This window comes from Triticum urartu, chromosome 1A (genome assembly GCF_056163025.1).
Source record: "Triticum urartu cultivar PI428250 chromosome 1A, HENAU_Tu73, whole genome shotgun sequence".
Taxonomy (NCBI): Eukaryota; Viridiplantae; Streptophyta; class Magnoliopsida; order Poales; family Poaceae; genus Triticum; species Triticum urartu.
The window spans coordinates 268,326,899-268,471,077 of record NC_141873.1 but is presented as its reverse complement, the minus strand read 5'-3'; positions in this window follow the sequence as shown (position 1 = coordinate 268,471,077).

Genomic DNA, 144,179 nt, shown 5'->3' with positions numbered 1-144,179 from the left:
TACCTAGATACTCTCATAACTATGATCAATTCTGTAAATTGCTCAACAGTAATTCGTTCACCCACCGTAGAATACTTATGCTCTTGAGAGAAGCCACTAGTGAAACATATGGCCCTCGGGTCTATCTTCATCATATTAATCTACCTATAATTATTTACTTACTTTTCTTTTATTTTACTTTGGATCTTTATCACAAAATTACCAAAAAATTACCTTATCATATCTATCAGATCTCACTCTCATGAGTGACCGAGAAGGGATTGACAACCCCTTATCGCGTTGGTTGCGAGGAGTTATTTGTTTTGTGCAGGTACGAGGGACTTGCGCGTAGCCTCCTACTGGATTGATACCTTGGTTCTCAAAAACTGATGGAAATACTTACGCTACTTTGCTGCATCATCCTTTCCTCTTCAAGGAAATCCAACGCAGTGCTCAAGAGGTAGCAAGAAGATTTCTAGCGCCGTTGCCGGGGAGTCTATGCAAAAGTCAACATACCAAGTACCCATCACATACCCTTATCTCTCGCATTACATTATTTGCCATTTGCCTCTCGTTTTCCTCTCCCCCACTTCGCCCTTGCCGTTTTATTCGCCCTCTCTCTCTATCCTCCCTCTCTTTCTGTATTTGCCTCTTTTTGCCCGCTTGCCTTTTGTTTGCTTGTGTGTTGGATTGCTTGTTTGTCACGATGGCTCAAAATAACACTAAATTGTGTGACTTTACCAATACCAACAACAATGATTTTATTAGCACCCCTATTGCTCCTTCTACCGATGCTGAATCTTGTGAAATTAATGCTGCTTTGCTGAATCATGTCATGAAAGATCCGTTTTCCGGCCTTCCGAGTGAAGATGCCGCTACCCATCTAAATAGCTTTGTTGATTTGTGTGATATGCAAAAGAAGAAAGATGTGTACAATGATATTGTTAAATTGATGCTATTTCCTTTTTCGCTCAGAGATCATGCTAAAGCTTGGTTTTCATCTTTGCCTAAAAATAGTATTGATTCGTGGAACAAGTGCAAAGATGCTTTTATCTCTAAGTATTTTCCTCCTGCTAAGATCATCTCTCTTAGAAACGATATTATGAATTTTAATCAACTTGATCATGAACATGTTGCACAAGCTTGGGAGAGGATGAAATTAATGATACGTAATTGACATACTCATGGTTTGAATTTGTGGATGATTATAGAAAACTTTTATGCCAGATTGAATTTTGCTTCTAGAAAGCTTTTAGATTCGGCCACGAGAGGAACTTTTATGGAAATCACTTTAGGAGAAGCTACTAAACTCCTAGATAGTATTATGGTTAATTATTCTCAATGGCATACTGAAAGATCTTCTAATAGAAAAGTGCATGCGATAGAAGAAATTAATGTTTTGAGTGGAAAGATGGATGAACTTATGAAATTATTTGCTAATAAAAGTGTTTCTTCTGATCCTAATGATATGCCTTTGTCTATTTTGATTGAGAATAATAATGAATCTTTGGACGTGAATTTTGTTGGTAGGAATAATTTTGGTAACAACGCGTATAGAGGAAACTTTAATCCTAGGCCTTATCCTCGTAATTCCTCAAATAATTATGGTAATTCCTACAAAAATTCTTATCGAAATTTTAATAAGATACCCTCTGATTTTGAATCTAACATTAAAGAATTTATTACTTCACAAAAGAATTTCAATGCTTTGATTGAAGAAAAATTGCTTAAGATTGATGATTTGGCTAGGAACGTTGAAAGAATTTCTCTTGATGTTGATTCTTTAAAGCTTAGATCTATTCCTCCTAAGCATGATATCAATGAGTCTCTCAAATCCATGATAATTTCCATTGATGAGTGCAAAGAAAGAACCGCTAGGATGCGTGCTAAGAAAGATGCCTTTATAAGAGCGTGTTCTTCTAGTTCCTATGAAAATAAAGATGAAGGTCTAAAAGTTATTGATGTGTCCCCCATTAAATCTTTGTTTTGCAATATGAATCTTGATAATGATGGGACTGATTATGATCCACCTTTACCTAGAAGGCGTTCCAAAAATTCGGAGTTTTTAGATCTTGATGTTAAATTTGATGAAAGTGGGATTGAAGAAATTAAAACCCTAGATACTAATAAACCCACTACTATGGATTTCAAGGAATTTAATTATGAAAATTTCTCTTTGATTGGTTGTGTTTCCTTGTTGCAATCCATGCTAAATACTCCTCATGCTTATAGTCAAAATAAAGCATTTACTAAACATATCGTTGATGCCTTGATGCAATCTTATGAAGAAAAACTTGAGTTGGAAGTTTCTATCCCTAGAAAACTTTATCATGAGTGGGAACCAACTATTAAAATTAAATATAAATATCATGATTTCTATGCTTTGTGTGATTTTGGTGCTAGTGTTTCCATGATTCCAAAGACTTGTGTGATTTGTTAGGTTTCCATGATTTTGATGATTGTTCTTTAAACTTGCATCTTATGGATTCCACCATTAAGAAACCTATGGGAAGAATTAATGATGTCCTTATTGTTGCAAATAGGAATTATGTGCCCATAGATTTTATTGTTCTTGACATAGATTGCAATCCTTCATGTCCTATTATTCTTGGTAGACCTTTCCTTAGAACGATTGGTGCAATTATTGATATGAAGGAAGGAAATATTAGATTCCAATTTCCGTTAAGGAAAGGAATGGAACACTTACCTAGAAAGAAAATCAAATTACCTTATGAATCTATTATGAGAGCCACTTATGGATTGCCTACCAAAGATGGAAATACCTAGATCTACCCTTGCTTTTTATGCCTAGCTAGGGGCGTTAAACGATAGCGCTTGTTGGGAGGCAACCCAATTTTATTTTTATTCCTTGCTTTTTGATCCTGTTTAGTAATAAATAATTTATCTAGCCTCTGTTTTGGTTGTGTTTTTTGTGTTTAATTAGTGTTTGTGCCAAGTAGAACCGTTGGGAAGACTTGGGGAAAGTCTTGCTATCTTGCTGTAAAAAACAGAAACTTTAGCGCTCACGAGAACTGCTGTCATTTATATTTGGAAAGTGCTATTTAGTTAATTATTTTTGAAGATTATTAATAGATAAATTCCTCACGTCCATAAATTTATTTTAGAATTTAGGGGGTTCCAGATCTTGTGCTAGCTACAGATTACTACATATTGTTCTGTTTTTGACAGATTCTGTTTTTCGTGTGTTGTTTGCTTATTTTGATGAATCTATGGCTAGTAAATTGGTTTATAAACCATATAGAAGTTGGAATACAGTAGGTTTAACACCAATATAAATAAACAATGAGTTCATTACAGTACCTTGAAGTGGTCTTTTTTTTTCTTTCGCTACGGAGCTCACGAGATTTTCTACTTTGAGTTTAGTGTTGTGAAGTTTTCAAGTTTTGGGGTAAAGATTTGATGGATTATGGAACAAGGAGTGGCAAGAGCCTAAGCTTGGGGATGCCCAAGGCATCCCCAATATAATCTAAGGACACCTAAAAGCCAAAGCTTGGGGATGCCCCGGAAGGCATCCCCTCTTTCGTCTGCTTCTATCGGTAACTTTACTTGGAGCTATATTTTTATTCACCACATGATATGTGTTTTGCTTGGAGCATCCTGTATGATTTGAGTCTTTCCTTATTAGTTTACCACAATCATCCTTGCTGTACACACCTTTTTAGAGAGCCATACATGACTTGGAATTTGTTAGAATATTCTATGTGCTTCGCTTATATCTTTTGAGTTATATAATTTTGCTCTAGTACTTCACTTATATTTTTTAGAGCACGGTGGTGGATTTGTTTTATAGAAACTATTGATCTCTCATGCTTCACTTAGATTATTTTTAGAGTCTTAAATAGCATGGTAATTCACTTAAATAATCATAATATGCTTGGTATGCAAGAATAGTAAAAACTCCCTTATGAGTGTGTTGAATACTATGAGAAGTTTGATGCTTGATAATTGTTTTGAGATATGAAGATGGTGATATTAAAGTTGTGCTAGTAGACTAGTTGTGAATTTGAGAAATACTTGTGTTAAAGTTTGTTATTCCCGTAGCATGCACGTATGGTGAACCATTATGTGATGAAGTCGGAGCATGATTTATTTTTTGATTGTCTTCCTTATGAGTGGCGGTCGGGGACGAGCGATGGTCTTTTCCTACCAATCTATCCCCCTAGGAGCATGTGCATAATACTTTGCTTTGATGACTTGTAGATTTTTGCAATAAGTATATGAGTTCTTTATGACTAATGTTGAGTCCATGGATTATACGCACTCTTCTTCCTTCCACCTTTGCTAGACTCTCTAATACCGCGCACCTTTTGCCGGTATCATACACCCACCATATACCTTCCTCAAAATAGCCACCATACCTACCTATTATGGCATTTCCATAGCCATTCAGAGATATATTGCCATGAAACTTTCCACCGTTCCGTTTATTATGACACGCTCCATCATTGTCATATTGCTTAGCATGATCATGTAGTTGACATCGTATTTGTGGCAAAGCCACCGTTCATAATTCTTTCATACATGTCACTCATGAGTCATTGCACATCCCGGTACACCGCCAGAGGCATTCATATAGAGTCGTATCTTGTTCTAAGTATTGAGTTGTAATTCTCGAGTTGTAAGTAAATAAAAGTGTGATGATCATCATTATTATATCATTGTCCCAGTGAGGAAAGGATGATGGAGACTATGATTCCCCCATAAGTCGGGATGAGACTCCGAACGAAAATAAATAAATAAAAGAGGCCAAAGAAGCCCAAACAAAAAAATGAGAGAAAAAGAGAGAAGGGGCAATGCTACTATCCTTTTACCACACTTGTGCTTCAAATTAGCACCATGATCTTCATGATAGAGAGTCTCCTATGTTATCACTTTCATATACTAGTGGGAATTTTACATTATAGAACTTGGCTGGTATATTCCAATGATGGGCTTCCTCAAAATGCCCTAGGTCTTCGTGAGCAAGCGAGTTGGATGCACGCCCACTAGTTTCTTTTGTTGAGCTTTCATACACTTAGCTCTAGTGCATCCGTTGCATGGAAATCCCTACTCACTCACATTGATATCTATTGATGGGCATCTCCATAGCCCGTTGATACGCCTAGTTGATGTGAGACTATCTTCTCCCTTTTTGACTTCTCCACAACCACCATTCTATTCCACCTATAGTGCTATATCCATAGCTCACGCTCATGTATTGCGAGAAGATTGAAAAAGTTTGAGAATGTGAAATGTATGAAACAATTGCTTGGCTTGTCATCGGGGTTGTGCATGATTTAAATTTTTTGTGTGGTGAAGATAGAGCATAGCCAGACTATATGATTTTGTAGGGATAACTTTCTTTGGCCATGTTATTTTGAGAAGACATGATTGCTTTGTTAGTATGCTTGAAGTATTATTATTTTTATGTCAATATGAACTTTTATCTTGAATCTTTCGGATCTGAATATTCATACCACAATTAAGAAGAATTACATTAAAATTATGCCAAGTAGCGTTCCACATCAAAAATTATCTTTTTATCATTTACCTACTCGAGGACGAGCAGGAATTAAGCTTGGGGATGCTTGATACGTCTCCAACGTATCTATAATTTTTGATTGCTCCATGCCATATTATCTACTGTTTTGGACATTATTGGTCTTTATTATCCACTTTTATATTACTTTTGGGACTAACCTATTAACCGGAGGCCCAGCCCAGAATTGTTGTTTTTTTGTGCCTATTTTAGGGTTTTGAAGAAAAGGAATATCAAACGGAGTCCAAACGAAATGAAACCTTCGGGAACGTGATTTTCTCAACAAACATGATCCAGGAGAGTTGGACCCTACGTCAAGAAACAAAGGAGGAGGCCACGAGGTAGGGGGCGCGCCTACCCCCCAGGCGCGCCCTCCACCCTCGTGGGCCCCTTGTTGCTCCACCGACGTACTCCTTCCTCCTATATATACCTACGTACCCCCAAACGATCAGATACGGAGCCAAAAACCTAATTCAACCGCCGCAACTTTCTGTATCCACGAGATCCCATCTTGGGGCCTGTTCCGGAGCTCCGCCGGAGGGGGTATCCATCACGGAGGACTTCTACATCAACACCATAGCCTCTCCGATGAAGTGTGAGTAGTTTACCTCAGACCTTCGGGTCCATAGTTATTAGCTAGATGGCTTCTTCTCTCTTTTTGGATCTCAATACAAAGTTCTCCCCCTTTCTTGTGGAGATCTATTCGATGTAATATTGTTTTTGCGGTGTGTTTGTTGAGACCGATGAATTGTGGGTTTATGATCAAGATTATCTATGAACAATATTTGAATCTTCTCTGAATTCTTTTATGTATGATTGGTTATCTTTGCAAGTCTCTTCGAATTATCAGTTTGGTTTGGCCTACTAGATTGATCTTTCTTGCAATGGGAGAAGTGCTTAGCTTTGGGTTCAATCTTGCGGTGTCCTTTCCTAGTGACAGTAGGGGCAGCAAGGCACGTATTGTATTGTTGCCATCGAGGATAACAAGATGGGGTTTTATCATATTGCATGAATTTATCCATCTACATCATGTCATCTTGCTTAAGGCGTTACTCTGTTTCCATGAACTTAATACTCTAGATGCAAGATGGATAGCGGTCGATGAGTGGAGTAATAGTAGTAGATGCAGGCAGGAGTCAATCTACTTGTCTCGGACGTGATGCCTATATACATGATCATACCTAGATACTCTCATAAGTATGCTCAATTATGTCAATTGCTCAACAGTAATTCGTTCACCCACCGTAGAATACTTATGCTCTTAAGAGAAGCCACTAGTGAAACCTATGTCCCCCGGGTCTATCCTCATCATATTAATCTACCTGTACTTATTTATTTACTTTGCTTTTATTTTACTTTGCATCTTTATCATAAAATTACCAAAAATATTACCTTATCATATATATCAGATCTCACTCTCATGAGTGGCCGAGAAGGGATTGACAACCTCTTATCGCGTTGGTTGCGAGGAGTTATTTGTTTTGTGCAGGTATGAGGGACTTGCGCGTAGCCTCCTACTAGATTGATACCTTGGTTCTCAAAAACTGAGGGAAATACTTACGCTACTTTGCTGCATCATCCTTTCCTCTTCAAGGAAATCCAACGCAGTGCTCAAGAGGTAGATAGTCTCCAATAAATTCTACAGCTGCAAGATGGAGGAGAATAGTTCTGTTAGTGAACATATACTCAGAATGTCTGCGTATCACAACCACTTGTCTCAACTGGGAGTTAATCTTCCTGTTGATAGTGTCATTGACAGAGTTCTTCAATCACTGTCACCAAGGTACAAGAGCTTCGTGATGAACTATAATATGCAAGGGATGGATAAGTCGATTCCCGGGCTCTTCGCAATGCTAACGATTGCGGAGGTAGAAATCAAGAAGGAGCATCAAGTATTGATGGTTAATAAGACCACCAGTTTCAAGAAAAAGGGTAAAGGGAAGAAGGGGAACTTCAAGAAGAATGGCAAGCAAGTTGCTGCTCAAGTGAATAAGCCCAAGTCTGGACCTAAGCCTGAGACTGAGTGCTTCTACTACAAAGGGACTGGTCACTGGAAGCGGAACTGCCCCAAGTATTTGGCGGATAAGAAGGATGGCAAGGTGAACAAAGGTATATGTCATATACATGTTATTGATGTGTACCTTACTAATGCTCGTAGTAGCACCTGGGTATATGATACTGGTTCTGTTGCTAATATTTGCAACTCGAAACAAGGTCTAGGATTAAGCGAAGATTGGCTAAGGACGAGGTGACGATGCGCGTGGGAAATGGTTCCAAAGTCGATGTGATCGCATTCGGCACGCTACCTCTACATCTACCTCCGGGATTAGTTTTAGACCTAAATAATTGTTATTTGGTGCCAGCGTTGAGCATGAACATTATATCTGGATTGTTTGATGCGAGACGGTTATTCATTTAAATTTGAGAATAATGGTTGTTCTATTTATATGAGTAATATCTTTTATGGTCATGCACCCTTGAAGACTGGTCTATTTTTGATGAATCTCGATAGTAGTGATACACATATTCATAATATTGACCTAAAATATGTAGAGTTGATAATGATAGTGCAAATTATTTGTGGCATTGCCGTTTAGGTCATATTGGTGTAAAGCGCATGAAGAAACTCCATTCTGATGGACTTTTGGAATCACTTGATTATGAATCACTTGGTACTTGCGAACCATGCCTCATGGGAAAGATGACTAAAACGCCGTTCTCCGGAACTATGGAGCGAGCAACAGATTTGTTGGAAATCATACATACTGACGTGTGTGGTCCGATGAATATTGAGGCTCGCGGCGGGTATCATTATTTTCTCACCTTCACAGATGATTTGAGCAGATATGGGTATATCTACTTGATGAAACATAAGTCTGAAACATGTGAAAAGTTCAAAGAATTTCAGAGTGAAGTGGAAAATCATCGTAACAAGAAAATAAAGTTTCTATGATCTGATCGTGGAGGAGAATATTTGAGTTACGAGTTTTGTCTTCATTTGAAACAATGCGGAATAGTTTCGCAACTCACGCCCGGAACACCAAAGCGTAATGGTGTGTCTGAACGTCGTAATCGTACTTTACTAGATATGGTACGACCTATGATGTCTCTTACTGATTTACCGCTATCATTTTGGGGTTATGCTTTAGAGATGGCTGCATTCACGTTAAATGGGGCACCATCTAAATCAGTTGAGACGACGCCTTATGAAATGTGGTTTGGCAAGAAACCAAAGTTGTCGTTTCTTAAAGTTTGGGGTTGCGATGCTTATGTGAAAAAGCTTCAACCTGATAAGCTCGAACCCAATCGGAGAAATGTGTCTTCATAGGATACCCAAAGGAGACTGTTGGGTACATCTTCTATCACAGATCCGAAGGCAAGACATTTGTTGCTAAGAGTAGATCCTTTCTAGAGAAGGAGTTTCTCTCGAAAGAAGTGAGTGGGAGGAAAGTAGAACTTGATGAGGTAACTGTACCTGCTCCCTTATTGGAAAGTAGTTCATCACAGAAATCTGTTCATGTGACTCCTACACCAATTAGTGAGGAAGCTAATGATGAAAATCATGTAACTTCAGATCAAGTTACTACCGAACCTCTTAGGTCAACCAGAGTAAGATCCGCACCAGAGTGGTACGGTAATCCTGTTACGGAGGTCATGTCACTTGAGCATGACGAACCTACGAACTATGAGGAAGCGATGATGAGCCCAGATTCCGCAAAATGGCTTGAGGCCATGAAATCTGAGATGGGATCCATGTATAAGAACAAAGTGTGGACTTTGGTTGACTTTCCCAATGATCGGCCAGCCATCGAGAATAAATGGATCTTCAAGAAGAAGACAGACGCCGACGGTAATGTTATTGTCTACAAAGCTTGACTTGTTGCAAAAGGTTTTGGACAAGTTCAAGGAGTTGACTACGACGAGACCTTCTCACCCGTAGCGATGCTTAAGTCCGTCTTAATCATGTTAGCAATTGCCACATTTTATGATTATGAAATTTGGCAAATGGATGTAAAGACTGCATTCCTGAATGGATTTCTGGAAGAAGAGTTGTATATGATGCAACATGAAGGTTTTATCGATCCAAAGGGTGCTAACAAAGTATGCAAGCTCCAGCGATCCATCTATGGACTGGTGCAAGCATCTCGGAGTTGGAATAAACATTTTGTTAGTGTGATCATAGCATATGGTTTTATACAGACTTTTGGTGAAACCTATATTTACAACAAAGTGAGTGGGAGCTCTTTCGCATTTCTAATATTATATGTGGATGACATATTGCTGATTGGAAATGATATAGAATTTCTGGATAGCATAAAAGGATAGTTGAATAAGAGTTTTTCAATGAAAGACTGCTTATATATTAGGCATAAAAATCTATAGAGATAGATCAAGACGCTTAATTGGACTTTCACAAAGCACATACCTTGATAAAGTTTTGAAGAAGTTCAAAATGGATCAAGCAAAGAAAGTGTTCTTGCCTGTGTTACAAGGTGTGAAGTTGAGTCGGACTCAATGCTCGACCACTGCAGAAGATAGAGAGAAAATGAAAGATGTTCCCTATGCTTCAGCCATAGGCTCTATCATGTATGCAATGCTGTGTACCAGACCTGATGTGTGCCTTGCTATTAGTTTAGAAGGGAGGTACCAAAGTAATCCAGGAGTGGATCACTGGACAGCGGTCAAGAACATCCTGAAATACCTGAAAAGGACTAAGGATATGTTTCTCGTCTATGGAGGTGACAAAGATATCGTCGTAAATGGTTACGTCGATGCAAGCTTTGACACTGATTCGGATGACTCCAAGTCACAAATTGGATACGTATTTTTATTGAAGGGTGGAGCTGTCAGTTGGTGCAGTTCTAAGCAAAGCGTTGTGGCGGGATCTACGTGTGAAGTGGAGTACATAGCTGCTTCGGAAGGAGAAAATGAAGGAGTCTAGATGAAGCAGTTCATATCCGATCTAGGTGTCATACCTAGTGCATCGGGTCCAATGAAAATCTTTTGTGACAATACTGGTGCAATTGCCTTGGCAAAGGAATCCAGATTTCACAAAAGAACCAAGCACATCAAGAGACACTTCAATTCCATCCGCAATCAAGTCAAGGAAGGAGACATAGAGATTTGCAAGACACATACGGATCTGAATGTTGCAGACCCGTTGACTAAGCCTCTCTCACGCGCAAAACATGATCAGCACCAAGACTTCATGGGTGTTAGAATCATTACTATGTAATCTAGATTATTGACTCTAGTGCAAGTGGGAGACTGAAGGAAATATGCCCTAGAGGCAATAATAAAGTTGTTATTTTTATTTACTTATATCATGATAAATTTTTATTATTCATGCTAGAATTGTATTAAACTGGAAACTTAATACATGTGTGAATACATAGACAAATAGAGTTTCACTAGTTTGCCTCTACTTGACTAGCTCGTTGAATCAATGATGGTTATGTTTCCTAACAATAGACATGAGTTGTCATTTGATTAACGGGATCACATCATTAGAGAATGATGTGATTGACTTGACCCATTCCGTTAGCTTAGCATGATGATCGTTTAGTTTGTTGCTATTGCTTTCTTCATGACTTATACATGTTCCTATGACTATGAGATTATGCAACTCCCGAGTACCGGAGGAACACTTTGTGTGCTACCAAATGTCACAACGTAACTAGGTGATGACGATCGTACATAGTTCTCGAACCCGTAGGGTCCGCACGCTTAAAGTTCGATGACGATCGATATTATGCGTTTATGTGTTTTGATGTACCGAAGGTAGTTCGGAGTCCCGGATGTGATCACGGACATGACGAGGAGTCTCGAAATGGTTGAGACGTAAAGATTGATATATTGGACGGCTATATTCGGACACTGGAAGTGTTCCGGATGGTTTCGGAGAGAACCGGAGTGCCGGAGGGGTTACCGGAACCCCCCGGAGAAGTATTGGGCCTTAGTGGGCCTGAGGGCAGAGAGAGGGCTGCAGCCCAGGAGGTGGCGCGCCCCCTCCCATGAGGAGTCCGAATTGGACTAGGGGAGGGGGGCGCGGCCCCTCTTTCCCTCTCCCTCTCTTTCCTTCCCCCTTCCCCCTTCCTAGTAGGACTAAGAAAGGATGAATCCTACTCCTACTAGGAGGAGGATTCCTCCTCTCCTTGGGGTGCACCAAGGTCGGCCGGCCTCCCCCCTTGCTCCTTTATATATGGGGCGGGGGAGGGGGGCACCCAAAGACACGCAAGTTGATTGTTCCAAGCCGTGTGCGGTGCCCCCCTCCACAATAATCCACCTTGATCATATTGTAGCGGTGCTTAGGCGAAGCCTTGCGTCGGTAGCAACATCATCACCGTCATCACGCTGTCGTGCTGACGGAACTCTTCCATGAAGCTCTGCTGGATTGGAGTTCATGGGACGTCATCGAGCTGAACGTGTGATGAACTCGGAGGTGTTGTGCATTCGGTACTTGGATCGGTCGGATCGTGAAGACGTACGACTACATGAACCGCGTTCTCATAACGCTTCCGCTTACGGTCTACGAGGGTACGTGGATGATACTCTCCCCTCTCGTTTCTATGCATCACCATGATCTTGTGTGTGTAGGATTTTTTTTTAAATTACTACGTTCCCCAACACCAAGGTCCTCGTTGAACACCCACTTGATCTTGGTGGCATCACCTGCATTGGTATCATCGGCACATATAGCTGTTTTGGTAGTATATGTGAGTCACGAGGACTCAGCAATCTCAAAACCCGTGAGATCAAGACTATTTAAGCTTATAGGTAGGATGTGGTTATAAGGTGGAGTTGCAGCAAACACTAAGAAAAAATGGTGGCTTGCATATGAATACAAGAGTAAGATGAGAAACTACGCAACGGTCGTAAAGCTAGAAGTGACCATGAACTACTTACATTCATACATAACCCAACCGTGTTCACTTCCCGGACTCGGCTGAAAAGAGACCATCACGATTACACACGCGGTCGATGTATTTTAATTAAGTCAAGTGTCAAGTTCTCTACAACCGGATATTAACAAATTCCCATCTGCCACATAACCGCGGGCATGACTCTCGAAAGTTTATACCCTACAGGGGTGTCCCAACTTAGCCCATCACAAGCTCTCATGATCAACAAAGGATATTCCTTCTCCCGGAATGACCCGATCAGTCTTGGAATCCCGGTTACAAGACATTTTGACAATGGTAAAACAAGACCAGAAGACCGCCCGATGTGCCGAGAAATCCCGATAGGAGCCGCACGTATCTCGTTCTCAAGGCACAACGGATGGGCAAGATGTCGGGTTGGCTGAGACCCTGGTTGCCCAGGGGGCGCCGGACATCGCCCAGGTCGGACCAACACTCAAAGGAACACTTGCCCGGGGGTTGAATTAAGGAATTCGTCGGGTTAATTACTCCCTGGGCAAATTTTCGTTGTTATTAGGCAAATGGTAAAACTAAGGTTGGGCCTTGCTGGAGGAGTTTTATTAAAAGTGAACTGTCAAGGGGGTCCCATAACCCCAACCGCGCAAGGAACACAAAATCAAGGAACATACCACCAGTATGACAGAAACTAGGGCGGCAAGAGTGGAAGAAAACACCGAGCAAAAGGCCAAGCCTTCCGCCCTTTGCCAAGTATATAGATGCATTAATTAAATAAGAGATATTGTGATATCCCAACATATCCATGTCCCAACATGGAACAACCTACAAGGCACCTGCAACTAGCAACGTTATAAGAGGGGCTATGAAAAAACGGTAACATAGCCAAACAATGGTTTGCCAGGAAGGTGGGTTAGAGGCTTGACATGGCAATAAGGGAGGCATGATAAACAAGTGGTAGGTAGCGCGACATAGCGATAGAGCGAACAACTAGCAAGCAAAGATAGAAGTGATAGGGGGTAATGATCATCTTGCCTGCAAAGGTCTCAGGGTTGTCAAAAGCTCACTCCTCGTAAACATACTCAACAGGATCCTCGTTCACGAACTCGTCTCTAGGCTCTACCCAAGGCAAGAACAGAGGCAACGGAACACAATCAATCATGGTGCAATGCACAAGCAACATGATGCAAGACATGGCATGGAATGCAAGGTATGATGTGCAATGCATGTGGGTACTCTGGAAGGGAAAGGATGGTCATGGCATCAACATGGAAAACCAAGCATGCCAATAGAAAGGTTAGGAGATTTCGAATAAAATCGATATAAAGATCACCGGAAACGGATGCACTATTTGCAAATGACGAGCAAAACAAGAACGATGCAAAACTGCGCTTAACAGCATCATAGCACTTCCATCACGAAACTATGCTACAATGCTCCAACAAAACAACAAGGCACATGGCAATGAAGTACAAGTGAAACTCTACAAATCATGAACACTGAGCTCCTACTAGAACTCACTAGAACAAGCCTAAAACTGCATAGCAAAAATGCAAATGACAACAGTTTCACAGACTTAGTGAAAAAACAAAACATGGCATAAAAAACATCAGGTAGCAATGTTTAGAGCTAGCAAACAACATGCTACAGGACCATATCATGGCAAACAAGAGCATGGCATGCTAGTACTAAAGGAAATGAACAAAACTCCCTTACTGAACTTTAGCCAAAGATACACAGAAAAGATGGTAGCATCAATGCAAACATGGCAAGTGATATGAACAGTTTCAGACAGTAGAAAAACATAGCGTGGCAGAAAACAGATTCATGGTAGCAACTTTGCAAGCTTATTCCACTCACCACAAAGCATTTTACGGCATCCCAAGGTAACCAACAGTAAGAAGACACAATTATGAAGCTAAACATGGCAAGATCAAGTTCATAGGGTGCATGGATCACTAACAAAACACATGGTAAAAATGCACGTCCTGTTAACAACCTGCCAGCAACAATATTTAGCAAAAGTAGAGCATGGTAATGACAAGCTACACTGCCCCATAATTACATCCAGAGGCATGAATGGATAGAGCATAATCATATGTCCAAAACACCCTTACTGAACTTCATCAAAATATGCGTGGATCTACTTGTGGCAACAAGTCAACATAGCAACATAATGTAACAGGAAAAGACTTAGCAGAAATACTGCGTCTGAAGTCAGCAACATCATGTGGCCTACTTTGCATGCTTGTTCTAGTCACCACAGAGCTCATAAAAATACCAGGCTTGCACCAATGTAAAGATGGCATGAAGATGCTACTAAAACATGTATACATGATGCTCAAAGGGTGCACACACAAAATGCTATGAAAATGCCAAATCAGCAAGTTATGATGGATTCCAACAGACAACATCACATAGAACTTTTGCAACGAAGATTTAGGCATCAATATGGACATTAACATGCATGCAAATGACACTAGCATGAAGAGCATCACGAGACGAACATTTTGATATAACATATGCACAAATCACAGCTACGAGCATGGAGATATGGCAGGTCAAACATGTGCACATAAGATAGAAAATTGGGGACTTGGTGAAATCGCCACCTCCGGATCTATGGTTTGACCCGGCACGGAAATCGAGGATGACCGGAGATCCTGCCGGAGTTGAGCGTGGAGGTGGTCGGTGATCACCGAAGGAAGTTGGCAGCGACCGCGGGGCACCGGATCCGGGCGGCTCCTGCCCGGATCTGGCCGGCGACGAGGAGGCGAGGTGGCGCGGCCACTGGCGAGAGGCGGCACAGATGGGCGCGGGCGGCAACCGGCATGAGGCGGCGTGGCGGTGGAGCGGCGAGGAAGTCGGCGATGCTCCGGCGCAGCGGCGGGGAAGCGAAGGGCGGCGAGCGGCGGCTTCTGGCGCGCGGTTTGGGAGGGCCTGTGCCGGGCCGCGTGGGCTGGTGGCGGTGGGAGCAGGTCGGTGACACGTGGCTGCGGCCGATTCGTCGGGGGCGGCAGCGCGGACACGTCCGGTGGTGGCGGGAAAGGGGGAGCTAGGGTTTCACCCATGATTTGAGGAGGGGGTGTTTATATACGTAGTGGGAGCTAGGAGAGTCCAAATGAGGTGCAGTTTTCGCCGACACGATCGTGATCCAACGACGGAGAGCATGTAGGGGGTTTAGATGGGCTAGGGGGCTGTTGTGGAGGGGTGTTGGGCTGCAATGAGGGAGGGGTTTTGACGGTTAACGGTTGGGGCATCAAACGACCTCCAAATGGAACAAAATTTGACAAGCGGCCTACCGGTGATGTACCAAGGCCACTCGGCAAATCTCGGTCCATTCCAAGAATGCTTTTCTCCAGCTCACGAAACGAGATCTGAGGGGTGCAACGGGTGCATGTGTGAATGTCAGATTCTGAAACGGACAATGGGGAAAATGACCGGATGCATGAGACGAACACGAATGCAAATGAGATGCACATGATGACATGAGATGAACTGCCTGATATGAACAAAATGCAAAAACGAGGACAAAACCCAACCATGGATGATATAACTTATAACATAGTCGGAAATGGCAAGAGTTGGAGTTACAATTATGGAATGTTACATCCGGGGCATTACAACACTCCACCACTACAAGAGGATCTCGACCCGAGATCTAGGACTGAAAGAACTCCAGATATTCGGAAAGGAGATGATTCTCGTGCTCCCATGTGGCTTCTCGGTCGGAATGGTGAGACCACTTAACTTTTGGGAATTTGATCGAGTTGTTGCGAGTTTTGCGCTCGGTTTCTTCAAGAATGGCAACAGGGTGCTCATGATAAGACAAGTCTTCTTGGAGGTCAATATCTTGGAAGTTGATAGTGCGCTCAGGCATCTTGAAGCACTTGCGAAGCTGTGACACGTGAAACACATCATGCACATTTGCGAAGTTGGAGGGAAGCTCAAGTTGATAGGCGAGGTCGCCTCTTTTGCCAATGATCTTGAAAGGACACACGTATCTAGGGCAAGCTTCCCTTTGATACCGAAGCATTGAGTGCATTTCATTGGAGAGACACGGAGATAGACATGGTCTCTGATCTTGAAAGCCATGTCACGGTGCTTGCTATCATAGTAACTCTTATGGAGCGATTGCACATCTTTGAGATTTTCACGGATGACTTTACACATTTCTTTAGCTTCTGTGATCAAGCCATTGCCTATAAGTTGGTGTTCACCAGTCTCGGACCAATTGAGAGGAGTACGACACTTTCTGCCATATAGAATTTTGAATGGGGCCTTGCCCGAACTTGCTTGGAAGCTGTTGTTGTAGGAGAACTCGGCATATGGGAGGCAATCTTCCCACTTCATACCGAAAGAGATGACACAAGCTCTGAGCATATCTTCGAGGATTTGATTGACTCGCTCGACTTGGCCACTTGTTTGAGGATGGAAAGCCGTGCTGAAGTGAATGTTGGTGCCCATGGCCTTCTGGAAGGATTCCCAGAATTTGGAAGTGAAAATGCTTCCGCGGTCTGAAGAGATCAATTGCGGAATCCCGTGCAACGAGACAATTCTTGAGGTGTATAGCTCTGCCAACTGAGCTGCCATGATAGATTCTTTGATTGGAAGGAAATGAGCCACTTTTGTAAGCTTGTCAATGACAACGAAGATAGCATCATTCCCATGCTTGGACTTTGGAAAGCCAGTGACAAAGTCCTTTTCGATATGATCAAACTTCCATTCTAGAATAGCAAGAGGTTGAAGGAGACCAACTGGTCATTGATGTTCTGCTTTCACTCTTCGACAGACATCACATTCATTCACGAATTGAGCAATCTCTCGCTTCATTCGAGTCCACCAATACGATTGCTTGAGGTCATGGTACATCTTCGAACTACATGGATGAATGGAAAGAAGAGAATGGTGCGGTTTGTTCATTATGACCTTCCTTAGATCACCTTTAGGAACCACAATCCGGTCCTTGAAGAATAAGGTGTCCTTGGCATCAATGCAATAGCACTTGTATGTGGGTAAGCCCTTGGCAACACCATGTTTCACCTTCTTCACCATGGTATCAAGGAGTTGTGTCTAACGAATTTGATCTTCCAAAGTTGGAGTGACTTGAAGATTGGCCAGAAAACCTCGAGGAACAACTTGGAGGTTGAGCTTGTGGAAAGCTTCACAAAGATCCGGTTGGAATGGCTTGAGAATTAAGTTGTTGCAATAAGCCTTTCTGCTCAAAGCATCTGCAATCACATTCGCCTTGCCTGGAGTATATTCAATGCTTGGGTTGTACTCTTGAATCATTTCGACCCAACGAGTTTGCCGGAGGTTGAGGTTGGGTTGAGTGAAGATATATTTGAGGCTCTTGTGATCGGTGAAAATGTCCACTTGCCTTCCCAACAAGAGATGTCTCCATGTTATTAATGCATGGACAACTGCCGCCAACTCAAGATCGTGAGTGGGGTAGTTCCTTACATTGGGCTTCAACTGACGAGAAGTATAGGCCACAACTTTCTTCTCTTGCATTAACATGGCACTGAGACCTTGCAAGGAGGCATCATAGAAAACTTCGAATGGCTTGGACTCATCAGGAGGAGTTAAGACAGGAGCTGAGACGAGTTTTTCTTTGAGAGTGTTGAAAGCGACGTCACACTCAGGAGTCCAGGAATACTTGACATGCTTCTGGAGAAGATTGGAAAGAGGTTTCACAATCTTTGAGAAATTCTCAATGAATCTTCGGAAATAGCTTGCAAGCCCAAGGAAACTGCGGAGCTGCTTGACATTCTGAGGAGGCTCCCAATTCACAATTGCAGAAACCTTCTCCGGATTAACAGCAACGCCCTTGGCAGATATGATGTGACCAAGGTAAAGAACTTCATCAAGCCAAAACTCACATTTGGAGAACTTTGCGTAGAACTGATACTCTCTGAGCTTGTCGAGCACCAATAGCAAATGTTTGGCATGATGATTCTTATTCTTGGAGAACACCAAGATACCATCAAGATACACCAGGACAAATTCATTTGTGTAGGGATTGAAGATGAAGTTCATCATACGAGAGAAAGTTGGAGGGGCATTGACAAGGCCGAAAGACATGACAATATATTCATAAGAACTAAAGCTTGTTCTGAATGTTGTCTTGGGGATATCTTCTTCATGAATGCGAATCTGATGATAACCCATACGGAGGTCAAGCTTGGAGAACACCTTTGCACCTTTGAGTTGCTCAAATAACTCATTGATGTTGGTAAGTGGGTACTTGTTCTTGATTGTCTTCTTGTTCAATGGACGGTAATCGACGCAAAGTCAGTCCATGTCATCCTTCTTCTGGACAAAAAGAACACCACAACCCCACGGAGATGAACTCGGTCTAATCAGACCCAGACGCTCTTGTTCATTGAGCTGTTTCTTCAATTGTTTTAGCTCCTTTGGCCCAAGCTTGTATGGGCGCATGCAAATGGGTTCAGTACCGGGCTCAAGATCGATAACGAACTCAACTGGCCGATGAGGAGGCATACCCGGAAGCTCTTCTGGAAAGACATCTTGGTACTCACAAACAACTGAAATCTAAGAAATTGCATCTAACTCGCCCTTCTCATTTAGAGAAAACAACCGAATGGTTTCATCATGAGCGGCATAGATAATCACATCCTCAGAAGAGTGCGTCAATTTAATCTCCCTGACAGCACAATCAAGGGAAGCCTTGTGCAGAGAAGCCAATCCATGCCGAGAATTAGATCAATATCCGAGTCACCAAGAACCATTGGAGAAGCCAGAAACTTATAATTGCCCATCTTGATGCCAACATCCGGAACCATCATTTTGGTATTCATTAACAAACCTGGAGAGGAAGCCGATTTCGGCCTAGGCAGATCAACAATATGCAAATTGTGCATGGATGCAAAAGGCCTTGATATGAATGAAATAGATGCACCAGTATCAAATAAAACTTTTGTAGGAATATCATTAACTGGGAGATTACCCATGATCACTTCTGAAGAATCCTATGGTTGGGCAGAATCCTTCATGTTCACCCTTGCAGACTTGGGATTATGCTTGACCACTTCATTGCTTGAAGACCTCATAGGAGGAGGAGGCGGAAGGCGCCTTTGGTTGAAGCACTTGTTCGCATAGTGACCGTTCTGCTGACACTTGTTGCAAGTAACCTCTGAGAGCGGATGATGATAAGGAGGAGGAGGACCACTTGTCCTCGGAGATTGAGTCTGAGACTTGTTCTGTTATCCTGGGTTGGGTGGGTGGGAAGATCCATGGCCACCTTTGTTCTTCTGCTGGTAGGGCCGATGAAACGGAGGAGGTAGAGGAAGCCAGAACTTCTGTTGCTTAGATGCCAGTTGTGAGGAAGAAGAAGACCGGACTGCATCCCTGATTCTCTTCTTTGAAGCCTCACACTTGAGATGAGCAGCTTCTTGCTTGAGGGCCATGTTATAGAACTGATCGAACTGAGTAGGCTCAACAAGAACAAGAGCTAACTGCAGATCCTCTCTGAGGCCACCCTTGAAGTGATAGATCATGCTCTTTTCAATAGGAATGTCTTGCCTTGCGCAGCGAGCAAGTTTCTGAAACTGGATGTTGTATTGATACACGGACATGCTTCCTTGCTTGAGATTGCGGAATTCCTCACGGTTTCTCTCGATAACACTAGTTGGAATGTGATGAGCTTTAAAGTCTTGGCAGAAATCAGTCCAGGTAATCTCTCGACCCCCTCTGGAATCTTTGTATTGCTGATACCAATCAGCTGCTTGGTCCTTGAGCTGAAAAAAGCGAACTTGACGTAGTCCTCAGGCCTGACATTGCTACAATCAAAATGCTTGCTAATGTCCACGAGTCAATCATCGGCATCCATGGCCTCGACACAATTGCTGAAAGACTTTGGCTGATTTGCAAGAAACTGGTTGAGGGTAGCAAACTGAGGATGATTGTTGAATTGCCCTTGACCTTGATTCCCTTGGTTGCCTTGTCCTTGGTTGCGCTCTTGCAAGAGTTGCAAAAGCATCTGGGTATTGGCGTTGGTGGCTACCATGACAGCTTGCCATGCCTCCAGAGGCGGAGGAGGTGGCGGAGGTGGAGGGTTCACCTGATCCCCATCATTGCGGTCCAGATTCAGACGCGTTTGAGGAGCCATCCTAAAGAGGGTGACATCCGTTAGAACCATGATAGACAGATAGACAAGCTGAATCAACAGATAGAAATTGCAACATATAGGCTTCATAATAAACATTCGAACAGAGATTGAACGAATGAATTCCAAAGTTAACATTACACGACCATTAAGGTGAGAAGCCACTTAGATAAAGGTTGATGAATGAAACAACAAGGTACGAATGGAACAAATAAGTGGTAAGGATCACCCAATCCCATACCAAATATCTGCCGGAAGAATAACTAGAGCTACTTGAATTCCCACCTATTAACTCCAGAAACTTTCTGGTTATGCAATCTGGTGTTGGGGATACAGGGAGGCACAGTATATATCACACAACTGACAAGCCCTACGCTCCAATTGTATCCATCCGTCAACACATAACCAAGAAAACTACGGAAATCATGTACCTCAACCTTCAAAAAGCATCCATTATACGAGCTATGGCAATACTCCCGTACTCCCTCCCCAGTACGGGGTGGCGTCGAGGTTATCTCACCACTAACTGCATAAAAGAGTTTTTCGATGTCGGCGAACTCGGGTATTCCAGAACTACAACGATAAAATTGTGACGACAACACCTCGGAGCTCAACTTCCTGGGACACTGCCACAACCCCTAAATGTCAGGAGGCACCAAGAACAATGTTCTCATCACGAGAATATCAGAATGATCCCATGATACCCGCGTGATCCTAATTTTTTTAGTGAAAATGAGGAGAGGAAAGTCAAAACATCTACGCCAGGCAACCTCACCAGAGCGACGAAGGGGGCTGAGGAGTAAAAAGAATCCTACTCTCCGATATATATATAATCCTAAGACTCAAAACAGTTTTGTTCTAGACTCAACATCGTCAGCAATTCGATCAAGCTAGGGGCTCCTAAGTCGGGGATGGCTCTGATTACCAACTTGTAACACCCAAGATGCGGCAATATCTCCCACGTGTCAAGGCATGACTTAGAGGCATAACCGCATTTTGGTTTGTCGCAAGAAAGGTCATCTTCACACAATCCCATGTACAAGAACAAGGATAAATAAATAGTTTGGTATACAATCGCCACGTCACACAAAGATCAAATGAATCATACATCATTCAGAGTACACACAAAGTCCGATTACGGACGAAACCAAATGAAAAGAAGACAACCCCAATTGCTAAATCCCGATCGTCCCAACTGGACGCCACTACTGATCATCCGGAAACGAAACATAGTAACGGCCAAGGTCCTCGTCGAACTCTCACTTGAGCTCGGTGGCATCACCTACATTGGTATCATTAGCACCTACAACTCTTTTTGTAGTATCTGTGAGTCACGAGGACTCATCAATCTCAAAACCCGCGAGATCAAGACTATTTAAGCTTATAGGTAGGATGTGGTTATAAGGTGGAGTTGCAGCAAGCACTAAGGAAAAATGGTGGCTAGCATACGAATACAAGAGTAATATGAGAAACTACGCAATGGTCGTAAAACTAGAAGTGATCAAGAAGTGATCCTGAACTACTTACGTTCATACATAACCCAACCGTGTTTACTTCTCGGACTCCGCCGAAAAGAGACCATCATGGTTACACACGCGGTTGATGTATTTTAATTAAGTCAAGTGTCAAGTTCTCTACAACCGGCTATTAACAAATTCCCATCTGCCACATAACCGCGGGCACGGCTCTCGAAAGTTTATGCCCTGCAGGGGTATCCCAACTTAGCCCATCACAAGCTCTCACGATCAACGAAGGATATTCCTTCTCCCAGAATGACCCGGTCAGTCTCGGAATCCCGGTTACAAGACATTTCGACAATGGTAAAACAAGACCAGCAAGACCGCCCAATGTGCCGACAAATCCCGATAGGAGTTGCATGTATCTCGTTCTCAGGGCACACCGGATGGGGAAGACGTCGGGTTGGCTGAGACCCTGGTTGCCCAGGGAGCGCCGGACATCGCCCAGGTTGGACCAGCACTCAGAGGAACACTGGACCGGGGGTTGAATTAAGGAATTCCTCGAGTTAATTACTCTGTAGGCAAATTTTAGTTGTTATTAGGCAAATGGTAAAACCAAGGTTGGGCCTTGTTGAAGGAGTTTTATTCAAAGAGAACTGTCAAGGGGGTCCCATAACCCCAACCATGTAAGGAACGCAAAATCAAGGAACATAACACCGGTATGACGGAAACTAGGGCGGCAAGAGTGGAACAAAACATTGAGCAAAAGGCCAAGCCTTCCACCCTTTGCCAAGTATATAGATGCATTAATTAAATAAGAGATATTGTGATATCCCAACATATCCATGTCCCAAAATGGAACAACCTGCAAGGCACCTGCAACTAGCAACGCTATAAGAGGGATTGAGCAAAAGCAGTAACATAGCCAACCAACGGTGCTAGGAAGGTGGGTTAGAGGCTTGACATGGCAATAAGGGAGGCATGATAAACAAGTGGTAGGTAGCGCGACATAGCGATGGAGCGAACAACTAGCAAGCAAAGATAGAAGTGATATCGGGGGTAATGATCATCTTTCCTGCAAAGTTCTCAAGGTTGTCGAAATTTTGCTCCTCATAAACATAACCAACAGGATCCTCGTTCATGAACTCGTCTCCCGGCTCTACCCAAGGCAAGAACACAGGCAACGGAACACAATCGATCATGGTGCAATGCCAAACAACATGATACAATACATGGCATGGAATGCAAGACATGATGTGCAATGCATATGGGTACTCCAGAAGGGAGAGGATGATCATGGCATCAACTTGGCAAATTATGCATGCCACTGGAAAGGTTAGGAGATTTCGGTTGGAATTGATATAACTATCACCGAAAACGGATGCACGCTTTGCAAATGACGAGCAAAACAAGAACGATGCAAAACTACGCTTAACAACATCATAGCACTTAAGATGCATCACGAAACTATGCTACAGACTCCAATAAATCAACAAGGCAGATGGCAGTGAAGTACAAGTGAAGCTGTACAAAACATGAACACTGAGCTCCTGCTAGAACTCACTAGAACAAGCCTAAAACAGCATGGCAAAAATGCAAATGACAACAGTTTCACAGACTTGGCGAAAATACTAAACATGGTATAAACAGCATCAGCTAGCAATGTTTAGAGCTAGCAAAAAACATGCTACAGGACCATAACATGGCAAAAAAGAGCATGTCATGCTATTACTAAAGGCAATGAACAAAACTCACTTACTGAACTTTTGCCAAAGATGCACATAAAAGATGATAGCATCAATGCAAACATGGCAAGTGATATGAACAGTTTTAGATTTTGTAGAAAAACATAGCATGGAAGAAAACAGATTCATGATGGCAACTTTGCAAGTTCATGCCACTCACCACAAAGCATTTCATGTCATCCCAAGGTAACCAACGGTAATAAGACACAATTATGAAGCTAAAGATGGCAAGAGCAAGTTCATACGATGCATGGATCACTAACAAAACAGATGGCAAAAATGCACTTCCTGTTAACAACCTGCCAGCAACAATATTGAGCAAAAGTAGAGCATGGTAATGACAAGCTACACTACCCCATAATTACAAACAGAGGCATGAATGGATAGATCATAACCATATCTTCAAGACACCCTTACTGAACTTCATCAAAATATGCATGGATCTACTTGTGGCAACCAGTCAACATAGCAACATAATGTAACAGGAAAAGACATCAGAAATACAAAGTGTCTGAAATCAGCAACATCATGTGGCCTACTTTGCATGCTTGTGCTAGTCACGACAGAGCTCATAAAAATACCAGGCTTGCACCAATGTAAAGATGGCATGAATATGCTCCTAAAACATGTAGACATGATCACTACTAGGGAAAACCTTATACACAGAATCTTAGCAGCAGCGCGGCATAAAACAGGCGCTGCTGCTAAGTAGTAGCAGTGCGGCTACGGAAAGCTCGCTACTGGTGCAAACTTAGCAGTAGCGCGTGACGCTTAAACCGCGCTGCTACAAAAATCCACCGACAGTACACAACGACATAAGTTTACCAGTAGCGCGGCGCCAGGGAGCGCGCTGTTGCTAATGCCATAGTAGCAGCGCGCTTTTTTGTCACCTCGCTGTTGCTAATTTTGAAAATGTGCACAGGGTTGGCCCGTTTAGCAGTAGCGCGTGACAGGAAAGCGCGCTGTTGCTACGCTCTTAGCAGCAGCGCGCTTTCTCTCCCGCGCTACTGCTAAGACGTAGGACCCACCACCTTTTCCACCTCCCCCTCCCCATCTCCTCTCCCTTTCCCCTACCCTCCCACATCCTCCCTCTCTCACTCTTCTTCTTCCTCAATACTTCTCCCCCATTACTCTCCCTCTTCTACCTACCTTTCTCTCTCTTCATTACTCCTAGCTATAACTACACCACCTCCATTAATTCATCTCCTTTCTCTTTTTCCTCCCCCCTCCACTAGTTGAAGTTGTCTCCTCCCAAATTAGCTAGCTAGGTAGACGTAGTATTTAGTTAAGTGACCTATTTGCCCCCTAACTGGATCTTTCTTTGTCAAGAAGAGCTTTGTGCACTTTTGACCTCCCTACATCATCATCTCCACCGTGTGCTCGATCTGAGATAGAGGTGTGATTAATATTTCATGCTTTTGCAAAATGGAAATGTGTTTATGCATGTGTGTGTGATATTTTTATGGAAATTGTGTGTGTGGCATGAGTTGACACCAAATTGTGCATTTGAGTTGCCTATGTTTTGCCGAAATGTCAATTTATTTCCGTTTCAGCGAATTCCGGGCAAACTCTAGATCTATATATGTCCTACTTTTAAGGAAGGTCATGCCAAATTTTTGTATGACTTTGATTAATGCATGCATTTTTATAATCAATTTGTTTATTATTACCGTGTAGAGTTCACGATGGTCAGTGGAACGATGGTGGACAGGTGGTTGCGGTCGGCGGTGCAGGACATGAAGGAAAATAACCTGACAAAGGTTTTATGTCCGTGTCGAAAATGCAAAGGAATAGTTTGGCTTGACCCCCATGTCGATGGTCGTGTTGAAGCGCACCTGCTCATGACTGGTTTCATGGATGGCTATACTCGGTGGATAACTGAAGATGAGGATGACGATGTTGAGGATGCCGATGGGGCAGGCAATGATGACACGGGGCAAGACAAAGAGATGATCGATAATGGCGGCGGGGAAGAGGCCGGACATGGTGGCGGAGAAGGGGCCGGACATGGCGGCAGAGAGAACGACATGGACTCCACGCAGCAGAGTTCGTCGGTACTAAGTTCAATCGTGCGGGACCCTCATGTTCAAGCATTGCTTCGCAAGGAGACGAGTACTGACAGAGCTGCTTCTAAAGATGATGTAATATATATGTTCCTATTATGCTGAGGAAAAGAAAAAAGGGAAACTGGTTACAGCTAGTCAAGGTAGCAGTAGCGGTTTCTGCAGAAAATCGCTACAGCTAGTCAAGGTAGCAGTAGCGGTTTCTGTAGAAAACCGCTACAGCTAGTCGAGGTAGTAGTAGCGCGTTTCGTGTAAACGCGCTACTGCTACGTCCACTTAACCCAAAATTCTCCCTCTCCCTGCTTCATCCCGCCTCTTTTCTCCCAAATCCCCACTCTCTCTTCCCCGGCCCCGTCGCACCGCCGCGCCCGCCCCCGACCTCGGCGCGCTCGCCCCCGACCCCGGCACGCTCGCCCCCGACCCCGCCGCCCCCGACCCAGGCGCGCTCGCCCCCGGCGTCGGCACTCGCCCCCGACCCCTCGGCGCGCTCGCCCCTGACCCCACCGCCCCCGACCTCGGCGCGCTCGCCCCCGACCCCGGCACGCTCGCCCCCGACCCCGCCGCCCCCGACCCAGGCGCGCTCGCCCCCGGCGTCGGCGCTCGCCCCCAACCCGTCGGCCCTCGCCTCCCTCCTCTGCGTCCTCCCCTCCCAACCTCGGCCATCGTCGGGCCTGCCTCCTCGCCCTGCACCCTCTGTAAACCCCCCCTCTCTCTCTGCTAGCTAGGGTTAATTTACTTAGGTTTTCGTTATGTTAATTAGGTTATCTATTTAGTTATGAATTTAGATAGGTTTTAAAATTTGCTGAATTTATATGCAAATTTGAACTGGACATGTGATATGTGGATATGTCATGTTTTGGACATGTCATGTTTTGGTAAATGATCCGAGTTGCCTATGTTAATGTTGATTCATTTCCGTTCCGGTGAATTTCAGGCGCTCGATATGTCCATTTTTAGCAAAGGTCATGCCGAAATTTCCCGTGAATAAAGGCATGATTTGTGCTACATAGTTGGCATATCGAGTGCTGGCACATAGATTTCTTTTTTATCTCATTTCTCATTTATTCATACTTTTAGAAATAAATGAGGACACTTAATCATAGGAAACATGTCGAACAACGAAGAAACTGGGCCTTCTGACCAAGATGCAGATGAGATGGATTATGAGGGTGAACAAGACTACCTTGACTTTTTGACTGCTAAGCAAGGTTTTCAGGTCCGCCTCGATGATGGTACTGACGCCGACACCGACACCGACGGCGCCGGCACCGATGGCGGCGCCGAGATCGGTGGGGAAGGTACCGCCGGGGAAGATACCGGCGCCGATGCCGGTACCGAAAAGAGGCATAAGAAGCAGAGGATACGAAAACCTAACAAACTAGGGATTGGACGACTTGTGATCACAAAGATGGCACCTGGCAAGTTTGAGCCGTTAGAGCCGGAAGAACCTCGCAAGTGCTATGGGAACCAAGTAGGATGCATCCTACGGGAATGCGCGAGCATCAATGACGATGACTTAAGGAGTAAAGAACATTTGACGCAGTTGCTCCTAACGAAGTTGCACAAGAGATTCAAGTTCCCCGATCGGGATGATAACATAGAACAACCGTGGGATGATCTGAAGATGAAAAAGATTAACAATCACGCCATGGGCATGTTCAGCAATGATTTGGCCTCCTGGAAATCGAGGGTGAAACGAGCTATTGAGGCTGAGGAACCCCTGTCCAAGATTCTGGAGGAAAATCCGACACTTACGAAAGAGGAGTTCGAAAAGTTCAAGGACACTTGCACTACCGAGGACGCCAAGGCTAAGGCTGCGAAATTCAAGAGCCTTCAGCAAAGGAACACGGGGAAGCATCGCCTCGGAAGCCGTGGCTACCTCGGTAAAAGGCCCATATGGGATAAGGAGGACGCGGAACGTGAAGCCGCGGGTCTCCCAGACCCCTTCGCGAAGTTCACCAACCCCTTGGAGCATGACTTCATCAGGGCCCGCTACAAGTGGGACAAGGAGCAAAAGGTTTTTTACACGGACAAGATCATGAGGAAATTGATTAGACTACTGGAGAAGCAACACCAACTTGCAGCCGAAAACCCTACTTCTCCGATGAGGCCCAAGTGGGACACCCCTCTCAAACGGGCCTTGAACGAATTTAAGGGACTCCCTTTGGGCCAGCGGCCGCAATATGGTCGTGTGCACGGCGCTGGAGATGGCGCCACGTGGAAGGTGTTTTACAACGAGGGCCCGGAGGCCAAGAAGCAGAAAAAGAAGTTTAGTCAGGCGGACATCGACGCGAAGGTGAAGCTTGCAGTCGAGAAAAAAGTAGCTGAGGATGCGAAAAAAGCAGCCGAGGACAAATATGAGTTGCTACAGCAGGCAGTCAATGCAGCTGTAAGTGCCTGCAGAAATGATTTTGCTACTAACTTGGTTCCAGTTATCATCAACTGGACGAAGGAAAATCCAGACAAGACGGTACATGATTTCCCGTTGCCCAGTTTCGTCGGGAGCAACTCCATGACCAACAACACCATCGCACCATTACTTGCTCACGCAACTGGGCCTCCTCCCGCAGCCGCTCCCGCTCATAGCAGCCCGTCCTCAGTCTCTGGCGCGCTTGGTGGGCCTTCGTCTTTGGTTGAGCTCGACGCCCTCACGGTAATTACATGTCGCACCAACATATATATATAATATTCCATTTTTGTTGCCTTTCGGATGTTTTACGCCACAGACATATGTGTTTGCAGGCGAAAGAAACCCCGTGCACCATACTCTACTTGATCAAAGGCCAGAAGGTGGACGGGGGAAAGGGGATGATAATGGACCCCTTGCAACCCACGTTCCACAACCAGCCGATCCCTGCTGGGCACTTCAGGGTTAGCTTGTCCAGTGTGAAATCGGGGCACGAGGATTTTCCTCCTCCGGTACAGCATGTGGGAGCGGACGACGAGACCCCGCCGCGGATTGGAAGCTGCAAGGGTTGGGTGCTGCTATGGCCGAAGAATCTTATTCGTCTGGAGCCGGCCGAGAGCACACCAATAACCACACATCAACAAGCATGTGCGGAGACCACCACCCCGCCTACGCAATTACCAGCTCCTGTAGTGCCGGGTGAGAGCGGCGGACGACATGATGAAGGGGGTGCAATAGTGCTGGCTGGTGTAATTTGTCCTGTAGAACAGAGAATGGATGATGAGATGGAGGTCGACCCTATGGATTTCCTCAATACAAACGCGTATGACTGTGACATAGAATTGATGAGTCAACCATATGACGAATCGGGCTATCAGCTTGCTAATGAGGATATGGATGATATGCCCGGGCAGGAAGGTCGTAGCAGGGATTTCAAAAAGTCTCTCTTCATGAAATCCTCACAGGACACGCCTGAAGATGCCGCCTCAACACAGGCTCAACTATCCCAGCGCGAGGGTCGTACAGTACTTAGCCCAGGAACACTGGAGCAGGGGTTAAGGAAGGGTCTAGAAGGTGTGCCCAAGAAAAAGGAGAGAAAGAGATCGAGGAAGATAGCTGCCCCCAAACAAGCCAGAGCACATAGCAGCCAAACGATGCATTCTGAAGAGCGTGTACCCGTGAAAGGTGCGGCCATGTTCCATCTCACGGGCGAGCCTATGCTACCGCCGAAACCACTGGAGGCACTATCAGGGGATCTCAGGAGACTGCACGACCATGTGCTGTCGACTGAGAAAAGCCTACTAGCCTCAAAGGATCCAGGATATCCAACATACGCGGCTCGTGTGCCTGAGGGGAAGTGCTACGTCGAGACACGGCCCACGGAGGTGTTCTTCCTGCGGTTTGACCATATCTTTGAGATGTTTCTGACAAGGCGGCTCGATTTTACAATCGTCCGCCTTTTTGCGCTATATATGAGCTCTGTCATGAATAGTGAAGAAGTCTCGCAAATCTGTGTGGCGGATCCGTACTACATGCACGAGTCTTTCTTGAGTCTCGGCGACTTTGAGCGTGAAACTGCTAGGGACTACCTCCAAAACTTCATGGTACAGAATAAGGACCGGGAAATTGTCCTCGTGCCTTATCATCCAAAGTAAGTCAGTTTCGAACAACCCTTTCATACATTTCAATCATTCCTTCTCTCTCTATGGGGAATAATTTGAGGTTTCTTTTCCCCGCAGCAATGGGCGCGCCGTCCTTATCGTTCTTTATCCGCAAGTCTCCCACGCCGTGTATTTTGACCCTTCCAGAGACTACGAGAAAAAAGACTACACCCACATAATGAATATTCTAGATGATGCTCTCCAAGGCTTCAGCTTTAGAGGTGGCCACATGCAAATCAGGAAACAAAGGAACAAGAAGATGGGTTTCGCGCATAAAACTAACTTCTCCTGCATCCAAGTCCCAAAACCAAGCAAGAAGGATGGATTGTACATCCTCCATCTCATGAATCAGTTCAACACGGATCACCAAAAGCTTCGCATGAGAAGCAGAAATGATGATCATATCCACAAGTGGCTAGAATCTCATGGAGAAGCGGATTATAAACTTAGAGATGACTTCTTTCGCATCCAAAGCGACATTGCGACGATCATCATGAAAGAAGTCATCGATGAGAAGGGGATGTTCCACCACAGCCCTATATCGCGAGCTGACGTCCGAACTCGCATAGACATGCAACGTCTAGACCTCACGCCGTTCAAGAAGCTAGGGTCCATCCTCGATGATATGGAAGGATGGAACTTCTAGTGATTTATGATGCCGATGATGATGATATGTGTCAGTTGAACTTGTATACTATTTGTAGTGATGCAACTTTGTGATGTCCACGATCCCTGCCGAACTTGCGTAACTCTACTTTGTTAGTTTGCATACGATGACCTGCGTACCTCTAGTTAATTAATTTGCATACCGTATGTTGCATCTAGTTGCTAACCCTTTCTTTTTCGGTGTTCTCTAGTATATTTTTTTTGCATATATATGATTGTACATCCTCTTCATGAACATGCATCTCTAATAGGTACCTAGTTTCTTGATGGCGAGATGGAACTGCTATGTCGTGTACAAAGGGAAGGTTCCGGGGGTGTACAACGAGTGGCATGAGTGTCAGGCGCAAGTGAATGGGTTCTCGGACGCCAACCATAAAGGCTTCAAAAGCAGACAAGAAGGAGAAGCTAATTACTTGAGGTTCACGCTAGCGCGAGAGAGGACTCGTAACCGCCATCTCATGTACTGCATAGTTCCGCTCTCACTCATAGTGATAGCTCTTCTCGCATATACCTTTGTTTAGATGGATGACATTGTAGTTGCAAGTATTCGAGACTTGCATGTATCGCTATTTTCGAGATGATGACAAGATACCACTTTGTGTTGGATGATGATTATGATGAGACTATTTGTATGTATATGCTATGATTAAATTTGTGGTCTCACAGGCATTTGTATGTGTATCATGATGACATTTGTATGTGCTAAAGATTCTTCTATAAAGCATGTTCAAATACAAAACAAATATGCCGAAAAAAACAAAAAACTACTAAAATTAGCAGTAGCGGGTGCAGAAAAGTTAGCAGCATCGCGGTTGTAGCAGTAGCGCGCACAGGGGAAGCGCGCTATAGCTATTCGCAGCAGCGAGGTTCCTTTAAGCGCGCTGCTGCAACACTTGTGTAGCAGTAGCGCGGGTGGACCAGCGCTACTGCTATACGTTAGCTGTAGCGCCTTATTGGTAGCGCGGGTACCCGCGCTGCTGATAGGCCTAAAACCCGCGCTGCTGCTAGCCTTTTCCCTAGTAGTGGATGCTCAAAGGATGCACACACAAAATGCTATAAAAATGACAAATCAGCAAGTTATGATGGATTCCAGCAGACAACATCATATAGCACTTTTGCAACAAATATTAAGGCATCAATATGGACAGTAACATGCATGCAAATGACACTAGCATAAAGAGCATCACGAGACGGACATTTCAATATAACATATGCGCAAATCGGAGCTACGGGCATGGAGATATGGAAGGTCAAACATGTGCACATAGGATAGAAAACTGGGGACTTAGTGAAATCGTCACCTCAGGATCTAGGGTTTGACCAGGCGCAGAAATCGAGGATGGCCAGAGATCTCACCGGAGTTGGGCGTGGAGGTGGTCGGGGATCACCGGAGGAAGTCGGCAGTGACCGCAGGGCACCGGATCCGGGCGGCTCCTGCCTGGATCTGGCCAGCGACGAGGAGGCGAGGTGGCGCGACCACCGGCGAGAGGCGGCGCAGGCGGACGCGGGCGGCGACCGGCGTGAGGCGGCGGGGCGGCGGAGCGGTGAGGAAGCCGGCGATGCTCCGACGCGGCGGCGGGGAAGCGAAGAGCGGCGGGCGGCGGCTTCGGGCGTGCAGGCCGGGAGGGCCTACGCCGGGCCGCGTGGCCTGGCAGCGATGGGAGCGGGTCAGCGACACGTGGCGGCGGCCATTTTGTCGGGGGCGGTGGCGCGGACACGTCCGATGGCGGCGGGAGAGGGAGAGCTATGGTTTCACCTGTGATTTGAGGAGGGGCGGTGTTTATATAAGTAGGGGGAGCTAGGAGAGTCCAAATGAGGTGCGGTTTTCGCCCACACGACCATGATCCAACAACGGAGAGCATGGAGGGGGTTTACATGTGCTAGGGGGGCTGTTGTGGAGGGCTGCTGGGCTGCAATGAGAGAGGGGTTTCGACGGTTACACGGTTAACCGTTGGGGCATCAAACGACCTCCAAATGGAATGAAATTTGATTGGCAGCCTACCGGTGATGTACCAAGGCCACTCGACAAATCTTGGTCCATTCCGATAACCTCTTTCTCCCGCTCACGAAATGAGATCTCAGGGGTGCAACAGGTGCATGTGTGAGTGTTGGATTCCGAAATGACAACGGGGAAAAAGACCGGATGCATGAGACAAACACAAATGCAAATGAGATGCACATGATGACAAGAGATGAAATGCCTGACATGAACAAAATGCAAAAACAAGGAAAAAACCCAACCACGGAGGATATAACATATAACGTAGCCGGAAATGGCAAGAGTTGGAGTTACAATTATGGAATGTTACATCCGGAGCGTTACATGGAGGTTGTTGTCCACTTGCCGGTATTAGTAGTGGCGGGCGGTGATGTATTGTCCGATGCCTGAACAACATCTTCATCCATGTCGGCATCTTCGTCGGAGACATACGCTAGAACATCGGTCAAGTCCTCAACAATAGTGACTAGGTGAGTGGAGGGTAGGTTGAAAATTCCACTCCTCTAGACTTTCACAGATTTGATCATAGACTGAGGTCCGACCGTCCAAGATAGCGAGGACTTGAATCCAATCTAACATCTCGTTTAGAAGCGCTTTGTCAGCCTCACCCATATCTTGACCGAAGACTGGGCTTAGCTAAAGTTTTGCGGAGGTCCCATCTGACATGGTCTCAGGAATTTTGTTGAGAACTTGATGTTTGACCTAGTGAGGCAATGTTCAGCTCCGAGCTCGAAGCCAGATCTGATGAGTGATCGATGCCGTGGTCCTGATCCGCCATTTAATCTGAGAGTGGCACTTTGCCATTGACAAGGTCCTCGGATTGGTCTGACACCCAACCCAAAAATGTGAGTTTTCACGGGTGTCTATAGCATATTCCATGTTTCCAAACCTGATGGTCTAACCTAGAGTGAAGTTTTTGATCTGGACGAGGTGGCCAGTCTAATCGGCATAGAGCGTGACGCTACCGAAGACAAAAAGTTGTCCGTGGAAGGTCTCCCCACAGCCAATATTATCATCGATCCGAACACAAGCCATTGAGTTGTTCTGACCATGAAATGGGACCTGTATGGGCCACCAGTCGGGGTTAAATTTGGCGGATCTCAGGTAGGGTGTCTTGAGCTAGTGATCTTTGCTAGATGGTAACGGGACGAACAAGAGACACGATGTTTATCCAGGTCCATGCCCTCTTGATGAGGTAAAACCCTACGTTCTACTTATGTTGTATTGATTGTGATGGAATACAAAGTACAAGATGATCTACCTCGAGCTCGTATGTCTATGAATCTAACTTTACTCCACCCTACGGACTACAACCCCTCAGCTTATATAGGCACTGAGGGTATCTAGGGTTACATGTATGTCGGTTACGAGCTAGAGATAAGCTTGTGGATGATTTGAACATATCTTAAAGTGTGCGCCAAGCCTTCGGAGGATTCCATCTTGAGTACGCCGGGACCATGGTGGACATGGCTCATTCTTCGGTTATCCGAGGTCCTCGGCCTGGTCCACAACTGGCAGGCCAACATGGCTAGCATCCCTAGTCTAGGACACCATTAGCTGTGGCGGTAGGCATGTGGCCGGACCACCATGTACATGCGTTCCTGGATGCAAACATATTATATCTCTTGTCGGTCATACATGCTACATTCTCAAATCAAGTTTGTCCATTTAAATGTCAAGAAATGCATTAAGGAAATGTGTCCTACAATACTCGATAGGCCTTGCAGAAATGAATCCACTGCAAAAGTGTCATTACCACTACAAGGCCTACCAAGTATTGTAGGACACCGGTAGGCCTTGCAACAATGAATGACATGTATAGAATTAGGCAGACAGTTAATTGTAATGTAATTAATTAATTAATTAATTAAGCGGACAATTAATCATGCATAATCATTGTGAAAGCGCTCGCGGCAAGGACGGTCAACTGGCTCTCAGCGACATGGCGGAGCACTGCTTGCAACCATGGACAACAACCACCATACGCTCACGATGATATGGGCGACCAAGTGTTCACCGAGATGGATGACGACCATGCTCTACAGGATGTCCACATGCCGAGGTTGCCGAAATGTTTGTGGGTGAGGACAACATGGTCCTACATTGGCCCGTTAATTCATGCGATATTAGTAAGGAAGAGTGTTCCAAGAATAAGAAAGAAAAAGAACTAAAGCGGCCATGTGACCCATGGTGTTGGAGAAGGAAAGAGTGTTCTAGAAAGGAAAGAGAAAAAAGAAATAGTATTCTAGGAAATAAGTAGGAACAAGAACTAAAACCGCGGAGGAATGAGGAAGAAGAAGATGACGTGCTACTCGTTGGCGCCGACGGAACGGGTTGGCGAAGAGGTTAGGAGTAGAAGATATAGGAGAAGACGAGGAAGAGAAGAACAACAAGTATTCCTTCTAGCAATGAATGGTGTGTGGGTTGGAGGTGGATCTTATTGGTGACTAGGAATATGTTTAGATAGCCACTTGCCTCCCACATCAGTGCGCATTTGCAAAGTTAAATGGACTTTTGAGCATGATGTTTACAGTTATTTGTTGTTTTGTGACAATTGTATATGTTAGCTTAACCCACTCTATTATATTTTAAATATGAAAAAATAGTCCCTGATACAACGTACGAGAAGGGGAGGTGGGCGTCATCCGGTTTTAAAGGAGAGGGCTCCATTGAGAAATGACCTGCTATGATGGGAAACTGAGCAGGAAGGGGGGGTCCGACAAAAAGGGAAGGGTATGTCATAGGGTGGGGTTTTGTGTTGGGCCGCTGTTGGACATAACATGGCGGATAGTCCGCACAGTCACATTTCTTCTCACATATGTTCTGGATTTGAGGAGTCCGGACTGATCAGACGATTGAATTTTGGGAAGCCTACCGAGCGTCTGTTTGATGTTCGAACACACCAGATGTAAGAGGGAGAAAATGAACTTCAATCTTGAAGGCAAGCTTAATCATTTATTTGATTCATTTATAGATAGCAACACACGTGCGTTTGGCTAGTGCTTTAAATATATAATTGCTGCTACCAGACTCGACAATAACCATGTCAAAAAGCTAGTATATTAGTAGTACTTCCTAAAGAAATATAAGAGTGTTTAGATCACTAGAGTAATAATTTTTTTTACGGGTGAAATAATTGTATTACTCAACTCATCAAGTCCTTACCAGCATCAGCAGCTAGCGCTAGACACTCATCAGGGCAGAACCTACCCAAGTCATAGTTCTCTCTTCAGTACGAGCAAAATTAGCTAGACTATCACTAACTCTATTTCGTGAGCGAGCTACATGAGTAATACAACAATCACAAAGATTCATTAGATACCTAATCTCCTTGGTAAGTGAAGTAAAAATCGATCTATCGGTTTCCTTCGCCTGGATAAGCTTGACTGCAATGATTGAATCCATCTCAATGATAATCGAAAGATCACTTCTTTGAATGGCAAACGAAGACCCTACATGCATGCACACAATTCCGCTTCGAGTGCAGCTCTTCAGCAAAATAGTTGTATGCAGGAACAAAAGATAATACTACTCATATCATCTCTGAGCACCATACCTGCTCCAGCTATGATGTCCTCATCATATGATCCATTAGCATTTAATTTAACCCAACCAGTTCGAGGCAGAATCCACTTAGCAGGAGTCGGAAACGTAATCACATGAAACACTTATATATTTCTTTACGAAGAAAGTATTTTCTAAAAATACTTCCTTTGATCCAAAATAACATCGCTTGACCCTTATTTTAGATCAGAGGGAGTAGTATACTGCTCCTTCCGTTCAATGTTTTAATTTTTTAATTTTAAATTAGATGTATGTAGTCGCAGTTTGCATGTAGTTTATATTAAAATATCCAAGAGTGTGTATTGCTAAGATGCATTGCACCGCACGAATCAATGCATGAACGGATAGCGTAAACCAAAACTGTGTACTACTAGGCGGCGAGTCGCATGGTTGTCCCTCACGTACAGCTCGGGTTGCCTCAACATTTCCGGCAAAACCCAGGCACGTTCGTCGCGCGCGCGCGCAACGGCACGAGTCCCATGGTTGTCCCTCACAGCTCGGGTTGCCTCAGCGTTTCCGGCAAAACCCAGGCGCGTTCGGCGCGCGCACCGCTCAACGGCACACGCACACGCACAGTCCCGGCGTCACCCTCCGTGCGTGCGTCTGCGTTTCTTGCTAGAGCCAAGCAGCGGCCCTAGGCTTCACGCACGCATCCGCCGCGGGCGTCCATGCATGGGCCGGCCGGGAGGCGTGCGCCGCGTGCCGAGATGGAGATTCCGCCGTTTCCGACGAGATCGCAGGGTCGCGAAGCGCATTCTGCGTGTTCGCGCGCGTTGCTCCAGGTAGCTACGAAGTGTTGGTTCCTGGCGGAAGGAGAGAAAAGGTCGTCCGAAGGAATCGGTTTAGGGCAACTCCAAGGCACCATCCCAAATAGATACGTAGAGCATCTCTAGCAGACCCTGTAAAAAGCCGCAACCCGCAAAATAACTATCAAAATACGGGTCGACATGAAAAATTCTGCCCGAGCAGACCTCGCAAACGAGTCCGACCCGTAAAAGTTTTTGCGGGGCGTGGCAAAAATCCGCTCCTCAACCTTTAGATTTACGGGGTGGGAGGTGACCCAAGCTCGCCCCCTATCCGCAGCAAGATTTGGCGCGAGGGAAATTTCCGCGCGACCGTTCCTGCTCCCTCCCTCTTGGCCGCCATTGCCCCGCCACCGCGCGCTCCGGTCCATCTTCCCCGCCATTCGTCGCCGCCATGAAAGCCTCCCAGCCGTCCCCCGTCACCGTGGAGGTCGAGCACGCGCAATCCCCTCCGGCGGATATCGTCGCCGGCCATGTCGTCCCTGCCGTCGCCCAAGGCCCCAACGCGCCTGCCCGCAAGCGGTAGGACAACATTATCATGCAGGGCGGCAATCCGGCTGGCCCTGCCGGAAAGGCACGCGCGCCGGGCACCGTCGCGGCTGCGCGATCCGTCCGGCCGCCCGGCGAAGAGGATGAACAAGGTTCCGGGCGTGAAGCGGAAGAAGGTTCCTACGAAAAGGCCGGCGACTTCCTCCACTCCCTCCGCCCCGACGAGATGTTCCCCGACGATGCCGTTCAACGGCGCTGCTTCCACCGCAAGCGAGGTGTTCGATGAAATGCCCGGAAGGCATGCATCTTCGATCTCTAGTTCTTGCTTCGCTTTTCGGCGTTGTGGTTGTTCTTGACTTGATGTCGCTCAATGTAGCGGTGGTTCGAACAATGCCACTGCCGAGTTCTTGAACTTGTTCGACACCAACGCCGTCGACATCGATAGGGCCCCGTTCGCTGATTTCGATTACAATGAAATGGATGGTGGCGTGGATGATTACAGTGGTGAAGATGAAGTGGGGGAGGTAGATGAGAGGGTGTATGAGGAAGTGCAAGCAAAAAAAGCATGAGATCGAAGAACTACACGATTTTGAAAGATCAAATCTTGATCAAGGCTTGGAGTGTAGTGTCTCTTGGCGCTTGCACGGGCACATCTCAAACCTCCAAGAGATATTGACAAAGAATCGAAGATCAATGCTTCCGCATGATGGCCAAGCATCCCAATAGGACACCACAGACCTTTCGGTCACTCCAAAGTCGTTGGGACGTGATCAAGCTAAATTGCAGCCGTTGGGAAGCTTGCTTAGAACAAGTACACAATGCACCTTCAAGTGGAACCGTGGAATCCGACTATGTGAGTTCGTTTTCACGTCCCAAGTTGTGCACATCATTTTGCATCATGAAGTGATTTCATCATTTGACTTTGTTTAAATTGTGTAGGATAAAATTTCTCAACAAAGATACAAAGACATGGAAGCTTCCGAAGGCAATTTTTTTAAGCTAGAGCATTGTTGGGATATGCTCAAAGAGTGCGAGAAGTGGAAGTTGATTGACAAGGAATCCCCACCGAAGAGAGGTTCACTTACGAATATGGATGAAGATGAAGACGATGATGGCCCAAGAAACTTGAACAAAGCCCGATGGTGACAAGAAGACAAAAGAGAAGATTAAGAGGGAACACGGAGCATCGAGCTTGCGGGACAAGATAGATGCCTTGGTGCAATCAAATGAGTTGATGTTAGCGAAGACATTGGTGACAAAGAAAGAGTTGGCCGAGAAGAAGGCACGAGAGAAGCAAGATAAGTGGCAATTGCTCCAGGATGAGGGGTTGCGCAAAGTGACCATTGAGGAGAGAAGATCACTTGCCGCTGAGAACAAAGCCGTGTCCAAACTTCTTGCCGAAGATAATATGATCATGACATTGAACCGCAATGACATGGACGACATCACCAAAGAGTGGCATGATATGGCAAGGAGGGACATCTTGAAGAGGAGGATGCTTGCGTCGGCCGCTGCGTGTTATAGTGCCGGTGATGTTTTCTCATCGGGATTTGAAACCAATATCGCCGATACATTCAGTGCACCCGCCGGTGAACTCGGTGATGGAGATGGAACATGTGTTGGCGATGACCTCGATGGAGGTGGTGAGGAGTGAAGATGATCAAGGATGTGATCGTCGCTTTTGCAAGTCCCTTTGCGTTTGTCATACAAAACTATGATTTTATTTGCTGTGAAGTATGTTTTATCGTTTGAACTTGAACTCATTTGTCGGAATCGCTGTCAAATTCGCTTATTGGGGTTTTTCGGTTTTCAGGTCGACGCGGTGGTGCCCGAGCGGAGCCGGGGTAGCCAACCCATAAAAGAGCATCTTCTGCGAATATCCTTTTATACGGGTCCGTTTGCGGGGTCTGACTCTGCGGCCGCCCACGCCGACCCACAAAGCCATTTTTCCGCGATCTGTAAGCACGTTTTGTGGGTCGGCATTATATAGGGTCTGCTAGAGATGCTCGTATGGACCGGATTTTGTTCGCTTGGGGTGGAAATAGAGCGGTGTCCGTCCGAATTGATGGATGCGTCGGTCTTGCACCCAACCCGTGGCCGCATTTCGGTTGCATCTCATTCGTTATACTAAAATCAAGCATAGCAAATAGTTCGAATCAAACATAGAAAATAGTTACACATCAGAAATAGTCTTACAACCCAATCAAAATAAAGACAATATCAAATACCCAATTAAAATAAAAACAATATCAAATAGTCTTAAAACCCAATCGAAATTTATTTCCATAAAAAATAAACCGATAGATTGAGTGGTTGCCAATATGAGTCCACATGTGCTCAACTAAATAATCCTGGAGCTGCACATGAGTATGTTAATCACGCATTTCATGATGAAATTGGACCGACTGTTGAAAGGTTGCAGGAGGTGGGTGCTCAGACTCAATATTTTTACCCTGGAAATCAAACCCTTGGTCGTAGTGCTATCACCCTCATCCCTCACGATCATGTTGTGCATGATCACACAAGCGGTCATCACCTCCCAAAGCTTCTGAGTGCTCCATGTCAATGCAGGGTTCCGAACAATACCCATCGAGATTGAAGCACACTTCACATCCTTCCTAGCACTCTCCTGCATTTGGCAAACCTATGTCTCTTCTCCTTGCAGATTGGGTATGGTCTTACAAGAGTTGACCATTAAGAATAGAGACCATCAGCTAGGTAATTTCCCTTATTGTAATGGTGGCTATTGATCTCAAAGTTGACCTCAGTGGAGTGGCCTTCTGCAAGCCTAGCAAACACTGACGAACGATGAAGCACATTGATATCATTGTGAGAACCAGCCATGCCGAAGAAAGAATGTCATATTCACAGATCTTGTGAAGCTACCGCTTCAAGTATGACAGTGACACCTTTCACATGATCCTTGTACTCCCCCAGCCAAGAAAATGGACAATTCTTTCACTTCCAGTGCATACAATCTATATTACCAAGCATGCCCGAAAAAGCCCGTATCGGCATTGATTGCCAACAACCTCTCTGTATCAACACAGTTGGCTCTCTCAGGTACTCAGGGCCGAACACTACCACCATGGCCTTGCAAAAACTATACATTGAGAGAAGACATGTGGACCCACTAATATGCACATACTCATCCACAAGATCACGAGGAATTCCGTATGCAAGCATGCGAATAGCCGGAATGCATTTCTAGTAAGTAGAGAAGCCAAGCTTGCTAAGGGTATCCTCTTTGCACTCAAAGTATGGGTCATATCCTACCACTCCCTCCCGAATATGGTTGATCACATGTCTCCTCATGCAGAATCGGTGACGAAATTAATGTGTTTTGAAGAGTGTGTATTCTCAAAGTAGTTGGCATAGAGAATGGTGTGGCCTTTCTCCCTATTGCGGTTCTAGGCCAGAGCATGGCCGGGGAACAAATGAAGTTGTGAAAGAAATACTCATCCCCGCTATCCATGGTATCTTGTGAGTAAAACATCGAACACCTTACGATCGTGGTGGAGACGCGTCCGTAAAGAGCACATCGAGCTCCCCTCGCAGGGAGCAAAACAAGGTTGGTGTTGGTGGGTGGGCGCCCTGCGGCAATGCAACGCTTGTCGGAAGTTGTTGGGGTCGACGGGCGGCACCGGCAGCCGTAGCTTCTCTACCACCGGCGACAAGGAACCATGAACGCCGGCAAAAAGCTCTTCCAAAACGCGGGCATTGGCCGGCTATGGCATGGTGTGGTCGTGTTTCGGACAACCTTGATGGAAGGCGATGCGGCCGGGAACAGGGGTGGCGGTGAGATGGTGGGGCCGGAGGGCGAAGGGAGGGCAAAGGAAGAGGAAATTGGTTGTGTCCCTGACGGGCGGGCGGGAAGGGGGGGGACAAGGGCGTGCGTCTCGCCCGTCCGCGCGTGTCCATTTAGATGCAAACACGACCTAGAGTTGGACCGGGAATGGGTCGAAAGCGAACCAAAATCGAACATTGATCCGTTTGCTCCCGCGCATTGGGCCATCTTTTCTATCCGTTTACCCCAAGCGGACGCGGCCGGACCACTTGGGGTCGCATGTTGGAGTTGCCCTTAGGCACTGCCCGCGCAAGTATCACACGAGAGCGCATAAACGTAATTGTTTTTTTCCCAGGAGCACTAGAGCACACTCACCGGTGTATTATTTTTGTTGGGGCTGTATTTTTTTAAGCACAATATAAACACAAGCCTTCATATATACGCGCATACACTTACCCTTATGAACGTACACACGCACACCGTACCCCTATGAGCACCGCCGAGTGACGGAACCGGCATGTCATCTTGTGATTTTACGAAGTCATCGTAGGTGCCTCGTAGTCGATGAAAATGTCTCCTACCACTTGATGAAGCTATGTACCTAGGGTAGGGTCATGGACCTGTCCAGCATACCCTCCCCGAGGACATCTTTACAAAGAACCAGAAGCAGTCGAAGAGAAAATATCATCCACTCGACCATGAAGATGTGCTCACTCGACTTCCTTGAAGACACTCGACCACCTTGAAGACACTCGACCACCAGAAGACGAGAAGCCCTCCACTCTGCAACGATCGCGACTTAAACCATAGCATTATGGGCATTTATAACACTTTATTGTAGACGTTACCAGTAACGCCCCACCTTTATGAACATTGAACACTGTGTAACGGAGGGGAGCTGGGGTCCTGGCGCACTCTATATAAGCCACCCCCCTCCTCTGGGACAGAGGTTCGCACTTTTGTAAACACACACACACACGTATAATCCAGTCGACCGCCTCAGGGCACCGAAATGTAGGGCTGTTACTTCCTCCGAGAAGGGCCTGAACTCGTCAAACTCGTGTGTACAACTACTCCATAGCTAGGATCTTGCCTCATCATACCTACCCCCCATTCTACTGTCAGTCTTAGATCCACGACAGTTGGCGCCCACCGTGGGGTAGGTGTCTTAGCGACTTATTGGAGAAGTTGCAATCTTTCCGATCCCCATCATCATGCTTCCAGGCGGAGGTTTGGCTGAGGGCCGCGAGATCCATCTCGGCGCGCTCATGTTTGTTGCCGACGACTCCGCTTGGCTTCAGGAGGCACCACTCGACGTCGATGCGCTCCCCGCCCGCGGGGCGACGCACTTTCACGCGTGCGTCCGCGGCGTCCTCCTGCGGCAACCGTCGACCCAATACTAGTCAACTCCTATGGCTTTCCCCCTCCCTGTGACCCGCCGGAACAAGCGCACCGGCCGGTCGAGGTTCAACGGTGGGTGAAGCATGTGGTGGCCCGCCAGTCGGACACCCCTCAAGTCGCGGCGCTCGAGCACGATGAGTCTCTCTACGACCTGTTTGATCTGTCGACTGGCTCCGTAGAGACTGCATCCGAGTGCGGCAGCAATGACTCGGCAGCGGAAGTCCTGATGGTCAACGGACCACGCGGTCCTCCTGGCTTCGATCGTGAAGACGGAGGTGACGGGAACGGTGATCCGTCGCGTGTTCACGAGGATTACCGCCCCGAGCCTCTCTCCTCGCAGCAGAGAGAAGAACTCCGTCGCCGAAACATGGATGCCCTGCATACTCCTATAGTTGGAGAAACGCCCGAGGCCCAGGCCTTGGAACAGGCTCGCTTGGCCAATCTGGCTGAGCGCACTCGGCTGGAGAACCTACAGCGCACACTCGACGATTGCGCTCGTCAACGTGCTCCTGAGTCCAGCCGACGCCAACTTTTTCCACCTCCGCCTCAGGTATACCGAGCACCGATCCAAAACCTAGCAGCTGCGGCCCGGATAGCAGAGTCGATTCAACCTTCCTAGTCAGAAGCTGGCCGAGGTCTGGCGCAGATCAGGGCCTTGCTCCGGGCAGCAGGAGAGCAGAATACGGCCGTGTCTCAGTCGCGGGATAGGATCCATAGCAGATCTGTGGTCGCAGATACGGTCCAGTCGGCCCATAGCCCGAGATCGCCCCCGAGGCATGAGGGACGTGGAGAGCGGCGTGATCAGTACAGAAACCAGGAGCAGTATGATCGTCGAGCCGATCGCGATGGTCGCCGTCGAGTGCCCACACCTCCTCCAAGGAGTGGGTCGTACATGCCGCGGCTACATGAAGACAGGCGCCCTAACAGCATCGGAAGTGGTATTCCAGTCGACCCCAGGGAGCCAGGCTTTGATGCGAGATCTATTCTCGTACAAGGCTTGGTCGACAGAAACAGAGCTCACCGAGATGGCCATGACAGAGGCCCGCAAACTAGCAACAGGGTGCATGTCTCTGCCCAGAGTGCTTCAGCAGAGCTATCAGAGCTGCAGTGATTCCCCCCAACTTCAGGTTGGCGACTGGAGTCAGTAAGTTCACCGGAGAGTCCAAGCCTGACACCTGGCTCGAAGACTACCGAGTGGCTGTCCAGATTGGTGGCGGCAATGATGAGGTGGCCATGAAACACCTTCCTCTGATGTTGGAGGGCTCGGCTAGGGCGTGGCTGAATTAGTTGGTGCCTGGCAGCATCTATATTTGGGAAGATCTCGCCCGAGTGTTTGTCAGAACGTTTGAGGGTACTTGCAAGCGGCCGGCAGGTTTGACAGAATTATAGTGTTGCGTCCAGAAACCGAATGAAACTTTGAGAGATTATATACAGAGGTGGATCACCTTGCACCACACGGTGGAAGATGTGTCTGATCATCAGGCAATTTGTGCTTTCAAGGAAGGCGTCAGGTACCGAGAGTTGAAGCTGAAATTCGGTCGGACAGGAAACATGACTTTGACTCGGATGATGGAAATCGCCACCAAGTATGCCAATGGTGAAGAGGAGGAGCGACTACAGAGAGGCAAGCACAAAGCAGTCACCCATGAAGCCGAAGGAGGAAACTCCAGTCAGAAACAAAAACGCAAGGCCGAACCAGCTGCTCCGGGTAAGGCCTTGGCTGTGGTTCAAGGAAAGTTCAAGGGGAAGCCCAAAGGGCCGTGGAACCCCAAGAAAGTAAAAGATCAAGATGGAAATGACGTGTTGGATCTGCCGTGCCATATCCACACCAAAAAAGATGAAGAAGGTAATTTCATTTACCCGAAGCATACCACTCGACAGTGTCGGCTTCTGATCCAGTAGTTCTGAGAGAAACAACCCAAGGAAAAGGAGAAGGAGGCAGACAAGGCTGAGAGTGAAGGGGAAGATGATGATGGTTATCCTCACGTGAATTCCACTCTGATGATTTTTGCTGATGTTGAAAACAAGAGTCGATCGAAAGTTATCAACAGAGAAGTAAACATGGTCGCTCCGGCGACACCCAATTACTTGAAATGGTCGCAGACTGCCATTACGTTCGACCAGTCTGATCACCCAGCGCACATCGCCACCCCTGGGAGGCAAGCGCTGGTGGTCGACCCGGTGGTCGAAGGCACTCGACTGACAAAGGTCCTGATGGATGGTGGCAGTTGTCTGAACATTCTGTACGCAGAAACGTTGAAAGGAATGGGCATTCCGATGTCCAGACTCAGTGAAAGCCACATGAGTTTCCATGGGGTCATCCCAGGCAAGAAGGCTGCGTCCCTTGGTTAGATTGCACTCGACGTGGTTTTCGGTGATGCCAAAAATTACCTCAAAGAAAAGTTGACGTTTGAAGTCGTGGATTTTCAGAGTGCGTATCATGCAATTCTGGGCAGGCCAGCTTATGCACGATTCATGGCTCGACCTTGTTACGTGTACCTCAAACTGAACATGCCTGGTCCCAGAGGAGTGATCACTATCTCTGGTAATCGGAAAAAGGCGGAAGAGTGTTTCCAGAAGGGCTCAAAGATCGCCGATGCCCAGATGGCCGTGGCAGAATTGCAAGAATACCAGAAACATGCAGACCCAAGTGACTTGTTGCGAGCCAAGAAGCCAGCCACGGATTCAGCATTCCAGTCGTCTGGCGAGACGAAGTCTGTTCACATTCACCCGACGGACCCCAATGCAGCTCCGACCCACATTTCGACCACACTCGACTCCAAATAGAAGGAAGCGCTCATCCAGTTCCTCCGTGAGAACTAGGACATCTTTGCATGGAAGCCTTCTGACATGCCAGGTGTTCCCAGGGGACTGGCTGAGCATCGTTTGCGAGTCGACCCGAAAGTGAAACCAGTCAAAGAGCATCTTCGACGGTCCGCCATCCAAAAAAGAAAAGCAATCGGCGAAAAGGTGGCTCGGCTTTTGGCAGCTGAGTTTATCCGAGAGATTTACCACTCCGAGTGGTTAGCTAATGTTGTCATGGTCCCAAAGAAAGATGACTCACTCCGCATGTGCATCGATTTCAAGCATATCACTCGGGCCTGCCCAAAAGATCACTTCCCTCTCACTCGCATCGATCAGATAGTCGACTCGACTGCTGGGTGCGAGCGTTTGTCCTTTTTGGATGCCTACTCCAGGTACCACCAGATCCGTCTGTACGGACCCGATGAAATAAAGACAGCTTTTATCACCCCGTTTGGCTGCTTCTGTTATGTCACAATGCCATTTGGCTTGAAGAACACCGGAGCCACATTTATGCGAATGATTCAGAAGTGCCTGCTCACTCAGATCAGTCGGAATGTGGAAGCATACATGGATGACATTGTGGTCAAGTCACGTAAAGGTTCTGACCTGCTGACCGACCTCGCCAAAACGTTTGCCAACCTCAGAAGGTATGATATCAAGCTCAATCCATCAAAGTGGACGTTTGGAGTTCCAGGCGGAAAGTTACTCGGTTTTCTTGTTTCCGAACGAGGAATCGATGCTAACCCAGAGAAAGTAGGCGCTATACTTCAGATGAAACGCCCTGTGCGTGTGCATGATGTCTAGAAGCTTACTGGTTGCTTGGCCGCACTAAGTCGATTCATTTCTCACCTCGGTGAAAAGGCCTTGCCTCTTTACCGACTGATGAAGAAATCAGACGCATTCGAGTGGACTCCAGAAGCTGATACAACATTTGCAGAGCTAAAAGCCCTGCTTTCCACCCAGCCGGTGCTTGCTGCTCCAATCAGCAAAGAGCTGCTTTTGCTTTATATAGCAGCCACTGGACAAGTCGTCAGTACAGTACTTACGGTCGAGCAGGAAGAAGAAGGAAAAGCGTACAAAGTTCAACGACCAGTTTATTATATTTCTGAAGTCCTGACCCCGTCAAAGCAGAGATATCCTCACTATCAGAAGCTTGTCTATGGAATTTACATGACCACGAAGAAGGTTGCACACTACTTCTCAGATCACTCTGTTACAGTCGTCAGCGACGCTCCATTGTCAGAGATTCTGCACAACAGGGATGCAACTGGTCGAGTGGCAAAATGGGCGATTGAACTCCTTCCCTTGGATATCAAGTTTGAGGCAAAGAAAGCTATCAAGTCCCAAGCAATAGCAGATTTCCTCGCCGAGTGGATCGAGCAGCAACTGCCGACTCAAGCTCACTCGGAGCACTGGACCATGTTCTTTGACGGATCCAAGATGTTGAACGGTTCTGGTGCTGGAGTGGTTCTGGTATCCCCCCGAGGAGACAAGCTCAGATATGTCCCCCAGATTCACTTTGATTCCTCTAACAATGAAGCTGAGTATGAAGCACTCCTGTATGGGTTGCGCATGGCCATTTCACTCGGCGTCCGTCGCCTCATGGTCTATGGCGACTCAGATTTGGTAGTTAATCAAGTGATGAAGGAGTGAGACGTCAGAAGCCCAGCCATGACTGGTTACTGCAACGCGGTGAGAAAGCTTGAGAAGAAGTTCGAGGGGTTAGAACTCCACCACATCCCCCGATTAAAAAATCAAGCAGCCGATGAATTGGTAAAGATAGGTTCCAAGAGAGAGGCCATTTCCAGCAATGTTTTCTTGGAGCATATTCACACGCCGACAGTTCAGGAAGACCCTTTCATTGAAGAGCCCCCACAACCCAAGAGCGCCACGGATCCGACTGAAGTCGAGGTCCCAGCTGTGGTCGACCTAATCATGGAGGTTCTGGCCATTACCCCCGACTGGACGGTGCCCTACATTGCGTACATCCTCAGGAAAGAGCTCCCAGAGGATGAAGAAGAAGCTCGACAGATCGTCCGCCGATCTAAAGCTTTTACTGTGATAAGAGGGCAGCTGTTCAGAGAAAGTGTGACTGGAGTCGGTCAGAAGTGCATAACACCAGAAGAAGGCCGAATGATCCTCAATGACATCCACTCGGGGACCTGTGGTCACCATGCGTCCTCTTGGGCCATCGTGGCTAAAGCATACCGAGCTGGATTCTATTAGCCACGAGCAAATGAGATGGCGAAAGATATAGTCGACAGATGTGAAGGCTGTCAATTTTACTCCGATATGTCTCACAAGCCAGCGCCAGCCCTGAAGACCACCCCCCTCGTCTGGCCCTTCGCTGTTTGGGGACCGGATATGGTTGGACTGCTGAGGACCGGCAGAAGCGGCTTCACTCACGTGCTCGTTGCAGTCGACAAGTTTACGAAATGGATCGAAGCCAAACCCATCAAGAACCTTGACGCTAGCACCGCTGTCAGTTTTATCAGAGAATTGACGTTCTGATATGGAGTCCCACACGACATCATCACGGACAACGGATCGAACTTCGATTCTGATGAGTTCAGAATTTTCTACGCCTCTCAGGGCACTCGAGTCGACTATGCTTCTGTTGCTCACCCGCAGTCGAATGGACAAGCAGAAAGAGCTAGTGGCTTAATTCTCAAAGGACTGAAGCCCCGACTGATGCGTGATCTCAAACACGCAGCAGGTGCTTGGGCTGATGAACTTCCGTCAGTTCTGTGGGGCTTAAGGACAACTCCTAATTGGTCGACTGGAAGAACTCCTTTCTTCTTAGTCTACGGAGCCGAAGCTGTTCTGCCAAGTGACTTGCTCCACAACACACCCCGAGTTGAACTCTTCTCCGAAGCAGAAGCAGAGCAGGCCCGGCAAGATTCAGTCGATCTCTTAGAGGAGGAAAGAGAGATGGCCTTGATCCGCTCGACCATTTATCAGCAAGATTTGTGTCGATTCCACGCCAGGAATATGAGGGGTCGGGCCTTTCAAGAAGGAGACTTGGTTCTTCGAGTGGATCAACAGAAACCACACAAACTCGCCCCAACATGGGAAGGCCCCTTCATCATCACCAAAGTTCTCCACAATGGAGCATACCATCTTTATAGTATCGAGCATCAGAAAGACGAGCCACGGGCTTGGAACGCGGAGCTGCTCCGCCCCTTTTATACTTAAACACTCGTTCGAATAAAATGTAATAAGCAACACCTTTTGTAATTCGTTTATCAAAGACAAGAGCTGACGGTTCTCTCATTCGATTGTGTTGTTCTTATTTACTCCTGAAACCCCCCAATGGTGGGCTTAGTCGTGAATCCGTTCCGCCTAAGTTCGAAAAAATCATACCGAGTGAAGAGAAATCCTTCCACTCGGGGGCTTAGATGCAGTCGAGCACTCGCCTAAGTTCTCTCACTAAGAGGCTTAACGACAGTCCAACACTCGCCTAAGTGTGGAAAAATCCTACCGAGTGGAGAGCAATCCTCCCACTCGGGGGCTTAGCTGCAGTCGAGCACTCGCCTAAGTTCTCTCACTAAGAGGCTTAACGGCAGTCCAGCACTCGCCTAAGTTTGAAAAAATCCTACCGAGTGGAGAGCAGTCCTCCCACTCGGGGGCTTAGCTGCAGTCGAGCACTCGCCTAAGTTCTCTCAATAAGAGGCTTAACGGCAGTCGAGCACTCGCCTAAGTTTGGAAAAATCCTACCGAGTGAAGAGCAATCCTCCCACTCGGGGGCTTAGCTGCAGTCGAGCACTCGCCTAAGTTCTCTCACTAAGAGACTTAACGGCAGTCCAGCACTCGCCTAAGTTTGAAAAAATCCTACCGAGTGGAGAGCTGTCCTCCCACTCGGGGGCTTAGCTGCAGTCAAGCACTCGCCTAAGTTCTCTCAATAAGAGGCTTAACAGTAGTCCAGCACTCGCCTAAGTTTCAAAAAATCCCATCGAGTGGAGAGCAATCCTCCCACTCGGGGGCTTAGCTGCAGTCGAGCACTCGCCTAAGCTCTCTCACTAAGAGGCTTAACGGCAGTCTAGCACTCGCCTAAGTTTGAAAAAATCCTACCGAGCGGAGAGCAGTCCTCCCGCTCGGGGGCTTAGCTGCAGTTGAGCACTCGCCTAAGTTCTCTCACTAAGAGGCTTAACGGCAGTCCAGCACTCGCCTAAGTTTGAAAAAATCCTACCGAGCGGAGAGCAGTCCTCCCACTCGGGGGCTTAGCTGCAGTCGAGCACTCGCCTAAGTTCTCTCACTAAGAGGCTTAACGGCAGTCCACCACTCGCCTAAGTTTGAAAAAATCCTACTGAGTGGAGAGCAGTCTGCCCACTCGGGGACTTAGCTGCAGTCGAGCACTCGCCTAAGTTCTCTCACTAAGAGGCTTAACGGCAGTCCAGCACTCGCCTAAGTTTGGAAAAATCCTACCGAGCGGTGAGCAATACTCCCAGTCGGGGGCTTAGCTGCGGTCCAGTACTCGCCTAAGTTTTAGACCCATCCCTATCCGCAAGGACGACGAGGTGCAGGTCGACTGCCACCTTCTCCTTCGGAGCTGCGGCACTAATACAACGTCCGCTCCATCCCTATCCGCAAGGACGATGAGGTTCAGGTCGACTGCCACCTTCTCCTTCGGAGCTGCGGCACAAATACAACGTCCGCTCCATCTCTATCCGCAAGGACGACGAGGTGCAGGTCGACTGCCACCTTCTCCTTCGGAGCTGCGGCACAAATACAACGTCCGCTCCATCCCTATCCGTAAGGACGACGAGGTGCAGGTCGACTGCCACCTTCTCCTTCGGAGCTGTGGCACTAATACAACGTCCGCTCCATCCCTATCCGCAAGTACGACGAGGTGCAGGTCGACTGCCACCTTCTCCTTCGGAGCTGCGGCACAAATACAACGTCCGCTCCATCCCTATACGCAAGGGCGAAGAGGTGCAGCAAGCAAAGTCCATCCGAAGGCAAACACAAGCACATTCGGAGATAAACCAAATTCAGATAAATACTAAAAGGTTCCAAGCAGCGAATCAAAAGTACTTGGGCACCAAGCCCGAAGGATTTTAACGGTTACAAAAACCACTCGGCATTTCGAGGCAAATTTAAAGCGTATCCAAGTTTCATAAGATTGTTCACTCAGCCGGAGGAGGACTGGCAGGCTCCACGAACGAGTCCAGATTGATCCCATCAGCGATCCGAGTGGCGGCAGTAATGAAAGTCTCCATGAAGGACTGGAAGTCGTGCTTTTTGGTGTTAGCGACTTTGATCGCAGCCAGCTTGTCTTCACGAACCTCCTTGCAATGGACTCGCACCAGGGACAGCGCCACGTCAACACCACACCGGGCGGAGGATTTCTTCCATTCTTGCACTCGGTCAGGGATCTCGTTTAGTCGAGTCATCAGAGATTCCAGATCATTCTGAAGCATCGCCACCAGCCAAAGCATCAAATCGATTCGAGAGATAACCTCCTTCAGGCGTGCGAGGTAGCTTGTGGTGTTGGCGACACGGGACTCCAGTCGGAGCACGTTCATCGCAGTTTGGTCGCAGACCGGGGAAGCGATAGGGTCCAGACCCGTCTCGACCCTCCTAGTTTCTTCGTCAAAGTCTTGACAAAGTTCTGCAGCCAAAAGTCAGTTCAATCAACCGAGCAAAATCCGATGGAAAACATCAACACAGTCAGATTAAAAGAAATACCTCCCAACACGAGATAAAGCTTCTTAGTGAGGGTCCTGAGATAAGCTTCTGTGTCGTTCTTCTTGCGGATCGCAGACTCCAACTTTTTGTTCAGGGCGACCTTATCCTTCTTCAGGCTGGTCACTTCGCGGTTAACTTCATTAAGACAAGATGTCAGTCTAGTCACCTCTCCTTCAAGCGTTCCGACTGAAGCAAGCTTCTTCTCTGCGAGAGCGGTTTTGTCTTGGGCTGCTTTTTGCGCGGCGGCGTGGTCCGAGTCCTTCTTGTCCAGAGCCAACTTCATTTTCTCTGCAAAAGAAATAATTGAATCAAAAAAGAGATCAAAGAGATATATTGAAATTCAATCAGCAATCAGTTACCATCCATACCAGCGGCCTCGTCTTGAGCCTTTTTCAGAATTTGTTGAGCCAATTCCATGTCTAAGTTGAGTTGCCTCTGCTTCTCTTCGAGTTCGGCAAACTTGGAGATAAGAGTACAAGACTTCTGCAGGAGGCAAGAGACAGGTCAATCGATAGGTTCGAAAGCAGTTCATTTCCGAATGAATAAAACCTAAAGAAGTGGACAACAAGCTGTTCAGACCCCAGTCGACTGCCAGCAGTCGACCGCGGTTTCAGGGACTACACCCAGTGGGTGCACTTGGCGTGCCCCCACCGGTTCTGATCCCACTCGCCTGGCCCGCCGGAGTCGAGTGCAAGGAGTAAAAAAAGAGAGAGAGAAAGAACAATTGCGCCGTCAAGAAAAGAAGAACTCAGACCACAGTCGACTGCCAGCAGTCGACCGCGGTCTCGGGGACTACACCTAGTGGGTGCACTTGGCGTTCCCCCACCGGTTTTGATCCCACTCGCCCAGACCGAGTGGAAGAGCGAAACTATCAAAAATGGCAGCAGTGCTCTAATTCAACGCGAACAACGGGAGATTGTGCAGAAGAAGATTTTTCAAGAACAAAAACAGTCGGAAAGTCTACTCACCTCGACGTTGGCCCGAAGAGCGGCACTAGTGTCGTAGGCAGCCTGACTGCTCTAGTGCACTATCTTCACCCGCTCCATCATCATATCAGCCTGTCGGATGGCTTCCGCAGCCGCTTCCGACTGGTTGTCTGGGACGGGGTAGCTGGTGAAAAAATGTGCAGACGACCCAGGTGCAGCTGCTTGAGGCTCCGTGGTGTGGAGTTGGATAGTTGAAGGAACCACAGGCGCGGTCGACCGCGTGGGGTGCCCACTCGGCAAGGGTGCAGCGAACGTCACAGCGGCCCTACCCGCATCTTCAGCTTGACAGATGGGAGGCGTTGCAGTTGGTTCCTGCCAAGCCACCCTGCCAGCTGTTACCTTCTTGCTCTTCCTAGGCTTAGGAGCCACATCTTCGTCGTCGTCCGGAAGGTCAATGATGTTGGGTGGAGCTGCAAGACAGAACATTCGACCCCAAGTGAACCACTCGACCCTAAAAGGATCAAGAATCGAAATCGCAAGAGTTCATACCTGGGTTAGAGGTCACCGCATCCTCCATTTCCTCGTCCCGGTACTGGTATGAAGAGGTCCCTGACGTAGCAGCACTGCAAAGGTCCGCATTCAATCGGTTACACCCAGTTAATTGAATCCACATAAAGGACAACTCAGATGGTTACCCGGAGATAGTAGGAATGGTCACTTTGATCCGAGGCAAAGCTTTGGGCGTTTGGAAGAGATGGCTTTCGGCACTTTCGGCGCTAGAAGCGGCGCGACCTTGGATTGCTTTGGAGGCTTCTCAGTCGGCGTCGGGGAAGACGTCCTGGGGCGCTTCGAGGATTGCCCGATCGGCGCAACCACCAAGTCCGGAGCGTGTGCCGGGTCATGAGTGTGCTTGGACCTCCTCTCCCTGCGAGGAGGCGAGTCGACTTCTTCCTCATCGGTCGATTCATCGCTCTCCTCATCCTCCTCGGCTTCCGAATGCTCCTCGCCGCTCTCGCCCCCGCTCCCTTCTTCTTCAGCGCCGGGGTCCTGCACTCCGTTGGGCATCGAGTACATTTCAATGAGGGCCTGAAAGGATAACAATCAAAAGACATTCAGTCGACCACAAACGGGACATCACGTGGTGAATTGGAAAGATACTTGATAAAACAGAAATATACCTGCTCCGGCTGGCGCGAGTTGTCGAATGGAATCACCCTCCTGGATCCCCGAGGGTTGTCTTTGTTGCCAGTGATTCCCCTCAACCAGTTCTCCAAGATATCCTCGCTGACCTCCTCCCGGTGGATCCGAGTGGTATCTTCGAGCCCAGAGTACATCCACATTGGATGATCGCGCGCCTGAAGAGGTTGCATGAGTCGACCGAGAAAGACCTCCAGCAGATCCATCCCGGTCACTCCGTCGCGGACAAGCTGGACGACCCGTTCGACTAGCTCCTTGACCTGCGCCTTCTCTTCTGGAACTACCTTCAGGGGAGCAGACTTCTCCACTCGAGCCAAGGAGAAAGGAGGAAGTCCAGTCGACTGGCCAGGGGTTGGCTGATCCTTGCAGTAAAACCAAGTCGACTGCCAGCCCCGGACCGAGTCAGGAAGGATCATCGCTGGGAAAGTACTCTTGCTCCTCATCTAGATCCCCAGACCACCGCACATCTGGATCACCCGCGTCCTCTCGTTACTCTACTTGGCCTTTTTGACCGACTGGGAACGACAAGTGAAGATGTGTTTGAAAAGCCCCCAGTGCGGTCGACAGCCCAAGAAGTTTTCGCACATGGACACCAAAGTGGCCAGATAGACTATGGTGTTCGGAGTGAAATGGTGGAGCTGAGCCCCAAAGAAGTTCAAAAAACCCCGGAAGAAAGGGTGGGGAGGCAGCGAGAATCCGCGGTCTACGTGGGTTGCTAGGAGGACACACTCACCCTCTCTAGGCTGCGGCTCAGTTTCGTCCCCCGGGAGCCGAGCCGACTTGTGGGGGATCAATCCCCCCTCCACCAGGTCGTCCAGGTCGTCCTGCGTGATTGCCGAGCGGATCCAGTCGCCCTGGATCCAGCCCGCCGGCAGGCCGGACCTCGACGAGGATCCGCCCCGGCTGGTCCGCTTGCCCTTCACCTTCGCGGTCGCCTTCTTCGCGCGTTTCAGCGCCGCCGTCTTATCCTTCCCCATGGTGGCAGATCGAGCTCGAGCGGAGGTCCTGCGACGAGGCGGAAGCGAGAGTGGCGGAGAGATCGGGAGAAAGAGAAGAGAGAATGGTGGCGTGCGGAGCAGAGGCCTGGCCCGAGACCTTCTATAAGACCTTCCGCCAAGTGGCTGACTAGTGGACCCAAGCGATCTAAACAAATCCCGCAACAGTCGCGCGCGCAGTACGTGGCGAAAAAGGTGGTGCGGGGATCGAGGAGACTTACCTAATCCGTCCCGATGACCTCGTTTCCTCCCGTCTGGCGCGCTTCCCAAAATTTGAATCCCGCGAGATCCGCGGAGAGCGGAACAACCTGTCTGACTGAAGACAAACACCCTCTACATCATCATTTGGAATTCAACCATGAAAGTTCACTCGACAACAACCAAGAATGGACCAAGGCGACTGAGAAAGGAGTCGACGTCGTCTCCTCAACTCATTGTTTCAGGACAAGGCATACTCATAGCACAAAGAGTGGGTCGGAAGTGTTCTCAACCCCTTCCTCATTCGAACCATGATCCATTCGGGGACTAATGATGAAGCTATGTACCTAGGGTAGGGTCATGGACCTGTCTAGCATACCCTCCCCAAGGACATCTTTACAAAGAACCAGAAGCAGTCGAAGAGAAAATATCATCCACTCGACCATGAAGATGTGCTCACTCGACTTCCTTGAAGACACTCGACCACCTTGAAGACACTCGACCACCAGAAGACGAGAAGCCCTCCACTCTGCAACGGTCGCGACTTAAACCATAGCATTATGGGCATTTATAACACTTTATTGTAGACATTACCAGTAACGCCCCACCTTTATGAACATTGAACACTGTGTAACGGAGGGGAGCTGGGGTCCTGGCGCATTCTATATAAGCCACCCCCCTCCTCTGGGATAGAGGTTCGCACTTTTATAAAACACACACACGTATAATCCAGTCGACCGCCTCAGGGCACCGAGACGTAGGGCTGTTACTTCCTCCGAGAAGGGTCTGAACTCGTAAAACTCGTGTGTACAACTACTCCATAGCTAGGATCTTGCCTCCTCATACCTACCCCCCATTCTACTGTCAGTCTTAGATCCACGACACCACTGAAAACGCATCGCCGAAAATTCTGAAATTAATTCAGGATAAATACGAGCACATGATTTAAACTCTGATGGAATGGGGATACTACTGTCCTCCTATCCAACCACGGGTTGATTCACTGATTATTATTATTATTATTATTACTACTACTACTACTACTACTACTACTACTATTAGTACTACTACTACTACTACTACTCATATTAATGTAATTGTTAAGTAAATATTATCAAACTCTACATGTGATATACCTACTTAAATATATAATTTTTATTTTAATCTGTTATTTGCTTACCAAAGAAAACATTTGGAGATTGGACCCAATTTTGCCTTTTTTTTAAATGCCATTTTGGCCTCTTTTTTATGACATGGTAGATGCACATTGTATTCATGTCGTCACATTGTTTTCCAGATTTCCTTGTTATTATTTTAGATGTTTCGGTCATTCGGTGTCATGTGTTGGGTGGGTGCAAAGCCATTTTGACGAACAAGTGTCCCTTCTTCCGTTCGATTCATACATCAACTACTTGTGCTGCTGACTTTATGTTTGCTGCTAGTGGTCTGAGTACGCCAGTTCCAGTCTCTCACATCACCAGCTTATCTCAGATATATGGCGGAAGCCTACGTACATTCGGTTGCCATGTAGGAATTTCTTTCGGAATGCCAGTCTAATAAGTGCTTAGGTACGAAAGTCGTTTAAACTCCCCCAGCGACTATCTCCATGAAAGATGTGTGGATATGGCCTTGAGTTGAGAAGAACTTTTCGCAATGGAGTAATGCTGAAAACATGGGGCGACTACACTGCTTGTGATGAAAGGATAGAGAACATCAACATGAGCCGTTGGATTGGATATGGATGACACAGATGCAAGTTGTAAAACTTGCACCAAGAAGTTCCAGCGGCAATTTCTAAAACTTAACAACTAATCTGGCCCGTGTATCTCTAATTGGTCGGCTAAGTTGATTTTCTTATTCTTCCATCATAAGGATTGCTTCTATATTGTATAGTCGTCCCCGCTATTTAGTTCACGGAGGTACGTGAGGATTGAGTTTGGTATACTGCTAGCACAGGAGTATGGTTGAACAAAAAAGTAGATGGATATGTACACCAATTTAAAGATGATAGCTCTGACAGATCACAGGATCGATATGAACACTCTTGATAATATCTTAGGTCAGGGACCAACTGGCCGCTGCATAGTCTACGAAGCTTGAATTCTCTCGACAAATCCAGCCTTAAGATCAGAACTCCTTAGAAGATTATGCATCTATAAATAACCCACCCATATATAGTTGCAACTTGCAACTTGAATCGAATCGTACGTACGTGGCCTTTAATTTCACCCAACAGCTAGCTAGACCATGTGACCCACGAGTTAAGAACTTAGATCGAGACGCATGCACCAATTGGCATAATCCAAACCTTGCACTGGAGCCACAAAAGGCGATACACCGAAATGGCCGGAGCCATAAACCACAGGGTTCGACGTTTACCGCGACTTGCAATTAGGTTTTTGGTGCATTCGTTTTACCCGTTGTCCAGCAAACACGCCGGGAAGGGCACAAATTAAGCTTTAGCCCTAAAACCGGCGTCATTATCCTCTCATGTGCTAGCACAGGACCAAAACCGGCGTCATTATCCTCTCATGGCACCCACTTAAGCCCTAAAAAAAGAAAATTAAAAGTAGCAGAAATTATGTCGACTTGAATGTATGGTTCATGGGAATTGAAAAAACACAAAAGTCATAATAAAGATGGCTAAATTAAAATCAAGCCGCGTGAATATTGTATAGTTAGATACAACTGTTTATGATGCCACACTTAGTGAGAGGGCACCATCTGAACCCATGGGCATATGCACCTACTTTTCAAAATATGCATTTTAAGCACGTTTAAAAATGTCAAAAAATTCAAAAGAAAATATCATGCATACATGTTCGCAAATGTGTGTATGTGGCACAAAGTTTTATGAAAAAATGTCTTTTCGTTTTGCCTCCGCAAAAAAGACAAATTTCGGTGCTTCTAAATAGTGTTTCACGACATAATTTTTTGTCTTTTTTGCACAGACCATAAAGAAGTTATTTTTCCTTGAAACTTTATACACGCACTTAGAACATGGAGACGTACCCGTGTAATGTTTTCAGATTTTTTTAGAATTTAGAAATGTGTTTTCCAAAGTGGGTTCATATGTACCCGGGTTCATCCATGCACTTCTCCATACTTAGTCACCTTCTTAGTGCATAGGAACTTGAAAACAGGGTACAAGTGAATGTTAGATTTTCTGTGTTCCTGTTTTCGAGGGTGGTTTTTCGGTGCTCGAGCTCCATCGTACCAGCATGAACAGTAATATGAAAATAGTAAAAAAAACCAATCCTGAAACTTTGTGGGATTGATTATGACCAAATGTTATAGTTGCTTGCAAATTGTTGTGTCCAAACAACATTCTAGGAGCTCATATAAAAAATAACAAAATTGGTGCTTAAACTTGGGTCCACTATTGAGCAGTTTGTGTGTGTATGTGTGTGTGTGTGTGTGTGTGTGTGTGTGTGTTTAACATGTTGGATGTCATATGGACGCCAAATTTTGCAAGCACGTATGACATTTGGTCATAAACAATGTCGTAAAATTTCAATTTTTTGATTTATTTACTATTTTTTGATTTAACTGTCCATGGGGGTACCATGGAACTCGAACTACACTACAACTTTCGGTTTTCTTTGTCACTAGGACAAAGGAATTTCTGATGTTTTTTCCTTTGTCCCATTCCTTTGAAACAATCACCCAAATGCATTAGTAGTACTATTATTGGAAAATTTTCTATTCGAACGTTTTGCATCCCCTTTTTCTTTGAACCAAAGAGGTCCTTAATGATACAACATGTCCCCGATGAATGTTTCTTGGTCCTACGTCCTCATCTCTATGTGACAATACAATTAGTATTTTCTTTCATTTGTGATATTGCGCGACAACACTATTATTTGTATGTTACCTTGTGTGTTGTTTCCCTCATTGTGAGTCCACTTTTTTTGTTGCAAAAATCATAGGTGTTATTTCGGAAAAGAAGAAAGCCCTGTCTCTGTATTGATTGATGTATGCAGCCATTATTTTGTAGCAACGTATAAGTTAAGGTAGCACGATCCATAAAGTGGAAGTGTTATACTGCCCCGATCCGTTCCAACAGGCCTAACTCTAGAACGTAATGTTTTCAAGAAAAACCTCGACCAATGGGTCTGGATCCTCTAATACAAAAAGGGCTCTCAAGACAATTTTCATACATGGACCTACATAGGCTTTGCATTTCGTCTCTAGGGAATCGTCGCTAGTAGACAAATTATCATAAGAGGTTTAAAAACCGTCTCCAATACTTCTCGTGACTGGCAGTTCCTAAAAAGGATCCACTACTAATGCTTCACATTCAAGGCGGTTCCATGACCACTAGGAATAATTTATCATTTAAAGCTATTTCAAGTGAAAAACCGATGAGGACATCAGTATCATTGTTACACCCATAGCCCATGCTACTATATATACTGGACCAATTACCAGACCTCGTGCACGCCAATTAAATTAACAGGTACTTTCGTTTTTTGGTAACGATTCTAATATTCATGAGAATATGATGCTGCCTTAATTGGATACATTTGTTTTGCTTACAAATAAAGGGCCTAGCTTGGATTAGGATGAACATTGGAGTAAGAACAAGTATGGAGATGATGGTATGCACAAGGGAAACAAGAACGGAGTTTCAAATGATGATTTCAGGACTTTGAAGCCACCGTAATAAGTGCATGAAGTCTTGGACGAAATATACAAGATGCCATTTCACAAATTTCGTCCAGAGACTATTATAGGTGTTGCGTCACTTTATTATTGGGCCAAACCCATGTAATTTTGAAATACATAAGTATAGGCTGTTTTTAGAGTTCGTATGCGTGGGGAAACAAGAGATAGGGTTGGTTTCAGACCCACCTCCAAGGGCCACCAAATTCCCCCCTCTTCCTCCATATATACAGCCCTTAGGGCGTCATTTAAACTTTGGGTTTTGTTTAGATTAAAAGTTCGCCATAGTCATAACTTCGCGTACTTCGTTTTTGTTCAACGATCGGACCAAGGCATCACAGAACCCCACCTTGATCAATAAAGCTCTCATCTTTTTTTCGACGAAGGATAAATTTACGGCCTCAAAATAAAGCATCAAGAAGATACAAAATATAATGAGCACACACCCGGTCTCTACATAGCTAGGATGCACACAGCCAAACACACGCACACAAAAACACACCGGTAAAAAGCAAAGTCATATAAGACCAAAGCTATGTGTAGACGAGAAAAAAACCAAAGCATCAGATCCGGGATCGACAAACTTTAGCAATGACCATATCCGCACCAATCAACTTATGACATCACAGACAACGAGGTTCTTCAACAGCAACGCCTTCAAAAAGGGAGCAACGCTCAAGCCAAGCGTCACCATCACTAGATCCAACCATTAAAGGCCAGAATCAAGATTTTCACCTTGAAGAACCAGTCCGATGTAACGCCTCGAGACCGATGTGCCAGTTGTCGTCCAGTTATTCGCCGTCGTTGCCATGTCATTCGCTTGCGTGTTGCATCTTGTCATGTCATCATGTGCATTGCATCATCATGTTTTCAAATCTTGCATCCGTCCGGGTCTCCCCATTCCTTCCGTTGTCCGTTCTAAGTCCAAACACACTTACACGCGCCCGCGGCATGTCCGAAATAGTATTTTATAAGTGGCCGGAAAATGTTCTCGAAATGGGATGAAAGTTGGCGTGTGGTCTTATTATAGTGTAGGTAGGCCGCCTGCCAAGTTTCATCGCATTCGGAGTCCGTTTGATGCCCCAACGGATAACTATAGCGGCAATATAGCCGGTCTTTTTGTCGGACGTTTTCGGTCTCTGGAAACCCGTGTCGGGCTGCAGATCTTTTCTCTCCTCTCAGTCCATGGCCCTCTACACAGCCCTTCTAGAGCATCTACCTAACCCCCTCCACTCCGGAACGTCCGATTGCGATCGAACGGCTCCGAAACGGGTTAAAACCCCCTCTCCTAGCCCCCTGCCTATAAATGGACACCCTACCCTTCCACTTTTGAAACCCTAGCCCCTCCTTCTCATTTTTCCGCAACCACCCTCTCCACCGCCACCACTTGTCGCGCCCCCATCAGCCAGCCCGCCGCCGGCGACGCGCGCAGCCAATCAGGCGCTGCCACGTCGCGCCCAGCGCCTCCACCAGCCCCATGGCCTGCCTGGCCCAACCGAGGCCCGCCCGGGCCAGAGCCCCTTCGCTCGCAGCCGCCAAGGATGTTCCTCCTCGATCCCACCTAGATCGGGAGGGAGCCGGAGCGCTGCTCTTCCCCGCCTCGCCGGCGAATCCGCCTGCCTGCGGCCGTCATCGGAGACGTCGACCGCCGCCGCCCCAGGTCATCAATGCCGCCGCCCGGCCCTCGATTCCTCTCTACTCCTTCTCCTCACCAGCTCTCTCTCTCCCCCCTCGCAGCAAGGCGCCGCCGCTGGTGCCCGCCGTCGGCCTCGTCGTCATAGCCCAAGTCCCGAACACCGCCGGATCCGGCCGGTCCCCGCCTCGCCTCGCCGCTGATCTGCCTCGTCGTCGCCGGAGCCCAGCCGTCGCCATGTCCCTGCGCTATTTCTGCCCCGTCCTCGTTCGAGCGGAGGACGAGCGCTTCCTTGTCGTGCGCCTGGGCTGCAGCGCGCGTTGACTGGCCCAGCCTCCTCCCGTTCCAGATCGCGAGGCCCGGCCTCCTTTGATCCAGCCGGCCTGCTTGGCCTCTCTACAGTTCCGGGCCAAGGCCCATGGTGAGGCCACCACCAGCGCCTCCTTTTTTTTCTGTTCTGTTGGACCTCTGCTCAGTTTCGGCCCATGTAGTGTTTTTTTCCCCGCTGCGAATTTGTCTAATTTCCAGAGAACACAGTTTTGCAGAAAACCCCTTCATGATCATGCATATTGTAACTCACAAACGATGCATCATATTAAAATAAACTTAATATGAAAAATTCTTAGAATTGCATCTAGTTTCATAATATGTCATTTTCATCCATGTTTAAAATATTTAAAATGATGTTTGGTTAAATTTACTCCTATGCCATGTTAAAATGATTTAATTCATAACTATTCAACCGTAGCTCCAAATCTAACAAACTTTATATGTAAATGGGGTAGAAAAATGCCTAGTTTAACATGTGACCTTTATTTGCATGTTAAACAACTCTAAAATTGTGTTTAGGGCAGAACAGTACCAAATCTATAATATGCTCATGAGGAGTTTCCGGAATTGTTGTTCGTTGCTTCCGGCCTCATTTAACCTTGACTAGATAGGTAGTTTTCATTTGCTTCACCTCTTGCCATGCTAACAACATTTAATCTTGTTGGGTACATAAACGAGAGAGAACTAAATAAGTCATGTGGTTTTTCGTCAATATGCAACTCGTTGCATATTGAGCTCCACTTAATTTGTAGTGTTGTTTGTTGCACTTTGCCATGCCATGCCCTCTTTAAACCGGACATGCATCATTCTTGTTTGCGCATCATGCCATGTCTATGTGGTGGTTGTTTACTAGGTTGTTTGCTCTTTTCCGGTGTTGCTTCTTTGGGTTGGTTCCGATAACGTCGCGTTTGTGAGGAACCGTTCGACTACGTCCATTTGTCTTCTTCATGGACTCGTTCTTCTTCCTTGCGGGATCTGAGGCAAGATGACCATACCATTGAAATCACTTCTATCTTTGCTTGCTAGATGCTCGCTCTTTTGCTATGCCTATGCTGCGATACCTACCACTTGCTTATCATGCCTCCCATATTGTTGAACCAAGCCTCTAACCCACCTTGTCCTAGCAAACCGGTGTTTGGCTATGTTACCGCTTTGCTCAGCCCCTCTTATAGTGTTGTTAGTTGTAGGTGAAGATTGAAGTTTGTTCCTGTTTGGAACATGGAGATGTTGTTCCTTATTGGAACATGTTTACTTGTTGGGATACCACAATATATCTTATTTAATTAATGCATCTATATACTTGGTAAAGGGTGGAAGGCTTGGCCTTATGCCTGGTGTTTTGTTCCACTCTTGCCGCCCTAGTTTCCATCATATTGGTGTTATGTTCTCGGATTTTGCGTCCCTTAAGCGGTTGGGTAATAATGGGAACCCCTTGACAGTTCGCCTTAAGTAAGGCTCTTCAAGCAATGCCCAACATTGGTTTTACCATTTTCCACCTAGCCTTTTCTTTTCCCTTGGGAGTCACGCTCCTGAGGGTCATCATTATTTTACCCCCCCCTGGGCCAGTGCTCCTCTGAGTGTTGGTCCAACTGAGCGATGTCCGAGGCTACCAGGGGCAACTCTGGGCTGGCTTACCCGACGTCTTGCTCATCCGGTGTGCCCTGAGAACGAGATATGTGCAGCTCCTATCGGGATTTGTCGGCACATCTGGGTGGTGTTGCTGGTTTAGTTTTACCCTGTCGAAATGTCTTGTAGAACCGGGATACCGAGTCTGATCGGAATGTCTCGGGAGGAGGTCTATTCCTTCGTTGACCGTGAGAGCTTGTGATGGGCTAAGTTGGGACACCCTTGCAGGGATTTGAACTTTCGAAAGCCGTGCCCGCGGTTATGGGCAGATGGGAATTTGTTAATGTCCGGTTGTAGAAAACCTGAAGTTGACCTTAATTATAATACATCAACCGCGTGTGTTACCGTGATGGTCTCTTTCCGGCGGAGTCCGGGAAGTGAACACGGTGTTGGAGTTATGCTTGACGTAGGTTGTTCTAGGATCACTTCTTGATCATAGTTGTTCGAACGTGCTTTGCCTTCTCTTCTCGCTCTCATTTGCGTATGTTAGCCACCATATATGCTAGTCGCTTGCTGCAGCTCCATCCTCATACCTTTACCTTACCCATAAGCTTAAATAGTCTTGATCACGAGGGTGCGAGATTGTTGAGTCCCTGTGGCTCACAGATACTTCCAAAAACCAGCTTGCAGGTGCCGATGAGTCCGTGCAGATGACGCAACCAAACTCAAGGAGGAGCTCGATGAAGATCTTGTCCTTTATGTTGTTCCGCTTCCACTTGATCAGTTGTGGTGCCTAGTTGGCGTCGATCGGGGACCTATGTCGCATTTGGGGTTCTTCTTTTATATTGGTTCCGTAGTTGGACCTTGATTGTATTTGGATGTTGAAATGCTTTATTCATGTAATTGTGTGAAGTGGCGATTGTAAGCCAACTATGTATCTTTCCCTTATGTATTGCATGGGTTGTGTGAAGATTACCTCACTTGCGACATTGCTTTCAATGCGGTTATGCCTCTAAGTCATGCTTCGACACGTGGGAGATATAGCCGCATCGAGGGTGTTACAAGTTGGTATCAGAGCCTTCCCCGACCTTAGGAGCCCCCATTGCTTGATCGTTGTTAGCAGCCGTTGTTGTGTCTAGAAAAATGTTTTGAGTCATTTAGGAATTATATACCGGAGAGTTTAGGAATTCTTTTTTACTTCCCAGTCTCCTCATCGCTCTGGTAAGGCATCCTGACGTAGAGTTTTGACTATTCTCTTCTCAAATTTCACTAAATTTTTTTAGGATCACGCGGGTATCTTGGAATCTTTCCGATGGTTTTATGACGAGAACATTGTCTTGGTGCCTCCTGTCAGGGGTTTTGTGGCAGTGTCCCGGGGATTTGAGCTCTGAGGTGTTGTCGTCATAATTTTATCGTTGCAGTTCTGGAATACCTGAGTTTAGTACGCCGACATCGAAAATCTTTTTTTATGCAGTTCGTTGGTGAGATAACCTTGACGCCACCCAGTACTGGGGCGGGAGTTCGGGAGTATTGCCATAACTTGTATAACAGATGCTTTTCGAAGGTTGAGGTAGATGATTTCCGAAGGTTTCTTGGTTATGTGTTGAAGGATGGATACAGCTGGATGTAGGATTTGCTAGTTTTGGGCGAGATATTATGCTTCCCCTGTATCCCCAACACCTGATTGCATAACCGGAAAATTTCGGGAGTTTATAAGTGGGAATTCAAGTAGCTCTTAGGATAGCTTTCCGACAGATGTATGATTTGAAATTGGGGTTTGACGTCTAGTGGTCCACCTATTCACGGTCGGTTTTACAGTGGTCTCGTTGTGTCTTAAAGAGTCCTTGGCTATGCCAACTCGGGGACGCTTCGTATGTCATGTGCACTGCCTTGTACATGAAGGTGCTGTACGATCGAGCCCGTGTAGGCCCCACCACGAAAACTTCGGATGAAATCTCTATCATATGTTTGTTCCGGCTTATTCTGCAAGCCAATCCTTTGTTTTTGTTTTGAGTTGTGGTATTCAAGTTGCTTCAATGTCAAATGTTGATTCCATACCTTCCCCAAATGGTGTTCTCATACTCCGAGATGAATACCAATCCTTCTTGATCATCAAGGTTGTTTTGTCAATCCTTTTTAACTGGTGTGCTTCTCTTCAAGTGGATCCGATCATTTCAACATCAGCAAGATCAATTATCATTTCTTCTCAACGGTGTTCGTTTCGTTCTCAACGGTGTTTTCCCACCTTCCCACCCTTGTTTTCTCGAAGGATTCAGAATTCTTGATCAAGTATCCATCTTATTGATGTGAAGTCTCTCCATTCTTTTCCTTCAATGTTCTTATCCGGTGATTCTCATGAAGTTTCTAACGGAGCTTCAAGTTCATCAACCTTCACTCATTTTTCTTCTCCGGTGGATTCAATTCTAACTTTGTTGATCATATCCTTTCCTCGTTTCAATGCTTTCTCATGCCGGTGCAATTCTTAATCATTCACTTCTCGCTATTCATTTGTTCCGGAGTGCTAAAGATATCTCGAAGATTCGTGTTTCCACTCTGCATTCATTCAAGATCTTTCGAGGTTGTTATCTCATTCAAGCCATTTAAATTCAACTGGTGCATTCTCTCTTTTAAATTGTTCTACGGTGTTTCTTTTGAGTGGGCCTTAACCCACAGGTCTTTTCCCAGGATCTTACCTGACTCTTCTTATTTTCCCAGCGTTACTCTCAAATTCTTTTCCAAGTTTGACATAAGAATGAGTTATCATCAGCCAAATGCCTTCTTCTTGATCTTTCAAATTCTTTCATCGTTGGTTCAACCTTTCCATTTTTCATTCCGGAGTATCTCAACAATTTGGTGGTGTTTCTCATCGCCATTCACAGATATTGAAGACTGAAGAAGAGTTTTACCTCTATATCTTATCCGTTCTCTCAGAGATTCGTGGTTCTAATTCGAGACCATCCTTTCATAATTGTTTTGATCGTGAGAATTCTTTTCACCCATCCGAAGCATTTCTTGAGTTGTTTTCCATTTCTTTCCTCCGAAGGCCATCTTTTCAAATATTATTCATTTCAGCTGGCAGCTCACATTCTCCAAATCTTACCGGTGCATCAATCAAATATCCTCTAATCAGTTCTTGATCTCTTCGTTCTGATGTATCTAAATCCCCTCAAGCTTCTTCGTTCATTTGCTAATTCTTTCCGGTGTTTCTTTATCTTTTCTTCGTTCATTTTCAATTCTTACGGTGGCTTGTTCAAGATTCCTCTTCTTACGTTATCATACTTCCGTTCTTTCAAATTCTACCGGTGGTTCTTTGAAGACCTTCTCAAGTTGGCGCTATATCTATCTTAATCTTTTCTACGAGAATAAGTAATATGTCGAATCCATTGATTGTCATCAATTTAATTGGTGAAGGATAAGCATAATGTAATTCTAATTATTGTTTTATCCAAGTGGTTAATTCCCTATTCCGGAGGTTCATCAAAATTCTTGATCTCAATTGTTCATCTTATTTTTTTTCTTCCTGGAGTTCCAAGCTCTAATTATCACGGAGATCCATCTAAATCATTACAAGGTTTCACTTTGTGTTTTCAACTTCTCTTTCTTTTCGTTATCTTTTGTTTACCGGAGTTCTTCTTGAAGGTTCTACATGATGGTTCATCAAGGATTTATATTCCTTCTCGAAACGTTCATCAACTTTCTTTTCAGAGGAGCTCAAGTTTTTTTCATCTTGTAATCCGGAGTTCAATCTTTCTTCCATATCATTGGAGATGGTATTATGTCATTCTTAATAATTTGAGTTCATGTTTCATAACTCACATGTTGTTATGAATGAGGTATTTTAAATCCATCAACCTATTCATTGGAATTATCTTGGGTTATATTCCACCTAAAGCTTTCCCTAAGGATTGTTGCTATCTATGGTGCTTATAAATGATCCAATGTCTTCTTTTATCCTTCCGGTGAAATAAGTTTCTCGTCTGCTTGTTTATTCCAATCTAATTCTTTCCCGTGAGTGGCGGGTTGTCACCTCATAATTTGAGTTGTATTCCATAAGACCATATGAAGCTTATTATTTTCGTTGTTGGTTTTCCAACAACTCCGTTCAACCCTTCTCCTAAAGATGCCTTTTCAGGCTCTTTTGTAGCAGAAGTTGGCATTGTCTTCTACATTCGTTTGTCTCAATTATCTTTACTCTACTCTTTCGTTCCGGAGGCATTGTGATGTTGCTCTCTGCAACCCATCTTCTTGTTTTGTCAGGATCGTGTTCTTTTCGTCCTTATCCTTTTAACCGGAGTGTCGTGCCTGCTTTTCGAATTTTTCCCATTCTGTCAAGTTTTGCCTCCCTTCTCAGACGGAGTGCTGCTCAAATTATATCATTCTTAATCCTTATCTATCTTGTTTTAACCGGAGTGGTTTCAATATACATCTTGCCCTTCAACCTCAAGGTTTTTCGCAATGTTCTTTGTCCCTCTTTTCTAACGGAGTGTTTTCAAATTTGTCATCTCCGTTATTCTTTTTCTCGAAATGGCTTAACCTTTTCAAGGTTCTTTGGTCTCACTCGTTTGTCAAAGAAGCAACTTAGTTTTACCTCTTCTCTTTCTCTTCCGTTTTTCCCTCCGGTGCCATTCTAGATCTCGGGACGAGATCCTCTCGTAGTGGTGGAGTGTTGTAACACCCCGAGACCGATGTGCCAGTTGTCGTCCAGTTATTCGCCGTCGTTGCCATGTCATTCACTTGCGTGTTGCATCTTGTCATGTCATCATATGCATTGCATCATCATGTTTTCAAAACTTGCATCCGTCCGGGTCTCCCCGTTCCTTCCGTTGTCCGTTCTGAGTCCAACCACACTTGCACGCGCCCGCGGCATGTCCAAAATAGTATTTTATAAGTGTCCGGAAAATGTTCTTGGAATGGGATGAAAGTTGGTGTGTGGTCTTATTATAGTGTAGGTAGGACACCTGCCAAGTTTCATCGCATTCGGACTCCGTTTGATGCCCCAACGGATAACTATAGCGGCAATACAGTCGGTCTTTTTGTCAGACGTTTTCGGTCTCCAGAAACCCGTGTCGGGCTGCAGATCTTTTCTCTCCTCTCAGTCTATGGCCCTCTACACAGCCCTTCTAGCCCATCTACCTAACCCCCTCCACTCCGGAACATCCGATTGCGATCGAACGGCTCCGAAACGGGTTAAAACCCCCTCTCCTAGCCCCCTGCCTATAAATGGACACCCTACCCTTCCACTTTTGAAACCCTAGCCCCTCCTTCTCATTTTTCCGCAGCCACCCTCTCCACCACCGCCACTTGTCGTGCCCCCATCAGCCAGCCCGCCACCGGCGACGTGCGCAGCCAATCAGGCGCTACCACGTCGCGCCCAGCGCCTCCACCAGCCCCATGGCACGCCTGGCCCAACCGAGGCCCGCCCGGGCCAGAGCCCCTTCGCTCGCAGCCACCAATGCTGTTCCTCCTCGATCCCACCTAGATCGGGAGGGAGCCGGAGCGCTGCTCTTCCCCGCCGCGCCGGCGAATCCGCCTGCCTGCGGCCGTCATCGGAGTCATCGACCGCCGCCGCCCCAGGTCATCAATGCCGCTGCCCGGCCCTCGATTCCTCTCTGCTCCTTCTCCTCACCAGCTCTCTCTCTCCCCCCTCGCAGCAAGGCGCCGCCGCTGGTGCCCGCCGTCGGCCTCGTCGTCGTAGCCCAAGTCCCGAACACCGCCGGATCCGGCTGGTCCCCGCCTCGCCTCGCCGCTGCTCTGCCTCATCGTCGCCGGAGCCCAGCCGTCGCCATGTCCCTGCGCTGTTTCTGCCCCGTCCTCGTTCGAGCGGAGGATGAGCGCTTCCTGGTCATGCGCCTGGGCTGCAGCGCGCATTGACTGGACCAGCCTCCTCCCGTTCCAGATCGCGAGGCCCGGCCTCCTTTGATCCAGCCAGCCTGCTTGGCCTCTCTTCAGTTCCGGGCCAAGGCCCATGGTGAGGCCACCACCAGCGCCTCCTTTTTTTTCTGTTCTGTTGGTCCTCTGCTCAGTTTCGGCCCATGTAGTGTTTTTTCCCGCTGCGAATTTGTCTAATTTCGAGAGAACACAGTTTTGCAGAAAACCCCTTCATGATCATGCATATTGTAACTCACAAACGATGCATCATATTAAAATAAACTTCATATGAAAAATGCTTAGAATTGCATCTAGTTTCATAATATGTCATTTTCATCCATGTTTAAAATATTTAAATTGATGTTTGGTTAAATTTACTCCTATGCCATGTTAAAATGATTTAATTCATAACTATTCAACCGTAGCTCCAAATCTAACAAACTTTATATGTAAATGGGGTAGAAAAATGCCTAGTTTAACATGGTGACCTTTATTTGCATGTTAAACAACTCTAAAATTGTGTTTAGGGCAGAACAGTACCAAATCTATAATATGCTCATGAGGAGTTTCCGGAATTGTTGTTCGTTGCTTCCGGCCTCATTTAACCTTGACTAGATAGGTAGTTTTCATTTACTTCACCTCTTGCCATGCTAACAACATTTAATCTTGTTGGGTACATAAACGAGAGAGAACTAAATAAGTCATGTGGTTTTTCGTCAATATGCAACTCGTTGCATATTGAGCTCCACTTAATTTGTAGTGTTGTTTGTTGCACTTTGCCATGCCATGCCCTCTTTAAACCGGACATGCATCATTCTTGTTTGCGCATCATGCCATGTCTATGTGGTGGTTGTTTACTAGGTTGTTTGCTCTTTTCCGGTGTTGCTTCTTCGGGTTGGTTCCGATAACGTCGCCTTTGTGAGGAACCGTTCGACTACGTCCGTTTGTCTTCTTCATGGACTCGTTCTTCTCCCTTGCAGGATCTCAGGCAAGATGACCATACCCTTGAAATGAATTCTATCTTTGCTTGCTAGATGCTCGCTCTTTTGCTATGCCTATGATGCGATACCTACCACTTGCTTATCATGCCTCCCATATTGTTGAACCAAGCCTCTAACCCACCTTGTCCTAGCAAACCGTTGTTTGGCTATGTTACCGCTTTGCTCAGCCCCTCTTATAGTGTTGTTAGTTGTAGGTGAAGATTCAAGTTTGTTCCTGTTTGGAACATGGAGATGTTGTTCCTTATTGGAACATTTTACTTGTTGGGATATCACAATATATCTTATTTAATTAATGCATCTATATACTTGGTAAAGGGTGGAAGGTTCGGCCTTATGCCTGGTGTTTTGTTCCACTCTTGCCGCCCTAGTTTCCGTCATATCGGTGTTATGTTCTCGGATTTTGCGTCCCTTACGCGGTTGGGTAATAATGGGAACCCCTTGACAGTTCGCCTTAAGTAAAGCTCTTCCAGCAATGCCCAACATTGGTTTTACCATTTGCCACCTAGCCTTTCTTTTCCCTTGGGAGTCGCGCTCCTGAGGGTCATCATTATTTTACCCCCCCCCCCCGGGCCAGTGCTCCTCTGAGTGTTTGTCCAACTGAGCGATGTCCGAGGCTACCAGGGGAAACTCTGGGCTGGCTTACCCGACGTCTTGCTCATCCGGTGTGCCCTGAGAACGAGATATGTGCAGCTCCTATCGGGATTTGTCGGCACATCTGGGTGGTGTTGCTGGTTTAGTTTTACCCTGTCGAAATGTCTTGTAGAACCGGGATACCGAGTCTGATCGGAATGTCTCGGGAGGAGGTCTATTCCTTCGTTGACCATGAGAGCTTGTGATGGGCTAAGTTGGGACACCCCTGCAGGGATTTGAACTTTCGAAAGCCGTGCCCGCGGTTATGGGCAGATGGGAATTTGTTAATGTCCGGTTGTAGAAAACCTAAAGTTGACCTTAATTATAATACATCGACCGCGTGTGTTACCGTGATGGTCTCTTTTCGGCGGAGTCCGGGAAGTGAACACGGTGTTGGAGTTATGCTTGACGTAGGTTGTTCTAGGATCACTTCTTGATCATAGTTGTTCGAACGTGCTTTGCCTTCTCTTCTCGCTCTCATTTGTGTATGTTAGCCACCATATATGCTAGTCGCTTGCTGCAGCTCCATCCTCATACCTTTACCTTACCCATAAGCTTAAATAGTCTTGATCGCGAGGGTGCGAGATTGCTGAGTCCCTGTGGCTCACAGATACTTCCAAAAACCAGCTTGCAGGTGCCGATGAGTCCGTGCAGATGACGCGACCAAGCTCAAGGAGGAGCTCGATGAAGATCTTGTCCTTTATGTTGTTCCGCTTCCAGTTGATCAGTAGTGGTGCCTAGTTGGGGTCGATCGGGGACCTATGTCGCATTTGGGGTTCTTCTTTTATTTTGGTTCCGTAGTCGAACCTTGATTGTATTTGGATGTTGAAATGCTTTATTCATGTAATTGTGTGAAGTGGCGATTGTAAGCCAACTATGTATCTTTCCCTTATGTATTGCATGGGTTGTGTGAAGATTACCTCACTTGCGACATTGCTTTCAATGCGGTTATGCCTCTAAGTCGTGCTTTGACACGTGGGAGATATAGCCGCATCGAGGGCGTTACATCCGAGCACATTCAAACAATGCCTTAAGCAAGGTAATGACGCTAAGACATCGCCATTGTCAGGTATACCTAACTCGGGGCAAAGCTAGGCTTTCACCTCGGGGCTCGAGACCGGGTGCTCAGGTAGCACCACCATCGAAGTAACTCATGTGTTATCGCCACCACTTTTCCGCGATCCCAGCAGGTAAATGCAATGCGCCACCACTGCACAACTATCCTATGCGTCAAGCCATCATCCATAGTTTGCACCTCCTCACTGAAGTCAGCTACCGGATCTGAAGAGATGAAATTCTCACGAAGACCTTTCAGTGACCACCTCAATCTGCCACGAGTTCGCCGCTGGTCGCAGTGATCAGCACAAGGACCAATACCGACGATGGAGCACATCACCTCAGCGAAGAGAGCCCTGTCCAAACTGTCAATCGAGGGGCTGACATGGTGGAAACTAAGAGCACAAAATCAGATCATCATTGCTAGGGCGGCATGCGCGCGGGGCATAGCCGCTGCTAGAAGAAGCACACAAGATGTCTCGCCCACAACAGCAAGAGGTCGTACCATCACGAATATAGAGGCCAGCCCCAAGGAGAGATCCGAACGAGCAGATCGTGGACGTCCCGATCCCGGACCAGACCTCATTCATAGGCAGGCCGTGATAACCCACAAGTATAGGGGATCGCAACAGTTTTCGATAAGTAAGAGTGTCGAAACGCAATGAGGAGCTAAAGGTAGAACAAATATTCCCTGAAGTTCTATCGACCACCGATACAACTCTACGCACGCTTGATGTTCGCTTTACCTAGAACAAGTATGAAACTAGAAGTACTTTGTAGGTGTTTTTGGATAGGCTTGCAAGAAAGTAAAGAGCACGCAAATAAAAGCTAAGGGTTATTTAGATGAAGACACAACTAAATTAGTTTTAGTAGAGAGCTTGTTGTCACGAGAAAGTTATTTGTCCCTAGGCAATCTATAACTAGACCGGTAATCATTATTACAATTTTATTTGAGGGAGAGGCATATGCTAACATACTTTCTCTACTTGGATCATATGCACTTATGATTGGAACTCTAGCAAGCATCCGCAACTACTAAAGATTCATTAAGGTAAAACCCAACCATAGCATTAAAGCATCAAGTCCCCTTTATCCCATACGCAAACAACCAACTTACTCGGGTCTGTGCTTCTGTCACTCACGCCACCCACCATAAGCAAATCATGAACATATTGCAAACCCTACAGCGGGAATCCCTCACGCTTGCGCGACACGGAGAGCACCATAGGACAGCACCAATAATAAAACATTCAACTCAAACCAATCTTGATCATCAAATAGCCATTAGGACAAAACGGATCTACTCAAACATCATAGGATAGACATACATCATAGGGAAATAATATATAGCGTTGAGCACCATGTTTAAGTAGTGATTACAGCGGGTAAGAGAGAGGTTACACCGCTGCATAGAGGGGGGAAGAGTTGGTGGTGAAGGCGGTGAAGTTGTTGGTGAAGATGAGGGTGATGATGATGGCCCCCGGTGGCACTCCGGCGCCACCGGAAGCAAGGGGGAGAGGGCCCCCCTTTTTCTTCTTCTTCCTTGACCTCCTCCCTGGATGGGAGAAGGGTTTCCCCTCTGGTCCTTGGCCTCCATGGCGTGAGATTGGATCTGTCTCTCTGTCTCTCCCTGTTTCTGCGTTATCCAATTCTACCCCTTCACCGTTTCTTATATTCTCGGAGATCTGTAACTCCGATTGTGCTGAAATTTGAACACGATCTCTATCCAGATATTAGCTTTCTTGCGGCGAAAGAAGGGCATCAACCGCCTTACGGGGTGGCCACGAGGGTCAGGGGCGCGCCTGCCCCCCTGGGGTGCGCCCCCTACCTAGTGGGCCCCTCGAGCATCGTCTCGCGTTGATTTCACTTCCCAAAAATCACATATATTCCAAAAAAAATTCTCTGTCCGTTTGGACTCCGTTTGATATGGATATTCTGCGAAACAAAAAAACATGCAACAAACAGGAACTGGCACTGGGCACTGGATCAATATGTTAGTCCCAAAAATAGTATAAAAATTTGCCAAAAGTATATGAAAGTTGAATAATATTGGCATGGAACAATCAAAAAATACGACGGAGACGTATCAGCATCCCCAAGCTTAATTCCTGCTCATCCTCGAGTAGGTAAATGATAAAAAAGATAATTTTTGATGTGGAATGCTACCTAGCATAATCTTGATCATGTATCTAATCATGGCATAAATATTAAGATACGAGTGATTCAAAGCAATAGTCTATCATTTGACATAAAAACAATAATACTTCAAGCCTACTAATAAAGCAATCATGTCTTTTCAAAATAACAAGGCCAAAGAAAGTTATCCCTACAAAATCATATAGTCTGGCTATGCTCCATCTTCTTTACACAAAATATTCACATCATGCACAACCCCAATGACAAGCTGAGCAATTGGTTCATACTTTTTTACGCGCTTCAGCTTTTTCAACCCTCACGCAATGCATGAGCGTGAGCCATGGACATAGCACTATACGTGGAATAGAATATGATGGTGGAGGTTGTGTGGAGAAAACAAAAGGGGAGAAAGTCTCACATCGACACGGCTAATCAACGGGCTATGGAGATGCCCATCAATTGATGTCAATGTGAGGAGTAGGGATTGCCATGCAACGGATGCACTAGATCTATAAGTATATTAAAGCTCAAACTGAAACTAAGTGGATGTGCATCCAACTTGCTTGCTCATGAAGACCTAGGGCATTTGAGGAAGCCCATCGTTGGAATATACAAGCAAAGTTCTATAATGAAAATTCCCACTAGTATATGAAAGTGATAACTCAAGAGACTCTCTATATGAAGAACATGGTGCTACTCTGAAGCACAAGTGTGGTAAAAGGATAGTAACATTGCCCCTTATCTCTTTTTCTCTCATTTTTTTTGTTTTTTTTCTTTTTTCCCCTTTTTTGGCCTTTCTCTTTTTTTATTTTTTTATTTTTTCGTCCGGAGTCTCATCCCGACTTGTGGGGGAATCATAGTCTCCATCATCCTTTTCTCACTGGGGCAATGCTCTAATAATGATGATCATCACACTTTTATTTACTTACAACTCAATATTACAACTCGATACTAGAACAAAGATATGACTCTATATGAATGCCTTCGGCGGTGTACCGGGATGTGCAAGGATCTAGCGTAGCAATGACATCAAAAAATGGACAAGCCATGAAAACATCATGCTAGCTATCTTACGATCATGCAAAGCAATATGACAATGATGCTCAAGTCATGTATATGATGATGATGGAAGTTGCATGGCAATATATCTCGGAATGGCTATGGAAATACCATGATAGGTAGGTATGGTGGCTGTTTTGAGGAAGATATAAGGAGGCTTATGTGTGATAGAGCGTATCGTATCACGGGGTTTGGATGCACCGGCGAAGTTTGCACCGATTCTCGAGGTGAGAAAGGGCAATGCACGGTACCGAAGAGGCTAGCAATGATGGAAGGGTGAGAGTGCGTATAATCCATGGACTCAACATTAGTCATAAAGAACTCACATACTTATTGGAAAAGTTTATTAGCCCTCGAAGCAAAGTACTACTACACATGCCCCTAGGGGGATAGATTGGTAGTAAAAGACCATCTCTCGTCCCCAACCACCACTCATAAGGAATACAATCAATAAATACCTCATGCTCCAACTTTGTTACATAACAGTTCACCATACGTGCATGCTACGGGAATCACAAACCTCAACACAAGTATTTCTAGAATCCACAACTACCCACTAGCATGACTCTAATATCACCATCTTTATATCGCAAAACTATTGCAAGGAATCAAACATACCATATTCAGTGATCTACAAGTTTTATGTAGGATTTTATGACTAACCATGTGAATGACCAGTTCCTGTCATCTCTCTAAATAGATATAAGTGAAGCAAGAGAGTTTAATTCTTTCTACAAAAGATATGCCCATGCTCTAACAAATATAAGTGAAGCAAAAGAGCATTCTACAAATGGCGGTTTTCTATGTAAAGAGAAACATGCAATCAAAGCTTCAAATGATATAAGTGAAGCACAAGAAGCATTCTATAAAGCCATACTCAAAAGATATAAGTGAAGTGCATAGAGCATTCTATAAATCAACCAAGGACTATCTCATACCAGCATGGTGCATAAAATAAAAATGAAAACTTAATGCAAAAGACGCTCCAAGATTTGCACATATCACATGAATGAAACGAATCCGAAAACATACCGATATTTGTTGAAGAAAGAGGGGATGCCTTCCCAGCATCCCCAAGCTTAGACGCTTGAGTTTCCTTGAATATTTACTTGGGGTGCCTCAGGCATCCCCAAGCTTGAGCTCTTGCCTCTCTTCCTTCTTCTCACATCGAAACCTTCTCAATCATCGAACACTTCATCCACACAAAACTTCAACAGAAAACTCGATAAGATCCGTTAGTATAATAAAGAAAATCACTACTCTAAGTACTGTTGCAAACCAATTCATATTATTATTTTTGCATTGTGTCTACTGTAATATAACTTTTTCGTGGCTTAATCCACTAATATAAATTGATAGTTTCATCAAAACAAGCAAACTATGCATCAAAAACAGAATCTGTCTAAAACAGAACAGTCTGTAATAATCTGAACATTCACCATACTTCTGATACTTGAAAAATTCGGCCAAAATTAGGAAAAATAAAAAAATTGTATAGGAAGATAGTGCAAAAAGAATCAGAACCATTTGACGTTCCAGCAAAAAAATGTAAAATCGCGCACCACAGCCAAAGTTTCTGTCCTACACCATACAGACCATCAAGCAAATGTAAACATCCTAAAGGCAAACCTTGGCACATTATTTTTATTTCTAAACTTTATAAAAGCACACAACAGAAATAAATGAGTCTCTAAAACTTCCGGGTTGTCTCCCTGGCAGCGCTTTCTTTAAAGCCATTAAGCTAGGCATATAGTGCTCAAGTAATGAATCCACCAGGATCCCAAGGTATATCAAAGCCAATTTTAATTAACAATGATTTAGCATTTAGTAGTGAGCACAAAGTAACATATATCATGTAACAACGAAGTCTAACTCTCTTCCTATGCATCGGCATGTCATAAAAGAACAATTCATGCACACATAGTAAAGGCCAATGCATAGTATAAATAGTTTCTTGTAATTTTATCATATTGGAAACATAGAGAGGTGGAGATATAGTTCCTCTCTCATAATAATTGCAAGTAGGAACAGCAAGCACATGCATATTATATCTATCAAAATTATCATGTGTAACGGTAAAAGGCAACCCATGAATATAATCCTTAATAAGTGCAAACTTCTCCAATATAGTGTAGTTGGGAGAATTCAAAAAGATAATAGGACTATCATGCGTGGGTGCAATAGCAACAATTTCATGTTTAACATAAGGAACTATAGCAAGTTCATCTCCATAATCATAATTCATATTGGCATCTTGGCCACAAGCATCATCAAAAAGGGATATTTCAAAAGAATCCAAGGGATCATAACAGTCATCATAGCAATCATCCTTCGGTAAGAACGGAGGGGAATTAAACAATGTATGAGTTGAAGAGTTACTCTCATTAGAAGGTGGGCACGCGTGATCAATCCGCTCTTCCTCCTTTTGTTCTTCGCTCTCTTCCTCATCTTTTTCATCCAATGAGCTCACAGTTTCATCACTTTCTTCTTCCATAGACTCCTGCAAAATATTAGTCTCTTCTTGGACAGCGGAGACTTTCTCAATAAGTGCATTAATTTTGGAATTGTATTCATAATTCTCATAGAAATATTTGAGGATAGCTAAATTTTCAGATCTATAAACAGCATCATCAAAATCTTCACACTCTGTACACATAGATTCAATTTCATAAGCACCCATAAAAGCAACAAATTCTTCTATTTGTTCCACATCATAGTAATCATATATACCATTAGCATAAGAAGCTAAGGTTTTATTATCATTGAATTTTCATGAAAAGGGAAGGTGTGGAGCCTTCATCCTAGAGCAACAAGTATAATCATAACTCACGCATAATTGCCAAGCATACCACTTCAATATATGAATTTGATCCCATAATAGTTTCCCTTTTTGTGTCAAGCGATAATCCCTAAAGTATTCACGTTGATCCAACGTTACTCCCATTACATAATTAAATGGGTTTTTCTCAGGATTATTAAAGTAGTACACAATATCTTTCACATAACCAACATCGAGGGTTTTAGGAGGTTCACCATCTCCATGAGCAGAAAGTACACCTAATTTTTTTGGTATTTCGTGTTCCATATCCATAACTAAAGATAGAGAACAACTAAGAACAACAAATAAAAATTACTTAGTGATAAAGCAAACAAGCACACACGAGAATATTCACCCCACGCTATTGCTCCCCGGCAACGGCGCCAGAAAAAGGTCTTGATAACCCACAAGTATAGGGGATCGCAACAATTTTTGATAAGTAAGAATGTCGAACCCAACGAGGAGCTAAAGGTAGAACACATATTCCCTCAAGTTCTATCGACCACCGATACAACTCTACGCATGCTTGACGTTCGCTTTACCCAGAACAAGTATGAAACTAGAAGTACTTTGTAGGTGTTTTTGGATAGGCTTGCAAGAAAGTAAAGAGCACGTAAATAAAAGCTAGGGGCTGTTTAGATGAAGACACAACTAAATTAGTTTTAGTAGAGAGCTTGTTGTCAAGAGAAAGTTATTTGTCCCTAGGCAATCGATAACTAGACCGGTAATCATTATTACAATTTTATTTGAGGGAGAAGCATATGCTAACATACTTTCTCTACTTGGATCATATGCACTTATGATTGCAACTCTAGCAAGCATCCGCAACTACTAAAGATTCATTAAGGTAAAACCCAACCATAGCATTAAAGCATCAAGTCCCCTTTATCCCATACGCAAACAACCTACTTACTCGGGTCTGTGCTTCTGTCACTCACGCCACCCACCATAAGCAAATCATGAACATATTGCAAACCCTACAGCGGGAATCCCTCACGCTTGCGCGACACGGAGAGCACCATAGGACAGCACCAATAATAAAACATGCAACTCAAACCAATCTTGATCATCAAATAGCCATTAGGACAAAACGGATCTACTCAAACATCATAGGATAGCCATACATCATAGGGAAATAATATCTAGCGTTGAGCACCATGTTTAAGTAGAGATTACAGCGGGTAAGAGAGAGGTTACACCGCTGCATAGAGGGGGGAAGAGTTCGTGGTGAAGGCGGTGAAGTTGTTGGTGAAGATGACGGTGATGGAGATGGCCCCGGTGGCACTCTGGCGCCACCGGAAGCAAGGGGGAGAGGGGCCCCCTTCTTCTTCTTCTTCCTTGACCTCCTCCCTAGATGCGAGAAGGGTTTCCCCTCTGGTCCTTGGCCTCCATGGCGTGGGAGGGGCGAGAGCCCCTCCGAGATTGGATCTGTCTCTCTGTCTCTCTCTGTTTTTGCGTTCTTCGATTCTACCCCTTCACCGTTTCTTATATTCCCGAGATCCATAACTCCGATTGGGCTGAAATTTGAACACGATCTCTATCCGGATATTAGCTTTCTTGCGGCGAAAGAAGGGCATCAACTGCCTTACGGGGTGGCCACGAGGGTCAGGGGCGCGCCTGCCCCCCTGGGCGCACCCCCTACCTCATGGGCCCCTCGAGCATCGTCTCACATTGATTTCACTTCCCAAAAATCACATATATTCCAAAAAAATCCGTCCGTTTTTATTCTGTTTGGACTTCGTTTGATATGGATATTCTGCGAAACAAAAAACATGCAACAAATAGGAACTGGCACTGGGCACTGGATCAATATGTTAGTCCCAAAAATAGTATAAAAAGTTGCCAAAAGTATATGAAAGTTGAATAATATTGGCATGGAACAGTCAAAAATTATAGATACGACGGAGACGTATCAGGCCGCCACTGCTGCCCATCCACCTATCGCTAGTTCCTGCGGGACACGACGATGTGAGCCACGCCACTCCGTCCACCGGCCAGCACCCGTCGTCCTCTACCTTGAGCTCCCCTGCTCGTGGAAGCGTCGCCCGCTATCCGAAGGAAACAGGCCCCGCCGCTGCCGGCTCCACGCAAGCTTTGCTCACAGGAGGCTCCAGCAACGGTGAGGGAGATATAGAGGCGGAGGTTGTGGAGACTCCAGCGTGGTTGGGTCGCCGCCCGTGGCGCCTTTCATCTTATATTCGCAATATCCAGATTGCAATCTTAGTTTCTTGCTTGTTCTTCGTTTGCTTGTAGGAAATAGACCTTCGGGGTCAGGTTGATCGTGCTCCGGCATGGTCAATAACCTCTCGGAGTTGGTTTAGCGATTGCTAAGGCGCGACGTCCTCGCACGTTCGTAGTCGGATCGTGAAAGTCTAGTCCTCCGAAACAATAATCACCATCTCATCAAAAGATGGGACACCTTTGCCTCTATCAAGTGGTATCAGTTTTCAGGTTGCTCGATGAGATTTTACAGTTTTTCGTAGTTTAGATCGAGTCTGTTCTTCATACCTACAGTCCACGAAAAAGCCAAAAAAAATTTAGGGTTAGTTCATCATATCCAAACCAATCTGAGCCATTGCATAATCTTTTCTGTATTTGCTTTGTTAAATTTGTGGTTGCATCGTCGTGTCAAGTTGCTGGTCTTAGCGTCTAGTTCTTTAGAGTTTCGAGTTCTGTTCACAAGTTGTCACACCGCCGCCGCACCATCATCATCACCCCTGCCATATACTACCACCGCTTATCCGCTATTTCTCTGAGTCCATATACCATCACCGCTCCGAGTCCATATACCACCACCAATCTGAGTCCATATACCACCACCGATCCAAGTACATATACCACCACCAATCTGATTCCACATATACCACCGTCATATACCATCACCAGTCCGAGTTCCACCAGATTCATCTCCTCCACCAGTCCTAGCCTAAGTCCAGTATTTGTTCCTTTATTTTTGAGTTCCAGATCATGTGATACTACGAGTTGTGAACTAGTCGGATTACCCAACTTTCGTGCCACCCGCGGAAGAAAAATAGTTCCAGTTTAAAAAAACAAGTCTGGAAAATTCTGGCCAGGCAGTTTTTAGAGCATTTGTATACTTTTTCGAAAATTATTTGTTGCGGAGCAAAAAAAGAGGAAAAAAAAGTGAAAAAAAATTCAGAGTGCGCTCCTCCATTATTTACGTGCAGCGCCGTGATTTTGTTAGTGTTCTAGGATCGCATCTCTAGCATGGTCTAGCGTAGGACCAGCAGAGTACCGTCGTCGAGCGTTTATTCAACTTTGCATCTCTGAATTGATTATTGCTGACCCTTGTTGCTACCATATTATAAGCCTTCCCATATCCACATACATCTACGTCATGTGTTTGACTCTCCCTGGTAATCGCTCTATCCAGGCTTTGAGAGTTTTGACTACAATAGTTGCCGATCATCACCTGCTGCTGGGTAAGAACTGGTAAGAATTTGAGATTTGTTTGACGGGTTTATGACTTTCCACAACACCAACGCCACTTCCTAGTAATCTGTAGGATCATATTCTTTTGTGTTTCTATTGCTTCTAACCATGCTAGGATCACAAGCCGTCGAGACGGATTAGGAGAACATGACGAACAAAGAGTTACATGATAAGTTTCAGCAAATGATGAGTGGACAGGTGGAAGATGTGCTAAACAGATTTGAAGAGGCCATGGAGAAGATAGATGGCATTGAGAAGGCGTTCAAAACAAAGCTCGATAACAATTTTAATGAATTGCTCGCGCGTCTTCCACAACCACCGCCCACTGCACCTGTCGCACATCTACAGTAGCAGCAGCAACAACAACAACAACACAACATCACCTTCCAAATCAAGTGGGACAAGCACTGCGCGTTCCCCTTGAACCTGGTCAAAATTCTGGTGCTGCTGTACCTACTGTGGATGCTTCTGTAGCTCCTGCTTCTACTGCAAAGGTGCAGGACCATTATGAGGATGAGGTTGATCAAAATCAGAACTACGTGCAACCACTAGCACCACCACCACCAGGTCATCCTCATGCATATCATCGCAACGGTAGGGATGCACCATCGCCTGAGGTACGAGATCATGACCATCTTTCTAAACTAAAATTGAATATTCCACCATTTGAGGGTAGATATGTTCCTGATATATATCTTACTTGGGAGTTAGAAACTGAGCAACGTTTTACATGTTTACAATATCCTGAGGAGAGACGTGTTCCTGCTGCTGTTTGTGCTTTCGCTAGTTTTGCATGTGTTTTGTGGTCTGAACATTGTAGATTATATCCTATTCCAGCTACTTGGGGTGCTTTGAAAACTGCTATGCATACTCGTTGGGTACCACCATATTATCAACGTGAATTACTTCAAAAATTCCAGTGTTTAAGACAAGGAAAAAATTATGTAGAAGAATATTATCAGGAATTACAATCTGGAATGATTAGATGTGGTATTGTTGAGGATAATGAAGCTATGCTTGAGAATTTTATGGGTGGATTAAATAAAGAGATTCAGACCATTCTAGAGTATAAGGAGTATAATAATATCACTCGTTTATTCCATCTTGCTTGCAAAGCTGAACGTGAAGTGCAGGATTGACAGGCATTGGTGCGAACTAACTTTTCTCTAGGTCGACCTTCATCATGGACACCGCGTGCATCCTCTACTCCCACACGTCCTACTGCAGCACCACTTACTTCAACCGCCAATTCCAACTGAGATACAAGAAAACAGGCACCATCACCACCATCTGCCAGGAGTACACCTTCCGGTTCCGCACAGAGCTCTTCTTCATCCATGGCATCAACGGGGTAAACACATGCTATTATTCGTCGTCATTGCAATGGTGGAGGTCATTATGCAAGAGAATGCCCATCTAAGCGTGTGATGATTGCTACTGAGGATGGTGGGTATGAGTCCACTAGTGACTATGATGAGGAGACTTTGGCTCTTATTATTAGTGAAGAACACGGTGGAGATGATTCCGATCATGAGACGCAATACATGGCTCCTGAAGACGCTGACAGGTATGAATGTTTAGTTGCGCAACGTGTTTTGAGTGTGCAGGTCACACAAGCCGAGCAAAATCAAAGGCATAATTTGTTCCATACAAAGGGAGTTGTGAAGGAACGTTCTGTTCGCGTCATCATAGATGGAGGGAGCTGCAACAACTTGGCTAGCATGGAGATGGTGGAGAAGCTATCTCTCACCATAAGACCACATCCACATCCTTACTACATTCAATGGTTCAACAACAGCGGCAAGGTTAAGGTAACACGTACTGTTCGTGTGCATTTTAGTATCTGTACATATGCTGATTATGTTGATTGTGATGTGGTACCTATGCAAGCATGTTCCTTATTACTTGGTAGACCATGGAAGTTTGATAAAAATTCTGCACACCATGGTAGAAACAATCAATATACTCTTGTGCATAAGGATAAAAATATTACTTTGCTTCCTATGACTCCTGATTCCATTTTGAAAGATGATATTAATAGAACTAATAAAGTAAAAAAGGAGAAAAGTGAGAGTGAAAATCATATTGTGGCAAAAGAATTTGAGCAAAAAATTAAGCCTAATAATAAACCATCTAATGTTTCTTTTGAAATTAAATTCAAAAGTGCATGTTTACTTGACACCAAATCTGATATTGATAAATCTAGATTTCAGCAAATCTGTTTGCTATGCCTTTGTGTGCAAAGAGGCATTATTTTCTTCCGAGGATGTACCTTCCTCTTTGCCTCCTGTTGTCACTAACATTTTGCAGGAGTTCGCTAACGTCTTTCCACAAGATGTGCCACCGGGATTACCACCTATTCGAGGGATTGAGCATCAGATTGACTTAATTGTCAGTGCTTCACTGCCAAACCGTGCGCCATATCGTGCCAATCCAGAGGAGACGAAGGAGATCATGCGTCAAGTATAGGAGCTGCTCGACAAAGGTTATATACGCGAATCTCTTAGTCCTTGTGTTGTTCCTATTATAATAGTTCCAAAAAAGGATGGTACGTCGCGTATGTGTGTTGATTGTAGAGGCATTAATAATTTTACTATTCGTTATCGTCATCCTATTCCTAGGCTAGATGACATGCTTGATGAATTGAGTGACTCTACAATATTCTCCAAAGTTGATTTGCGTAGTGGATACCATCAAATTCGTATGAAATTGGGAGATGAATGGAAACAAAATTTAAAACTAAGTTTGGACTATATGAGTGGTTAGTCATGCCTTTTGGGTTAGCTAATGCACACCTAGTACTTTCATGAGATTAATGAACGAAGTTTTACGTGCTTTCATTGGACGATTTGTGGTAGTCTATTTTGATGATATACTGATTTATAGCAGATCTTTGGAGGAACATTTGGAACACTTACGTGCTGTTTTTATTGCTCTACGTGATGCATGTTTGTTTGGTAACCTTGGGAAGTGCACCTTTTGCATCGACCGAGTATCTTTTCTTGGCTATGTTGTTACTCCAGAAGGAACTGAAGTTGATAAAGCCAATATTGAAGCTATTGAGAGATGGACACAGCCCAAAACGGTCACACAAGTGAGGAGTTTTCTTGGCCTCGCTGGATTCTATAGGCGTTTTGTGAGAGATTTCAGCACCATTGTTGCACCTCTCAATGAGCTTGCAAAGAAGGATGTGCCTTTTGTTTGGGGTACCGCACAGGACAAAGCCTTCACGGTATTGAAAGATAAGTTGAAACACGCTCCTTTACTCCAACTTCCTGATTTTAATAAGACTTTTGAGCTTGAATGTGATGCTAGTGGAATTGGATTAGGAGGTGTGTTATTACAAGATGGAAAACCTGTTGCATGCTTTTCTGAAAAATTGAGTGGACCAAGTCTGAATTATTCTACTTATGATAAAGAATTATATGCTCTTGTTCGGACTTTAGAAACATGGCAACATTATTTATGACCCAAAGAATTTGTTATACATTCTGATCATGAATCTTTGAAACATATTAAAAGTCAAGCTAAACTGAATCGTATACATGCTAAATGGGTTGAATTCATTGAGACTTTCCCTTATGTTATTAAACACAAGAAGGGTAAAGAAAATGTTATTGCTGATGCATTGTCTCGTCGATATACTATGCTTTCACAACTTGACTTCAAAATATTTGGTTTGGAGACCATCAAAGATCAATATGTGCATGATGTTGATTTTAAAGATGCAATGCAGAATTGTAACAAAGGAAGAACATGGAACAAGTTCATCGTTAATGATGGATTTGTGTTCTGTGCTAACAAGCTATGCATTCGAGCTAGCTCCGTTCATCTTTTGTTGTTGCAGGAGGCGCATGGAGGATGATTAATGGGACACTTTGGCATGAAGAAGACGGAGCGTACTTGCTACACATTTCTTTTGGCCAAAGATGAGATGGGATGTTGAGCGTTTTGTTGCTCGCTACACTGCATGTCAAAAAGCTAAGTCATGACTCAATCCGCAAAGTTTATATATGCCTTTGCCTGTTCCTAGTGTTCCTTGGGAGGATATATCTATGGACTTTGTTTTAGGTTTACCTCGAACAAAGAAGGGGAGGGATAGCATATTTTTTTATCATGGATAGATTCTCGAAAATGGCACACTTGATACCATGTCATAAAAGCGATGATGCTGCTAATGTTGTTGATTTGTTCTTTCGTGAAATTATTCGCTTGCATGGTGTGCTAAATACTATTGTTTCAGATCGTGATACTAAATTTGTTAGCCACTTTTGGAGATGTTTATGGGCTAAATTGGGGACTAAACTTCTTTTTAGTACTACTTGTCACCCCCAAACTGATGGACAAACTAAAGTAGTCAATAGAACATTGTCTACTATGCTTAGGGCTGTTTTGAAGAATAATAAGAAAAAGTGGGAAGAACTCTTTCCTCATATTGAATTTTCTTATAATCGTTCATTGCATTCTACTACTAATATGTGCCCTTTTGAAATTGTGTATGGTTTCCTACCTCGTGCACCTATTGATTTGTTGCCTCTTCCATCTTCGGAGAAGGTTAATTTTGATGCTAAACAACATGTTGAGTTGATTTTAAAAATGCATGAGTTAACTAAGGAAAACATTGAGCATATTAATGCTAAATATAGACTTTCTAGAGATAAGGGTAGAAAACATGTTGTGTTTGCACCTGGAGATCTTGTTTGGTTACATTTGCGTAAGGATAGATTTCCTGATTTACGCAAATCAAAGCTAATGCCACGTGTTGATGGTTGATACATCTCCAACGTATCTATAATTTTTGATTGCTCCATGCTATATTATCTACTGTTTTGGACATTATTGGGCTTTATTATCCACTTTTATATTATTTTTGGGACTAACCTATTAACCGGAGGCCCAACCCAGAATTGCTGTTTTTTTGCCTATTTTAGGGTTTCGAAGAAAAGGAATATCAAACGGAGTCCAAACGGAATGAAACCTTCGGGAACGTGATTTTCGAAACGAACATGATCCAGGAGACTTGGACCATACGTCAAGAAACAAAGGAGGAGGCCACGAGGTAGGGGGGCGCGCCTACCCCCCAGGCACGCCCTCCACCCTCGTGGCCCCCCTGTTGCTCCAACGACGTACTCCTTCCTCCTATATATACCTACATACCCCCAAACGATCAGATACGGAGCCAAAAACCTAATTCCACCGCCGCAACTTTCTGTATCCACGAGATCCCATCTTGGGGCCTATTTCGAAGCTCCGCCCGAGGGGGCATCCATCACGGAGGGCTTCTACATCAACACCATAGCCTCTCCGATGAAGTGTGAGTAGTTTTCCTCAGACCTTCGGGTCCATAGTTATTAGCTAGATGGCTTCTTCTCTCTTTTTGGATCTCAATACAAAGTCCCCCCTCTCTTGTGGAGATCTATTCGATGTAATCTTCTTTTTGCGGTGTGTTTGTTGAGACCGATGAATTGTGGGTTTATGATCAAGATTATCTATGAACAATATTTGAATCTTCTCTGAATTCTTTTATGTATGATTGGTTATCTTTGCAAGTCTCTTAGAATTATTAGTTTGGTTTGGGCTACTAGATTGATCTTTCTTGCAATGGGAGAAGTGCTTAGCAAGGCACATATTGTATCCTTTCCCAGTGATAGTAGGGGCAGCAAGGCACGTATTGTATTGTTGCCATCGAGGATAACAAGATGGGGTTTTTATCATATTGCATGAATTTATCCCTCTACATCATGTCATCTTGCTTAAGGTGTTACTCTGTTTCCATGAACTTAATACTCTAGATGCATGCTGGATAGCGGTCGATGAGTGGAGTAATAGTAGTAGATGCAGGCAGGAGTCGGTCTACTTGTCTCGGACGTGATGCCTATATACATGATCATACCTAGATACTCTCATAACTATGCTCAGTTCTGTCAATTGCTCAATAGTAATTCGTTCACCCACCGCAAAATACTTATGCTCTTGAGAGAAGCCACTAGTGAAACCTATGGCCCCCGGGTCTATCTTCATCATATTAATCTTCCAATACTTATTTATTTACTTTGCTTTTTTACTTTGCTTTTATTTTACTTTGCATCTTTATCACAAAATTACCAAAAATATTATCTTATCATATTAATCAGATCTCACTCTCGTAAGTGACCGTGAAGGGATTGACACTCCCTTATCGCGTCGGTTGCGAGGAGCTATTTTTTTGTGCAGGTATGAGGGACTCGCGCGTAGCCTCCTACTGGATTGATACCTTGGTTCTCAAAAACTGAGGGAAATACTTACACTACTTTGCTGCATCATCCTTTCCTCTTCAAGGAAATCCAACGCAGTGCTCAAGAGGTAGCAAGAAGATTTCTGGCGCTGTTGCCGGGGAGTCTATGCAAAAGTCAACATACCAAGTACCCATCACATACCCTTATCTCTCGCATTACATTATTTGCTATTTGCCTCTCGTTTTCCTCTCCCCCACTTCACCCTTGCCGTTTTATTCGCCCTCTCTCTCTATCCTCCCTCTCTTTCTCTATTTGCCTCCTTTCGCCCGCTTTTCCCTCGCCATGTCGGAACCAAAAATAATTGGGGGTTCTCTCCCAAGTTCTAGTGCTTTAGACAATCTGGCTATCTTATCTAAACTCATTAATCGGAATGCTATGTAAAAACTTGCCAGAGTTATCAATGAGAACCTTAGTAATTTTGATGAAGATGATTCTAGAATTTTTCGTTATTTACTCGATGAATCTTTGAAAGATGCTTGGGATAGGCTGTTAAGTATCCGGGCTAGCTATGTACCCCAATATCAAATTAAGGTTTACTTTAAAACCTTTTATGTTGGGCTGCCCGCTTCATTCAAACAAGTTTTAGATTCTATTTTTGAAGAGCGTTTTCTTGAAGGGGACCCCATAGATACCTATGAGAGGATGAAAACTATATTTGGGCACCCCATTAACGAGAAAGCTGAAATCACATCTCTTTTGCTTTCTTACCAATACAAATCTATTAAAGAGATAAAAGCTAGCCTAGATGCCAATTTCCGCAACATTCTTAATCTTTCTTCTACCATTAATGGCCATGTACTTTGTCAAAATATAAAGATTAATTCCATAGATAACAAGTTTGCTCTCTTTTTCCCTAAAACCAAAGATGGCAATACCTAGATCTATCCTTACTTTTTATGCCTAGCTAGGGGCGTTAAACGACAGCGCTTGTTGGGAGGCAATCCAATTTTATTTTAATTCCTTGATTTTTTTTCTCCTGTTTAGTAATAAATAATTTATCTAGCCTCTTTCTTTTTTGTGTTTTTTGTGTTTAAATAGTGTTTGTGCCAAGTAGAACCATTGGGAAGACTTGGGGAAAGTCTTGTTAATCTTGCTGTAAAAAACAGAAACTTCAACGCTCACGAGAACTGCTGCCATTTTTATTTGGAAAGTGATATTTAGTTAATTATTTTTTTCAGATGATTAATAGATAAATTCCTCAGGTCCAGCAATTTATTTTAGAATTTATGGGGTTACAGATCTTGCGCTAGCTACACATTAGTACAGACTATTCTGGTTTTGACAGATTCTGTTTTTCGTGTGTTGTTTGCTTATTTTGATGAATCTATGGCTAGTAAAATAGTTTATAAATCATATAGAAGTTGGAATACAGTAGGTTTAACACCAATATAAATAAATAATGAGTTCATTACAGTACCTTGAAGTGGTCTTTTGTTTTCTTTCGCTAACGGAGCTCACGAGAATTTCTACTTTAAGTTTTGTGTTGTGAAGTTTTCATGTTTTGGGTAAAGATTTGATGGACTATGGAACAAGGAGTGACAAGAGCCTAAGCTTGGGGATGCCGATGGCACCCCCAAGATAATCTAAGGACACCTAAAAGCCAAAGCTTGGGGATGCCCCGGAAGGCATCCCCTCTTTCGTCTACTTCTATCGGTAACTTTACTTGGAACTATATTTTTATTCACCACATGATATGTCTTTTGCTTGGAGCGTCTTTTATGATTTGAGTCTTTGATTTTTAGTTTACCACAATCATCCTTGCTGTACACACCTTTTGAGAGATCCATACATGATTTGGAATTTGTTAGGATACTCTATGTGCTTCGCTTATATCTTTTGAGTTATATAGTTTTGCTCTACTACTTCACTTATATTTTTAGAGCACGGTGGTGGATTTGTTTTATAGAAACTATTGATCTCTCATGCTTCACTTAGATTATTTTGAGAGTCTTAAATAGCATGGTAATTTGCTTAAATAATCCTAATGTGCTAGGTATTCAAGATTAGTAGAAACTTTCTTATGAGTGTTTTGAATACTAAGAGAAGTTTGATGCTTGATGATTGTTTTGAGATATGGAGGTAATAATATCAAAGTCGTGCTAGTTGAGTAGTTTTGAATTTGAGAAATGCTTGTGTTGAAGTTTGCAAGTCCCGTAGCATGCACGTATGGTAAACGTTGTGTAACAAATTTGAAACATGAGGTGTTCTTTAATTGTCCTCCTTATGAGTGGCGGTCGGGGACGAACGATGGTCTTTTCCTACCATCTATCCCCTAGGAGCATGCGCGTAGTGCTTAGTTTTTGATGACTTGTAGATTTTTGCAATAAGTATGTGAGTTCTTTATGACTAATGTTGAGTCCATGGATTATACGCACTCTCACCCTTCCATCATTGCTAGCCTCTTCGGTACCGTGCATTGCCCTTTCTCACATTGCGAGTTGGTGCAAACTTCGCCGGTGCATCCAAACCCCATGATATGATACGCTCTTTCACACATAAACCTCCTTATATCTTCCTCAAAACAACCACCATACCTACCTATTATGGCATTTCCATAGCCATTCCGAGATATATTGCCATGCAACTATCCACCATTCCGTTTATCATGACACATTCATCATTGTCATATTGCTTAGCATGATCATGTAGTTGACATAGTATTTGTGGCAAGGCCACTATTCATAATTATTTCATACATGTCACTCTTGGTTCATTGCATATCTCGGTACACCGCCGGAGGCATTCATATAGAGTCATACTTTGTTCTAGTATCGAATTGTAATCATTGAGTTGTAAATAAATAGAAGTGTGATGATCATCATTTGCTAGAGCATTGTCCCAAGTAAGGAATAAAAAAAAGAGAAAGGCCATAAAAAAGAGAAGTCCCAAAAAAATGAGAGAAAAAAGAGAGAAGGGGCAATGCTACTATCCTTTGCCACACTTGTGCTTCAAAGTAGCACCATAATCTTCATAATAGAGAGTCTCTTGTTTTGTCACTTTCATATACTAGTGGGAATTTTTCATTATAGAACCTGGCTTGTATATTCCAACAATGGGCTTCCTCAAGTGCCCTAGGTATTCGTGAGCAAGCAAGTTGGATACACACCCACTTAGTTTCTTTTGTTGAGCTTTCATACATTTATAGCTCTAGTGCATCCGTTGCATGGCAATCCCTACTCCTTGCATTAACATCAATCGATGGGCATCTCCATAGCCCATTTATTATCCTCGTTGATGTGAGACTATCTCTTTTTTTGTCTTCTCCACATAACCCCCATCATCATATTCTATTCCACCCATAGTTCTATGTCCATGGCTCACGCTCATATATTGCATGAAAGTTTATAGGTTTGAGATTACTAAAGTATGAAACAATTGCTTGGCTTGTCATCGGGGTTGTGCATGATGAGAGCATTCTTCTGTGACGAAAATGGAGCATGACTAAACTATATGATTTTGTAGGGATGAAATTTCTTTGGCCATGCTATTTTGAGAAGACATAATTGCTTAGTTAGTATGCTTGAAGTATTATTATTTTTATGTCAATATGAACTTTTATCTTGGATCTTTTGGATCTTAATATTCATACCAGAATTAAGAAGAATTACATTGAAATTATGCCAAGTAGCACTCCACATCAAAAATTATTTTTTTTATCATTTACCTACTCGAGGACGAGCAGGAATTAAGCTTGGGGATGCTTGATACGTCTCCAACGTATCTATGATTTTTGATTGCTCCATGCTATATTATCTACTCTTTTGGACATTATTAGGCTTTATTATCCACTTTTATATTATTTTTGGGACTAACCTATTAACCAGAGGCCCAGCCCAGAATTGCTGTTTTTTTTGCCTATTTTAGGGTTTCGAAGAAAAGGAATATCAAACGGAGTACAAACGGAATGAAACCTTCGGGCACGTGATTTTCGGAATGAACATGATCCAGGAGACTCTGACCATACGTCAAGAAACAAAGGAGGAGGCCACGAGGTAGGGGGCGCGCCTAACCCCCCCAGGCGTGCCCTCCACCCTCATGGGCCCCCTATTGCTCCACCGACGTACTCCTTCCTCCTATATATACCTACATACCCCCAAACGATCAGATATGGAGCCAATAACCTAATTCTACCGCTGCAACTTTTTGTATCCACGAGATCCCATCTTGGGGCCTGTTCCGGAGCTCCGCCGGAGGTGGCATCCATCACGTATGGCTTCTACATTTGAGAAGACATAATTGCTTAGTTAGTATGCTTGAAGTATTATTATTTTTATGTCAATATGAACTTTTATCTTGGATCTTTTGGATCTTAATATTCATACCAGAATTAAGAAGAATTACATTGAAATTATGCCAAGTAGCACTCCACATCAAAAATTATTTTTTTTATCATTTACCTACTCGAGGACGAGCAGGAATTAAGCTTGGGGATGCTTGATACGTCTCCAACGTATCTATGATTTTTGATTGCTCCATGCTATATTATCTACTCTTTTGGACATTATTGGGCTTTATTATCCACTTTTATATTATTTTTGGGACTAACCTATTAACCAGAGGCCCAGCCCAGAATTGCTGTTTTTTTTGCCTATTTTAGGGTTTCGAAGAAAAGGAATATCAAACGGAGTACAAACGGAATGAAACCTTCGGGCACGTGATTTTCGGAATGAACATGATCCAGGAGACTCTGACCATACGTCAAGAAACAAAGGAGGAGGCCACGAGGTAGGGGGCGCGCCTAACCCCCCCAGGCGTGCCCTCCACCCTCATGGGCCCCCTATTGCTCCACCGACGTACTCCTTCCTCCTATATATACCTACATACCCCCAAACGATCAGATATGGAGCCAATAACCTAATTCTACCGCTGCAACTTTTTGTATCCACGAGATCCCATCTTGGGGCCTGTTCCGGAGCTCCGCCGGAGGTGGCATCCATCACGTATGGCTTCTACATCAACACCATAGCCTCTCCGATGAAGTGTGAGTAGTTTACCTCAGACCGTCGTGTCCATAGTTATTAGCTAGATGGTTTCTTCTCTCCTTTTGGATCTCAATACAAAGTTCTCCCCCTCTCTTGTGAAGATCTATTCGATGTAATCTTCTTTTTCTCCCCCTCTCTTGTGAACAATATTTGAATCTTCTCTGAATCTTTTATGTATGATTGGTTATCTTTGCAAGTCTCTTCAAATTATCAGTTTGGTTTGGCCTACTAGATTGATCTTTCTTGCAATGGGAGAAGTGCTTAGCTTTGGGTTCAATCTTGCGGTGTCCTTTCCTAGTGACAATAGGGGTAACAAGGCACGTATTGTATTGTTGCCATCGAGGATAACAAGATGGTTTTTTTATCATATTGCATGAATTCATCCCTCTACATCATGTCATCTTGCTTAAGGCGTTACTCTGTTTCCATGAACTAAATACTCTAGATGCATGTTGGATAGCGGTCGATGAGTGGAGTAATAGTAGTAGATGCAGGCAGGAGTCGGTCTACTTGTCTCGGACGTGATGCCTATATACATGATCATACCTAGATACTCTCATAACTATTCTCAATTCTGTCAGTTGCTCAACAGCAATTCGTTCACCCAACGCAAAATACTTATGCTCTTGAGAGAAGCCACTTGTGAAACCTATGGCCCCCGGGTCTATCTTCATCATATTAATCTTCCAATAATTATTTATTTACTTTGCTTTTATTTTACTTTGCATCTTTATCACAAAATTACCAAAAATTATTATCTTATCATATCTATCAGATCTCCCTCTCGTAAGTGACCATGAAGGGATTGACACTCCCTTATCGCGTTGGTTGCGAGGAGCTATTTGTTTTGTGCAGGTACGAGGGACTCGCGCGTAGCCTCCTACTAGATTGATACCTTGCTTCTCAAAAACTGAGGGAAATACTTACGCTACTTTGTTGCATCGTCCTTTCCTCTTCAAGGAAATCCAACGCAGTGCTCAAGAGGTAGCAGTGGTCCTTTTAAGGTGTTAGAGAAAATAAATGATAATGCATATAAACTTGAGCTGCCTGCAGATTTTGGGGTTAGTCCCACTTTTAACATTGCAGATTTGAAGCCTTAATTGGGTGAGGAAGATGAGCTTCCGTCGAGGACGACTTCGTTTCAAGAAGGGGATGATGATGAGGACATCAATACCATTGTTACACCCACAACCCCTGCTAGTATACATACTGGACCAATTACTAGAGCTCTTGAACGCCAATAAATTACCAGGTACTTTCGTTTCTTGGTAATGATTCTAATGTTCATGAGAATATTATGGTGGCTAAACTGGATACATTTGTTTTTCTTACAAATGAAAGGCCTAGCTTGGAGAAGGATGAACATTGGAGCAAGAACAAGTATGAAGATGATGGCATGCGCAAGGGAAACAAGAACGGAGTTTCTAGTGATGATATCGGGATTTGAAGCCACTTTAATGAGTGCATGAAGTCTTGGACGGAATATACAACATGCCATTTCACAAATTTTGTACAGAGACTATTATAGGTGTTGCGTCACCATATTATTGGGTCAGGCCCATGTAATTTCGAAATACATAAGTATAGGCTGTTTTTAGAGTCCGTATGTGTGGGGAAACAAGAGATAGGGTTGGTTTCGGACCCCTCCTCCAAGGACGATGAAATCCCCCCCCCTCTTCCTCCATATATACAACCCTTAGGGCGTCGTTTAGACTTTGGGTTTTGTTTAGATTAAAAGTTCGCCATAGCCGCAACTTCACGTACTTTGTTGTGTTCAACGACCAGACCAAGGCGTCACAGTACCCCACCTTGATCAATAAAGCTTCCATCTTATATTCGCAATATCCAGATTGCAATCTTTGTTTCTTGCTTGTTCCTTGTTTGCTTGCATGAAATAGACCTTCGGGGCCAGGTTGATCGTGCTCCGGCATGGTCAATAACCTCTCGGAGTTGGTTTAGCGATTGCTAAGGCACGGCGTCCTCGCATGTCCGTAGTCAGATCGTGAAAGTCTACTCCTCCGAAATGATAATCACCATCTCATCGAAAGATGGGAGACCTTTGCCTCTATCAAGTGGTATCAGTTTTCAGATTGCTTAGTGAGATTTTACAGTTTTTCATAGTTTAGATCAAGAATGTTCTTTATACCTACAACCCACGAAAAAGCAAAAAAAATAGGGTTAGTTCATCATATCCAAAGCAACCTGAGCCATTGCATAATCTTTTCTGTATTTGCTTTTTTGAATTTGCGGTTGCATTGTCATGTCAAGTTGTTGGTCTTAGCATCTAGTTCTTTAGAGTTTTGAGTTCTGTTCACAAGTTGTCACACCGCCGCCGCACCAAATCATATGATCTCGAGACCCCCTACCCGGTTGCATATATAAGCCGAAGGGCTGAAGTCTTTACAGGCACGATTACCAGCCTTAGGGTTTAGAACACAATCATACGATCTCGAGGTAGATCACATTGTACTCTGTACTCCATCAAATCAATATAATCAAAGCAGGGCATAGGGTTTTACCTCTTCGAGAGGGCCCGAACACAGGTAAACATCATTTCCCTTTGTCCATATTACCATTGTTCCTAGACCTACAGCCCGATACCCCCTACCCGAGATCCGCCGGTTTTAGCACCAACATTGGTGGCCCATATAGGTCCGACTATGTGGTCAAAAAGGATCAATGGCTCATCTTGACATCAACAATGACATAGGTTGCAGTGAGATCTTCGTCCATGGCCAACTGTTCGCGTTCGGCGGTGTCGTCTTACACATCGATCCAGTCGGACACCTCAGCTGGGTTGAAAGCTTCGCCCCCGATCAGATCATCAAATTGGAAGTTTCGAACATATTGCCGACTCCCATGGCGATCTCGCCCTCTCTGGCTGGGCGCTAGATCAGCAGGAAAACACCACGGATGGCATGGTCTTAACCTTAGACCAACCTCAAATCCGAATCACGGATCAGGTCTCACCTCGGAACCAACCTCGAGTTCAGATCTGATTTCTTTAGCATCAGAGCAGGCCCTCGCCCTAGCTGATCCGCGCTCTGAAGTCGTGTCACACGCTTCGTCGAGCATACTACAAATTAGCCCGGCCTACTGTTAAGAGATGGGTCCGGCAGACCCATCTCTTTGAAATGAGATGCTAGACCAAATCCAGAATCTTGGGATTTCAGACGGCCAGTCTTCGGTCTATGACCAGATCAGATTTAAAGCCGATGATATGGAAATTTAGGTCCCGCCGACCACCCACGTAGTCACTACAATCGAGCATTTAACCAATGTACTGAACTACACCTCCGAGGAGGCAACTGACATGGATGAAGATGTCACCAATCTGCCTAGCACCGCACCATCCAACACCTGCAACTAGACGGTAACCTCCACCTATGATGTCTACATGGTCGATACCCCCAGGGACGACGAGGATGAAGAGAAAAATGACCCCCCAAACACCGAGGGAGTGGGAAGCGGTCTAAACGCACCGGTAAGGGGAACGCCAACAACAACAACACCGATAATGGCACCTCGGGTAACAACACCATCCCGGACAATGCCGAGGACCAAGACAATAGCGATGATACCGCGTCCAGTCAGATCAATGGTGCCACAGGGATGGAGGACCTTGATGATTCTAATGATAGTAACTACATGCGCGAGGGCTTCCTCGATCTGGAAACCTTTTGACGGCAGCTCATTAGTTCCACACAAAGTATTAAAAGAGGGTGTGAGTAGCCTGAAGCTGATTAGGACACCCTCAATGATAAGTGGGTGGAGGCCATCACCGCCGAGCAAGACCTCGATCAAATACTCGTGGACCAAACGAAATCCTACCCACGACGACGTCTGCTTCCGGCATTTGATGGCAAAGTTGACAATAATTTGCTCTATAAGCATGATCGAACTGATCAGTGATACGTCTTCGTCGTATCTATAATTTTTGATTGTTCCATGCCAATATTATACAACTTTCACATACTTTTTGCAATAATTTATATGATTTATTGTACTAACATATTGATCCAATGCCCGGTGCCAATTCATGTTTGTTGCATGTTTTTTGTTTCGTAGAATATCCATATCAAACAAAGTCAAAACGCGATAAAAATTTATGGAGATTTATTTTGGAATATATGTGAAATTTTTTAAGAAAAATCAACGCAAGACGGTGCTCGAGGGGCCCACTACCTATCAGGGCACGCCTGAAGGGGCCAGGCGCGCGACGTGGGTAGTGGGCACCTCCTAAAGCGGTTGCTGCCCTTCTTTCACCACAAGAAAGATAATTTGTGGATAAAAATCCCTCAAAATTCCTTCCCAATCGGTGTTACGGATCTTCGGGAATTTAAGAAACGGTGAAGGGCCAGAAAATAGGAACGTGAATAGAAGAAAACAGATGGAGATCCAATCTCGGAGGGGCTCCCGCCCCTCCGCCACCATGGAGGCCATAGACCAGAGGGTAACTATCCTCCCATCTAGGGGGAGGCCAAGGAATAACAAGGAGCACTACTAGGGAAAATCCTAGCAGTAGCGTGGGTCAAATGCTTAGTAGTAGCACGGGCACCCGCACTACTAGTAAGGAACTATAGCTAACTTGTAGCAGTAGCGCATTCTGGAATGTGCTGCTGCTATACCTACTTAGCAGTAGCGTTGTCTAGACCAGCGCTACTGCTAAGTGGCTTAGCAGTAACGTTTTCCTGTCCAGGCTTTTTTACGGCACTGCTGCTTTGTGCTAAAGAGCGCTACTACTATATTTTCACACTTTTTGGTATGTATTTGTGATGTTTTTGTATAGGTTTTATACAATATTCTAATCATATCATAAACATGCAATATGCTCATCATATCATACACATAATAGTCTCATCATATCATCCAACAAAAATCATGTCATCACATAATAATCATGATATAGTGATACAAGTTAACTGACATGTCTCATCATACATAATATAGTACTTCTTGAGGCGCCGGGTTCGGATCCCTCTCTCGCAGTAGCGTGATCCTAAACTAACTATTTTCCGCTTCGGCTCTGCTATCGAACCCTCTTCGGCTTTCGCTTGGAAACCGGTATACCTGGGCCTGACACTCAGGCCACTCCTCGTATACTCCTAAAACCTTCCCTATGTACACGGCTAGCATTTCTTTGCCATTGATGATCTATGTACCTGCATCATCACATGATTCGATAATATGCAACATAATATATAGTTGATCAACAAAAAGAGACAGATCTAGTAAAAAAATAGAAGCAACATATCATAAACATGAATAACAAAGTTCATCATACCCAAACTGCCCTAACTAGAGCGATCTATGCTAGTTGTGGAGGATGGTTTAATTACATCAAAAAGTTTCGTCGTGCATAAATTCAAAGTTTTGTCATAGAGAAAGTAGTGACTAAACAGACACATTATCATCGTCAATAACTCCAACATGTCGTGCTAACCATCCAAATCAGGGAGGAAGTCCCTGAGCAAAGCGAAAGGCTTTAGGTCGAGACGCTGAGCGGCTACGCGTGTTCGAACATCTTTCATGACATTTTCCCTTCTTCATAGAACATCCCTATTTTTTGAGGATCTCCTTCATGATGATTTGAGCAAGTTCACGCTAGATGTGATAGAACTCAGCTCGGAGTCGATGATCTGGGACATTTCCTAGATTCTTTGCCCATTGCAGAATATCGGCATCACCGGATCAAGGTGACATGTGAAGGTTCTGGTGATCCTGTATGTACTCTAGGATGTGGTGGATGGCATAGAATCTGTCACTGAGAGTACCTCTCGGTTGCTGGATGCAGCAGAAATTAGTCTTATGGCTGAAGCAGGGCGCACGGTTCCTTGTCTTCTTGTGCGTGATCTCTCCACCCCGTATGCCATAGCTTAAGATAGGACTGTCGAGAACAGACTTGACGTGGGTGTAATCCTTTTTCTTCATGTTCTTCGACGAGTCCAAGTAAAGAGTGTTCACTACTGCAGGATGCTGCTAACATGACACTACGATCAGAGACCCTTCGACGAAACTGTGTGTGATGCAATAGTCGTAAACGGTAGTGTAAAAAACTGTCAAAAAGGTGCAAAATGTTTGCGATGATGGATGCATCAAACACGGTTCAGATTTTAGTTGCATGTGCGATGCAGGGCATACGGTTTAGTTCAATTAACTGTTTGCGATGAGGAGGAACAAAAGAAATGGGCAGCCATATGAAGGTGTGTGCGATATACAACATACGGTTCATTCGGATGAACTGTTTGTGATTAGGCAACACAAAAGAAACGGTTAGCCGGATCAAGGTGTGTGCCATATATGGCATGCGGTTCACTCGGATGAACTATTTGCATTGAGACAAGAGAATAGAAACGGTTCAATATAACAAGATGTGTGTGATCCGCGGCAAACAAGTCTGTAATTAGAAATGTGTGCGAAGACTGATAATAACACAAACGATTGCTGCTAATAAGACGTGTGTGTTGTGCGATGGGATTGCATACATAACAACAACATATATACACACACACACACACACTTATAAGGACATGGTTGCATAACCAAATTAAACATCCACTTACATAGGTGGCACTACAACCATGGCATTTGCACACACCAAAGTAAACTATTACATGCATAATTACATAGGTGGCTACTACACACATGACATTTCCACACACCAAAGTAAACTATATATTACATGCATGATTAACTAGGTTAACGATCATCTGATCATCATCTACTTCGTGTGACGCTTGCTCTACTTGTGGCTCGATTCGGCCTCGTTGACCTCCGTAACAAGGCACTTCCTCATGTCAACGATCCGCCTATGCATCTCGTAGCATGTGTACACGCTCTTGGCCGCGAACCTGAGGTGAGGTTCATCCAGTTGCCGCATCCAGGCCCCGTGCCAGGATACGGGACGTGTTCTATTGGCATCATGCTTCATCTTTTCGTAGTATGGGTCGATGATGGCCAGGGCGAGTTCTACCAGGGAGTCCTTCTTCGTGCTGCCCCAGACCCTGTAGTGCTCACGGATTTCGACAAGGTTCTGGCAGGCCAAGCCCGTAACCCTGAGCACTTTTACATCATCGGTGGTTTCCACCGTGGCGAACTTGTAGTCGGTGCTATTGACAAACCTGGTGAAACGGTCGCAAGGCTCTGTGGCCATGCAATCGTGGTAGATGAGGACATGATGGCGCATGCACAACTAGGCGACGGCAACCTTCTGCTCTATGTTGGGACGACCGGCGGTGTACTGGAGGTCGATGCCTACCACCTTGTACTTGTCTCGAGCAAGCAACTGCTCAACGGTGTTGATGTAGTCATCCACCACGGCCGGGTCGATGGTGTACACCACCGAGAGATCCATCTCCCTCGCGTGGGTCTCCACTTTATGCTCGCCGAACTCCATTGGAGCACCGCTAGACATCCCCTCTCTATGTGTCATCGTGGGTGTGCTTGTTGTTGTGGGGCACGATCAAAAGGTTGAAGAGACTAAGGTTATAATGGCCGCAGGAATTAAAGGGGAAGCCGAAGGACCTGGAATATCAGCACGCCCTGATGGCAGTTCTAATTAGTAGTGCGTAACTCCATGCCGCACGTAACTGCTTCGCATGGTAACGCGCGCGGCGCAACCGCATGCATATGGGGCCCCCGACGTGATCGTGCGTAGGCCCAACCGCTGGCAGAGCGCTCCACGGTTGCCTCAACGACGAGCAACCATATATATGCATATAACAGTTGAACAAGAAGTAAAAGCTGTCGACAAGCCGAGCGTGCCGGCAGACGCGAGCAGAGCGCGCCGTGGCACCTAACGGCGAGCACAGTGCGCTGTGGCGCCTAACAGCGAGCAGAGCTTGCCGAGGGACGCGAGGAGAGGCCGGCACAATGATACGTGGCAAATAAGACGAACTGTGTGAGCAATGTCAGAGACATTAAGCACGAATCAGGTTAGCGTTGTGTGTGCGATACGTGGCATACAATTGATCCATCCGAGCTGTTTGTGATGGAATAAGCCATGTGTGTTGTGCGCAAACGCTTGCTAGTATATAACCTTAAATTTAACCAACAAAATGTTAATGCATGTTACAAAACTTATATAACTGGAAACTATGTTCAAATATGAATCCAACGATATAATCTTTGGCGACATGCATTCGTATTTTTATTAGTTAAATCCTACTTATAAACCAGGATGGGGGTATAGTAGGTAATTAAATCACAACCGTTTTTTTATTAACCATATGTGTATGTCCTTTCGTCCTCCTCTCGCACGTCTTGTCACCCCGTAGCCGCAGATGGCTTCGAGCGCAAGCTTGAGCAGCGCGCGGGGGCATTCGTTTGGCCAAACGGTGGTGAGCCCATTCCCGCGCAACCGCGCAGGTTCCCGCACAAGCTTCCCACCCGACTCGGTGAAATCCCCCAAAATCCCAATGCTTACCAGCCTACTATATAAACCCTCACAGCCAGCTAGTCCAGTGTCGCATTTTCCCCTCCCTCCTTGTAGCTTATCTCGTCTGCTTCTCCCACAATCACCAATGGCACTGTTCCATCATTGTCTCTCAGCCACTCCTTCGTCATCAGAGGATAGCTCCAGCTGGGAGGCTACACAGCGGTGGCGGTGCAGTCCCTGACGTAGTGTAGTGCGCATGGCGTCCCTTGTGGGTCTGCGCGGAACACCCACCACAGGCTCCGTCGCCGCTGCCCGTTGGCAGCTATTGCTGGCCTCCGTTGCCGCCACACCACCGTCGAAAGCCAGGGCCATCGCCCACTCTACTGCCGCGACCCAAAGGCGGCAGGTGGCCGTCGTGGCTACCACCCCACTGCCGGCCACCGTGGCCATCACCCGCTCCGCCATCGTGGCCCAAAGGCGGGAGGTGGTGGTTGTGGTCGCCACCCCATCATCGGCCGCCGTGGCCGCCAGCCCACCGTCGACCGCCGGGATCGTCACCCGCTCCGCCACCACCGCCCGAAGGAGGGAGGCGGAGGTGGAGGCCCGCACGTGCATCATCGACCTTGCGTGCTACATCGAGTTCCTGCCGGAGGAGGAGTGCCTCGTCGAGCATGCAAAGAGCCTTATCATAGCCGTGGCTGCAGCACACGCCAATGTAGTGGGGAGCGGCAGAGGGCGTTCGAGGTGAGCGTCGCTAAAGGTGTAGCAGCGACAGGCACCGTATTGCAGTTGTCCAGCTCGTCAGTAGGCTCCTCATCCTCCTCTTCCTCTTACTGAGCGCGCTCGGCAGAGGAGAGGCTGCCAGAAGTAGTACAAAGCCCCTCCATAGTAGTAGTAGTAGTATTTAGGGGTTATTTTATTCAGTTCATCTGACTATAGATGTGGTGGAACTGTACAACGTACTTAAAATTAGCTAGTATATATAGTTGAACTAGCTATTTCAATATGTGGTTGGGAACAATTGGGGAAAAGTTTGGTCGGTTCAGCTGTCGAGTTGAACTGTTTGTATAAAGAAGGACTCTTACTCTATGAATGAAATCTATGCTTAATTACTAAATTTTAGTTGCAAAAATTAGATAGTGCTAGTGATTTTTAGGTGCATATTTTGACAAATCGTAGTGTTACAAGGATTGACAAATGGCAATGTTACAAGATCAACAAATGTCAATCTTTCCAGTTTGACAAATGACAATATAGCCAATATGATAGATGCAAATCTTTTGCACTGGGCATTGAATTTACATCCACACGGTCAAGTCATACATGGAAACTTGTCAATATATACGGGCCTTTCCAGGGTGAACATCGGGTTACTTTCACACGATGGCTTTTTAATCTTAATATCCCGCCTTCTGAAGATTGGTTACTCCTTGGTGACTTCAATTACTATCGTTCTCCTGACAACCGCAACAAAATAGGCGGCGATGTGTTTGACATGCTCACATTTAACGATTTCTTTCGAGAACAAAATCTCACCGAGCTTTCGATTAAAGGTAAATTGTTCACTTGGTCAAACATACAACAAAACCTACTCCTCGAACAACTTGACTGGTTTTTCACGACGACAAACTGGACTGCCTCCTTCCCCAACACTTTTGTGACCCCGTATCTGACCACATTCCCTGCTCCAAGTTATTCAAACCACAATACCAAAAAGCAGACTTTTTCATTTTGAAACTTACTGGATAGCTCATCCTGGCTTCATGGAAGTGGTGGAACAAGCTTGGCACAAGCCAATCCGATATGGCAAAACCTCCAATGCAGCCTCTAGAATGGGCCAAAAACTTAAAGCAGTTCAGCATGCCTTGAAGAAGTGGAGCAAGCACATCTCTCGTTTGAAGATTGCTATCGATAACACAAACAAAGCTTTATTAGAACTTGATAACATTGAAGATCGTCGTGTTCTCACAGCCCCAGAAAGTAACTTCATAAGCATTCTCAAACGACACCTCCTCCGGGTGTTGCGCTATCAAAAAGAACATTGGAAAAAGCGTTGCACGATTCATTGGATCCAGTTTGGTGATGAAAATTCAAAGTTCTTTTAGGACACTGCCACAGAAAGATACAGGAGAAACTAGATCAAAACCTTAAAGACTGATGATGGGACAATTGTGGATGATCATTCTAGGAAGGAATCAGGCCTCTTTGCAGCCTTCAAAGCATGTATGGGTAAAAATAACCCCCTAGACATGAAATTTAATCTTTCACGTCTGATGAGGGAGGAGGTAGACTTTGCGAGCCTGACCACGCCCTTTACCCACAAAGAAATTGCCATGGTTGTAAAAGAAATGCCTCCTGATAGAGCACCCGGGCTGGATGGTTTCAACGGTGCTTTCCTCAAAGCTTGTTGGTCAATCATAAAACAAGATTTCTACCTTCTCTGCGAGGAATTCCATCATGGAGACTTCAACTTAGAAAGCTTGAACACTGGTTACATTACCCTCATACCGAAGACCAATGCGACTGAGACAGTCAATGATTATCGCCACATTACTCTCCTGAAAAGTTGTCTCAAATTGATTACAAAGATCTAATCGTCTCCAAAAATTATCTTGGACATCGTGCATCATAACCAATATGGTTTTCTCCGTGGAAGATCAATCCATGACTGCCTAGCATGGGCCTTTGAGTATATTCACCAATGGCAAGCCTGAAAAAAAAAGAGATTGTCTTTCTTAAACTGGACTTTGCCAAATAATTCAACACTGTCGAGAACTCAGCCATGCTTTTGATCATGAAGAGAATGGGCTTCCCCACCAAATGGCTTGATTGGATGCATACCATCTTCTCATCGGGCATATCCTTGGTTCTACTCAACGGTGTACCGGGCAAACAATTCCATTGCAAATGTGGAGTGAGGCAAGGTGACCTGTTATCGCCTCTTCTCTTTGTTCTTGCAGCCGATCTCTTGCAATCTTCTATTAATGAGGCCCTTGATCTTGACCTTATCAAACGCCCCATCCCCCCCGAAGGTGATGCAAAATATTTGGTCATACAATACGCATATGACATGATCATTGTGCTTCCAGCCTACCCCATTCAAGCTGCCAAGATTAAGCAGATCCTAGAAGATTATGCCACCTCCAGTGGGCTTAAGATCAATTTCCATAAGTCCACCCTCATGCCCATCAATACTCAACAGGAAACTTGTGATGCCATAGCCACTCTCTTTGGTTGGAAACAAGCTAGCATGCTGTTTACATACCTGTGGCTTCCTCTAGGCACCACTAAACCATCTGTTCTTGACATGACACCTATGGTATGCAAGGGAGAAAGAAAAATTACAGCTGCCATGTCCCAAATGTCACATGCAGGAAGGCTTGCGCTGCTAAACTCTATCATCACGTATTTGGTGATTTACCCCATGGGCACCATCAGAATTCCCCAAAAAATTGGCGCAATTGGATAAGATAAGACGACATTGTCTATGGAAAAAAAAATGGAGAATGGGGAAAGATGTAATTCATTAGCAGCTTGGGATTTGGTGTGTCGACCGAAAAAAGTGGTGGGCTTGGCATCCTCAACCTGCAAGTCCAGAGTGATGTGTTACTACTCAAGTTTCTTCACAAGTTTTACAATCAGCACGATATACCGTGGGTGAATCTTATTTGGGATACGTACTATGTAAATGTTGTTTTGCATGCGGCCGACACCTGCGGCTCCTTCTGGTGGATAGACCTGATACCTTTAATTCCATTTATCAGGGCATTACCAATGTGCAAATCAGCTTAGGCGATTCCACCCTCTTTTGGAAAGATGACTGGCTCCAGGCAATATATGCAGAGAAGTTTCCGAGAGCATACTCGTACTCCAAGCATGAAGATGTCTCTGTGCCTTACTTCCTCGCCGCTGATGATCTGTCAATGAACTTCCACCTATCACTCTCGATGCAAGCCCATGCAGAACTGAGACAACTATAGTCTGAAGTGATTAATGTGAACATATTGGGGGTGAAAGACACCTGGCGATGCACCTGGAATACTCACAGCTTTAAGACCAGGCGTACTACGACTTTTACTTCAGAGAAGTCAATGTGCACGTGGCATTTGGCTGGTTGTGGAAATCAAAATGCACCCCAAAAATAGAAGTGTCTAGTTGGCTGCTTCTGTCTGATCGCCTCAATACCAGAAACATGTTAAAAAGGAGACACTATAACATTGGAGACAACCTTGACTTCCTATTGTGTGAAGAGCATTTTGAGGAGACGGTGGGACACTTGTTTTTTCATTGCCGTTTCAGTTAACGATGTTGGCAGGTTCTGAACATCGCATGGAGCAACCACCTGAACAGACTGCAGCTTGTGGAGCACATGAAAGCAAGCCACCAACACAACATGATCATGGAAATTTTCCTGGTGGCGGCATGGATCCTGTGGAAAGAACGTAACAATAATTACTTCCGAAAAGTGCTCCCTTTGATGAATTCTTAGAAACACAGATTCAAGGAGGACTTTGGCAACATGGCCTATAGGTTGCCTTCCCAAAAATGGCACATGGTTCTCGGCATTCTGGCTACAGTACCCTGATTGTCTTGTGTGAATATTGTAAATCCTGCTAACTCCCCTGCTAGACTACCTCTTACAAATCTGACCTTGCTAGAGTAACTAACCCCACTCCATTTGTAAGATGTGTGGAACACCACAGTGACTTTTTCCTTTAATATATATGCAGTAGGAGCCTTTCCTACTGTTTCAACCTTAAAAAAACAGATGCAAATCTTACCAAATTGTTTGTACGTGGTTGCACACGGGTCATCCGAAAAAACCATTTGCGTTGAAGGGAGGTACAAATCCTGCTTGCCAAATTTTCTCTTGGCTTAGTGTCAAAGTCTCGCTTTACATACCTTATTCAATCTGAACCGTTTGCGTTGAAGAGATGCACAAATCCTGCGTGGCAAATTTTCCCTTGGCTTACCGCGGAAGACCATAGCTCTCACTTTGCATACTGGTGTTCTATTTTAAACATTTGCGATGAAGAGCTACACAAATCCTCTCAACACATTTTCTCTTACCTTACTGGGGAAGCTGTCGGTTTACATATGGGTGTTCTATCTAAAATGTTTGCGATGTTAGAGTGACAGCTATTTGTTTCAAAATGTCTTTGTTGGCTGTTATTCGGGTGTGCCTTCTCTCAAATTGGACACGAAAAATACCACAGCATTCGGGTGCCATTCCATTATAGCATGCCAAGTTTCATGAATTTCAGATGAGTTCTGGTTTACTAGAATTTAAAAACAAAGTATCTCAACGTTTTGCCGGCAATCAACCATGCCTTGGTGTTTGAAATTCATTCCCATTTCTTGAATGGGACCTAAGCATGCACCCAAGGACACATATTTGATTTTTCAACCAATTTATATGCACTAGAGTATGTGCATGTAGTTCAAATTTGAATTATGCACATAAAATGCCTAGAAAACCCAGTTAATGTATAAAAATGTCCAAACGAACCCAAAAAAATTCCAAAATTTAACACAACACTTCTGTTGTTCTATGTTGACACTAGAAAATTTCTGAAAGCAGTTAGAGGCAACGGGTATCGTTTCGTCCCCAAAGGTGGCACGTTCCCTACCGAAACCGTTAGGCTAGTTGTGAGAAGCTCTGGTTTGTGAGAAGCTGATACCCAAACCTGCCCCAAATGGGACAAAAAATTTATCACGGCATGTTGATGCTGCTCCATGGTAGCACGTCAAGTTTCATGAATTTCAAATGAGTTTTGGATTTACTAGAATTTAAAAACAGGTATCTCAATGTTTGCGGTCGGGTGACGATGGCAGGGTGTTTGACATTCATTCGCATTTATTGCATGGGACCTAAGAATGCAACCAAGGACATAGATTTGAATTTTCAACCAATTTATATGCATTAGAGCATGTGCCTGTAGTTCAAATTTGAATTATGCACATAAATGCATTGAAAACTCAACTAATGTATAAAAATGTCCAAACGAACTCCAAAAAATTCCAAAATTTAACACAACACCCCATTGTTCTATGTTGACACTAGAGAAAAAACTGAAATCAAGAAGAGGCAACGGATATCGTTTCATCCCCAAAGGTGGCACGTTCCCTACCGAAACCATCAGGCTTGTTGTGAGAAGCTCTGGTTTGTGAGAAGCTTATACCCGAACCTACCACAAATGGGACAAAAATTTTACCATGACATGTTGATACCACTCCATGATAGCATGCCAAGTTTCATGAACTTCAGGCGAATTTTGGATTTACTAGAATTTAAAAACCAGGTATGTTAATGTTTGCGGCCGAATGACGGTGGCAGGGTGTTTGACATTCATTCCCATTTATTGCATGGGACCTAAGCATGCAACCAAGGACACAGATTTGAATTTTCAAACAATTTATATGCATTAGAGCATGTTCATGTAGTTCAAATTTCAATTATGCACATAAATGCATTGAAAACTCACTTAATGTATAAAAATGTCCAAACGAACCCCGAAAAATTTCAAAATTTAACACAACACTCCTGTTGTTCTATGTTGACACTGGATAAAAAATTGAAATCAAGAAGAGGCAATGGATATCATTTCGTCCAGAAAGGCGAAACGTTCCCTACCGTAACCATGAGGCTTGTTGCGAGAAGCTCTGGTTTGTGAGAAGCTTATACCCCAACCTGCCCCAAATGGGAAAATATTTTTACCACTGCATGTTGATGTTGTTCCATGATAGCATGTCAAGTATAATGAATTTCAGACAAGATTTTGATTTCCTTGAATTTTAAAACCATGTATCTCATGTTAGCCGCCGAGCGATGGTGGCAAAGCTATTTGACATTCATTCCCATTTCTTGCATGGGACTAAGGTTGCAACCGAGGACACACATTTGATTTTTCAACCCGTTTATATGCACTGGAGCATGTGCATGTAGTTCAAGTTTGAATTATGCACATAAAATGCAATGAAAACTCAGTTAATGCATAAAATGTCCAAATGAACCCCGAAAAATCACAAAAAATCACACAACACTCTTGTTGTTCTATGTTGACACAAGAAAGAAATTTGAAAGCAATAAGAGGCAATGGATATTGTTTCGTCCACAAAGGTGGGACATTCCCTATCGAAAACCATCATGCTTGTTGTGAGAAGCTCCGGTTTGCGAGAAGCTTATACCATAAGCTGCCCCAAATGGGACACTATGTTTTTACCCCAGCATGTTGATGTCGTTCCATGATACCATGCCAAGGTTCATGAATTTTAGACGATTTTTTTATTTACTAGAATTTCGAAAGCAACCACCTCAACGTTTGCCGGAGAGCCATAATGTCGTGGTGTTTGAAATTCATCCCCATTTCCTGAATGGGACATAAGCATCAACCCATGGACACATAGATCATTTCACAACCCATTTTGGTGCAACGGAGCATGTGCATGTAGTTTAGTTTTTAGTTGTACACCTGAAATGCCTAGAAAACCAAGTTAATATATAAAAATGTCCAAACGAACCCTGAATGATTCCAATTGTTTTGACGACACACCTATAGTTGCATGTTCACTGCAGATAAAAGTTCTAGCAATCCAAACACCATCCTTTGCAGCTATGCCCCATTATGTAATTCAAATCAAGACAAAAAATCAAGTAGATCACACATAGTTTATTATCACCAACCGTGTGAGATGCAGTACAAAATATCCTAGAGCACCGTCGGTGTCTACTATGCATACGACTTGCGAGAAGGTGCATCGGCTACAGCCCACAGCCGGCGTGTCAAGCACACTAGCTCGCTTCCCAAATATCATTTCACTGTTCAATCGTCACCGGCGAAATATGGGGACGTGGACTTGCTTCGTGACGGCAACATCGGCGGCCCACTCCGGCCAGAGCGCGGCCACAGCCACCAGGCGCGTCTGCTAGTGTGCATGAACGGCTGTTATTGCTTCTCAGGTGGCGGCAGCAACATCTGCCTTGGGGATAGCAACTGGCAAGAGCAGCATAGCAGCTGTCCGTTCCACAGCGGTGGCCTTAGCCCTGCTGGAGACCACCCACGACCATGTCGAGGGCACCCACGCCCAGCTCATATGAAGACTTGCCAATCACCGAGAGCGTTAGAGTAGCCGTTCGTTCCTATGCGGCATACCTTGCCATGACGGAGCCTGCCCAAGCCAAGATCGCGGCCGCCCACGCCAAGCTTGTGGCGGCCTATTCCAAAGATATGGTGGATGCGGATGGAGAGATGCTTGTCGAGTATGGTGTGATGGATGCCATGGAGCCCCATCCCCAGGAGATCGTCGGGCACGAGCTGCACATGGAGGCGGCGGCAGAGATCGACGAGCACCAGCCGTAGTAGTACTCTTTGTTTTGTTTAATTAAGAGCGTTGGTCTTTAATTTGTTAGAGTAATGTTTAGGTCAGATAGCTCTGTTTAATTGTTGAACTTGCTCGATTAAGAAGTGTGGGTGTGTTGTAGTATTCTTTGTGTACCCAAATTATGCAATGACGTGGATGACCACTGTAACCAGGGAAATTTGAACCAAAATTTTCGAAGTTCAAACTCATCACACACATGTTAAGCAATTTGAAACATTTGTGATGTTCACATATCGTACACAGTGCCGAATAAGGGACCGTGCCTGATGACACTTTGCGCGCCAGTTTTTTCGCTGAAGCGTTTCAAATTTGTTGGCTTCCGCGGAAATATCTACCTCCCCACCCCCCTTACCAAAAGCCACATTTCCCCTGTTTCCACCTTCCTTTCCAAGTTGAAACCTTCACTCCTTGCTTGCAACGCCGCCTCCTCGCCGGCAACCCTCCTTCACGCTGCTCGGCCTCGTCTATCCAGGCAGGTAATCCACACCCGACCCCCATCCTCCTCCTCCTTCCACATCCCCCATGCCCCGACCGCCGGTGCGACACCTTCCACCCAAATCACCGACTCTTCCACCAAATAAGCGCCACCGTAAGCCATGGTGCATGCAGTATAGCCAGTATCTCAAGGAGCATTTGGCAGCGGAGAAGCAAATCGCGGCCGCACGCATGGATGAGGTAACGATTGCTGCCATGCGTGCCGACCCCCAGATCTTGGAGGAGTATCTCGCCGTCGAGGCCACCATCAACGCCTCGCGCGCAGACGCCGTGACGCGGTTGGCTGCTTTAAACGATAGTTCATGGCGTTTTCTCGAGGCCACCCTCGGTGCCTTCGACGAAGACTACAAGGTGTTTTCTAAGCATGCACATGCTTACCTCATCTCGAGAGCCAACAAGTTGGTACCCGGAGCGACCCAGGCAACTCACCACTATGACGAGGGCACCCATGATGCGGAGGCCTCGCCCTCTTCCATGTCCAAGGAGCCAATGGCATCGATATCTCCGACAATGAGGAGTAGCTTGTCTTATTAGCTCACTATAAGAACCCATGTTCAGTTTGCTAGCTACTGCCTTTCCTTCAAAAATTGTAGTGAATTGTGCTATCTACTTTTACCATGCAATTTGTCACTCTAGTGTATACGTTCTATATGTCGTGCAATGTGGTGCTCCACTTATTAACTGTTTGGTTTATTAGTTGTCGGGTTTAGTTAACTATTTGGTTCAATTATGCAAATGTGATATTCAATTCTTCAGGGTGCAATTTTGTATTTTCTTCTAATATGTCTCCAACGTATCTAAATTTTTTGATTGCTCCATGCTATAATATTATCATTATTGGATGTTCTACAATCATTTTATAGAAACTTTATATCATTTTTTGGAAATAACCTATTGACATAGTGCCTAGTGCCAGTTGCTGTTTTTTGCTTGTTCTTTACATTGCAGAAAATCAATATCAAATGGAGTCCAAATGTAGTGAAACTTTTTGGAGATCTTTTTGGACCAGAAGACATCTAGTGGGCCAAAGAAGCACCTGGGGGGTTGATAATCCACAAGTATAGGGGATCGCAACAGTTTTCGAGGGTAAAGTATTCAACCCAAATTTATAGATTCAACACAAGGGGAGCCAAATAATATTCTCAAGTATTACCAGCTGAGTTGTCAATTCAACCACACCTGGAAACTTAATATCTGCAGCAAAGTATTTAGTAGGAAAGTAATATGATAGTAGTGGTGACGGTAGCAAAGGTAACAGTAGCAAAAGTAATGTTTTTGGTATTTTGTAATGATGATAGCAATAGCAATGGAAAAGTAAATAAGCGAAGAACAGTATATGGAAATCTCGTAGGCAATGGATCGGTGATGGAGAATTATGCCGGATGCGGTTCATCATGTAACAATCATAACATAGGGTGACACAGAACTAGCTCCAATTCATCAATGTAATGTAGGCATGTATTCCGAATATAGTGATACATGCTTATGGAAAAGAACTTGCATGACATCTTTTGTCCTACCCTCCCGTGGCAGCGGGGTCCTAATGGAAACTAAGGGATATTAAGGCCTCCTTTTAATAGAGTACTGGAACAAAGCATTAGCACATAGTGAATACATGAACTCCTCAAACTATGGTCATCACCGGTAAGTATCCCGATTATTGTCACTTCGGGGTTAACGGATCATAACACATAATAGGTGACTATAGACTTGCAAGATAGGATCAAGAACTCTCATATATTAATGAAAACATAATAGGGTCAGATCTGAAATCATGGCACTTGGGCCCTAGTGACAAGCATTAAGCATAGCAAAGTCATAGCAACATCAATCTCAGAACATAGTGGATACTAGGGATCAAACCCTAACAAAACTAACTCGATTACATGATAGATCTCATCCAACCCATCACCGTCCAGCAAGCCTACGATGGAATTACTCACGCATGGCGGTGAGCATCATGAAATTGGTGATGGAGGATGGTTGATGGTGATGATGGCGATGGATTCCCCTCTCCGGAGCCCCGAACGGACTCCAGATCAGCCCCCCGAGAGGTTTTAGGGCTTGGCGGCGGCTCCATATCGTAAAACGCGATGATTTCTTCTCTCTGATTTTTTTCTCACCAAAACCAAATATATAGAGTTGGAGTTGAGGTCGGAGGAGCTCCAGGGGGCCCACGAGGTAGGGGGCGCGCCCTAGGGGGGCAGGCGCGCCCCCACCCTCGTGGACAGGTGGTGGGCCCCCTGGTCTTCATCTTTTGCAAGGATTTTTTATTATTTCCGAAAAGATGTTCCGTGAAGTTTCAGGTCATGCCGAGAACTTTTGTTTCTGCACATAAATAACACCATGGCAATTCTGCTGAAAACAACGTTAGTCCGGGTTAGTTCCATTCAAATCATGCAAGTTAGAGTCCAAAACAAGGGCAAAAGTATTTGGAAAAGATACGACGAAGACGTATCAACTCTCCCAATCTTAAACCATTGCTTGTCCTCAAGCAATTCTGTTGATAAACTGGAAGTGATAAAGAAAAACTTTTACAAACTCTGTTTGTTCTTGTTGTTGTAAATATGTAAAGCCAGCATTCAAGTTTTCAGCAAAGATTATGAACTAACCATATTCACAATAATGCATAGGTCTCATGTTTACTCATATCAATGGCATAATCAACTAGCAAGCAATAATAATAAATCTCGGATGACAACACTTTCTCAAAACAATCATAATATGATATAACAAGATGGTATCTTGCTAGCCCTTTCTGAGACCGCAAAACATAAATGCAGAGCACCTTTAAAGATCAAGGACTGACTAGACATTGTAATTCATGGTAAAAGAGATCCAGTCAAGTCATACTAAATGCAAACTAACAGTAATGAATGCAAATGACAGTGGTGCTCTCTAACTGGTGCTTTTTAATAAGAGGATGCTGACTCAACATGAAAGTAAATAGATAGGCCCTTCGCAGAGGGGAGCAGGGATTTGTAGAGGTGCCAGAGCTCAGTTTTGAAATAAAGATGAATAATATTTTGAGCGGTATACTTTCATTGTCAACATAACAACCAAGAGATGGCGATATCTTCCATGCTACACACATTATAGGCGGTTCCCAAACAGGATGGTGAAGTTTATAGTCCCCCTCCACCAACAAGCATCAATCCGTGGCTTGCTCGAAACAATGAGTGCCTCCAACTACCAACAGTCCCAGGGGGAGTTTTGTTTTGCAATTATTTTGATTTAGTTTGCATAAAGCATGGGACTGGGCATCCCGGTGACCAGCCACTTTATCGTGAGTGAGGAGCGAAGTCCACTCCTCTTGAGAATAACCCGCCTAACATGGAAGATACGGACAACCCTAGTTGATACATGAGCTATTCGAGCATACAAAACAGGATGATTATTTGAAGGTTTAGAGTTTGGCACATGCAAATTTACTTGGAACGGCAAGTAGATACTACATATAGGAAGGTATAGTGGACTCATCTGGAATAACTTTGGGGTTTAAGGGATTAGATGCACAACCAGTATTCTCGCTTAGTACAAGTGTGTTGGAAATATGCCCTAGAGGCAATAATAAATTGGTTATTATTATATTTCCTTGTTCATGATAATCGTTTATTATCCATGCTAGAATTGTATTGATAGGAAACTCAGATACATGTGTGGATACATAGACAACACCATGTCCCTAGTAAGCCTCTAGTTGACTAGCTCGTTGATCAATAGATGGTTACGGTTTCCTGACCATGGACATTGGATGTCGTTGATAACGGGATCACATCATTAGGAGAATGATGTGATGGACAAAGACCCAATCCTAAGCATAGCACAAGATCGTGTAGTTCGTATGCTAAAGCTTTTCTAATGTCAAGTATCATTTCCTTAGACCATGAGATTGTGCAACTCCCGGATACCGTAGGAGTGCTTTGGGTGTGCCAAACGTCACAACGTAACTGGGTGGCTATAAAGGTACACTACGGGTATCTCCGACAGTGTCTGTTGGGTTGGCACGAATCGAGACTGGGATTTGTCACTCCGTGTGACGGAGAGGTATCTCTGGGCCCACTCGGTAGGACATCATCATAATGTGCACAAAGTGATCAAGGAGTTGATCACGGGATGATGTGTTATGAAACGAGTAAAGAGACTTGCCGGTAACGAGATTGAACAAGGTATCGGGATACCGACGATCGAATCTCGGGCAAGTGTCATACCGATAGACAAAGGGAATTGTATACGGGATTGATTAAGTCCTTGACATCGTGGTTCATCCGATGAGATCATCGTGGAACATGTGGGAGCCAACATGGGTATCCAGATCCCGCTGTTGGTTATTGACCAGAGAGTCATCTCGGTCATGTCTGCATGTCTCCCGAACCCGTAGGGTCTACACACTTAAGGTTCGGTGACGCTAGGGTTATAGAGATATTAGTATGCGGTAACCCGAAAGTTGTTCGGAGTCCTGGATGAGATCCCGGACGTCATGAGGAGTTCCGGAATGGTCTCGAGGTAAAGAATTATATATAGGAAGTGCTATTTCGGCCATCGGGACAAGTTTCGGGGTCACCGGTATTGTACCGGGACCACCGGAAGGGTCCCGGGGGTCCACCGGATGGGGCCACCTGCCCCGGGGGCCACATGGGCTGTAGGGGGTGGGCCTTGGCCTATATGGGCCAAGGGCACCAGCCCCAAGAGGCCCATGCGCCAAGAGAAAGGGGAAAGGAAGAGTCCTAAAGGGGGAAGGCACCTCCTAGGTGCCTTGGGGAGGAGGGACTCCTCCCCTGGCCGCACCCTTCTTTGGAGGAAGGGCCAAGGCTGCGCCTCCCCCTCTCCCTTGGCCCTATATATAGTGGGGGAAAGGGAGGGCAACTCAACCTAAGCTCTGGCGCCTCCCTCTCCCTCCCATGACACATCTCCCTCCTCCCTCAGCGCTTGGCGAAGCCCTGTTGGAATCCCGCTACTTCCACCACCACGCCGTCGTGCTGCTGGATCTCCATCAACCTCTCCTTCCCCCTTGCTGGATCAAGAAGGAGGAGACGTTGCTGCTCCGTACGTGTGTTGAACGCGGAGGTGCCGTCCGTTCGGCGCTAGGATCATCGGTGATTTGGATCACGACGAGTACGACTCCATCAACCCCGTTCTCTTGAATGCTTCCGTGCGCGATCTACAAGGGTATGTAGATCCACTCCTCCCTCGTTGCTAGATGACTACATAGATTGATCTTGGTGACACGTAGGAAAATTTTGAATTTATGCTACGTTCCCCAACAGTGGCATCATGAGCTAGGTCTATGCGTAGTTTCTATGCACGAGTAGAACACAAAGTAGTTGTGGGCGTTGATTTTGTTCAATATGCTTGCCGTTACTAGTATTATCTTGATTCGGCGGCATCGTGGGATGAAGCGGCCCGGACCGACCTTACACGTACTCTTACGTGAGACTGGTTCCACCGACTGACATGCACTAGTTGCATAAGGTGGCTAGCGGGTGTCTGTCTCTCCTACTTTAGTCGGATCGGATTCGATGAAAAGGGTCCTTATGAAGGGTAAATAGCAATTGGCATATCACGTTGTGGTTTTGCGTAGGTAAGAAACGTTCTTTCTAGAAACCCATAGCAGCCACGTAAAACATGCAAACAACAATTAGAGGACGTCTAACTTGTTTTTGCAGGGTATGCTATGTGATGTGATATGGCCAAAGGATGTGATGAATGATATATGTGATGTATGAGATTGATCATGTTCTTGTAATAGGAATCATGACTTGCATGTCGATGAGTATGAAAACCGGCAGGAGCCATAGGAGTTGTCTTAATTTATTTATGACCTGCGTGTCAAGATAAACATCATGTAATTACTTTACTTTATTACTAACCGTTAGCTATAGTAGTAGAAGTAATAGTTGACGTGACAACTTCATGAAGACACGATGATGGAGATCATGGTGTCATGCCGGTGACGATGATGATCATGGAGCCCCGAAGATGGAGATCAAAAGGAGCAATATGATATTGGCCATATCATGTCACTATTTGATTGCATGTGATGTTTATCATGTTTTTGCATCTTGTTTACTTAGAACGACGGTAGTAAATAAGATGATCCCTCATTAAAATTTCAAGAAAGTGTTCCCCCTAACTGTGCACCGTTGCGACAGTTCGTTGTTTCAATGCACCACGTGATGATTGGGTGTTTGATTCAAACGTTCACATACAACGGGTGTAAGACAGATTTACACATGCAAACACTTAGGTTGACTTGACGACCCTAGCATGTGTATAGACATGGCCTCGGAACACAGAAGACCGAAAGGTCGAGCATGAGTCGTATAGAAGATACGATCAACATGAAGATGTTCACCGACGTTGACTAGTCCGTCTCACGTGATGATCGGACACGGCCTAGTTGACTCGGATCATGTAATCACTTAGATGACTAGAGGGATGTCTATCTGAGTGGGAGTTCATGAGATGAACTTAATTATCCTGAACATAGTCAAAAGGTCTTCGCAAATTATGTCATAGCTCGTGCTTCAGTTCTACTGTTTAGATATGTTCCTAGAGAAAATTTAGTTGAAAGTTGATAGTAGCAATTATGCGGACTAGGTCCGTAAACTGAGGATTGTCCTCATTACTTCATAGAAGGCTTATGTCCTTAATGCACTGCTCAGTGTGCTGAACCTCGAACGTCGTCTGTGGATGTTGCGAACATCTGACATACACATTTTGATAACTACGTGATAGTTCAGTTAAACGGTTTAGAGTTGAGGCACCGAAGACGTTTTGAAATGTCGCGAAACATATGAGATGTTTCGAGGGCTGAAATTGGGATTTCAGGCTAGTGCCCACGTCAAAAGGTATAAGACCTCCGACGATTTTCTTAGCCTACAAACTAAGGGAGAAAAGCTCAATTGTTGAGCTTGTGCTCAGATTGTCTAAGTACAACAATCGCTTGAATCGAGTGGGAGTTGATCTTCCAGATGAAATAGTGATGGTTCTCCGAAGTCATTACCACCAAGCTGCTAGAGCTTCGTGATGAACTATGATATATCAGGGACATATATGATGATCCTTGAGATATTCGCGATGTTTGACACCGCCAAAGTAGAAATCAAGAAGGAGCATCAATTGTTGATGGTTGGTGAAACCACTAGTTTCAAAAGGGGCAAGGGCAAGAAGGGATAATTCATGAAACGGCAATTCAGCTGCTGCTCTGGTGAAGAAACCCAAGGTTGAACCCAAACCCGAGACTAAGTGCTTCTGTAATAAGGGGAACAGCCACTGGAGCAGAATTACCCTAGATACTTGGTAGATTAGAAGGCTGGCAAGGTCGATAGAAGTATATTGGATATACATTGTGTTGATGTGTACTTTACTAGTACTCCTAGTAGCACCAGGGGATTAGATACCGGTTCGGTTGCTAAGTGTTAGTAACTCGAAATAAAAGCTACGGAATAAACGAAGACTAGCTAAAGGTGAGATGACGATATGTATTGGAAGTGTTTCCAATGTTGATATGATCAAGCATCGCACGCTCCCTCTACCATCGAGATTGGTGCTTGCGTTGAGCATAGACATGATTGGATTATGTCTATCGCAATACGGTTATTCATTTAAGGAGAATAATGGTTACTCTGTTTATTTGAATAATACCTTCAATGGTCTTGCACCTAAAATGAATGGTTCATTGAATCTCAATCGTAGTGATACACATGTTCATGCCAAAAGATAGTAATGATAGTACCACCTACTTGTGGCACTGCCACTTAAGTCATATTGGTATAAAACGCATGAAGAAGCTCCATGTTGATGGATCTTTGGGCTCACTCGTTTTTGAAAGGTTTGAGACATGCGAACCATGTCTATTGGTGTATATGCATGAAGAAACTCCATGCAGATGGATCGTTTGGACTCACTTGATTTTGAATCACTTGAGACATGCAAATCATACCACATGGGCAAAATGACTGAAAGCCTCGTTTTTCAGTAAAATGGAACTAGAAAGCAACTTGTTGGAAGTAATACATTTTGATGTGTGCAATCCAATGAGTGCTGAGGCGTGTAGTGGATATTGTTATGTTCTTACTTCACAGGTGATTTGAGTAGATGTTGAGTACATTTACTTGATGAATCATGAGTCTGAATTATTGAAAGGTTCAAGTAATTTCAGGGTGAAGTTGAAAGATCGTCGTGACAAGAGGATAAAATATCTATGATATGATCATAGATATAAATATCTGAATTACGAGTTTGGCATAGAATTAAGACATTGTGGAAATTGTTTCACAACTAATACAGCCTGGAACACCATAGTGTGATGGTGTGTCCGAACATCATAACTGCACCCTATTGGATATGATGCATACCATGATGTCTCTTATCGAATTACCACGATATTTTATGGGTTAGGCATTAAAGACAACTACATTCACTTTAAATAGGGCACCACGTTATTCCAATGAGATGACACCATATGAACTATGGTTTAGAGAAACCTAAGCTGTCATTTCTTAGAAGTTTGGGGCTGCGACGCTTATGTGAAAAAGTTTCAGGCCGATAAGCTCGAACCCAAAGCGGATAAATGCATCTTCATAGGACACCCAAAACAGTTGGGTATACCTCCTGTCTCAGATCCGAAAGAAATAAGGGATTGTTTCTAGAATCGGGTCCTTTCTCGAGGAAAAGTTTCTCTCGAAAGAATTGAGTGGGAGGATGGTGGAGACTTGATGAGGTTATTTAACCGTCTCTTCAACTAGTGTGTAGCAGGGCACAGGAAGTTGTTCCTGTGGCACCTACATCAATTGAAGTGGAAGCTTATGATAGTGATCATGAAACTTCAGATCAAGTCACTACCAAACCTCGTGGGAAGACAAGGATGCGTACTACTTCAGAGTGGTACGTAATCCTGTCTTGGAAGTCATGTTGCTAGACAACAATGAACCTACGAGCTATGGAGAAGCGATGGTGGGCCCGGATTCCGATAAATGGCTCGAGGCCATAAAATCCGAGAGAGGATCCATGTATGAAAACAAAGTGTAGACTTTGGCAGAACGGCTCGATGGTCGTAAGGCTGTTGAGTATAGATGGATTTTAAAAGGAAGACGGACAATGATGGTAAATGTCACCATTAAGAAAGCTCGACTTGTCGTTAAGATGTTTTCGGACAAGTTCAAGGAGTTGACTACGGTGAGATTTTCTCACTCGTAGCGATGGTAAGAGTCTGTTGGAATTATATTAGCAATTACTGCATTATTTATGAAATCTTGCAGATAGGATGTCAAAGCATTGTTTCCTCGACGATTTTCTTGAGGAAAGGTTGTATGTGATACACCGGAAGGTTTTGTCAATCCTGAAAGATGCTAATAAGTATGCAAAGCTCCAGCAATCCTTCTAAGGACTGGAGTAAGCATCTCGGAGTTGGAATGTATGCTTTGATGATGATCAAAGATTTTGGGTGTATACAAAGTTTATGAGAAACTTGTATTTCCAAAGAAGTGAGTGGGAGCACTATAGAATTTATGATGAGTATATGTTGTTGACATATTGTTGATCAGAAATGACATAGAATTTCTGGAAAGCATATAGGGTTATTTGGAAAGTGTTTTTCAATGGAAAGCCTGGATTAAGCTACTTGAACATTGAGCATCAAGATCTATAAGGATAGATCAAAACGTTTAATGGTACTTTCAAATGAGCACATACCTTGATATGATCTTGAAGGTGTTCAAGATGGATCAGTCAAAGAAGGAGTTCTTGCCTGAGTTGTAAGGTATGAAGTTAAGACTTAAAGCTCGACCACGGCAGAATAGAGAGAAAGGACGAAGGTCGTCCCCTATGCTTAAGACGTAGGCTCTACAGTATGCTATGCTGTGTACCGCACCTGAAGTGTGCCTTGCCATGAGTCAGTCAAGGGGTACAAGAGTAATCCAAGAATGGATCACAGGACAGCGGTCAAAGTTATCCTTAGTAACTAGTGGACTAAGGAATTTTCTCGATTATGGAGGTGGTAAAAGAGTTCGTCGTAAAGGGTTACGTCGATGCAAGCTTAACACCTATCCGGATAGCTCCGATAGAGATACCGGATACGTATAATGGAGCAACAATTTAGAATAGCTCCAAGTAGAACAGTTATTTGGAATAGCTCCAAATAGAATGTGGTAGCTACATCTAGGAGATGACATAGAGATTTGTAAAGCACACACGGATCTGAAAGGTTCAGACCCGTTGACTAAAACCTCTCTCACAAGCAACATGATCAAACCCAGAACTCATTGAGTGCTTATCACATAGTGATGTGAACTAGATTATTGACTCTAGTAAACTCTTGGATGTTGGTCACATGGCGATGCGACCTGTGAGTGTTGATCACATGGCGATGTGAACTAGATTATTGACTCTAGTGCAAGTGGGAGACTGTTGGAGATATGCCCTAGAGGCAATAATAAATTGGTTATTATTATATTTCCTTGTTCATGATAATCGTTTATTATCCATGCTAGAATTGTATTGATAGGAAACTCAGATACATGTGTGGATACATAGACAACACCATGTCCCTAGTAAGCCTCTAGTTGACTAGCTCGTTGATCAATAGATGGTTACGGTTTCCTGACCATGGACATTGGATGTCGTTGATAACGGGATCACATCATTAGGAGAATGATGTGATGGACAAACACCCAATCCTAAGCATAGCACAAGATCGTGTAGTTCGTATGCTAAAGCTTTTCTAATGTCAAGTATCATTTCCTTAGACCATGAGATTGTGCATCTCCCAGATACCGTAGGAGTGCTTTGGGTGTGCCAAACGTCACAACGTAACTGGGTGGCTATAAAGGTACACTACGGGTATCTCCGAAAGTGTCTGTTGGGTTGGCACGAATCGAGACTGGGATTTGTCACTCCGTGTGACGGAGAGGTATCTCTGGGCCCACTCGGTAGGACATCATCGTAATGTGCACAAAGTGATCAAGGAGTTGATCACGGGATGATGTGTTACAAAACGAGTAAAGAGACTTGCCGGTAACGAGATTGAACAAGGTATCGGGATACCGACGATCGAATCTCGGGCAAGTGTCATACCGATAGACAAAGGGAATTGTATACGGGATTGATTAAGTCCTTGACATCGTGGTTCATCCGATGAGATCATCGTGGAACATGTGGGAGCCAACATGGGTATCCAGATCCCGCTGTTGGTTATTGACCGGAGAGTCATCTCGGTCATGTCTGCATGTCTCCCGAACCCGTAGGGTCTACACACTTAAGGTTCGGTGACGCTAGGGTTATAGAGATATTAGTATGCGGTAACCCGAAAGTTGTTCGGAGTCCCGGATGAGATCCAGGACGTCAAGAGGAGTTCCGGAATGGTCCGGAGGTAAAGAAATATATATAGGAAGTGCTATTTCGGCCATCGGGACAAGTTTCGGGGTCACCGGTACTGTACCGGGACCACCGGAAGGGTCCCGGGGGTCCACCGGGTGGGGCCACCTGCCTCGGGGGCCACATGGGCTGTAGGGGGTGCGCCTTGGGCTATATGGGCCAAGGGAACCAGCCCCAAGAGGCCCATGCGCCAAGAGAAAGGGGAAAGGAAGAGTCCTAAAGGGGGAAGGCACCTCCTAGGTGCCTTGGGGAGGAGGGACTCCTCCCCTGGCCGCACCCTTCCTTGGAGGAAGGGCCAAGTCTGCGCCTCCCCCCTATCCCTTGGCCCTATATATAGTGGGGGGAAGGGAGGGCAACTCAACCTAAGCCCTGGCGCCTCCCTCTCCCTCCCATGACACATCTCCCTCCTCCCTCAGCGCTTGGCGAAGCCCTGTTGGAATCCCGCTACTTCCACCACCACGCCGTCGTGCTGCTGGATCTCCATCAACCTCTCCTTCCCCCTTGCTGGATCAAGAAGGAGGAGACGTCGCTGCTCCGTACGTGTGTTGAACGCGGAGGTGCTGTCCGTTCGGCGCTAGGATCATCGGTGATTTGGATCACGACGAGTACGACTCCATCAACCCCGTTCTCTTGAACGCTTCCGCGCGCGATCTACAAGGGTATGTATATCCACTCCTCCCTCGTTGCTAGATGACTCCATAGATTGATCTTGGTGACACGTAGGAAAATTTTGAATTTATGCTACATTCCCCAACAAAGTGAAGGCTAGCAAAAGACTGGGAAGGGACCAGCTAGAGAGCGACAACAGTCATGAACATGCATTAAAATTAATCAACACTGAATGAAAGCATGAGTAGGATATAATCCACCATGAACATAAATATCGTGAAGGCTATGTTGAGTTTGTTTCAACTACATGTGTGAACATGTGCCAAGTCAAGTCACTTAAATCATTCAAAGGAGGATACCACCCTATCATACCACATCACAACCATTTTAATAGCATGTTGGCAAGCAAGGTAAACCATTATAAGCTCCTAGCTAATAAAGCATGGCATAAGAAACTATGATCTCTAGTTGTCATTGCAAACATATTTACCTTTCATATTTACAAAAAAAAAGAGGTCGAGTTCATACCAGCTTTTCTCATCTCAATTAGTCCATCATATATCGTCATAATTGCCTTTCACTTGCACGACCGAACGATGTGGATAATAATTATAGTGCACGTGCATTGGACTAAGCTGGAATCTGCGAGCATTCAATAAACAGGAGAAGACAAGGCAATATGGGCTCTTTTGTCAGATCAACAATAATGCATATAAGAGCGACTTCAACAATTTAATTATGGTCTTCTCCTATCGACCCCCAAAGAAAAGAAAAGAAATAATACTATTTACACGGGAAAGCTCCCAATAAGCAAAAGAAGAACAGGAAATCTTTTTGGGTTTTCTTTTTAATTGCTACTACAAGTATGAAAAGTAAACTAATAAAAAACTACAACTAATTATTTTTTTCTTAAGGTTTATTAAACACACAAGAAGAAAGCATGAAAAGGAAAATAAACTAGCATGGATGATACAATGAAAAAGTATGAGCACCGACATCTAGCAATGAGTGTGTGAACATGAATATAATGTCGGTGAGAAATACGTACTCCCCCAAGATTAGGCTTTTGGCCTACGTTGGTCTAATGCCACAGATGGCCTGGCGGATATCCAAAGTTGTAGTTGGGGTCGTACTGAGATGCAGCAGTCATTGCATCATGGGATGCAGCTTGGAGGCGATCTATCTCAGCTCTCCTCTTATACTCTTCCGCCTCCTCTCTGGTTATGAAATATCTCCCTTTTGCCTGAAAGTCAAAGAAAGTAGAAGCAGGGAGAGCGACGTGATAGGTGCATCGTCTGTCAAAGATTAGTCGGTACTGGAGGAACTGATCGTTCCACTCAATAAACTAATGACAAACCATAGCCTCATAATCTAAATAAGCAGGAGGCAACTCGATATCATCCTCACGTATGGCTATACCCAGAAAATTAGCTATGCGGGTTGCATAAATTCCACCAAAGAAATCTCCATTAAATCTATTAAGATGCAACCTACGTGTAACAATGGCTCCCAAGTTATAAGATTTATCTCCTAACACAGCATTCCTAAGAATACTGAGGTCAGGGACACACATGTGACATGCCTCATCTTTACCATTAATGCATCTACCAATGAAGAGAGAAAAATAATGTATAGCAGGAAAGTGAATGCTCCCTATGGTAGCTTGTGTTATATCTCTAGATTCCCCCATAGTTATACTAGCAAGAAAATCTCTAAATTCAGATTTGCGAGGTTCTCTAACACTACCCCATTGTGGAAGTTTGCAAGTAGTGGTAAAATCCTCTAAGTCCATCGTATAAGATTTTTCATAAAGATCGAACAGGAAAGTTGGAGAATTGCGTGAAGATGAAAATTCAAACCTCCTCACAAAAGAACTAGTGAGATAGTGGTACTGACGGCATTTTTCTTCCTCGAAGCCCACAAGATCAGCGTTACGCAAATATGCGTTAAATTCTTCCTTAATACTCGCTCGATCCATGAAGTCCTCTGAAGGCCATTCACAAGGCCGTACTGGAGCGTCTCTTGGTGGCTCTCCATCAGCATCACGAATTGCAAGCCTGGGTCCTTGCTTCCTTGAAGAACCACCTTGGTATATTTTCCTAAGCATATTTCCTCCTCTAAAAAATTTCTGAAATTTTTAGTAACTTCAAAATAAAAGTGAACAAAACTCAGTAATATTAATAGCAACTACACCTACAAGTGCCTAGAGCCTATATCATGCATCAAAACTACTTTTGACCATATAAATTTGACATGCAAGCTCAAGAACAGGGTCACCTAAGCAGCAAAAATATGCAATGAATAAAGCACTAGAACAAAAACTAATTGGACCAATGGAGGAGTCACATACCAAGGAACAATCCCCCCAAGCAGTTTTGTGAGAGGTGCTCTGAGCAAGGAGATCAAAAATGGCAGAAAAATGAGCTAGAACTCGTGCTTGAGTTGGATATTCGTGTTTGTGGGAGGAAGAAGAAGTGTGTGGGTGCAGGAATAAGTGGAGGAGGTCCACCGTGGGCCCACGAGGCAGGGGGGCGTGCCCTGGGGGGTACGGCGCGCCCTCCACCCTCGTGGCTAGGTGGTTGATCCCCCTGTTGTGTTCTCAGTTCCAAATATTCTCAAATATTCCAGAAAAATCAAATTTAAATTTCAAGGCATTTGGAGAACTTTTATTTTCGGGGTATATTTATATTGCACGGATAATTCATGTAACAGAAGAAAAATACTTATTTTTATTTTATTAATATAAATAATAGAAAGTAAAAGGAAGGTACAGAGAGTTGTGTTTTCTAGTTTCATCCATCTTATGCTCATCAAAAGGAATCCACTAACAAGGTTGATCAAGTCTCGTTAACGAACTCATTCCGAATAACATGGAACCGGAGAAATTTCGAATAACACTATGTTACCTCAACGGGGATATGCACATCCCCAATAATAAGAATATCATATTTCTTATTGACAGTAGGAAGAGAAAATTCAAAACCTCCAAATATAATCGATGGAATTTTTCCAATAGAGTTGATACTATGAACTTGAGGTTGTTTCCTTGGAAAGTGTACCGTATGCTCATTACCATTAACATGAAAAGTGACATTGCCTTTAGTGCAATCAATAACAGCCCCTGGAGTATTCAAAAAGGGTCTTCCAAGAATAATAGACATATTATCGTCCTCGGGAATATCAAGAATAACAAAGTCCGTTAAAATAGTAACGTTTGCAACTACAACAGGCACATCCTCACAAATACCGACAGGTATAGCAATTGATTTATCAGCCATTTGCAAAGATATTTCAGTATGTGTCAACTTATTCAAATCAAGTTTACGATATAAAGAGAGAGGCATAACACTAACATCGGCTCCAAGATCACATAAAGCAGTTTTAACATAATTTCTTTTAATGGAGCATGGTATAGTAGGTACTCCTGGATCTCCAAGTTTCTTTGGTATTCCACCCTTAAAGGTATAATTAGCAAGCATGGTGGAAATTTCAGCTTCCGGTATCTTTATTTTATTTGTAACAATATCTTTCATATACTTAGCATAAGGATTCATTTTGAGCATATCAGTTAATCGCGTAGGCAAAAAGATATGTCTAATCATTTCAGCAAAGCGCTCAAAATCCTCATCATCCTTTTTCTTGGATGGTTTGGGAGGAAAAGGCATGGGTTTCTGAACCCAAGGCTCTCTTTCCTAACCATGTTTCCTAGCAACAAAGTCTTTCTTATCATAACGTTGATTCTTTGATTATGGATTATCAAGATCAACAGCAGGTTCAATTTCTATATCATTATCATTACTAGGTTGAGCATCATCATGAACATTATCATTAACATTATCACTAGTTTCAGGTTCATTACCAGATTGTGTTTCGGCATCAGAAATAGAAATATCATTTGAATTCTCAGGTGTTTCAGTAATAGGTTCACTAGAAGCATGCAAGTTCCTATCATTTTTCTTTTTCTTCCTTTTAGAAGGACTAGGTGCATCTATATTATTTCTCTGAGAATCTTGCTCAATTCTCTTAGGGTGGCCTTCAGGATACAAAGGTTCCTGAGTCATTCTATTAGTTCTAGTAGCCACTTTAACAGCATAATCATTTTTCTTACTATTCATCTCATTGAGCAAATCATTTTGAGCTTTAAGTACGTGTTCTACTTGAGTGGTAACCATAGAAGCATGTTTACTAATAAGTTTAAGTTCACGTTTGACATTAGCCATATAATCACCCAAGTGTTCAAGAATATTTGAATTGTATTTCAGTTGTCTACCAAAATAAGCATTGAAATCTTCTTGCTTAACCATAAATTTATCAAATTCATCTAAGCATGGGCTAGCAAATTTAGTAAACGGGATTTCAGCTTTATCATATCTATAGAGAGAATTTACCTTTACTACCCGTGTCGGGTTATCAAGACCATGAGTTTCTTCAATAGGTGGAGGATTAAGATCATATGTTTCTTCAACAGGCGGTAAATTAAGACCATGTATCTCTTCAATAGGAGGTAAATTCTTAACATCTTCAGCTTTAATACCCTTTTCTTTCATAGATTTCTTTGCCTCTTGCATATCTTCAGGACTAAGAAATAGAACACCCCTTTTCTTCGGAGTTGGTTTAGGAATAGGCTCAGGAGATGGTTTAGGAACTGGTTCGGGAAGTGTCCAATTGTTTTCATTTGTCAACATATTATTCAATAGAATTTCAGCTTCATCCGGCGTTCTTTCCCTGAAAACAGAACCAGCACAACTATCCAGGTAATCTCTGGAGGCATCGGTTAGTCCATTATAAAAGATATCAAGTATTTCATTTTTCTTAAGAGGATGATCAGGAAAAGCATTAAGTAACTGGAGAAGCCTCCCCCAAGCTTGTGGGAGACTCTCTTCTTCAATTTACACGAAATTATATATATCCCTTAAAGAAGCTTGTTTCTTATGAGTAGGGAAATATTTAGTAGAGAAGTAATAAATCATATCCTGGGGACTACGCACACAACCAGGATCCAAAGAATTAAACCATATCTTAGCATCACCCTTTAATGAGAACGGAAATATTTTAAGGATATAGAAGTAGTGAGTTCTCTCATCATTAGTGAACAGGGTGGCTATATAATTTAATTTAGTAAGATGTGCCACAACAGTTTCAGATTCATAGCCATGAAAAGGATCAGATTCAACCAAAGTAATTATATCAGGATCAACAGAGAATTCATAATCTTTATCAGTAACAAAGATAGGTGAAGTAGCAAAAGCAGGGTCAGGTTTCATCCTAGCATTTAGAGATTGCTTATTCCATTTAGCTAACAACCTCTTAAGTTCGTATCTATCTTTGCAAGCTAAAATAGCTAAAGAAGCTTCTTTATAAAAAATATAACCCTCGGGAATAACAAGTGATTCATTATTAGGGGAAGAGTCTTCATCATCACTTTCATCAATGTTATCAGATTCAATATTTTCATTCTCTCTAACCCTATCAAGTTGTTCATCAAGAAATTCACCAAGTGGCACAGTAGTATCAAGCATAGAAGGAGTTTCATCATAAGTATCATTCATAGCAGAAGTGGCATCATCAATAACATGCGACACATCAGAACGGATAGCAGAAGTAGGTTTAGGTGTCGCAAGCTTACTCAAAACAGAAGGTGAATCAAGTGCAAAGCTAGATGGCAGTTCCTTACCTCCCCTCGTAGTTGAGGGATAAATCTTGGTTTTTGGATCTCTCAAGTTCTTCATAATGATAAGCAGATATAAATCCCAAGTGACTCAAAGAATAGAGCTATGCTCCCCGGCAATGGCGCCAAAAAATGGTCTTGATAACCCACAAGTATAGGGGATCGCAACAGTTTTCGAGGTAAAGTATTCAACCCAAATTTATTGATTCGACACAAGGGGAGCCAAAGAATATTCTCAAGTATTAGGAGCTGAGTTGTCAATTCAACCACACCTGGAAACTTAATATCTACAGCAAAGTATTTAGTAGCAAAGTAATATGATAGTAGTGGTAACGGTAGAAAAGGTAACAGTAGAAAAATTAATGTTTTTGGTATTTTGTAATGATGATAGAAATAGCAACGAAAAAGTAAATAAGCGAAGAATAATACATGGAAAGCTCATAGGCAATGGATCGGTGATGGAGAATTATACCGGATGCGGTTCATCATGTAACAATCATAACATAGGGTGACACAGAACTAGCTCCAATTCATCAATGTAATGTAGGCATGTATTCCGAATATAGTCATACGTGCTTATGGAAAAGAACTTGCATGACATATTTTGTCCTACCCTCCCATGGCAGCGGGGTCCTAATGGAAACTAAGGGATATTAAGGCCTCCTTTTAATAGAGTACCGGAACAAAGCATTAGCACATAGTGAATACATGAACTCCTCAAACTATGGTCATCACCGGTAAGTATCCCGATTATTGTCACTTCGGGGTTAACGGATCATAACACATAATAGGTGACTATAGACTTGCAAGATAGGATCAAGAACTCTCATATATTAATGAAAACATAATAGGTTCAGATCTGAAATCATGGCACTCGGGCCCTACTGACAAGCATTAAGCATAGCAAAGTCATAGCAACATCAATCTCAGAACATAGTGGATACTAGGGATCAAACCCTAACAAAACTAACTCGATTACATGATAGATCTCATCCAACCCATCACCGTCCAACAAGCCTATGATGGAATTACTCACGCACGGCGGTGAGAATCATGAATTTGGTGATGGAGGATGGTTGATGGTGACGATGGCGACGGATTCCCCTCTCCGGAGCCCCGAACGGACTCCAGATCAGCCCCTCGAGAGGTTTTAGGGCTTGGCGGTGACTTCGTATCGTAAAACGCGATGATTTCTTCTCTCTGATCTTTTTCTCTCCGAAACCAAATATATAGAGTTGGAGTTGAGGTCGGAGAAGCTCCAGGGGGGCCACGAGGTAGGGGGGCGCGCCCCCCACCCTCGTGGACAGGTGGTGGGCCCCTGGTCTTCATCTTTTGCAAGGATTTTTCATTATTTCTGAAAAGATGTTCCGTGAAGTTTCAGGTTATTCCGAGAACTTCTGTTTCTGCACATAAATAACACCATGGCAATTCTGCTGAAAACATCGTTAGTCCAGGTTAGTTCCATTCAAATCATGCAAGTTAGAGTCCAAGACAAGGGCAAAAGTGTTTGGAAAAGTAGATATGACGAAGACGTATCAGGGGTGCCCCGAGGGGGGCACAACACACTAGGGAGCGCCTGGGGCCCAGGCACGCCCAGGTGGGTTGGGCCCACCTCGGTGGCCTCCAGCATCGCCTTTTCACTCTATAAATGCCCAAATATTCCAAAAACCGTAGGGGAGTCGACGAAATTTTGTTCCAGCCACTGCCAGGTCTAGAACCATGAGTTCCAGTCTAGAGCCCTTCTCCGGCAATTCGTCGGGGGGGTGGGGATGTTGGGGAACACAGTAATTTCAAAAAAATTCCTACGCACACGCAAGATCATGGTGATGCATAGCAACAAGAGGGGAGAGTATCGTCCACGTACCCTCGTAGATCATAGGTGGAAGCGTTATGAGAAGGCAGTTGATGTAGTCGTACGTCTTCACGATCCGACCGATCCAAGTACCGAACGTACGGCACCTCCGAGTTCGGCACACGTTCAGCTCGATGACTACCCATGAACTCCGATCCAGCAGAGCTTCGAGGGAGAGTACTATCAGCACGGTGGCGTGATGATGGTGATGATGATGCTACTGACACAGGGCTTCGCCTAAGCACCGCTATGATATGTCCGTGGTGGATTATGGTGGAGGGGGGCACCGCACACGGCTAAAAGATCAACTGATCAACTTGTTTGTCTATGGGGTGCCCCCTGGCCATTTATATAAAGGAGCAAGGGGAGGGGGCCGGCAGCCTCATAGGGTGAGCCCCAAAGGGGGGAATCCTACTCCTACTAGGAGTAGGTTCCCCCTTTCCTAGTCCAACTAGGAGGGGCAGGAAAGAGGAGGAGAGGAGAAGGAAAGAGGGGGCCGACCCCCAAAGCCCTAAACCAATTCGGTTTGGGCCTAGGAGGGTGCACCCCACCCTTCCTTGCTGCCCTCTATTTCCACTAAAGCCCACGAAGGCCCATTGACCCTCCCAGTGAATTCCCGTAACTCCCCGGTACTCCGAAAAATAACCGAATCACTCAGAACATTTCCGATGTCCGAACATAGTCGTCCAATATATCGATCTTTACGTCTCGACCATTTCAAGACTCCTCGTCATGTCCCCGATCTCATCCGGGACTCCGAACTACCTTCGGTACATCAAAACACATAAACTCATAATACCAATCGTCACCGAACGTTAAGCGTGCGGACCCTACGGCTTCGAGAACTATGTAGACATGACCAAGACTCATCACTGGTCAATAACCAATAGCGGAACCTAGATGCTCATATTGGTTCCTACATATTCTACAGAGATCTTTATCGGTAAAACCGCATAACAACATATGTTGTTCCCTTTGTCATTGGTATGTTACTTGCCCGAGATTCGATCGTCGATATCTCAATACCTAGTTCAATCTCGTTACCGGCAATTCTCTTTACTCATTCCGTAATACATCATACCACAACTAACTCATTAGTCACAATGCTTGCAAGGCTTATAGTGATGTGCATTATCGAGAGGGCCCAGAGATACCTCTCCGATACTCGGAGTGACAAATCCTAATCTCGATCTATGCCAACTCAACAAACACCATTGGAGACACCTGTAGAGCACCTTTATAATCACCCAGTTACGTTGTGATGTTTGGTATCACACAAAGTGTTCCTCCGGTACTCGGGAGTTGCATAATCTCATAGTCATAGGAACATGTATAAGTCATGAAGAAAGCAATAGCAACAAACTAAACGATCATCATGCTAAGCTAACGGATGGGTCAAGTCAATCACATCATTCTCTAATGATGTGATCCCGTTAATCAAATGACAACTCATGTCTATAGTTAGGAAACATAACCATCATTGATTCAACGAGCTAGTAAAGTAGAGGCAAACTAGTGACACTTTGTTTGTCTATGTATTCACACATGTACTAAGTTTCCGGTTAATACAATTCTAGCATGAATAATAAACATTTATCATGATATAAGGAAATAAATAATAACTTTATTATTGCCTCTGGGGCATATTTCCTTCAGTGTCCCACTTTCACTAGAGTCAATAATCTAGTTCACATCTTTATGTGATTAGTTCACATCTCCATGTGACTAATACCCAAAGGGTTTACTAGAGTCAATATTCTAGTTCGCATCGCTATGTGATTAAGACCCCAAGAGTGATCATGTTTTGCTTGTGAGAGAAGTTTAGCCTACGGGTCTGCAACATTCATATCCGTATGTATTTCGCAAATTTCTATGTCTACAATGCTCTGCACGGAGCTACTCTAGATAATTGCTCCCACTTTATATAGGTATCCAGATCGAGACTTAGAGTCATCTAGATCGATGTAAAAAGCTTGCATCGACGTAACTCTTTACGGCGAACTCTTTTATCACCTCCATAACCGAGAAATATTTCCTTCATCCTCTAAGGATAATTTTGACCACTGTCTAGTGATCTACTCCTAGATCACTATTGTATTCCCTTGCCAGAAAGATGCTAAGGTATACAATAGGACTGGTAAACAGCATAGCATACTTTGTAGAACCTATGACTGAGGCATAGGGAATGACTTTTCATTCTCTTTCTATTTTTTGTTGTGGTCGGGTTTTGAGTCTTTACTCAACTTCACACCTTGCAACACAGGCAAGAACTCCTTCTTTGACTATTCCATTTTGAACTACTTCAAAATCTTTTCAAGGTATGTACTCATTGAAAAAAAACTTATCAAGCGTCTTGATCTATCTCTATAGAACTTGATGCTCAATGTGTAAGTAGCTTCATCGAGGTCTTTCTTTGAAAATCTCTTTTCAAAACACTCCCTTATGCTTTCCAGAAAATTCTACATTATTTCCGATCAACAATATGTCATTCACATATACTTATCAGAAATGTTGTAGTGCTCCCACTCACTTTCTTGTAAATACAGGCTTCACCGCAAGTCTGTATAAAACCATATGCTTTGATCACTTTATCAAAGCATATATTCCAACTCTGAGATGCTTTCACCTGTCCATAGATGGATCGCTGGAGCTTGCTCACTTTGTTAGCACCTTTAGGATCGACAAAACCTTCTGGTTGCATCATATGCAACTCTTCTTTTAAGAAATCCATGAAGGAATACAATTTTGACATCCATTTGCCAGATTCCATAAAATGCGGCAACTGCTAACATGATTCGGACAGACTTTTAAGCATCGATACGAGTGAGAAAATCTCATCGTAGTCAACACCTTGAACTTGTCGAAAACATTTTGCGACAATTCGAGCTTTGTAGATAGTAACATTACTATCAGCATCCGTCTTCCTCTTGAAGATCCATTTATTCTTATTGACTCACCGATCATCAGGCAAGTCAATCAAAGTCCATACTTTGTTATCATACATGGATCCCATCTCAGATTTCATGGACTCAATCCATTTCGCGGAATCTGGGCTCATCGTCGTTTCCTCATAGTTCATAGGTTCGTCATGGTCTAGTAACATGATTTCCAGAAAGGATTACCGTACCACTCTGGTGCGGATCATACTCTGCTTGTCCTACGAGGTTCGGTAATAACTTGATCTGAAGTTTCATGATCATCATCATTAGCTTCCTCAATAATAGGTGTAGAGATCACTAGAACTGATTTCTGTGATGAACTACTTTCCAATTTGGTAGAAGGTACAATTACCTCATCAAGTTCTACATTCCTCCCACTCACTTCTTTCGAGAGAAACTTCTTCTCTAGAAAGGATCCACTCTTTAGCAACAAAGATATTGCCTTTCGGATCTGTGATAGAAGGTGTACCCAACAGTTTCTTTTGGGTATCCTATGAAGATGCACTTTTCCAATTTAGGTTTGTCCTTATTAGGCTGAAACTTTTTCACATAAGCATCACAACCCTAAACTTTAAGAAACGACAGCTTAGGTTTCTTGCTAAACCACAGTTCATACAGTGTTGTCTCAACGGACTTAGATGGTGCCCTTTTCAACATGATTGTAGCTGTCTCTAATGCATAACCCCAAAAACGATAGTGGTAAATCGGTAAGAGACATCATAGGTTGCACTATATCCAGTAAAGTACGGTTATGATGTTCGGACACACCATTATGTTGTGGTGTTCCAGGTGGAAGGAATTTGTGAAACTATTCCACATTGTTTTAATTGAAGACCAAACTTGTAACTCAGATATTCATCTCTGTGATCAGATCGTAGAAACTTTATTTTCTTGTTACGATGATTTTCCACTTCACTCTGAAATTCTTTGAACTTTTCAAATGTTTCAGACTTATGTTTTATCAAGTAGATATACCCATATCTGCTCAAATCATATGTGAAGATCACAAAATAATGATACCTGCCGCGAGCCTCAACACTCATCGGATTGCATACATCAGTATTTATTATTTCCAATAAATTAGTTCCTTGCTCCATTGTTCCAGAGAACGGAGTTTTAGTCATCTTGCCCACGAGGCATGGTTCGCAAGCATCAAATGATTCATAATCAAGTGATTCCAAAATCCCATCAACATGGAGTTTCTTCATGCGCTTTACACCAATATGACCTAAACGGCAGTGCCACATATAAGTTGCACTATCATTATTAACTTTGCATCTTTTGGCTTCAATTTATGAATATGTGTATTACTACGATCGAGATTCAATAAACCATTCACCTTGGGTGTATGACCTCAGAAGGTTTTATTCATGTAAACAGAATAACAATTATTCTTTAACTTAAATGAATAACCATATTGCAATAAACATGATCAAATCATATTCATGCTTAACGCAAACACCAAATAACATTTATTTAGGGAGCAGTACAAAAAAATACACTTCAGTGATGATACGTGTTTGTCACAGTAGGTCACGTTTTCTGTCATGCATGAACATCCATGATAAATTTATGACAGAATCAAGATAGTCATACCTGTGCTATCGTAGAAGTGTTCCATGACATTACCAAAATTATCATCACGGAAGTGTCCACTTCCATGACGATAAATCGCGCATCACATAAGTTCTTTCGTTAAGGGTGACCGACACGTGGCATGCATCGTAACGGAACGCCGTTAAGCTATCGGGTCCGATTTTGGATCCGATAACCCGTTAACAGCCCGGACCAATGGGGATTTTCCACGTGTAAAATTCTGATTGACTGACGGAAACACGTGTCAGCTCCGCGTTGCCAGAGGTGTCACTCATCCAATGGGCGAGATGCGCCTATGATATGTTGACACATGGACCGGCCCAAAAGTGGCCCATAAAGTTTAAATGGGCCGGCCCAACTAAAGGCCCACAAGATTTTGCGGTCCACAATGGGCCGCCCCAGCAAAAGGCCCATGAGATTTTGTGTATCATAATGGGCCAGCCCAGCTAAAGGCCCACGAGATTTTGTGGGCCATAATGGGCCAACCCAGCTAAAGGCACACAAGATTTTGCAGACCATAATGGGCCGGCCCAGCTAAAGGCCCAACATTCTCAGTGAAGGCCCGTACGGCTAGTGTGAAATCGGCTTGTCAACAGCCTGTCCTAAACTTTTCATCATCGCGGCCCATGGTCACTCTGGCCCGTTAACAGTCCACTAAGTATATGGGCTGAATTACAGCCCGGTGTATTTCCGGCCTGTTAAAGGTCATGCTTCATTTGGGCCCATTTACAGGCCATTGAAACTTTCGGCCCATAAACGACCGTGAAGGATTTGGGTCATATTCGGTCATGTCTGACATTCGGCCTGTTAGAGGCCCACTATAGATTTGGGCCACTCTCGGCCTATTGTGATTTTCGGCCTATTAACGTCGGACGAAATCCATGGGCCATATGTGGCCCAACGTCACATCGGGCCCATTAACGACCCATATAAAAAGGACGATAATATAGCCCGACCGAACTTCCGGCCTGTTAAAGGCCCGTGTATTAGGTCAGCGCATTTATGGCCCGTCCGAATTTCGGCCAGTGAAAGATCTGCATCATAAACGGGCCACCATTTCGGCCTGCTAAGACCAGTGGGTTATTTGGCACAATCAGGGCCCAATCTCACTTTCGGTCTTTTAAAGGCCCATGTTTTTTACAGGCTCGAGATATTTACACCTGTAAATGGCCTATTGTTACTGAGGGCCCAAATTATGTTTAGGCATGTTAAAGGCCCACTATGGGCACTGGCCTACCAGAAAAAATATGAAATCTTATGCTAATTTAGGCCCAGATATTTTTAGTGGGCTACATGCAAATTTTGGCCTATAATCGTTTTTAGCCCAATTGGAATGGGCCCGATGAATGTTGGCATGTTGGGTCCTACGAAGCTTTCGGCCGAATACATTACTAAGATAAACCTACACTATATAAAAATAGCGTCGTAATTATTGCAGCCTTTGGCAGCATCATAAATGTTGTATCACAACAAATAAATTCCAAGCATACAACAAAAGGCCTGTTGGCATAAAGTTTACAGTCCTTGCAGATAAAAGCACCATCAGATGTATATAAGCACAGATTATTTGACCTGAGTGCTAATGTTTTAGGCTATAGAATCTGATGGAGCAGCACGATCTTCACCTTTTTTCCGCCATTGCTCTTGAACAATGAAGCGAATGTCTGATAGTCTGGTTTCAAAACCATTCATATCTTGACGACATTTGTCAACCACTATTCTTGTTTCCAAAACGACGTCCATTAGGGATTGGACTTGTGTCTGGAGCACAGATATATCACTCTGTCTAGCAGGAAGATTTTGTTCAGTAGGTGATTTGGACAAGGTTACCTTGACAACAAACCCAGAATTACGCAGGAAGGTGCTTTTTGCACTGTTAGTGGACAGATACTGATGCACTGCAGCAAGAGGTGACATTGTGCCCGTGGCAGCCTCGTCACCTTCAGGTGGTTGTGGATGTTCAATCATTTTTTCCATAGCTTCTTGAAAGTTTGAACTTGTAGATTAGTGTACCAGATAAGTTACTAATGAGAGAAAAACAAACAAAGTAGGTTACACATTTATACATAACTTATTTTGGTGAACTACTGTAATACATTAGCATGTATTGCAGTGCCAACTACATAATAAAATCACTTTCGAAACATATGTCCATGTAGCATGCCTACTGTATTGTCTATTTCCTCACATTCGTTGACATCTAAGGATAAAGAGACATGGTTTAAAGTAGGATGAACATGGTATGACATCATTCATATCATGGGCAAACAGATATGAAACAAACATGTTGTTTTATCATTGTGTGCACACGTGAACATAACAACTAGAATATAGACCAAGACCAAAATAATATCCTTCATCTCCTTTAAACCATGTAAGGTGAAATGATACATTAAGACAGCAGTGTATAAAAGTGAACAGAGTAACTGACATTGGCTGCAAACCAAGTAGTTAAATGAACACATCACAGTACCAATCAGTTCAAAGGCAGGAGGAGTAAACACTTACAATAGCGGCTTGAACTGGTGTGCTCATGCACTTCATCTTGCTAGTGTGGAAATCCTTGAAGATTTGCACTGCATTCGGTTCAGGTTCTTTTTGGTCCGCACAAGCTTTCCTCTGTATTTGGAACAAGTCAATATAGATACGATAATATGGCACAGAAAAAAAAAGTAGCAGCTATTTACAAGAGCCTCGCAGTGTGCAATATGGCTATGAGATCCTGTTGTCTATTGGAATTTCACTTTAGAACGGTTGGTCTTGTTCTTCAAATAGTTAGCCTAGAAGAAGATACACTTGTAAGGCACATACATAAATACAAGTTCAATATGTGGTTTGATCAAATACATATAGCCTACCTGATACTTTGGATCAGACCAGTGTTTAACAAGGGTTGTACAGTCTTCATCTGTAATATTTTCCACTAGAGATGTTTGGGCGATTTCATTGTTAGCCTTACCTTCAAAGTGAGATTTTCTAAGGTGGTATCGATACTGTCGCAGAGCAGACTGAAAAACATGAGTGCATGCTTGTTTAGTTGCATCATCTTTCATATCCAACTTGAACCTCATCTGTTGAAAAAAGAATGTGAGTCTTATTAGGAGGAAGCTAGAAAGTATGGGACAGAGCAAGACAATATTACTAATTGCGATGAATAACATTACTTACGGATAAATGGTCAAGGAAGGTGTTAAACTGGGTATTGTCTTTCTCATTCCTGTACTGGATCCACATTGGGAGGATACGTGCATGACACCTAATGGCAACGGCTGCCTCTAATACTAACTTGGCTGACTCTGTAGCATCACGTGGCCTTTTTAAACTGCCTCAAAATGGATCTCCATTCTTCCTCCTTTAGATTTTGTTAATCTATCAAGAATTATCCCTGATGTCTGTTTCCTCTTGCGTCGTGGTGATAGTTCAACAATGAATATGGAAAGTGTTAGTGTACATCAAACTGTGAGAGTACATATAAAGGAGCATGCAACTGCAACTTGACTCGGTCATGTACCGTCTTGGTGTTGATGCTCATGAGGTTCATCTGATCTTGCCAAGTCCTATTGTGTCAGCAGTACTTCGGAAGTAGTGTTAGGTGTGAAGGTAGCTTGGGAACTGGACAGTTTCGGAGCAAACGAACGAGTAACTCGTTGAGATGCTGGTACAGTTAAAGCGGATGCTGCAGCTGGTGGAGCAGGTGATACTGTGTTTGTAGATTTAGCCAGTCGACTTGGACCTTCTACTGCACTATAAGTACCAGCAGAATCTGGACGGCAGATCCTTTTTTGTTTCTCCCGGCGAGTAACACCACTCCCTACTATATTATTTTCCTTGCTCTTTTGTGACTTTGCCATGTGAAGCCGTACCCACAACACAAAAGAATAAAACCGCTCTTCAGAACTCATTGATGCATGATACAGACAAGCAATACTTTGATGTAAGACAACCGTATGAGGATGGAATATGTAAGAAAAACAGCACGGCATGACATATTCACAGCTACGATGTGTAAATTAAGCATGAGGATTTTCAAGAAAATAGAAGTAATGCAAGCTAGACACCATATGAAAGATGCAACCAATATTACTCTGCCAAGTTAAAAGTGTCTTGTCATAAGTGGCAATTCAAAAAATTAGAAGCGGTACAACGTAGAAATCAATGCAAGATGCAACCACTATCAAACTTCTATGTTAAAAGCATCCAATCATGGGTGACTGATGCAGGATACACAACAAAAGTACTTTGATGTAAGAACATGGTATGATAGATAGATGCGGTGTATTCTAGACACAGAACACCATGTCATATGCACCTGTATAACGTATAAACTCACCAGGTGCAATTTAATCAAAATAGAAGAAATATAGGCTAGACAACATATGCACCATGAAACCAATTATCACATTGTCAACTTAGAGCAAGCACCTACGATGGTGGAGTACGGGAGATGAAGTCATCATGTAGACTTGGGACTTCAACTTCATTGGCAATATCAGTGGCAAATCTAGAGAGTCTCTGTTTGCGTCGGTGCGGAGGACCACCAACATCCCCTAACTTCCTCTTTTCCTTCCTATTTTCTGATATTGCCTTATGAAGTCAAAACCACAAGAAGATGAATAAAATTAGCTCTGCACAACTGGTTGATGCATGATACAAACGAACATTACTTTGATGTAAGGCAAGCACATGATAGGAGGATGGAATATATACAAAAAAGACAATGTTTCATATTTACACGTACGATAGGAGTATGGAATATGTATGAAAAAACAGCAAGCGGAAGGCATTTCAACAAAATTAGAAGAAATGAAAGCTAGGCACCATATGAACATGCAACCAATATCACTCTATCAGGTAAAAAGTGTCTCGTCGTAAGTGCCATTTCAAGAAATTAGAAGCAGTACAAGCTAGAAGACAATGCAAGATGCAACCTACATCACAGTCCCAAGTTAAATGTGTCACTACTAGAAAAACGGCTATAGCTAATATGGACATTAATGGCGCACCATGTATGTGGTGCACCACTGCTATATAGAAGTGGCGCACCAGATATAGGTACGCCATTATTGGCCACATTACTAATGGCGCACCTGGTGTGTGGTGCGCCATTACTAGTTTTGAAAAAAAGATAACTAGTAATGGTGCACTATCCCCTCGTGCGCCACTACTAACATTTTTTTATATTATTATTTTCAAAACTAGTAATGGCACACCACACACCAGGTGCGCCATTGGTAACCTGGGAGCAGCTAGATATTTTTGACAGCCACCTACCACACTCACTTTCCCCACTTCATTCTCTCCGCCTCTACCAAGCTTGGTCTCGGCTGCCTCCTCCTCCTCCTCACCTCATTTGCACCATAGGTTCACCCAAATTAAGTGGTCAAATTTCCTGTTTTGATAGGTAAGTAAGGGGAAAGCTTTCTTTATATTCTAGATCTACTTTTTCTCCCTCCAACAACGTACACACTTTTTATGGCCTAGATCTACGTATGTTTGTGGTGTTCCATATGTTTGTGGTGTTGCATATGTTTGTGTTTGGAGGTACCGGTATTTGAAATGCGAAAGTTGCCAATATTTTGCCAGAATGTTGATTCATTTCCGTTTCGGCGAGAATTTGGCACTATGCATTCTTTTTGGTCCTATTTTTAGGCAAAGTCATGCCAAATTTTTTTTGGTTCTAAAATATCGTTTTTCTCTACCAGCAAGCGACCATGGTCCGCACGATGACCGAAGGCATCGTGAATAGGTTTTTGAGCTCCGTGAAGGCCGAGATGCTTCAAAAGAGCGAGATGGAGTTAAGATGTCCGTGTCGAAGATGCAAGCTGAAGAGCCTTATGGACCCGGATTCCGGACAGGTGCGGGACCACTTGCTCTTGCGTGGTTTCATGGATGGCTGTCGGTGGCAAGGTGATGAAGATGATTATGAAGTCGTCCATGGGGGTCGGGCCAGAAATAAGGAAGGGCAGCAAGACAACCGCGGCGAGGGCGGGCGAGAAGATGAAGAATCTCCAGGACATGATCACGAAGTAGATGCAGGACACAGTCATCATGTAGAAGTTGTCGGACATGATGATGAGGAAGATCAAGATGAAGGGCATGATCATGAAGATGAAGATGCCGGAGCAGACGATGATGGACCATCGATGGGTTGGGTGCAGGACCCTCATATTCAAGAGCTGCTTCTCAAGCAGACGGGTAACGCAAGAGCTGCCGCCCGAGAGAAAGCCAAGCTGAATCAACTGGAGATAGACGCGGTTACTCCATTGTATGAAGGATGCAGGCCCGAGGATACCCGCCTGAAAGTAACGCTCATGGCTCTGCAGATGAAGGTAAAACACAAAATGACCGACGCATGCTTCGACAAGAACATGTCATTCTAGCACGAACGTCTTCCCAAGGGGAACAACTACCCGACCAGTTTCGAGGAGGCGAAGAAAATCATGTGTCCTCTGGATTTACCGCATGTGAAATACCATGTGTGCATGAACAATTGCATTATTTATCGGGACGAGCACCCAGAGTCTACCATATGTCCGGTGTGTGGCGTGACTCGATACAAGAAGAGGAAGAAAGCTCCTCAAAAAGTGGTGTGGTACTTTTCGATCACTCCTCGTCTGCATCGGTATTTCGCGGACCCTAAGGTAGCAAAGCTCCTGCGTTGGCACGCGAATAGGGAGGAGAAGAAGCGAGAAGATGACGGAAATGATCCGGAGATAAATAAAAAAGACAAGATGCTGAGTCACCCTAAGGATGCAAGCCAGTGGCAAGCGTTGAACTTCGAACACCCAGAATTTGGGGACGGTCCAAGGAACATCGTGCTGGGCGCGAGAACCGATGGAGTCAATCCGTTTGGCAGCCAGAGAAGCACACATAGCACCTGGCCTGTGTTTGTGTGGATGTACAACCTTCCCCCTGGTTGTGCATGAAGAGGAAGTACATTCACATGAGTATGCTAATTGAAGGGCCGAAACAACCAGCGAACGACATCAATCTGTATCTGGGTCCACTGAAAGAGGAGCTAGACACGCTGTGGAAAACGCCAGCCAATACGTGGGACGCCGCAGAGAAAGAATATTTCCCTATGAGAGCCGCACTGCTCACGATGGTGCATGACTATCTCGGTTACAGATATGTCACGGGGCAGGTGGTCCATGGATTTTCTGCATCCGTCAGGTGCATGGATGACACAACGTATCGCCAGCTAGATAGAGATCCCGGGTCTTCGAAAACCGTGTTCATGGGTCATCGAAGGTGGCTTCGCGACGATGACTCATGGAGAAAACGCAAGAATCTGTTCGATGGTGAAACTGAACCCCGTAGACGCCCGCGTACGAGGAGTGGCGAGGAAATAGATGAGCTGTTGAAAAATTGGAAAGAGTGCCCACCGCCGGGAAAGAAGCGAAAGGCGCCAGAGACGCTGCTGAAGGTATGGAAAACGAGGTCTGTTTTCTGGGACTTTCCGTACTGGAAGATCCTCCGTGTGCATCACAGCCTTGATGTCATGCATATCACGAAGAACATGTGACAGAGTCTGCTTGGTACCCTACTCAACATGCCAGAGAGGACCAAAGATGGGTCGAAAGCAAGGGCATACTCGAAATCAATGGGCATCAGGGAGGAGCTTCACGCTAATGATGATGATGATGATGATGATGATGATGATGAGGCGAAGGACACGGAAAGTTGTCGCAAACACAAAAAGGCCAAGAAGATCGGAAATGACTGACCTCCCGCGTGCTTCACTCTAAGTCAGGAGGAGATCGAGCAGTTTTTCACCTGCCTCGTAGGAGTAAAACTTCCTTACGGTTACGCGGGGAAGATAAGCAGATACCTAGACTCAGCGAAGCAGAAGTTCAGTGGGATGAAGTCTCACGACTGTCACGTGCTGATGACGCAGATACTTCTAGCTGCAATCCATGGGATCATGGACGCGCACGTCCGTGAAATGCTATTTGGCCTATGCAACTTTTTCGATGTCATCTCTCAGAAGTCGGTTGGCGTGAGGCAACTCAGAAGGCTACAGGAAGAGATCATGGTGATACTATGCGAGCTTGAGATGTACTTCTCGCATGCATTCTTCGACATTGTGGTGCATCTGCTGGTCCATATCGTGGAGGATATCATCCAACTCGGGCCAACATTATGATGCCGTTCAAAAGGATGAATGGTGTCATCAAAGGACACGTTCGCAACATGTCACGTCCAGAGGGAAGCATAGCCAAGGACTCTCTGACCGAAGAGTGCATCTCCTACTGCACGAATTATCTAGGCATCGAGAACCCCGTTGGTCTACCAGTCAACAGGCACCTCGGCAGGCTCGCTGGATGGGGTCACCGCGAGGGTCGTCGCGAAATGCATGTTGACTTCAAGGGTCGACTCGCCGACTTTGAAAGAGCAAACCTAGTCACGCTACAACACATAGACGTGGTCGATCCTTGGGTGGTAGAGCACAAATCCTTTATTGAGAAGACATACAATGACCTAGGCCAACAGAGGACAGACGGAGATATAATCAAAGAGCACAACTCATGTTTCACGCGTTGGTTGAAGGAGAAGCTTCTGTCGTACCCTTTACATGATGATTCTTCCACGGAAGAAAAACTCATCTTCGCCTTGTCACAGGGTGCCGAGCACAACCTGATGACCTATGAGGCATACGATATCAATGGCTACACATTCTACACCGAGGAAAAGGACATGAAGAGCGATGATTATCAGAATTCCGGGGTAACGATGAAATCCTACACCGGTAACGACAAGGACAGATACTACGGAAGGATCGAGGAGATCTGGGAGCTGAGCTACGCTGGAGAGAAGGTCCCGATGTTCCGTGTTAGATGGGCCAAGAGCGTCCTAAAAGAAGACCGGCATTTCACCACCATGGTTATATCCGAAGCCAAATCCAAGACCGCGGGCGCAAACGTCACCGTGAAAAATGAGCCATGGGTACTGGCTTCCCAAGTGGACCAATGCTTCTTCATTACCGACCCGTCAAAGCCCAGTCGTGTTGTTGTGAGGAGAGGCAAAAGGAAGATCATCGGAATGGATGGAGTCACCAATGAGCAAGACTTCGACAAGTACGGCGACCCGAAGATGGAACATGACGACGACGATGAAGTACCATACACCACAAGAAGAAGCAGGACCACCCTACCTAAAGGACGTCCGTTCAAGAGAATAACTCCATTTGCGAAAAAGAAGGGCAAGAATATTGTGGAAAGATAGCTAAGATCGATTGTATTTAAATTGTATTCTTCATTTCTCGATTGTATTTCGACATATGGAAATGGCATTTCTTCTATTTTGGTCCTCTATCCAGTAACCTGTTTTATTCAAAACAGTGGGGATTAATGTTGTCTGTACTTACCTTCCTATAATATTTTGTAACTTCTCCATCACCAAGTTGAAGTATCGACCACTTTCTTCTTGGATTTGGAATTTTTGTTCTTCTCCCTCTTGTTTTGTTGCAAATCATCATTTACAGGAACCTTGGGCTTCTTTGTGTTTTCTTATGGTATTTTAATTATTTTTATTTATGTTTATTCTGGTAAAAAAAGTTATTAATGGCGCACCAGGAGAAGGTGCGCCATTGCTATCAAGGTATTTATGGCGCATCCCTAGGAGGTGCGCCATTGATATACCAATTTTTATTTATGTTTATTCTGGTATTTTATTTTTCAGTGTTCCTTTTCCTTCTTAAATTTGCAAATATTTTTTTGAAAATGCAAACATTTTTCTAACTCACAAAAGGTATTGAATTTGTAAATATTTTTTGAACTCAAGAATATTTTAAATTTCATGGGCACTTTTTGAATTCGTGGATATTTTTTCAAATTTGATGATATTTTTTCATATTCATAAATGTTTTATGAATTCACAAATGTTTTGCAACACAAGTATTTGAAAATTAGTAATAACTACTTATATCGTAACATTTTAAAATGTATGGTCATTTTCTAAAAAATTATTACATGCAACTAAAAATAAAAAAAAGGTTAGTAATGGCGCACCAGGGGAAGGTGCGCCATTGCTATCACGGTGTTTATGGCGCACCCCTAGAAGGTGCGCCATTGGTATACGTATTTTTATGGCGCACCCCTAAAAGGTGCGCCATTGCTAACCCTCCCCCACTCCACTTGCTCCCCTCTCCCTCTGGCCTCTCTCCCTCCCTCGCCAGATCCACCTCGCCCCACACCTAACCCAACGACCCCTGCGGGAGCACGCCGCCGTCCGCCCACGCCCGCTCCACCGCCGCCGCCCTGCCTCCTCGGGCCCCCCTCCCCACTTTCCCCCTCGCGCTTCCCCTCGCCCTCCCCGGCCCAGCAGCGAGCTGGGCCCAGAAAGCCTCGCTGTCGTTGCCCTGTCCCGGACAACCACCTCTGCACATCGGTCACCGGCCGCAGGGATACACCAGCGCTGTACGAGCTGGGCAGCCACACGCGGATCCAGCACGGGTTCGGACTTGGCTCCGCCCCCGCCCCCGAACTAGCTCCGACGCCTCAACCTCGGCTCCTGGACACAGCTCGTCATCTTCCACCCCAAGGTCGACGAGATCACACTCCTCACTGTTAGCGCCGCCACAGTCCACAGGTGTCAGCCCGTAAGCTATCTCCCTCCTTCCACGTCTCTTCTTGATTCTTGGTTAACTTGGGTTGGATAGATCCGACTGGTGTACTAGCGTCTGTACTTTTGCCTCTGATGGAATTAGTGCTTTTGTACGATTTCTCGATCTAGTTGCAGCTAGGGGCAATTGTTGTTGGATTCTTGATCCTGTTCTAGTGGGCAACACATAAATAATTGCTTTTTATGTCTAGATTTACAATCTTGACATGTATTGAATTTCTGCTAGATAGCTACAGCGTGTAGTTTCTTCATGTATAATCCAATGTAATTATGTATTGTACTGTACGGCGACTGCTGGTCGTGCCTTGGCTGCGCCCCGCGCCGCTTAGTTGTTGATGTTGTGCCGTCGCCGTTGCTACTTGGACTGCTGATGCCGTTGCCGCCGCTAGCTCTGCTACTAGTTGCTGCCACCGCGACC